Genomic DNA, 121,896 nt, shown 5'->3' on the forward strand with positions numbered 1-121,896 from the left:
CGGCCACAGGGCCGGCCCCTGTTTTACATCTTGTGGAAAATTTCACACACACAGGAGCAGAGAGGACTATACAGTGAGTGCATGAGCCTGTCTCAATGTTGACTGGTCTGGTTTCTTTCGTAGCCCCACTCACTCCCTATATCCACTCATTTATTTTTAAGCAAATCCCAGACACCATACTATTTCATCTATAAATATTTCCATGTATGTCTCTAAAAGATAAGGACCTAGTAAAAATAGGAATACCCCATTATCACACTTAAAAAATCAACAATTACTCCAAATACATTATTTCAAATAGTTACTTAGTGTTCAGTTTTCCCAGATTACAGTATGTTTGTCTGAACTAGGATCTAAATTAGGTCTATTCATTACAAATGATTGACAAGTTTCTCGTCGTCTTTTTTAAAACAGTTTTATAGAGCTAGAATTCACATATCACACAGTTCACCCATTGAAAGTGTACAATTAAATTTTTTTATCATATTTACAAGGTTCTATAATCATTTCCACAACCTAAGTTTAGAACATTCTTGTCCCTCCTAAAAGAAACCCCATACCCATTAGCTGTCACTCCCCATTCTCCTCCAACCATGCCCCCCCACCCTCAGCCCCTTGCACACCACTAATCTCCTTCTGGTCTCTATGTATAGACTTGCCTATTTTGGACTTTTCATATGAATAGAATCATATGGGATGTTTTTGATGGGATTCTCTCAGCGTTATTTCCAAAATTTATCCATGTTGTAGCATGTATCAGTATTTCATTTTTTTAATTGCTGAGTAATATTCCATTGTATACATACCATACTCATAAAATTAGAGTTGTTTCCACTTTGGGGCTATTATGAGTAATATGCTGCTGTGAGCATTTGTGTGTAAGTCCTAAGTCTCTTTCAACCTATGGGATTCTCTCTTTTTTTATTTTTCTTTCTATTTTATTCAATTAGGAAACTGGTTTATTTGTCCTGTGGTTTCCACAGTCTGGATGTTTCTGATCCTGTGGTGTTATTTAACACTTGCCTGTGCCCTTGTATTTCCTCTGAATTAATATCTAGAACTAGATGTACAGATACAGTTTTAAACTTTTTTGGTAGAAATGCTTGATGAAGTGGTGTGTTCTCTCACCAGGAGGGTCATAATGTCTGGATGTCATTTTTGTGATGTTAGCAGACATTAATATCATTGCTTAGTTCCATTAATTCACTAGCGATGTGAAACTTGGTGCCTGTTTTTCAAGAAATCAATATGAAATCTGTTTGGCATTCGAGTTTCAAATTCATTATTGCTGGTATATAGGAAAGTGATATTTGTGTGATGTGTGTGTATTATATTTTAACTAGATACCTTATTAAATTTTCTTCTAAGTTCTTACAGTTTTTCATAAGATTTTCTAGAACTTTCCAGCTGACTATGCCATATGCCAGTTACAGTGTTTTTGACAGACCCCTCTTCTTTTTTCCTTGCCACAGTGCATTGGCTAGGACTTCAGAACACCCAACAGCAGCAGGTGTTCTGGTGAGATGCCCTCTGCCCTCAGTCTCATTACAGGAATACTCCCAGAGATGTTAATGCTTACCCAGACACCGATGTGCACTTACTTCTCTCTGGTTTTACAGTTGAGTGGCAGAAGCCGATGCAGACAGTTCCATACCTCCCTTTGGCTGTTGTGATGCCCTTGGCTTGCATTCAGTACCCACAACAGGGCCCTGAGCTGTGCAGGATCCCAGCCAGCCTAAGCTTAAAAGAATGTGGCCAGTTGGTCTTTTCCAAATAAAGCACCACACACACAGGTGTGCTTATGCCGAGCTAAAATTGGGTATGGAAACTGCAAGCCAAGGATGCAAGGCAGCCTAAAAGAGGCCCCACTATGCTACCAACATCACTGTCGGAGCATTTGTTTGCCTGGAGCTCACAGGAGCCTGAGCTGTTAGCTCAGAGCCCAAGGCTGAGTTTATTTCCTCCAAAGGCACGTTCTAGCATCTGGAGCTTGCTCTGCGCGATGGCAATGCCCAGGCTGTGCTCTGCAAGATGTGGGGCCAGCCAGGGGACAAGCTGGTATGAACATTTTAAGGATGTCATTTTTTTCTGAGTTCCCAACTTGTTTTTTTCCTAAGATTGGCCCTGAGCTAACATCTGTTGCCGATCTTCCTTTTTTTTTTTTTTTCTCCCCAAAGACCCAGTACATAGTTGTATATCCTAGTTGTAGGTCATTCTAGTTCTATGTGGGATGCCACCACAACATGAGCGGTATGTAGGTGCATGCCCAAGATCCAAACCAGGGAACCCTGGGCTGCTGAAGCAGAGCGTGCAAACTTAACCACTCAGCCACAGGACCGGCCCCAGGATGTCATTTTTTAAAGTTGGGGAAAAGGGCTTTCCCTCTCCCTCCCTGAAGTGGAGCTGCTCCAAGGACACAGCCTTGAGAGAGTTAATGTGGTGTTGAGACCATCTGGACCGTGTACATGACTGAACCCAGGTAAGGCCTCTGTATAAACTTTTAAGATTCTGGTGGGCAGGTGTGGAAATCGACTCGTCTTGCAGCTGCCCAAGACAAGCCTCATATTTCCCTTGTTTATTAAACCTGCCACCTACCAATCTGGAGTGGACTGCCTCATTCTTTGGTCTCTCCTTGCCCTCCGTGTAGAGGGAAGCTGGTTTCAGATTACACTTGGGATGACACTCCTGAGGTTGTGAACCAACACACCGTTGAGGTAGCGTCTGCCAGGTTTCTCCACTGTAAAGTTAGGATTTTCCCCTTTGCAACATCAGCACAGGCTGGGTTCCTCACAGCATTGCAAAAGCTTCCCCAAGCACCCTCCAGCACTCAGTCCATTTGGCTCTTGAGTGGCCAGTTCAGCAAGCACTCCGAGCTGGCAAGCAGGTGGCAGGCTGGCACGTGGCCTGTGGGCATTATGGTGCTCAGGATCTGCAGGAGCAGTGCCAGCTGCTCTTGCTGCACAGGATTTCCACCAGTAGGGTGAACAAGAGGGCCACCAGCAGCAGCGAGTCCCATTTTAGGAACACAGCTTGCAGTCCTCTGGGAGAAGGGAGAAGTGGGGTGGGCCAGGGCTGCTGGAGGAGGTCTTGGGGGTCTGCGTATCCCCCACACCCAGCCTGAGCTGAGTGGAGGACAAGCCTGGAGAGTGTGGATGTTTGGAGAGGCATGGAGGGATGGTCAGTGTCAGGAAGGCAGGCAGCTTAAACAATGAGATGGGGGCATGAGTTGGGGTGGACATGCAGCCAGGACACCCAACCCGGCTGGAAGCACAAGAGATGAACCATAACCTCAGCCACTTCTGTTCATAGGCCATAAGATCTCAGCCAGATAGGCAGAAAAATACCCAGACAGACTTCTAGATGGAGAGAATCCTAGGGAGACAAACAGACTCCAGTGGGACAGCCAGACAGACTAATGGACAGATTATTGCACAGATGGGAAGATGCCCAGCCGGATATCCAGAAAGACCTGTCGCCAGACATACGGACACTCTCCACTCCAGCCAATTGGAAGGTGACTGCAGCCAACCAAAAGACTACCTAAAGGACAGACAGAAACCCCCAACTGGACAGTAAGATGTTACCCAAGCGGAAAGACACCCCACCCACCTAGTCAATTAGTCACCCAAACTTTCAGCCTGACAGACTTACCCTCTGCCAGTAAGACAGACCCCAGCCTATGAGAAAGTTAGGCCTTCAGCAGGATGGACAGACAGATCCTTCCTAGTCAGCTGGGTAGACAGACCCTCAAGCCAGGTGAACAGACAGACAGATACATGCCTCCCTCCGCCCCCCGACCCCCCGGCCAAATCAGACAGACCCTAGCTGGACAGAAGATCCCCAGCTAGCCAGACCCTAGTCATCACCAAAGATGATATGGACAGTCCACTGACCCCTCAGTGTTGTCTTTGCTCCCCAGGTACCACCAGTTTCCAGTGACTATTGACCTCTAATGACATCCACTACCACTAGGGTCCACAAAGACCTTTCATGACCCGTCAGAGACTCTTCCCTGTTTACTCTGGTATCCACTCACCCGAATGACTACCATTAGTATCCATGAGTACTAAGGAACTTAAGAGTCTCCATATTTTCTCAGAGATCTCTGATACTTCTGTATCCCACCTGAGTCTCCAACAACCCATGACCATTCATGAAATCTCAGTGATTCCACATTTCACTATCATGCCCTGAGTGGGAGCCCTCAATGACCTTCCCTTCTTTTGACCCTTCAGTTAAAGTAACACTCCAAATCCCAATAGCTCCTCAGTTACTTTCGCTCTCTCTCACTGACCTCCCAAAGACTGCCATTAACATCCACCGACAGTCCCTCATGAACGCCCAAGGAACTCCCACTACCTGCAATTAATTCACTATCAATGTCCATCCTCAGTGAGCACTACTGATCACCTTTGAACTCTCAAAGATGAAACTGATAAACACTGAGTCCACAGTGACCCCCACTAGCCCTCAATAAATGAAACATCCCCACTCAGCCACTTTAAGTGACCCCTGTCACTTAAACCCGGGTCAGCAAACTACAGCCTGCAGCTCACATATACATACATATATATAAATGTGACTCGAAAATTACATGAAATTAAAATTTTAGTGTCCACAGAGTTTTACTGGAACAAAGCCACACGCATTCTTTTACATAGTGCCTATGGCTTCTTTCACACTGCCAAGGCAGAGCTGAGTAGCTGGGACAGAGACTAGAGACCAAAGCCCTTTAAGAGTTTGCCCATCCCTGCCTCAACACTGATGACAGCCTAATGAATTCAGTCCACAACCTGAACCAATGACCTTGTTGACGCCTCACTGACCGAAAGTACACCTCATCCATTGGTCACACCTCAACGACCTCAAACTAGACTCCCCAGACGACACGCTATCCAAAGAGACCCCACCTCGAAATTCATTCCCTGACTCGGGTGAGTGGTGGGCTAGACCACCTCCCAGGCCGGTCCGCGGCCGGGCCTTTAGGTTCTCTCCTCTCTCCAGCCTTCGCTTGGTAACCCTGGAGCAGCAGTTGTCCTCCAGCCTTTTCCTGCACAGAAGAGAAGCTCTTTAAAAGGGTTGAGAACATCTTGTCTCCTGGAACCTTCTTGCGGGGGCTCAGTTTTCAGTTTCCCGGCAGGTTTCTGCGGGTTGAGACCCTCAAATTAGGACTGGATCTCGGCGACCCCACCTCCTCCCAGCCTGACCCGGAAAAAGAAGGAAGCTCAGGAAATACAGATACCTAGGCACCCGCTTCCACTCGGTCTTTCTCAAGGCACCGGTGCCCGAGCGTCATTTTTCCCGGCGGCTACCCGCCCTGACCTCCCTCCGACCCCGCACAGCGCGGGACCCCACCCACTCGGGGTCCCCGAGGCAGGAGTTGCAGCTCGATCTCGACGACCGTCTCCACTCCCAGCTGCCGCGCCAGCCCGGCTCGGACGCCGACCCAGCCTAGCTCCCAGGACACAGGCTGGGAGGCCAGGCGAGCGCGCGCGGCCGTCCACCCAGCGCCGGGCTCGGAGGGAGGCCGGCCCCTGGCGTGAATCCCGGGCCCAAGCGTGAGGAAGCGTCGTAGGGCTGTGCGGACTCAGCCCGCCGGCGCGGCGGCCACAAAAAGGGAAGCGCCCGCAGGGGACCTACTGGCCAGTTACAGCGGGAGAGGACCCAGGCTTCTGGCACCGCCAGGGTCCGGACGCCTGCGGGTGGGGCTGGGATGGGCTCTCAAATGTCATTGGCCGAGGGGCGCGCCGTGCCGGCCGCTGCACGCTTCCATTGGTTGGCGAGACAGGATGCGGTCCTCCTCCAGCACTGTCTACACTAGCTGAGAGCACCGAGCGCAGCTGCTGAACCTGACCTCGCTGGCCAGCGGCACCATGAGCCGAAGCTTGGATGCGGCGCGGAGCTTCGTGGAGCAGCTGGAGGCGCGGGGCCGACAGGAGGGGGCGATCCTTGCCGGCGAGTTCAGCGTGAGTGGGCGAGTGTAGACGGCGGCGCAGTGCGCTCTGGCTCCTCGCCCTGGCCTGTCCGGACGTCTGTCCTGTGCGCCCTGCTGCGCTTGCCTCTCTCTTGGAGTCTAGCGGCATCTCCTCGCCTCGAGGTCTATTTTTCTCTCCCCCGCACCTCTCTCTGTTGCGCTCTCTCCCTGTCTTCACTGTCTGCCCGCAGAGCCCCAGAGGGCGAAGTCCAGGGCCGGGCTGGGCGGGGCCGCACACACCCTCGGGTCCCCGTGCCCTCGTCGCGCTCAGGACAATCCCGCTGCTGGGCGCCGCGGGGGAGGGCGGACGCCGCAGGCGGGGGCGGGCGCGCCCCTGCGCTCCGGGCGACCCGGCGGTCACCGCTGAGGTCTTGGGGAGGAAGGGGCTGGGAGAAGAGGAACCAGCCGAGGGGTGTGGACACGGGCCTCTCGTCGGCTTTGTGGCTCGGAACAGATTACCCAGCCCCTCTGGCCTCGGTTTCTTTTTGAGTCTAAAGTGGCCTAAGGATTAAATAACTGAGGTGGGTAAAAAAGCGCTTAGCACATCTTGAGCGCTTACTTTGTAGGAGCCTTTGTCGTTAGTTATAAATATTGTAAACATTACAGTGAGGTTGTGTAAGCCATGTCTGAGGAATGATAATGCAGCGTCATAGGCACCACATACTGTGCCTGAGATGTTTTAAATATAGTAACTTTGTAACAAATATAGACATATACTATGCAAGTATGTAAATACAATATATGGTGACATCAAATTTAGAAATATGTGACATAATAAATATATAAAAATAAATTTAATAAATATGATATAAATACTTTATATAATAAATGAGTTTATTTAATCACTAAGTACAATAAAAATAGATAACAGAACCAAACTTATTAAATAATTTTAAGTATAAAATATAGTGAATATGTGAAATTAATATGATTTTAAAGTACAACTTACACAATAAACATTTGACTTAATAAAACAATAAATAAACGTAAATACAGCATATAAAATTGTAGTTTATAAAATAAGGAGTTATTCAATAAGTTCCTGAGTAAATATAAAATGTGTAACGAATAGGTAAAAGTACTACAATATAAATCTAATTTACACAAATATAAAAATAGATCTTTTATGTAAGAAATGTATAATAAATGCAAAATATATCATTTATTCAATATGAAAATGTATATAATACCCAGGTGGTATATAATGTCATGCCCATCTGGGTCTTGTCCCGTCTGGGACAGTGAGCCATGCTGAGGACCCCTTATGCCGAAGACTGGGTGGTGAGCAGTGCCTGCACTCACAGGAGTCTAGGCCTCGCTAGGCCTTGTTTTCCTCATCTGTATAGCAGAAATATTAATAGTGGTCCCCACTACACTAGGGTGTCCAGGAGTTTTTAAATGACAGGATGGGCATAAGTAAAGCACTTAGAATGGTGACTCACACCCAGTGGTGGCTTGGTGTTACTTATTATCACCATGACTATGAATAACTGATGATGATGATAATATACTATTCACTAATTATAATAATCTAACAGTATAAAGTCCTTATAGTATCTTGTTACATAAGTAATGTTATACATTATAATTCATATACATTGTATATTGTCATATATATCTTACCATGTTTGTTATATTAAATACATAATACATTACAATTAGTCTTTACAATACAATGCAATACGGATTGAGTGTACAGAGAGCAGATGCTGAGAGGTCTGAGTGCTACCCTCACTGTGCCCCTTCTGCTTTGAGTGGGACTTTCTGCAAGTCGCTCAACCATGTGGTGCCCCAGCTTTCTCACCTGGCACAATGGGGACGGCAATGATTGAACCCACTTCAGAGGGACCTTGTGATGATTCAGTGCCCTTAACACAGAGCCTGCCACAGAGAAGGCGGTCTGAGGCGCTGTGATCGTTGTATCGTTGCAATTAGCCAGGATTCTCACTTGGCTCCTCTCTCCTCCCGGGTCGCTCACGGGGATTCCCACCAGGACATTCGGGCCCGCTCAGCCGCCTGGAAGACTGGCAGTGTGTGCTCCACCGAGGCTGGCAGTCGCCCCGAGAACGTGAGAAAGAACCGCTACAAGGATGTGCTGCCATGTAAGTCGGGGGGCTTCCGAGGGAGTCCGTGCGGCGCCGCACACGCCCACACCCGGTGGCTGTCCAGGGTGGCCATCCACTGCAGCGCTCTCCCTCCCAGACCTCTGCCGTGGCTGCCTTTCTCCCGAGCAGCCCCGGAGTGCAGGTCGGTGGCACCCCTGCGAGGTGTGCCACTCCCCTGCTGGCTTTCATTCAGGAGGCTGTCAGGGCCTTGATGTCCCTGTCATCCCCAAACTCCGTGTTTCTCACCTTGCGCACCGGCAGATGATCAGACAAGAGTGATCCTCTCTCTGCTTCAGGAGGAGGGACACGGCGACTACATCAATGGCAACTTCATCCGGGTCAGGCTGGGAGTCAGGAAAGGGGCGGCTGTGGTGGGGGCAACAGCGGGATCTCGGTAGTGAATTTAGCCTTTACCAGGGCACAGATGGAAGCCCGGCCTACATCGCCACGCAAGGACCCCTGCCTCACACCTTGCTAGACTTCTGGCGCATGGTCTGGGAGTTCGGAGTCAAGGTCAGCTTTCGGGGAGTGTGAGGTGGGGCCAGCCTTCTAAGTCCTTCCTTGGCCCCATTTCTCCCAAACCCAACCCCAAATCACCTCCCTCTCCCCGGACCCCTCTTGTCTAGGTGATCCTGATGGCATGTCGAGAGACGGAAAATGGGCGGGTAGGTGTCCTCAGCCCCCTAGAATGCCTTTCTTTGTGCAGGGAAGAGGCAGAGGAATCTTGGTAGCTCCTCCCTGAGGCCGGGACTCAAGGGCCGGGTTCTTGGAGCCCCCGCACTGTAGCTTTATTGAAAGCCCACTATTGCTCTCTTTAATTTGCTGTGGATCTTTTTCCTTTTATCCATGCAGGGCCTCCCTCCAGTGCTGGCAACCTCTGCTGCCTGTCTTCGCACCCCATACCACACCACAGGCATAAGGCCCTATGCTGTGGCTTCCCTGGGTCAGCTCTGATCTGTCTCTCCGCCTGTTCCCCTTTATTCTCTCCACTCTAACTACTCTGGCTTTGCTGTTCCTCAGATGCCAGGGATCACTCTGCCCACCTCAGCTGTTCCCTCTGCCTGGGACCTTTTTCTCTTGGCTTGCTCCATCTCTGCCTTCAGGTCTGCTCAAATGCTACTTCCTCAGTGAGACCTTCCTGGATCTCACACCATTTAATACTCCCAGCACTCCTACGCTCCTTCCCTTCTCCTGCTTTGCTTTTTTCTTCACAGTTCTTACCAACTTCTAACATAATCTGCTAATGTATTGTGTACGTTGTTTATTCTGTCTCCCTGACGAAAAGATAAGCTCAATGAGGGCAGGGATCTTTGTTTTTCCTGTTAGCGTTAATTAGTTACTAAATGGATGTCAACACTGAAGGCACAGGGTTTCTGCATCCTGGACTGCCCCACAGACGGAGTTAGGAGTGGGCGAAGTATCGTCCTGGGGGGACTGGCTGATCGTGGAGTCTGCACAGTCTGTACGGATGCCTATTTTTCATTCCAGATTTTGGTAATTTGTGGTCTGTCTGTCCCTCTCTTTCCCACATCAGTCTGGCTAGAGTAAAGATGGGCAAACTTTAGCTTTTATACTAAATCTGTCCTGCTGCCTGTTTTGGTAAATAAGCGTTTCGGAACACAGCCACACACATTTGTTTCCATATTGTCTACACCAGCTTTCAGGCAACCATGTCAGAGTTCAGTAGTTGTAAGTTAGGTAGATTGCATGGCTTGCAAAATCTAAAATATTTATTATCTGGCCCTTTATAGAAAATGTTAGCCAATCTCTGAGCTAGAGGTTTATCAATTTTATTATTTTTTCAAAGAACCAGCTTTGGGTTTTTTTCATTTTCTCCATTGTTTTTATTTATTTTCTATTTCATTAATTGCTTCTCTTATCTTTATCATTTCCTTCCTTGTAATGTTTTAGGTTTTACTTGCTCTTCTTTTTCTAGTTTCTTAAACGTAAATAATTGATTTGAGGTTTTTCTTTTTTCAGATATAAGCACTTAATGTTATTCATTTTTCTCTAAGCCTTGCTTTAGCTGCAACTGACAAACTTGATTTTCAATTAGTTGAAAATATGTTCTAATTTCCCTTGTGATTTCTTCTTTGACCCATGGTATTTTAAAACTCTACAATTAGTGTGTATACAGTTAGGGTTATGTTTCCCCCATGAATCAGTCCCTTTTCCAACATGTAGTGTCCCTCTTTATCTCTCATAATGTTCCTTTTTCTGAAGTGACTTTGATATTAATAGAGCCATTTAAATTTCTCTAGCTTAGAGTGTGCATGATATATCTTTTTCCATTCTTTTGCTATCTGTCTATATTTATCTTTATTTTTAAAGTGTGTTTCTTGTAGGTGGCATATTGTAGGGACCTACTTTTGTATCGAGTCTGACAATCTCTGCCTTTAATTGTAGTATTTAGTCTTTAATGTAATGATCAATAATGATCTAAATCTACTATCTTGCTATTTGTTTTCTTTCTTTCTTTCTCTTTTGGGGAAAGGGTCTTTTTTTTAATTGAAGTACAGTATTATATTAGTTTCAGATGTACAACATAGTGATGCAATATTTTTATACATTATAAATGATGACCACAATATGTTTAGTTACCATGTGACATCATACAAACTTATGACAATATTATTGACTATATTTTCTATGCTGTATATTATATCCTCATGGCTTATTTATTTTATAACTGGAGGTTTGTACCTCTTAATCCTTTTCCCCTATTTTGTCCAACCGCCCAACCCTTTCCTTCTGGCAACCACTAGTTTTTTCTCTGTATGTATGAGTCTATTTCTGTTTTGTTTTGTTATTTTGTTTTGTTTTTTTAGATTCCATATATAAGTGAGATCATATAGTATTTGTCTTTATCTGACTTATTTTGCTTAACATAATGCCCTAAAGAGACATCCATGTTATCATAAATAGCAAGATTTCATTCTTTTTCATGGCTGAGTAGTATTCCGTGTGTGTGTGTGTGTGTGTGTGTGTGTGTGTGTGTGTGTGTGTGTGTGTATGTGCGCATGCGCGCCACATCTTTATCCATTCATCCATTGATGGGCACTCAGGTTGTTTCCATGTCTTGGCTGTTGTAAATAATGCTGCAATGAACATAGGGGTGCATGGATCTTTTCAAATTAGTGTTTTTGTTTTCTTTGGATAAATACCTAGAAGTAGAATTGCTGGATCATATGGTAGTGCTGTTTCTTTTCTATTTGTTCCATCTGTTCTTTGTTCCTTTCTTCTTCTTTTCTATCTTCTTTCAGATTGAAGATTTTCATGAGTCAGTTTCATAGTCATTATTCACTTATTAGTTAAATAAAATGTGGTAGATCCATTCAATGGAATATGATTCCATTGAATAATAATACCTCTTGGTATTCTATGCTTAGTGGTGGGTTTAGGGTTTATAATACATACCTTTAAGTTATCACAGTCTACGTTCAAATAATATTATCCCATTTCATGTACAATATGAGAACTTTACAATAGTCTACTTCAGTTTTCCCTTTCCATGCTTTATGCTATTGTCATACGTTTTAATTCCAAATATAAAATATACTCCACAATACACTGCTATTATTTTTGCTTTAGATTATCTGTTTTTTAAAAACAGCTTTATTGAGTTGCAATTCACCCATTTAAAGTGTGCAATTCAACTGTTTTTGGTATATTCCTGAGTTATGCAACTATCACCGCAATAAATTTTAGACTATTTTTATCATTCCATAAAGAAACGCTGTATCCATTAGCAGTCACTCCCCATTTCCCACCAGTCTCCACCCTAACCCTAATCTATTTTTGGTCTCTATGGCTTTGCCTACCCTGGACTTTTCATATAACACAATCATATAGTATGTTGTCTTTTGTGACTGACTTCTTTCACTTAGCATAATGTTTTTAAAGTCCATGTATGTTATAGCATACATCAGTACTTCACTTCCTTTTATTGCTGAATAATATTCTGTTGAATGGCTCTACTACATTTTATTCATTCATTAATCAGTTTCTAGAATTTGAGCTGTTTCCACTTTGGAGCTATCGTGAATAATGCTGCTATGAACCTTCGCATGCAAGTGTTTATGTAGATGTATGTTTTCATTTCTCTTGGGTATACACCTAGAGGTGAAATGGCTGCGTCATATGGTAACTCTATTTTTAACATTTTTGAGGAACTGCCAGACTGTCTTCTGCAGTGACGACATCGTTTTTCATTCCAGCCAGCAATGTATGAGGGTTCCAATTTCTTCACATCCTTATTAACAGTTGTTATTGTCTGGTTTTTTATTACAGCCATCATACTAGGTGTAAAGTGGTATTTCATTATGTCTTTTTTTTTCCAATTGTGGTAAAATATACATAACATAAAATTTGCCATTTTAACTATTTCAAATGCATACCTCAGAAGCATTAAGTACATTCACAATGTTGTACAACCATCACCACTGTTTCCAGAACTTGTTCATCATCCCAAAAAGAAACTCTCTACCCACTTAACAATTACTCCGTATTCCCCCTTTCCCTGCTCCTGGTAGCCTTTATTGTACTTTCTGTCTCTGTTAATTTGCCTATTCTAGGTACCTAGAATCATAAAATACTTGCCCTTTTGTGTCTAGCTTATTTCACTTACAATGTTTTCATGGTTCATCCATGTTGTAGCATGTATCAGAATGTCATTCTTTTTAAGGCTGAATAATATTCCATTGTATGTACACACCACATTTTGTGTATCCATTCATCTGTTAATGGATATTTGGGTTGTTTCTACCTTTTGGCTATTGCGAGTAATGCTGCAATGAGCATTGGTATATGTATCTGTTTTGAGTCCCTGTTTTCAATTCTTGGGAGTATATAGCTAGAAGGAGAATTGCTGAATCATATGGAAATTCTCTGTTTAATTTTTTGTTGTTTTCCACAGTGGCTGCACCATTTTACAGTCTCATCAGCAATGCACAAGGGTTCCACTTTCTCCATACACTCACCAACACTTGTTATTTTCTGTTTTTGTTTTTATTTTTATTTTTATTAGCCATCCTAATGGGTGGGAAGGGGTATCTCATTGTGGTTTTAGTTTGTATTTACCTAATGATGTGAACATCTTTTCATGTGCTTATTTTTCCATTTGTATATCTTCTTTGGACAAATATCTGTTCAGATCCTTTGCCCATTTTTTAATTAGGTTGTCTTTTTATTACTGAGTTGTAAGAATTCTTCTGGATACAAGTCCCTTATCAGTGTATGATTTACAAATATTGTTCCCATTCTGTGGGTCATTTTCTTTTTTAATAATTTTTCTTTTTAAAGATTGGCCCTGAGTTAGCATCTGTTGCCAATCTTCCTCTTTTCTTTTTTTTCCTTCTCCCCAAAGCCCCCCAGTACATAGTTGTATATTCTAGTTGTAGGTCCTTCTCGTTCTACTATGTGGGGGACACCACCTCACCTCAGCACGGCTTGATGAGCAGTGCTATGTCTGTACCCAGGATCTGAACCAGTGAAACCCTGGGCTGCTGAAGCGGAATGCACAAACTTAGCCACTTGGGCATGGGGCCGGCCCCACTCTTTTCGTTTTTTTGATAGTGTCCTTTGAAGCCCACTTAGTAATTCTGAGGAATTCCAGTCTATAATTGTTTGGCTTGTACTTTTGGCATTGTATCTAAGAAGTCATTGTCTAACCAAAGGTCATAAAGATTTACTCAATGTTTTCCTCTAAGTTTTTCAAAGTTTTATTTCTTACACTTAGGTCTCTGATTCATTTTAGGTTAATTTTTGTGTATGATGTGAGGTAGGGGTCCAAATTCATTCTTTTGTATGTAGCTATTCAGTTGTCCCAGCACCATTTGTTGAAAAGACTGTGCTTTCCCCATTAATAGTCTTGGTATCCTTATTGAAAATCAATTGACCATAAATGTAAAGGTTTACTTCTGGATTCTCAATTCTATTCCATTGATTGATATATCTATATTTGTGCCAGTACTACAGGGTTTTGTTTATTATTGTAGCTTTGTAGTTAGTTTTGAAAACAAGAAGTGTGAGTTCTCCAAATTTGTTCTTTTTCAAGATTGTTTTGGCTATTCTGAGTCACTTGCTGTGCAGAAAAGAGTTAACGTAGCAGGCTCAACTGCTTATGCTTAAAAAGGCCTTCCTTCAAGGTTGGCTCTTGGCTGGAAATTGGATTTTTTTTTTTTTTTTTTGAGGAAGATTAGCCCTGAGCTAACATCTGCCGCCAATCCTCCTCTTTTTGCTGAGGAAGACTGGCCCTGAGCTCACATCCGTGCCCATCTTCCTCTACTTTATATGTGGGATGCCTGCCACAGCATGGCTTACCAAGCGGTGCCATGTCCACACCCAGGATCCGAACCGGCAAACCACCGGGCTGCCGAGAATTGGAACGTGTGCACTTAACCGCTGCGCCGCCCAGCCGGCCCCTGGAAACTGAATTTCTTATAAGAGTGGCTCACTATGCCTAAACTGTTTATACAAACAATATGGTTTAGGTGAACACCTGCTTTCCTTCTGGGAGTCTGAAGTTTGGGTACATACTAATCAGAGGCTGCCTACATATTGCATAGAGTGCCCCAATAAAAACCCTGGGCACTGAGTCCCTAATGAGCCTCCCTGTGGACTTTTCACACATGTTATCACAACTCATTGCTGGGGGAATTAAGCACATCCTGTGCAGCTCCACTGGGAGAAGATCCTTGGAAACTGGAGCCTTATTTCCTGTAACTTCGCCCTATGCACCTTTTCCCTTTGCAGATTTTCTTTTGTATGCTGTCATTGTAATAAATCACAGCCATGAGTACAACTCTGTGAGTCCTGCTGGTGAATCATCAAAACTGAGGGTGCTCTTGGGTATCCGCGACACACTTATCAATGTTAGCGTATTAATGTTAAGATCAGCTTCCCAAAAAGCCTTCTGAGATTTTTATAAGGATTGTAGTGAATTTATCTATTTGGGGGCTACTGCCATCCTAACAACATTGCCTTCCAATCCATGAACATGGATGTCTTTTCATTTATCTAGGTCCTCTTTAATTTCTTTCAGCAATGTTTTATAGTGTTTAGGTTAGAAGTCTTGTACTTTGTTAAATTTATTCCTAAGTAGTTTGTACTTTTTGATGCTACTGTAAACGGAGTGGTTTTCTTAATTTCATTTTCAGTTTGCTTATTGCAAACCAAATAGTTTTCGCTATATAGAAATACAATTGATTTTTATGTATTCATCTTATATCTTGCAACCTTGCTGAACTTGTTTATTAGCTCTAATAGTGTGTGTATATTCTTCAGAGTTTTCTATATATAACATCATGTCATCCGCAAATTGAAACCTTTCCACTCTGAATACCCTTCCTCCTTCCCTCCCTCCCTATCTTCCATTCTCACTCTTCCCTTCTTCCTTCCTCCCTCCCTCCTTTCCTTCCTTTCTTTTTTCCTAATTGCACTGGCTAGAACTTCCAGTACAAAGCTGAACAGAAGTGGCAAGAGCAAACACCCTTGTCTTGTTCCTGATCTTAAGGGTAAAATATTCAGATATCCATCATTAGGTATGAGCTTAGCTATGGAGGTTTTTTGTAGATGTGGGTGTTTTTTAATCATGCTGAGAAATTTCCTTTCTAATTCTAGCTTCTTTTGTGTTTTCATCATGAAAAGGTGTTGGATTTTGTTCAAAAATTTTTTCGGTATCTATTCAGATGATTGTGTGTTTTGGCTTTATTTTCTATTAATATGACTTATCACATTGATTTTCATATATTGAACCAATTTTGCATTCCTGGGATTAATTCCTGTTGGTCATGGTATATAATCCTTTGCTACTATTTTGTTGAGAATTTTTGTGTTTATATTCTTGAAACATTGGTTAGTAGTTTTCTTTCCTTTGATGTCCATGTCTGGTTTTGGTATCAGAGTAATAGTGGCCTCATAAAATATGTTGGGAAATGTTCCTTCTTTGATTTTTTTTGAAAAGTTTATGAAGAATTGCTATTCTTCCTTGCTTGGTAAAATTCATTAGATTATTTTTTAAAGATGTTAAAAATGAGAAATACCTTTTATATTTAGCCACATATTTACTTTTTCTCTACTATTCATTCTTTTTGTGTGGACCCACATTCCATTTGGTATCATGTTCCTTTTATATGAAGAGCTTACTTTAATATTTCTCATAGTTCAGGATTGCTTGTGATAAATTCTCTCAGCTTTTGTTTGTCTAAAAGTTTTGTGTTTTTTAAAAAATTTCAGCCTTTTTAGGATACCACATCATTGACCAGTGGCTTGCAGAGTTTCTGACAAAATTCTTCATCATTCTTATCTTTGTACTTCAGTATGTAATGTGTCTTTTTTGTGTGATTCTTTAATATTTTCTCTTTATCATTCTTTTTCAGCAGTTTGATCATGATCCACGTTGGTGTGGCTTTATGTTTATTCTCCCTATGGTTCATTGACCTTCTTGGATGTGTGGGTTCATAGCTTCATCAAATTTGGATAATTTTCCAGCTGTTATTCAGATATAGTTTCTGTTCTTCCCTCTCTCTCCTCTTGCTCCAGACTCAAAGTGCATATATACTAGACTACTTGATATATTTTCACAGGTAACTGATTCTCCATTCATTTTTTCCCAGTCATTTTTCTCTCTTTTTCATTTTGAATAGTTTCTATTGCTGTGTCTTCGTGTTCACTTATATTTTCTTCTGGTATTAGACAGTGAATGTTTCATTTCATGTATTTTATTTTTCCTCTGTAGAAGTTCCCTTTAGGTCTTTTTTATATCTTTCATTTCACTTTTCACCAGGTTTATGATTCCTTTTCATCTTGGAATATACTTACAATATTTATAAAAGCTGTTTTCAGGTCTGCTTCTTTCCTTATCTCTATCAAGTATGTTTCTATTGACTGATTTTTCTCCTGGTTATGGGTCACGTTTTCTTGCTTCTTTTTATGTCCAGTAAATTTTTATTGGATGCTTATTCTTAATTTTACACAGGTTAAGTGTTCATCTTACAGGTCCCTAGTTATTACTCTTTCATGGAATGTTATTCTTGCCTGGCCTCATGGGCTTTCACGTTATATGTGTTCAGATTATCATTCAGCTAAAGCCTCAAGGGGACCTCCATGCAGACTTACGGAGCTTTTGCTTTTGTTTGCATAGCTCTGTTCTTTCAGGACTCTGCCTTTGAAATTCTGGCTGCCTTGGCCTCCCTGAGCCCTGATGTCTGGCTCCTCAGCTCAGTGGGATCATTGCACTCTCTGTGTCCTTCAGCCTCTAGGCAATAAGCTGGGTGCTCATAGGGTTTGACTCATGTGTTTCCCTCCATTCAGTGATCAGTCCTGCAATGCCTGTGCCAACATCTGAAAATGTGGCTCATATATTTTGCCCAGTTTTTTAAGTTGCTTACAGTAGGAGAATATCCTGGAGTGTCTCCCTCCTGCACAGTCAGAAGCTCAAAGTCTCCACTGAGTCTGTGTGTGTTTAAGCTCTGCCAGCTGGCCCCCTTTACAGCTGCAGCTGCCTGTGCTTCCACCAGCAGTACCTGGGGAGTCCTGTGGGAGTGTGGACATGCTGAGCTGAACTCTGGAGCAGATACCCCTCTTCAGTCCCTGCTCTTTCTCCTTTGCCTTCTGCAGAAAAAGTGTGAGCGCTACTGGGCCCAAGAACAGGAGCCATTGCAGATTGGGCTTTTTTGCATCACCCTGGTGAGCTGGGGCACGGATGGGAACAGAGTTCATGGAGTCTTGGATGTTGTGGAAGGTTTCACAGAAGATTCTCAGAGTGGAAAGTGTGGGGGATCAGAATTGGCCACCCCAAAATGTGTCTCTTTGCCTTACCTTGATTATTTTTAAGAAAAAAAGACTGAAAGAAACTTTGACTTCCTCCCCTAACTGCCTAAAGGAATTTAAGATAAAGCCTGGTGGCCAGGACAGGCCATCAACATAGATAACTCTGGGTTCCAGGGAGCCTGGGAGGATCCTTGCTAAGCCCACTCTTATCAAAGTTCTATTTACCACATTTGCTTTTCCATCTCCATGTGAATTGCTTTCCTCCCCTTTGAGTCCCAAACCACTACCCCCAACACTCTCCTTTTTTGTTTAGCTAAAGACGCTATTTAAGGTGACAACTTTGGCCATTTTGGTGAGTTACTCAGCTTTCCTGGGTTTCTGCCATGTATACATGTTATAAAGCTTTGATTTTCTCCTGTTATTCTGCCTCATGTCAGTTTAATTCGTGGGCCAGCCGGAAAGACCAGAGGGTAGAGGATTTGTCTTCCTCCCTTACAAAAGCTTTTGGTTCAGGCCTGAAAGGATCAAGCTTCCCACATCCCCTCACCCTGCAGGGAGCTCTCTGCTACTCACAGGCAGACAGTCAGAACTCAACATATGCACTGCTTTTGCATTTTAACTAAGATCATGGTTTTATCTCATATCAATGTGCCTGGTTAGGTTCTTAAAATCCTTATTTCCTTACCATTTTAAAAGAACTCAGAGAAAATCTCTCACCTGAAGTCAATACATATAGTTGTTACTTAATACATACAAGAAAACTTTTATTTTAGAACAAAAGAAATCTTTTTCACTATAAATGAGCTTGTCTGAGTTTTTAATCATAGTTCTCTTTCTCCCCTCTGAAATGTTTCATTCACAAAAACTGTGGGGAAGTTTGGGCTAAATGAATATTTAAAAATGTGTTGTTTGTATTTGACTTTTAATCAGAAATACTTGTTTTCTATAAATGTGTCTTTTGGCCCTGGTGATCTTGTTCTCCCCTCTTCCTACCTGCCCCACATCTTCAGACCAGGGAGACACGGCTGAATGCAGACACCATGCTCAGGACCCTCCAAGTCACTTTCCAGAAGGTACTGAAAGGGGAGGAGGAGGCTCACAGACTGGAGAGCTGTTTCCTGTCTGTGTTCTCATCTGTAAAATGGGCAGTAATAATAGTACCTATCTCCTCAGTTATCAGTTGGATTTAAATGGAAGATGTTTGGAACTGGGCCTGACATGTAGTAGGTGTTCAATAAATGCTTTTCTTTCTTTTTTGATTCTTTGCCCCTATTTTCCTGTGTTTCAGGAATCCCGTCCGGTGTACCAGCTGCAGTATATGTCCTGGCCAGACAAAGGGGTCCCTGGCAATCCTGACCATGTGCTCGCCATGGTGGAGGCAGCTCGTCGCCTCCAGGGCTCTGGTCTCAGCCCCCTCTGTGTCCACTGCAGGTGTAGGAGACGGGCTTTATGGGCATCTGGTGGGGACTGGGACAGAGAGGCAGGGAGGCCAGTGCAGGGCCTTGCAGTGACAGTGCCTTTTCCAGAAGCCCGAGGCCACACTTGCTCACGCGCCCTCGACTGACATTGTTAGCATGTGTTGAGTACAGACTGCCAGCTAGGGAGTAAGCACACAGTTGATGCTCAACAAATGTAAGCAATTAAAAAGTTTTTCCTTTCAATTATAATCTGGGGATTCTGATTATCAAAAGGTGATGCAAGGGATCCCCTAGTAGGGTCCTCATCCCCAATTCTAAATGCCCTGTTTAGAAGGGGTTGTGGGCAGACCCTGACCGAGCTTGCTGATTCTCCCTTTTCAGCGCGGGCTGTGGGCGAACAGGCGTCCTGTGCACAGTGGATTATGTGAGGCAGCTGCTCCTGACCCAGGTATGAAGAGGGCACGTGTGCAGTGTGGGTCCCATGCCCACGAGGTCCTGCTCATGTTCCCTGTCTTTCTGACCCAGATGATTCCACCTAACTTCAGCCTCTTCGACGTTGTTCTTGAGATGCGGAAGCAGCGGCCTGCGGCTGTACAGACAGAGGTGCGAGCCTCAGCCTCCTTATTGCAAGAACAAGTCCCTCCTCCTCTTGTCTGCCCTTCCTGACGACCCCTCTTCCCCCACCAGGAGCAGTACAAGTTCCTGTACCACACGGTGGCTCAGATGTTCTTCTCAGCACTGCGGAACTCTAGCCCCCATTACCAGAACCTAAAGGAGGTACCAAGGTCCCCTTCCTACTCTCTTCCTGTCCACCATCAACACCTTCAGAGACCAGGACCCAGAGCAGAAGTCTATGACCACCACTATCACAGTATCCAGCCCCTGGATTCCTTCTGGAAGCACGGACTGACTCACTCTGATATCTACCTTTGTCTTCCTCTTTGCTCCCTTATCAGACTGTCCCCACTGAGCTCACTTCACAGAGCCCATTGTGACCCCCATCATGGGCCTGGCCAGTTCCCCCCAAAACTCATGCCCTTCCCCTTCTGTCTTTCCCCAGAATCGTGCCCCACTCTTCGATGATGCCCTCTCCCTCCGGAGTTCCCAGACCCTTCCTGCCACACCCCGCCTACCTGGGGGGGTCCTCAGGTACCCAGCTCCCTCCTCTCATTCTTCCCTTTCCAATTGCTCATGCTCAGAAGCTAACCTTTTTCTCACCCTTGAAATACCAGCCCCTTCATTGCTGTTCAGTTCATCAAATATTCACTGGCCTTTTGTTTGAATTCAGCTCTGGGAACCTGCCCCAAGATGACTCTTTAACCCCAGACATCCCGCTGCCTCTGCCTCGAAGGCTAGTCCTACATTCCGATGTTAGCGCTTTCCTTGCCCCCCAGTCATAAATTCAGCAAATATTTCTTGATGCCGCGCACTTGTCAGGCCTCAGGTTGGGTGCTGCGGACACGGAACTGACTCTCCTTTGCGGCAGAGATTTCACCCCCTCATCCTTGAGACTAGCTCTCCATTTTGAGGCTATCCCTTCCTCCCCTTTCGATGCCACTTCCTCACTCACTTACTCAATAAACAATTACACAGAAATGACCACCCCTCAATACCAATGCTCTGCCCCGTTCACCTACCGAGCTGGCCTCTGACCTCTTTCATCTCCTTAACTTGCTGGGCGCTAAGGACAGAGAAACCAGATCCCCGAACCCAGAGACCCCTCCTCCTCTCTGAGAGCCGCCCGCCTCCTCCCTCCTTAACTGGGGAAGGAAGCCTGTGGTTTGCGCGCTGAGCACGCTGCCCACCCCCTGCCTCCCTCCCTCCCTCGGCGCCGCCGTTTCACTTCCTCCCCGCCCTCCCCACCGCAGGAGCATCTCGGTACCCGGGCCCCCGGCCCTCGCCATGGCCGACACGTACGCGGTGGTGCAGAAGCGCGGGGCGCTGGCGGGCCCCGGGCCGGGGTCGGGGGCGCGCGGCACGGAGGAGGCGCCGCTCTACAGCCAGGTGGCGCCGCGCGCCCGGCGGCCCCAGGCGCCCGCGGAGGACGCGCGGGGGGCGCCGCCGAGCCGCGGTGAGTTGAGGCCGGGTGGGGCGCGGGGCTGGGGGGTCCGGCGCCCACCTGCTCCCGCTGGGGTCGGGAAGGCCCTGGCGGCCACGAGGACCCCCGCCCACAGGTGTGGCTTGGTCATGCCCTGAGGCGGACGTCCGTGCGTCCCTAGCCACGCCTCTGGGACTGTCGCCCGCGGTGTGGTCACGCCCGGAAGTGTCACAGGCGGACTCGCGGGGCCGGGCCGGGTGGGCTTCGCTGTGGAGGTCTCGCTCTGTGCCCGCCACGCCCACCTCGGCGGGCTCCCGGAGGAGGCGTCTCCGCCCGGATCGGGGCCGGCGCTCGGCGGGGCGGCCTGAGCTGATTCGTGGGGTGGTTTCCTGCTCGCAGCTCCTGCTGACCGAAGCGCTGCTGCGCCTGGCGCCTACGAGGACGTGGCGGATGGAGCTCAGACCGGTGGGCTAGGTAAGTCCCCCAAAGGCTGGGTCGCTGGGACTCTGCAGCTTTGACTGAATCCCAGAGTTTGGGGTTTAGGCATGGCGGCATGGGACCCATGCCCTCAGAGTCCTGTGGGTGTGGCTGCAGTAAACCAGGAGGGTCTGGAGGCTTGAGGATGGCCTTCCACAGTTTGCCTACCTCTCCACGTCTCAGCTTCTCCGTAAGACCCATGGTTCCCCTCCTTTCTCAGGCTTCAACCTACGCATTGGAAGGCCTAAAGGACCCCGGGACCCCCCTGTGGAGTGGACCCGGGTGTGAGTGCTGCGCCCCCGCCTGCCTGTTGCTCCCCATGGGCACTTGGACAGCTGACGGCCATGCTCTGCTGCGTGGGAATGCTGGACCTGGATCAAAATAAAAGTTTCTCAGAGTGGGAAATGTGGGGGCTTTGTCCCGGTGATCATAGCGTTCAAGGTTTGGAGCGTGGGAGTAGTTGGGAAATAATGGCTGGTGAGATGGCATTGAGCAGATTCAAGAATAAACATCAGGAGTGGGACCAACCTTAAAGGGCTGGGCAGGACCCCCCAGTTGTGAAGGGGAGGATGGACAGGTGGGCTTCTGGAGACTTCGCGGTTCACCACATAATACAGTAGTTTATCTCAGTATCTGAGCCTCCCACACTCAGACGCTCAGACACAGAGAGATGGATGGTCCCTGAGAAAGAATGGTGGACCACCCCCCACCATTAAGACAGATCCAAGCCAGGCATAAAAACAGCCAACCAGACTGATTTCACAGATAGGTAGAAAGCTCACCAGATGGCCAGACAGACATATGGACCCCCAACCTGAGCAGGCAGCTAGCCATACCCCTAGACAGACCTTCAGAGGGACAGTCCACAGCTGGATGGATGGACCTCTAGCCATAGAGAAAGACCAACCAACAGCCTGACAGACCGCTTCCAGCAAGAGAGGCCACCAAAAAGACAGGGCCCCTCTCCCAGCTACATAACCAGACAGACACCAGCCAGATGGACGTCTACCTAGCTGGACAAACTCCCAAACAGATATAAACAGATCCCTAGCTAAACAGATACAGACATTCTCTCAGCTAGACAGACCCCTCAGTTACACAGACCCACCCCCAGGTGGGCAAACTGACAGACCTTCTTGTCAGACAGACTTCCAGCTAGCCAGGTGGACTCAGTCAGACAGATACCAGGCCACACAGACAGACCCTTAATTGCACAGACATCCTAACCTACCGGCCCAACTCCCAACCAGGCAGATAGGTAGACTTCCAGACAGGTGGACAGACCCCACCAACTACACAGAACCCACATTTTGGCAGACAAATTGATGCATCTCCTGCTGGGAAGGTAGCCAGGTGGGCCCCCACTATCCGGGACCATCTCCTAGCTGGGCATACACTGCATATCAGCAGATCCTTGAGATAGACAGACTCCCTGCTACCCAGATGGACCCCCAGCCCCTCAAATAGGTTGGACTCGTTGGATGGTTGAACCCCTAGTTGGACAGATGGACTCCCAGCCGGACAGTGAGACACTATTCTCAGCTGGAGAGATAGGTGGACCCCAAGCCAACTGGCTAGCTAGATCCCAAGCTGGACGGACAGATCCTAAACCAGATAAAGTAGTGGGCCCCCATCTGGACAGATGAATGAACCCCCAGCAAGACAGACCCCCAGCCAGAGAGACAGAAAGACCTTCAACCAGACTGACCCTTAGCTGTTCACATAGGCCCCTGGCCAGAGAGTCCCCCAACCTTGGAGCTGGACAGCAGATGCACACAGACTACCAGCTTGACAGACAAATCTGCAGCCAGTGAGACAGACCTCTAGCCTCACAGATTGTCTGACCAGACTGACAGACCAGCCCCTAGCCAGACAGACTGATGAACCTCCAAGTAGAGAGACTCAGCTGGAAAAAGGGACTCCAGACAGACTGACTCCCAGCTTGATAAGACCCTCAGACAAGCCCCTGGCTCGACAGACGTGCAGAGCCCCGGTCAAGAAAGACAACAGCCAGACAGATCCCCATCTAAACAGGTAGACACTCAGCCAGGAAAATCTCCAGCTGGACAGACAGACAGATGGACTACCCAGCCAGAAAACAGTCCCCCATCCAGACAGACCTTCAAACTGGCCAGAACTCCAGGGAGACAGAAAGACGAGTAAATTTGATGCTCCAAAACCCTGATCCTGCTCTGTGAGCTTCCCGCTCAGTGTGGTCTTCCTCACTATGTGACATTGTCAGGTTCATCGAGGCGGACTCCCAGCCATCCCTCCCCAAGACGGCACCCTCCCCAGGCTGCTGGAAAGCTGTTCTGTGTCTGTGATGAGCATGGACCACCAAGGCCTCTACCTGCCACCTGCCCAGCCAGGCCCACATCCCTTATACGCTTACTGTGGGGACCAGCGAAGGAGAGAATGTGAAGACTTAGTTCAGGAGTCTGCCTTGTGCCCAGTAAATGTTAGCCCATAATTAGCTCTGGGTCCCTGTGTTTAATATAGGTCCTGTCACAAGTCGTTTGCCCTTTGAATGTTGGTGAAAGGAGGATGAAACATGCCTTCCTTGACCACAACAGTGCTTGCTGGCAGTGCCTTAATTTGTCAAGTGCTGTAAGGTTTCTGCACACGAGGCAGCTCAACCAGCAGAAACCAGGAATTGAAGAGAAATGTAGGGATTCCCCAGCTGAACGGGGAACAGGAAGCTAGCAACACCTAGAGTCCAACCTTTCAGGTGAGAGTTGGAGCTGAACTTGATGGAAGGAGGCAGGAAGCAGGCCCCGGCTGCCGGTAGCAGAGGAGTGTCCGGGTGTCATTTAGACCATAAACCAATCTCAAAGCCAGAAGTATTAAGTTCATTTGGTTCCTGAGACTAGAAGGGGAAAAGCAGCAGTGTCTCAGAGGAAAAGGGGCCATGGCAGAAGGAAGAGGTGTGTCTCCTCCTGGGGGAAGGTAAACCACAGCCAGCTAGAACATGGGTCTCCTGGGGTCTGTGCTGAGGCTGGGGCCCACTCAGCTTAGTTTCCCGTCAGAAAACATGACTGGGGGGCTGCAGTAGGCAGACCCAGGTAAGATTCTTTAGTGATTAGATTTGAGGCCAAGCTATTTGCAGTTCTTAGCTGTGCATTCCAGTCAGAATGAAGAGAACAGCGCCCCTGTGACTAGCAGGAAGACGCCCAGCAGCACAGAGAAATCCACAGGCTTGCAAGAGCACGCAGGAGAGCACTGGGCCACGCTCTTACGTGTTTTATCTCGTTTAATTGGTAAAACAATATTTGTAAGTAGGTACTGACACTGCACCCATTTTACAGATGAAAAAGAGGCTCAGAGAAAACAGCTGTTAGTTTGAGATTCAAACCCAGAGCTAGGTCTCAGTGTTCAGTGGTACAGAATATATGGCTCTGAGCGAGAGGCCCTAAATCATTAAGTGATTACAAGCAGCTATCACTGACCAGGTGCTTGGTGCACACGTGGCCTGAGCCATCAGTCTTCAGAGCAACCCTGCGGTAGAGGTGACTTTGTTGTCCCCACTTTGCAGAGGCCAGTGATAACTGTAATGAGCGCAGCGTCATTTAGTGTTTCTTTGAACTAAGTTGGTCTGTATCGTGGTGGGTAACAGCTTGGACTCAGTCGCTTACTAGTTTTGTGATCTTGAGCAAGTTTCTTAATTTCCCTCTGGTTCAGATTCCTAGTCTGTCAAATGGGGACAGTAAAGTTGCCTTTATTATAGGATTGCCACGTATATGGTTATTCAGAGCAAGAGTGAATCTGGATTTTTACAATAGACATAGAAAGGAAGATTTCTCATTTTTTCAGGGATTATCTCCAGAATAACAGATGTCTATTGAGTTGGAATGATAACATCAAAAGCTCTGCCTAAAACATAAATAAATGAAAGTAAGTTTGATTGTCCATTCTGCTGCGTAAAGCCCAATGGCCCTAGTCTTTGATAACGGTTGCATTTTAAATCAATGGACAGAAAAATGATTTGTTCAATATAGGTTATTAGGATAATTAAGTAGTCATTTAGGAAAAAAGAAGTTTGAGCCATACATCAGAGCTTCCAGCAGGATGAATTCCAAATGCATCAAAGATTTAAGTGTAAAATAGTAAACCATAAAAGTATTAGAAGAAGTTATGGGAAAATTTCTTCATAATCTTGGACTACAGCAGTCCTTGCTAACTATGGAAAGACAAGTCGGAAACCCAAAGAAATACTGATTCATTTTAATGCATAAAAATATTTCAACCTCACAAAAATCACTGTAAGCATAGTCAGAAAATTAATGACAAACTTTAAAAAATTTACAACTGAGATCAAACAAAAGGCTAATTTTCTGAGATGTAAAAAGTTCCTTGGAATCAATAAGTAAAGGCCGAAAACTCAAAAAAAAAAAAAAAAGTGCAAAGATGCCCTATCTCATGTGTAATAAAAAACATGAAAATTAGAATTATACTGAGAGCGCCATTTCACTTACATTAGCAAAGATCAAAAAGTTTAATGACAGTGTGTTGGCTAAGATGTGAGGCAACAAATATAAAGAGTCAGTGGGTGTATAAATTCATACAACATCTGTGGCGAGCAGTTTAACAATATCTATTAAAGTTAAAAAAGTACATATTCGCTGAGCTACAAAGTTCATTTCTAGGCATTTATCATACATGGGTACTCACAGAACTCCAGATGACTCTTCCAACAGGTTATTCATTCACTGTGGCGCTGTCTGTAGTAGCGGAAGAGTGGGAATACTTCAATAAAATGTTCTCAGTAGGGTCCTGAGTAAATAAATGCTGTGGTGGACTATTAGACAGCTATTAAAAACAAAGGAAGGGTGAGGGGAACACCTCTATGCACTGGTGTGGACCAGTCTCCAAATCATGTTGTAAAATGAAAAAAATAAAACAGTATATTAACTTAGGCTAGAAAAAGAAAAATATTTTTATATGAACATACATAAACATGTTTTTTCCTTGGATACCTGTAAAGTATTTTTGAAAAGAAGCACAAGAAATTTGGCAGAGGACGGAAGGTCTGGGGACCCTGTTCTCTGCAGCCCGTGAACTGCTCCAGCCACCCTGCGTTTGTTTCACTTCCTCAGGCCTTCCATGCTCAGGTGTTTGTTTGTTGTCCCATCTCCAGAGCCTCGAGTGACCATCTCTGGCCCTTGTGTGCACCCAGGTCCTTGCCAGCACTGCTGTGGTGCCCTGGGGTCCCACATCCAGCACTGTCCTGCCCTATTCCGAGTGAGGGCTGGCCTTCTGCTTCCACCTGGCCATGGCCACAATCTTCTTCGACTGGAAGTGCCTTGAAGTGAACTGCCCCCACTTCTGCCCTGGGAGCCTTCGGTCAGCAAATGACAGGGTGATCTGTAAATACCTAGCCGCTGCCCCTCAGCAGGACAACTCTGAGGTGTGTATTTCTCACAGGCTCCCAAAGCTTTCCCTGGGGGAGTGAGCTTCAGCTGTCCACAGTGGGGGCTGGCATCTTATCACACCCTTGACTGGCTGTCTTCTTTTCTCTGTCTCACTTCCCCCTGAACCTGCTGGATAAGCAACTTGCACTCAAACCCTTGTCTCAGTCTGCATCTGGGATCCCACCTCCTGTTCTAGCCACTGCCCTGCCCCATTTCTCTGCTCCCTCAAAAGGGCTGACTCTGTTGTGTCCCGCTCTCTCCTCTTTCCCTTCTTCCCACTGCTCCTGTGCAACTGCTGCTAGTAGGGTCCACAATGTCCTCTGCAGTGCTGAATCCCAGGCCTGTCATACTCATCATTCAGCAGCATTTGACTCTCTCCCTCTCGAAACACTTGATCCTTCGCGTGTTTGGACCCCCCAATCACCTCCTTCCTTGCCTCCCCTGTTACGTTTTCTTCATCTCTTGCGGCTTGCTCTCCGCCTCCCTAACTGAGGGCCTGGCCCTTGGCCCTCTTCTCTTTTCTATTCAAACACACACCCTTAGTGTTGGCCCTGCTGTAGGCTCTGAATTCCTTCTGAACACAACTCCAAATTCTTGATCTCTATCGCAGATATAAACCACAGAACTCTAAATCTCAACATCACCACTTGAACATCCCACACTTAATATTTCCAAAACTGAAGTCCTGATTCCTGCTCTAACTGGCTCCACCGAGATGAGAAAGAAGCTCATGGCAGCTGCCTTCATCCACATCCCATCCAAACCTTGGAGCCATTCTCCTTTGATTCTTTTCTCTCGTATAAGCTGTTGGCAGATCCTATCAGTTCTACCTTCACAATATGCCCAGAATCTGACCACCTCTCTTGACCTCCTCTCCTGCCGCCTGCTCTAACCAGCCCCATCTCCTGCCTGGATGATGCAGTTGCCTTCCTGAACTGATTTCCTGCTCCAAGCCGTGCTTCCCTGAAGTCTGTTCTCACACAGAAGCCGCACTGATTCCTTAATAACTGGAGTCAGGTCACGGGGCTCATCTGCTCAGAACCCTTCTGTGGTCCCTCTTCCCTCAAAATCAACACAGAGCTGATGACCGTGGTCTCCACACACAGAAGGGCTCACATCACCTCTCTAGGCTCGCCCTGTGATGCTCTTGCTCCCTGGCATCACTCCACCCACTTTTGGGAGACAATTCTCCTGGCTCTCTTATGTTCCTGCATGTCATGGCAGACGACAGTGGCTAGCTTTCCAAGGCTTACTGAACAGCAAACAGAAGATAATGTCCAGGATGGTAAAGTCCTCTCTCCCTGGAGAGTAGCCTGCATTCCAGCGTAATGTGCCTAGAGACCCTTTTACCTCTCTCCCAGAGATACTGGACTACGAGTAATTTCTCTCTGGAGGAGAGAATGGGCAGGCCATCAGCAGCTCTGATAAAATCTCAAAGCCTCCTAATTTTGAGGTTCCTCTCCTGTGAGGCAAAGCCACTGCATGCACAAGCGACACTCACATCCTTTGTTGTGGTAGGGGCATGGGAAACCAACTCAAGATGCTATTCTGGCTGCTGCTTTCACCCTGGCTCCGTCTCTCTGACTTAGAGGTCTGAGGTTGTGTGTGCCTATTTATATGAAGCTGGGCCAGGCTGACCGTTGGCTTGCTGGGAGGGTCAAACCTCAGAGGCTTCCCAGCTTCTGACTGTACACTGGCCAGCTTCCTTCCTTGTCTAATCACAAGCCCGCTGCTGTCTCAGGCATTGGCACTGGCTATTCTCTTTGCCTGGGAAGCTTTTCTCCCAGATTCCACTTTTAATATGTTAGAAATTTTACCTCTTAATGCTGTTTACTATCTGTCTCTCCTGACTAGAATGTAAGCCCCGTGAGGACAGGAATGTTGTTTTGTTAACACATTCCCAGCACCTAGAACAGTGTCTGGCACTTAGATGTGCAAGGTAATTTATCTCACAATAGTTATTCCTAGGCTCCCTAATTTCTAGTAAAATATGATGCCTTGTCTCAACTGTGCCCTTAACTTTTCCATACTTGTTCTTTGCTCATGTTAATCATTGCCTCAGGCTGACACAACAGCTGTCTTCTTGTTAAGAAGACACTCAGTGTTGGGAGAGCTGTCCTCTATGGATCTTTTCCTTTCCTACACAGTTTGCCAGGTGTAGTGAGCTGAATATTGGCCTCCCCCAAACATATGTCTAAATCCTAACTCTGGGAACCTGTGAAGGTGACCTTATTTGGGAAAACAGTTTTTGCAGATATAATTAAGTTAAGCACCTTGAGATCATCCTGGATTTACGATGCACCCTAAATCCAATGACTGATGTCCTTTGAAGAGAAAGGAGAGGGAGATTCGAGACACAGACACAGAGAGGGGAAGGCCATTGAAGATGGAAGCAGAGATTGGATTGATGTATGTACAAGTCAAGGAACACCAAACATCGCCAGCAAACCACCTGCAGCTAACAGAGGCGAGGAACAGATTCTCCCTCAGAGCCTCTAAAGGAGCCAACGCCAATGGCACCTTGATTTAAGACCTCTGGACCCCAGACCTATTCTTTCAAACCACCCAGTTCATGGGCATTTGTTATGGCAGCCACAGGAAACTCACACACTGGGCATGCCAAGAATGCAAGGCCTGACCACTCCTTACCTGGGCCATTCTCAGAGCTGTGTGTGCAGCAGGAAACTTTCAGGGAGATGATGTCTCCTTCTGGAATGTTCCCTGAGCTCGGTGTTCCTCAGCTGTGATGCAGCTCATTGTGTGAAAGTCCTCCATCTCTCACGTGCTCCTTTGCTTCTGACCTGGGAGCCTTGCATCTTCTGCTAGCATCCATGAAACTGGAACACACTGAGTTGTCAGTTTCTAAACAGAGTGGTATCGGGTGACACCTCCTCCACACAATTCTTGCTCATTTCTGTGAGCAGGAATTACTCCTCCCTCCTTTCTGTTTTCAACATCTTCTGACTTGACTTCTCTTCTATATTTGGTGTTTGTTGTTTTGGATTATGAAGTCTCTGAGAGAAAACTAGCCCCTTTCTGTGTGTAGGTTTGTTCTTTTTAATCCCAGTGGTACAGAGGTGTTTTACACAGTGATGAAAACTTTGTTTCAGTTTCCTAGCTCTTAATTCAATGCTCTTTTCACATACCCCCAAGCATATATACCCCATTAACTTCAGAAACAAAAACTTGGTACTGAAAGATGCTGCTGGATGTGGGGCAGTGGATATCTGATCTTGTGCAGCAGAAGGAAAGAGAGTGAAGAACTTCCATTCCAAGGGCATTCCAAGGGCTGCTTGGATCCTCAAGGATCTTCTCAAATGTTAACATGCATGAAGTCCCTGAGGTCTGGGGCTGCTGAGAGTCTATCAGCCTTTCATAACTGGGTCTGCCTGGCTCCCTTTCCCACCTTCTCTTCCCACCTTCCACCCACTGCCACACACAAAGCCAGGGCTCCCAGAAAAATGCACTGACTCCCAGAGGGCTCCATACCCTTCTCCTTCAGTCACAGTCTCCCTCATCCCACAAGACCCAGCTCCCATCTCACCTGCTCTGTGGTGTGGAGCATTCTCTCACCTGCACTACTACACCTCTCCTCTACTCCCCAGAGCACCTGGTGTCAGCCTTTGTCACACTCCTTCCTAGGCTGGCATGATTTGGGGGCTGGAGGAGAGTTCTGTCGGTCAGGGATGTGTCTTGCTCCTTTTTGCTGCCTGTCTGGAACACACCCTGCACAGAGCAGTGCTTGGTGAAAGTTCATGGATTTCAATTGGAAAGCCTACATAATGCCAATTGCAGCCTCAGTGAAGGTCATAGAACTCACTAAGCAACTATTCTTCAAGAGTCAATGTTTGATAATAGCTAAATTTAGCCAAAACATCAGGTCAATATATGACTAAATTATCCAATAAGTGGGAATTATTTTATTTACATATTTTAAGGCACATTTCTTTTAGAACATACAAATCAGTCCAGAGAACGTGAATCCTTAAGAAAATATGAGATATGCAAGTGTTTGCAAAGCCACATCAGCATTCTAATCAATTTCAGAAGCTTTAAGAGCTGAGAACTGTGTCCAAACATAAACACAGAATGCACTTGAGAAGTGACTTCAATGGGATTCCATAGATCTCAAGCAAATGTATGGCCCTGCAGCCTTCCCTTTGAGGATGACTTCTCCAAGAGGTCTGTCTGTCTGTCTGTCTGGGAATTGATGACTGACAAGGTCAAGAGGCTGACTGTTGTGAAATCTCCAGCCCCCAGCACTTTTTTAAGTACCAGAAATAGAAATTTTCCCATTATCATGTTATCTTGTTGACCTTAAACAAATGGACAGCCGTTCTTTAAGGACAGTTATTTCTCCAGCAAAAATAGGTTTATTTGGGATCAGCAAAGAATTGCAATTCGGAATCTGCAACCACGGTGAACCATGTGCATGTCCCCAGTGCAAAGGGTGGAGAAACTCTTTTAGAGAGTGGAAGAGGAAGTTGTGAGGGCTACTGAAAACAAAGAGTCCATTGGAGGAATTAAGAGTTTGATGTGTGGTGGCTTTTCACTGGCTAAGTTGTGACAGTCACTCATTGGCTGAGATTCTTGACAGTCAAAAAGAGGAAGTCTTTCTTCTTCCTATTGGGCTCTGCTATCCACATAGGGCATGAGAGTTCCCTTCCGCCTCCCAATTACACTTTCAATGAGGTTTCTGTTTACTAATTTTTACATTTTCCTCCTTTGATCAAGATCTTTCTCTGAAAGCATCACTGATAAAGAGTTAGGTTTTTCCAGTTTCATTAGCCTTTTGTTCCTGAATGCCAGGAAGGACCTTTCCTGGGTGTCATGTCCCACGTTGGAGGGAAAGTACAAAGATTGGAAACCTATTGAGGCCACATTTGAGTAACAAGGAAGGGTATGAGGGAGAACTCTAAGGCATTTTTCTTTCCTAAAATCCATATGTTATGAGGATCATAGACATTGGAGATCATCTGAGGCAGTCTGTCATCACTAAAGTTTGGCAGAAAAACTTCCAAGGGGCCTGGTCTGGAGATCTTGGGACAGCTACTTCATCAGATGTCATTGGCTTCAATTCTGGGAAATCTTTACTTTCAGATCACCTGAAGGTGTGCAGGTCCACTCAGAGTTCAGTCCTTTCTTTAAGTGTGTCACATGAATCCAAGAGTCTCTTCCCTGGATTTTGGCAGCACAAGGGTTTGTTAACAGTACCTGATGGGGCCCTTTCCAGCAAGGTTGAAAAGAGCCCTTCAGGAAGAGTCTTTTCCAACAGACGAAACCTCCATATTACAAGGTGTGATGCTTAAGGTCTTTGTCTCCCTGGAGCACACTGTGAAAAGATTGCTCCACCAAAACAAGGTTATTTTTAATAGAAGCAATTAGATATTTCCAATATTGGAGTATATCTTCTTTTATCAGCTGTGGGTCAAAAGAGACAGGAGCCAAGTGCACTGGGCATCTGGTGATTATCTCAAAGTTGAGCATTTATGAGTTACAAGCAGGGTGGATCTGAGATTTAGAAGGGCAAATGGCAATGCATTTGGCCAAGGTATTTGGAAGGTCTCTACAGATTTTGCCAGTCGAGTCTTAATAACGCCATTAGTCCATTTGACTAAACCAGAGGACTGAGGGTGGTGAGCACAGAGAAAGTGTAAAACAGGCCAAACAGCACAGACCTGTTGAAGTCCCTGACCAGTAAAATGGGTTCCTCGATCACTATGAAGCTCGAGAGGAGTTCCCCAGGGGGGGATAATCTTTTCTGAAAGGACTTTAGCCACAGGAGAGGCAGGAGCCTGTCTGCAAGGGAAGCTTCAGTCCAGTGAGAAAACGTGCAGACCAGGACTAAAGCATATTTATCCCCATGAAATGGGGGAAGCTGTATGAAATCCACTTGCCAAACCTCAGATGGTCCATAGGGCAGTTTAAAATGTCCGGGGGCAGGACGAACAGGCTTCCCTGGATTGTATTTTGGACAAATGGGATAAGTGAGGTGGGCACCTTTTGCTGCCGTGTTAGCATTTCCCCACCACTATTGATTCGTGAATATTTTCATGAATATTATCATTTTATTAGTAGACCAGTGGTTAAATGCATGCACAATGGTTAGAAGTGGGGATTTTGGAGACTCTGGTAGGACTGGGTTGTTATTTGGTTCGAACCAGAGCTTTCTTCTTTTATAAAATGAATAATTGTTGAGTTTCTACTTTTGGTGTTCCTTTTCTGGGGCCAATTGTTAGGCTTCTCTAGTCAGTTTTCTAAGTTATCATTTGGGGAAATATTCCTTTGGACCACAGGGGCTCCCGTACAGGGTTCTTTTGCAACTGTGCCCTACTTTTATGGGCAAAGTTGTGAGCATAAAAAGGACACCAAATGAGCTGGCAAAATGACAGGGAAATGGGCATTTGAAATATGATTATAGTCCCTCATTTATTTACACTATCTGCGTTTCCACCCAAAGACTGTGAGGCTGTTTCCTAGAACACCTGACTTCCCAAAAAATGTGCCCACTGTATATAAACCATCCCCAGTGTTGACATTTGGAAAATGGGGGAAACTCTTGCTCTCTGTCCTGAAGCTGGGACAGGTGTTTGGGACCCTTCTCACTGAGGTTGAGCAGAGCCCACTCCAACCTTGCCATACATAAATGTAGCCCACAGTAGTGAATGAGCAGCGGCAGAGAAATCTGGGTAAGAAGAGTAAGCCTGGCAGCCATCTGTTCAGAAGTGTGTGTGTGTTTTGTGAAGGTGATCCTAACCACATAAGCACAGTCATTCCATCAAATTATATACCTTATACTCAGGCCACACATATCAGCTACAGAATAAGATACCAAGAAATGTTCTCTAGGGGACTCTGAGTCGTCCTGCTTTTCATAGTTTGATGATTGGTGGGGATCTAACCAAGAGTTATTTTACTTGAGGGAGATTTTGATTGCACTAATATAATCACACTTCACGAAGTTTAGAATTAACACCAACTGTGTACACAGCTCTCATCATTAGTATGTCTGTCTTCACATACGAGATTATCGTTAAATTATTTTTTTTCTGGAAAGACAAGTTTAGATGTCTAGAGAATTTCATGTCTGAAAAATGCTTCATTTGAGGGTGCATTACAAAGAAATTTAGATTCCCCCAGACTGAGTGTCCCCTTGGGGATAATGAGTACATTTATAGAATGGCTTCACCATTTATTGGAAGAAGACAAAATACGCTTCACATCTTTCTCTACCAATTTTTGTCTCCTTCCTTCTCCCGTTCCCCCAACCCTTCCCACAGACACTTATTTGCATTGTTCCCAAATCCTAAGTTTCTTGATACATTCAGTTTTTCAGAGACCCACATTACTGTTTTCCTTCAAGCAATTGAGTTCTGTGGTTCCTAAGATGAATAGGTATTTTCAGTTATAATGTAGAAGTGAAGACACAGTGTTTTGGGTAAAGGAGAGAGAAAAATCATGGTATGTTAGAACTAGAAAGCACCATGATTTCTGGATGAGGGAAAACAGAGAGAAGGAGGCAGGTAGAGGTGACAAAGAGATAATTTAGGAGACAGGCATTAGTGGATGTGAATGACGATGAGGCAACAGAAATGGAGGTGCAAATACAAGTGTGTAAAAGAACATGGATCACTTGCCCAGGACTGATCACTTGTAGGCAAGCAGGTTCAAAATTTGAGTTCCTGGAAGCTGACCTTTATGCAGAGCTAGAATGTTTTTATTGCAGTGTCCTCAGCACAGCAAGAACAGGAAGCATTGTAAAGTGGGTCCAGGACTCTAGCAGGAATGACTAATTATGTCTTATTCACACTCCGCAATTCTTCTAAGTTTTGAGGTTGACCAGGGAAGATGTTCCCAGCATGTGAGTAGGAGATAAGCCATATCCTGTATGGCCTCTTGCTATATGCCCAGTGAGGCTGCTCCTGGGTCCTAGCTGTGGGGACCAGAGCCACAGGAGAGCCAGCGGGGCAGGGAGGCTCAAGTGTCAGAGCTGTCAGCCTTGTTTCTGGTTCTACTGGGTGTGCTCTGGTTTAAGAGACAGAATTTATTTCAGTGCCTTTGGCCACTTGAGGTCTTGTTGCCGCATTCATACCCACAGGGGCGACACTTCAAATGTGTGGAAGGAAGAACAAGGGGCACCATGTGATGGTGTGCAGCAGTGGGGGGGCCATCGTGGGCCCAGTGAACATGCAGAGGTGGCACATTGCATTCAGCCTGCCCCTAGTCTGGTCTCCAGTCTGTAAGACAGAATTCTTGCTGCTAAAGGATATAAGGCATCAAGTACTAGGCACACTCCAGGAGCTAGGCCCTCCATGTGTCAGGGAAGAGTGGGACACTGCACAGGGTGGTGGTGGGGAGCACACTTCAACCCACGCACACGGACACCACTGGACAGATTGTGGCTAGAGCACTAACCTGCCGCCCTCTTGGTCAGATCAAATGAAATCCGGTGGTCCAGTCAGGAGTTATTTGAATACTCAGACTTTAAAAACTACAAGTGAAACTTCCTCTGTTTAGGTGTCTAGTCATAGAAATGCCTTGCTGGAAATAAGCATAAAAAATAATATATACATTGTAAATGATGCATGGACACAGACTCGGGGTGGTGCTGCAGCCTGAGCCACTCTGACCACTGCCCTGGAGAACCCAGCAAAGCTACGCCCAGATTCCTGACTCAGGGAAGCTGAAATAAGTGCTATTGTTTAAGCTTCTAAGTTTGAGGATAATTGGTTTTACATTGTAGACATAAAACACAAAATGTGTTATCTGAAAGGACACAGCCTGTTTGGAGTCCCCAACAGTGGGTCCTTTACATCAGGAACCCAGCCAGGGGGCTTCATTTCCCTCCCACTGGGGCCTGGGTGACTCTCTTCCAAGACACTCTTACCTGGCTCCAATTCCAGGTTCAGCCAAGTCTCTCCCATGGCTGAATTGGTCTTTCTGGGACCAGAAAGCTCTTGAAGGATCACTGAGTTCTCCTCTCACTGGAGAAGTCTGTCCTCATTGGCATTTAAGAAAGTGGGATTATAATGGTATGCAAGCCATCTTAGCAATTATTGAATTATTAATTTATTGTCACGATTTGGTCTTCAGAAGCCTCATCAATTTCGATTATCTGGGGAAAAGTCCAGTTTCTGGGCATGAACAGCTGGCAGTGACACGTCATGCAGCCTGGCCCCGGGCTGAGCCAACCTCCCTCTAAGGACATTTTGTGCCATCTTCCTTTAACATTACCGTGAGTCACAGAGAAAAAAGATGGACTAAGAGTGGGTCCCTCCCCCAGTGAGTCAACACTCAAGAAGTAATATTGTTGAATGAATTATTGAACAAATAATTTTTTGCATTATTGCAATGCTATATATATTTGTATATTTATACTTAAGGTTGTATCTCTTACTTCTCATTTATCATTATCCTTGAAGTGTCTCCAGGCCATTTGCAGTCTTTGTAGACATCACTATGAGGGCAGCATCATGCTCTACCTGATGGTGACCACTCACCAGCCTTGTCTGCACATTGCCCTGCCCAGCATGGCTCATGGCATATATTTATTTCACAGAACTTCTTTCCTGTGCCTATGTTTAGAAGATAGTTTCTCTATTAATAATAACGTTGAGATGTACATACATTTTCATTTGCATGTGTATCTATTTGCATATTACTGATTCCCAAAAGTGGACTCTTTGGGTTAAAAGGCAGCAAGAAAGACAACAGTAGCCACGACATGCAGGAGCTGGCCTGGCCTCACAGCTGAGCCCTCGTGTTCTCCTGTGGAAAACGAGCAACATCACAGAACATCACCGTCAGGAAAGGCCATTCTAGGACCACTCTATCTGGGATAGAGCAAGACAAGAACAAGCCCCCTCCATATTCATGGCTGGACAGAGACAGAAACACACACTGTCCAGGCCACAAGGCCAAACAGCCCCATGCTGGCTACTCTGAGCGACAGCAGCTGCTTTACCAATCACAGCTTTAGCCTCAGTTCCTTCCTCCTGCCTTCTAGATAAAGATACATAATTATAGAATTGCCCCCACTTCCTGACAACATCCAAAGCTAAGCCTTAGACCCTCTCCTCCATGTTACCCAACACAAGCCCTAATCTTATTGTAAGTTCTTCCTAATACTCTCTTACTGAGTGAAACACCCATGAATCCCCATGGTGCGCATTCTCCCTCAATGCAATGAGTAATAAACTCAAGTTGTTTACCCACAGATGTTTTCTGGTGGTCTCTGGAGAGAAGGAACATGATTAAGACTACATGTTGTAGATAACTGCATTCCCAAAAGCTTGTACCAATTTGCATTCCCATCAGCAGTTGAACCTGCTTTGTCTTCCTCCCAGAACTGGTGAGAAGATCAAATGAAAGGAAATGATGTGTTGCTGACCAAAGAAAGGCCTTTCTACATCTGGACAGTTGCTCCCACAGTAGAGAGCACCTTTCAAGGATCTCCCACATTGGGGAGAGTCAGCCCTAATTACCAAGGTTGGCATTCAAATGAGGTGGCAAATTTCACATCCCACACACCATCACTCCGAATTCATTCACTCATTCTACAAACATTGAGTGCCTTGGGGATAGAGCAGTGAATAAAACGATGAAGTCTCTGCTCTTTTGAAGTAAGTTTTTATTACAGTGAGAGGGGACAGACAACAATCAATCCAAAATATACATAAATAATGTTGACATATTATTTGGTGTGGATAGGTGCTATGAAGAGAACCAGAGAAGAGAGAGGAGGGCCCCTGGAATGAGAAGAGGGAGGGTGTGCTCTGTCTGAGTGCCCAGACATGTGGTGTGGGTGAGGCGGGTCAAGTGGGAGCAGCTGTTGGTATGGGCAGTGGAGAGGTATGGCTCATTAAGGATAACCTCCACTTGCTGACCATATTGTTTTCCTTGTAGGCTTAGAAAATACTACATAACCAATCAAATTCCTGAAAGCATTTTAAAATTAAACTTGTTAAACTGATTCTAATATTCATCTGAGAGAGAAAATGTACAACAGCTAAGAAGAATATGAAGAATTTTGAAAACTATAGTAATTAAAATGGAAGAGAGAGATGGAGCAATGGAACAAAAATCTTAGATCTAGAAAAAGCCCATGTACATCTGGGAATATGGTAAATGTTAAAGGAGGTGTTTTAAATAGGTGGGAAAAAAGGAATAAATCAGTGTTTGGAGAACTGATTACAAATTTGGAAAAAAATTTGACATCTCTTTTTTTCCACCATTAACAAATATGAATTTCACAAGGATTAAAAAACTAAATATTTAAAACAATATAAAGATACATTACAAAATATATAGGAATATTATATACTCTTAGGATAGAAAATGTCTATCTATATATCTATCTTATGACTATATTTGTAAGTTACAAACCTGACCAAGACGAATGAAAAAGAAGGGATGAATTTTTTAAAGGTTAAAAATATATACATAAACTGAAATTGGCTTACAATTCCAAATTTCTAATAAATTGGAAAAGGCTCAGCTCAAAAGGGGTCCCTAGATGAATTCTCAGGTGTTTTCAAGAGTACTTCCCTTGAAAAGGGTCCCATTCATTGCTCATTTTGGGAAATATTGATGCATACCTCAAACGGCACAGGAACCCCAGAGAGAAATAAGAGCAGATTGGCAGAGTGAGTCACTCCTCTACTGCCCACTATGATTATCACAAACATCATCCCCACTCTACACCAGACTGGACTAACTCATGCTTCATTTTGTGCAAATCCATTCTATGAACATCCAGATTTATAAACCATCATGTAGGAGGTGATGACTCCTTTTACAAAACTATCCGATAACATTTTCAGTTGTATATCTAGGTGCCAGAGAGCATTGGTTAGGTCGATCCTGTTGCAAGGAACAGACACTTTCTCCGGTTCTGATAGGTACTGATGGCTATGCTGAGAGGCTGGCAGTGGCAAAGACCCTTTCCAGTAGCTGCACAGCCAGACTTCACGCAGGCCTAGGGCGCTGTCCAGGGCCATTCAGATACAGCCACAAACCCTGGAGGCCCCGTCATTTTGCTACACTTCAAAAACAGGCACCTTCTCCTTCCTCTCTTCTGTTTCTCCCACTACGTATTTCTTTCTTTTCTACTCTTCCTTCTTGTATTGCACACAAAATTCCCTGAGAAATGATTTACTTGGTCCAGCTAGCCACAATCCAAGATGGTGTGCTCAGAGAGTTCTCAACGCAGACCCCACCAAGGCTGCTAGTCTTTCTTATATTCCACAGGAGCCCTGGACCCAGTGATGGCCTGCATTCTCTTGACTGCAGTCCCCAAGCCTGCAGGCAGTCACTCACACGCTTTGCGCTTCAATTTTTCTCATCCATAAATGATAAGATTTTTGATTTCCCACTTAGCTTCTAGCACAGCATGGAGAAGTCTTACCAGCAACTTGTTCAGTAAGAGCAGCAAAATGATAATTTTCTAATACTAGAAGATTTTGGTCACTAGAGGATTCACTGGGAGAAAAAGAATGTACTCACTGGCAAGTTCTAATGAGAAAGAAAATACTATGGCCCATTTGTCAATAATTTTCTGAGTGACTCCTTCTGAATACATTTTTTTAAAAATGTTATTGATTGTTCTTAAGTAAGAAGTCCTTTTTTTAATGTTTTACATTTCAAAAGTAATGTCTTCTTTTCATACAAAATTCAAATAGCATAAAGGATATTAAGCAAAGAATCACATCCTCCCACTCGGCATGTTAGTACACGGGACTCAAGCATGCTCACATTATGTGCCAGCTGCGTACCCTGGGCGTGAACCTCAGCAGATGTCCATACTGTATGAGCAGACCTACCTCCTCTTGTGGATGACAGTGCTTCAGTGTACATGTATCATCATTTATTCGACCAGGTCTCCCCTGGGTGGAGATTTAAAATCCTTCCAATTTTCACAATATTGATATGAATACAGTTGTTCAGCTATCTTTGTGTACTTTTGTAAGTGAGTCTGCAAGATCTAGTCTTAGAAGCAGAATTGCTGGATCAGAAGGCATATATATTTTAAGTTTGGGCAGCAATTGCTAAATTATCCTCCCCTAAAACCTTATCAATCGACATGTCTGCAAAGATGAAGTTAAAGTGGCTGTTTCCCCCGAACTTACCTCCAGGGAGTGTTACCCAGCTTTTCAGACCTTGCTTGTAAGATAGGTATCTTTTTTTGCTTGAATTTACAAATTTTTAATTATCAGTGAGGTTGAGCATTTATCATATGCTTGTGGCCAAGTGTATTTCTTTTTCTCTGAGATAACATTCATATCCTTTGCCGTTTTTCCACTGGGTTTTTCACCCGTTTCTTTAAAAATGTTCTTTGCATATTAAGAACAAAGATGACCATCATTTTTATGGGTTAAGAGCCCTCAAGCGTAATGGGCGTAGACAGTTAAGAAGTGATGAAAATTTATATGCTTTGACCCATTTATCCCACTTATATGAATTTATTCTCCAAAAATAACTAAAAGTTCAGTGGAAGGCAAGAGCTAAGTGTCCAGTGGTGTTCATGTTTTTAAAAGATGAAAACGACACGGAACATGGAAAATGCTTCTGATATAGTATTGAATGAAATAAGCCAAATGCAAACTATCTGTGTGACAACCACCACCATGGAAAATATGCAAAGACCTTATGCAAATAGCCTGTCACTGGAATAGAATGTGGAAAAGGGAAAACTGTGGTGTTTAAGAAATGTGAAGTTACAGGAGACTCTCCAAAGGGCTGCTCTCACGACTAACTGTTGGGAAGAAAACACTTTGGGAACTATTGAGACAGACCCAGGGCACCCCGGCTTTTCAATAAGGCATTTGATAAGGTCCCTTGTGATAGCTTTGTGTATGAGAGGGAGAAACGTTATGGATGATCTTGTCATTAAATGGATTTCTAACTATTTGAGAGCCAGTTAGAGGAATGATATTAACCTGGGGGCAGGGTCTACAGTAGGGTGCTGTGGGGCTCCCTTTTTGTTCAATAGTGGAATGAGGACATCCTCAGTCACTTACATATTTTCAGTTAGTGCAAAGCTGTAGGCTGCGAATGTTCTGGGTAACCAAGATCTTGACAAGTTTGCAAGATGCCAGGGATTGCTCCAGGACAGCAGCTTCACTGAAAATAGTGTAACTCATCTGCCTCCAAAAGCCATTTCCCCTTCGATGGGGCCCTTGCAAGCAGCACTTCCAGCAAGGGGGTTGAACTTGAGCTTGGCTCTATGTGGGTGAATCGACTCCCTCTCTGAGGGCTCAAGTACTGTTGAGAATCCTAAATTTTTGATGCTTTTAAAGCTGTACTGGGGATGGCCCCGTGGCCGAGTGGTTAAGTTCACGTGCTCTGCTTCAGTGGCCCAGGGTTTCACCAGTTCGGATCCTGGGCATGGACCTAATACCACTCATCAGACCATGCTGAGGCGGTGTCCCACATAGCACAACCAGAAGGACCTACAACCAGAATATACAAATATGTACCGGGGAGCTTTGGGGAGAAGAAGAAGAAGAAGAAAAAAAAGAAGATTGGCAACTGATGTTAGCTCAGGTGCCAAGCTTTAAAACAAAAATGAAAACAAAAAACAAAAAAACCCAACTTAAAAAAAAAGCTGTACTATTTAGGGGGGAAATGCTATAAGATGAGCTAAGATCATTTTTAGAATCTCTTCAGTTATAACTAGGATTGTTCTCCAAGCCCAAAATTTCAGTGTTCTCATTTGCATCCTCATTTCCTAACTCCAGTAGTGGACTGAATAGTATCAGCCCAAATGACAATCTCCTACACTGAGGTGGTCATCACTCATTTAACCTATATATAAACTGTATTATTTGCCAGGTATCCTATTGGCACAGAAAGATTGTGAAGATGGGAGATGTAGGGTGCACAGCCTCTACCCAGAACTCGTTACAGTCTCTGGGATCATTGGCTGCCTGCACAGACCCTCCTAATTGTCTCCTCAGCATCCTTCCACCCTCTCCTTTGCTAACATGGCTCCTGTTGTGTCCAGGGCCACAATCATGCCAGCCCTAGTGGTGAGTTATGATGAGGTGCCCAGCAGGGCTGCCCACTCTTCTTGTTTGCTGAGAGTAGTCAAGTGGCTCAGTTCTGGTGTCTCGGGAGTGATTTCTGGCCAAGAACTGCTGGTGCAAATAATCAATAATCAATCTACAGATAAGAAAGATATTTCATGAGCTAATGTGAGGACTAGTCTGGAAGTGCTCCCTTCCCCAGGGAAGAAAGCACTCAAGGGAAGCATAGCGCTTCCTTCCAAACAAGACAGAGTCTTGCAGGGAGAAAGCCTTTGCCCCTGGTCCTTCCTTCTTCATTGGAGGGCAGTCTCAGGACAAAACAGCTTTACACTGCTGATAGCCAGGCAGAAGGACTGAAACACTTAGGTGCTACTGCTTACCTTCTGGCAGCTGCACTCACCCTGGACACAACTGCCTCCAGCTTTCTTGTTCAGGGAGGCTGACAAGCTGAGAGCTCAATGCCCACGTGCTCTGGTTTACTATCACTGCAGCCAACGCACCCTGGCTGGAGTCATGGGTCAGATCCACACCTACCCTCACCACCTGCCTGAAACCTACGAGGCAACCTGCATGCCACAGGTAAAAGCTCCCTGGCAAGGTGGCTAGAGAGAAGCAGCCCTGGGGGGCAGAGGGAAGAGTTGCTGCTCCCACTGTCTCCAGGTCCTGGCCCACTGGCCCTGTCCCTCAGGCCCAGGGTTGGGAGCACACTGAAGCAGCCTGCCTTGCTGACCTGCAGCCTGCCCCTCTGTGCCAACATCCTGTTAGAAACTCTCTTCATCCCCATTTTCTGGTGCACACAGTGTCCCCTCATGCTGACAGAAGACTCCATATGTGTCCCCAGACCTGCTCTGTGAAACCCACACCACTATAGGCACTGATGCTTTCTGAACAGTGGCCGTTGATCCACTAAATACATAAGCATTGTCACATTACCGTCCCCACACCCTGAATGAGACTTCAGGTAATGAGATAGTGGATACAAGGACAGAAGTGACAGCAACGTGAGGACCTAGCTAGCGTGGAGGACAGGGCTGGTGGGGAGAGAAGAAGAGTACAGAGCCTGAGGAGGGCAGGCCCAGGCGGGGCTGGAGGGGCCAGACCGGTCATCTGTGTCCCTTCAGGGTCAGGAGTGTGGCTAGGTGGGGCAGCTCCCGACCTTGCACTTTGCCATCTTACGGGACAGGGTCCCAGCCTGCCCAGTGCCCTCCCCACAGCCCTTGTACTCCTGCACCCACAAGCCCCTCTCCTGGTTCTCCACCCACCTTCCTGGCAGCCCTTCTTTAGTCTCCTCTCTGTGTTGCTCCTCTGCCGGACCCTTGAAGCGTTTATGTCATATGAGTTCCAGGGGCTTCGAAATGATGTGCTCCATTCTCCACACTAAGAAACAGTTTTCAGATCTCAGCTCATTACTACACTTACACACACACACGTACACACAAAGTTAAAATTTCCTCAGAACAGTTCTTCCCCTTAGCTAGAGAAGTGCCGTAACACTTTCTAATACTTTTCTTTTTTTACACTGGTCGCATCCCAATAACTTGATTTCACAGTCCACTTACATGTTGCCAGCAGTTTGGAGAGCACATAAGTATAGCCAAGGGCTGTACCACTTGGCCTGTGGTGGTGAGCTGTCTGCTCTGAGTGCTGTTCAGAAGAGAGCGTGTCCTGCAGTCTGGCAGTGCAGCCTTCCATCAGTGCCTGCTCTGTCGCTGCCTCCACTCATGGGTCCCTCCCTGTGTATCTGTTATCACCCTCAGTGCTTGCAGCTTCTCTGTGCTGTGGATATTCCCTCTCCCATTTTTCAGATTAGGAGATTGAGTCTCAGGCATATAAAGTGCCTTATCCCGAAGTTACCTGGGGATGAAGCCAAGTGGCACAGAGATGCCAGCATCCTCCACACTGAACACCATGTGGGGGTAGGAGGGCAGGATCCAGACCAGCACTGTCCACTAGGAATAAAATTCTACACACATTTTTAGATTTTCTAGTATCCATATTTAAAAAGCAAAAAGAAACACCTGGGATTGCTTTTAATAGTATATTTTATGTAACCCAATGTGTCAAACATATTATTTAGGGGCCAGCCCTGGAGCGTAGTGGTTAAGTTCAGCGCTCTCTGCTTCTGCAGCCCTGTTTCATGGGTTCGGATCCCGGGCATGGACTTACACCATTTGTCAACCATCCTATGGTGGTGACCCACATAAAAAATAGAGGAAGATTGGCACTGATGTTAGCTCAGGGCTAATCTTCCTCAACAACATCAACAATATATCATTTAAACATGTAATCAATATAAAAAATATTAATTATACATTTTACTTATATTTAATACTAAGTCTTCAAAATTTCGTGAGAATTTTACACTTACAGCACATTTCAAAGCCCTCTGTGGGTGGCAGCTGTCTCCAGAGCCACACTCTCTGGGCTCACTCTTGACTATGTGTTATTGGGCATGTTATTTAACATCTCAATGTCTCTGTTTTTCTCATCCAGAAAACATCAATTTCATATACTTGCAGCGAAGATAAAATGAGAGAACCCATGTAAGGAAGTAAGGGCACACGTGGCGCATCGCTGCCTCACAATTTTTAAGGCTATTTGTGTGATTGTTAGATTCAGGAAGACTTTTGGAGTCAGACCCACTTAGTTTCAACCACTACTCAGCCGCTCACTGGTCATCTGTCCTTAAGCTGGTCACTTCCTCAAGTCTGACCCCCGCCTACACAGCCTCTGACCTATGGATGGTGAGCACCTGGTCTCCTTTTCTCTTTCCTCTCCCAGTCTCCTCCCAGACCCAGGTGCACCCTCTTAGACTATCAGAGACAAGTCAGCCCTGAACATTTCCCAGATTAAAAATGATGTTTGGTCTGCACTACCTCACAAAGGAGTGCCTTCTGATTCAGGGAACCCACTGGGAAGGGAGGGTAGAGGTTGCTTAGCAACAAGACGTCGGCCCTGGCTGCAGATTAAAATGATTTAGAGAGGTTTAAAAAACACCCATGGGAGAGGAGCACCACACACCAATTAATCAAGCTCTCTGGAGGCGGGGCCAGTGCCATACAGGTGATGCTAATGTGAGCCACAGTCGAGAAGCCTAGCTTTACGGCCATTCTCAGGAAGGCATGCAATGTAGTTTTACTTAGAAATTGCTGGATGGTGATGAAAATATGTTTTTAACCAGATATAAACATCCTCTCCAAATAGACACACTTAGTGGCTTTTCAAAATAAGGTTACTGGCCTAAAATCAGCTTTAAAATTAAAGAGACTGGAGTTTCCTTAGCTATCTCCAGCCTCGTCTTGTTATAACTGATCACAGGAAGGGCATCTCCTCTAACCCAGCATCTTCCCGTCCAGCCCCTGTCAGGCCCCTTCTCCATGCTTCCCACGGCAGTTGGATTCTATTTCCCCTTTTACAGGACAGCCAGGTCATGTGACAACCTGGAGCCCTCAGCTGTCCATGGAAGGAGGAAGGGGTGACAGGAGAAAGACCCCTGCTCATCCTAGCTTTCATTCCTCAAATCTTAAACACATGGCCTGAGGTGACACCTTTCTTGGTATTTCTTGCCTCTTAAATCTTTGAGTCTCTTCTGGGGAGAAACTGTCCAGTAAGTGCCCCTTTCTTACCTTCTACTTTCCACCCATAAACTGTGCATATTTGATTCCAGCTTCCTTTGTCACAGCCTACAGAACCATCAAGGCATCGATTCTGCCCATTTGCATCTGGTCGCTGGAAAGATCACAAAAGGATCCTTTGATGGTATTAATGCCAGAAACTCAATTAATTCACTTAAAAAAATGTAGCCCTTTTAAATTAAATGGGAAAAGTCAAGGAGCTACAGCTTCACATTTAAGACTTAAAAAAATGAAGTGATAAGCAAAGACCATTTTAAACACAGAGGGATGCTGTTCTTCCTATTGAAATCACAAAGCAGTTTGCAAATACCGACCACATCATGTTCTGTTTAGCTCAGATAAATAGGAAGGTGACAAAGGTCAGATTCCTTTTTGACAACTAGAGAAGTTTAGACCTAGAACGCCCCATGGGGTCCCCAAATCCTCAACTGTGAATTTGAAACTGAGTGAGAAACCGTGTGTCCCACATCAGCTGTGTGGGGAACTCACAAGTCTTCTTTTCCTGTCTCTGTTGTTCTCACGGCCTCCAAAGTTCTGACAACGGTGCCCCCCAAGGAGAGTCAAGAGGCCTGGGACCTCTAATATAGTGCTGGTCAGTTGTGAAAGAATTTGGCCATTTTTTCAGATTAAAAAACTGGAGTTCAGCTAAACTTAGTAGATTACCTAAAAGAAAACTTAATTTCACATTAGTTTGATTTTATTACGAATCATTAAATTACAAATATTACAAATCGTTAAATAAAATCATTACATTGATTTTATTGTCAGTGACCAGGCTAGGCCCTCCATCCTCCAGGAAGCATCTCGTATGTAAGGTAAGGGGGTTTTCAGAGTCTGTAATGTTCACCTAATGCCCCACATGAGAAGAAGGCCTAATGCTTTTGCAGGACTCCACAATTTACAAAACACCTTTGCCAGAGGCTTTCTCCAATTCAGATCTTCTCAGATTAAGTCACAGGAGCCCCAAATGTTGCTGCCATTGTGACCAGCAAGGGTGTCTGAAAGCCCTGGGGTGGACTACAATTCAAGAAGGTGGTTGAACTCCGACTCTCGCTAGTCTGCTCGCCTCTTCCCCCCTCATCCAGGTTTCCTCGTCTGTAAAATGAGGACAGTAAGAGTGGTTCCTCCACAGGACTCTAATGAGGACTGTTGGGGAAGTAAATTCCTACCGAAACAGAATCCCACCCACCAAACAGGAAAGAAAGGAAGCAGTTTTATTAGGGAATAAGCATATCAGAGTACAATGCAGTGCAGGTCACTGTGAAGATGTTACCGGAAGTTCCATCTCTGATCCCAAAGCCAATGCAAATAACGAGAACACAATCTTGGGGGGATAATGGAGAGCTTTCCTTCACCAGGCACAGGCAGGAAAGCAAGGGCCAGGGCCCCCCAAATTGCTAGCTCCCCGTTAAGAAACGGGTGGGGCTTTTTATTTGGGGCTTTAGTTAGGGGAGGGTGCCGTGGCCTTCCTGATCAGCGTTTTCCCATGGGCCTGTGTCTGGGGCTGCTTCCAGCCGAGGAGACAGAGGGTTTCTCAGATGAGCGTCCTCGGCTGTTTGTCTCCACGGGGGAAGGTGCACTCTGACGTCAGGGAGCCGAGGAGCTGGGCCTGGGAAGCCTCGGTTTCTGGGTATTGTCTGGACACTAGTTTCTCTGTAAAAGGACTTCAAGGTCCTGGGATCAGCATGACTTTAGTGGGAGCCCAGCATGAGCCCATCTGGACTTTAACAATTTGTAACTTCTCTTTGGCTCTATAGCTCAGTGGGTCAGAGGTTAAAGAAACAAGCATTTTCCTATGAGTGTCACTAAGGACCCAGGGATCTGGGGATGTGGGCCTTTAGTTTTAGCCCATCCCTGCTGGGTTCTCTGAAGGGGAACCGACGGCGGGGCTGATATTAACTAAGAGCCGGTCACAAAGAGATAGGGCAAGGACAGAATTCCACCCACTTATACAGCCAGGCCACCAACCCTTCTACAACACCCTATTTTTAACCACGACATCCCCAAATTCTCAGAGTAACACACCTCATCTTCCTGTAGAGGACTTGGCAGCATCTAAACTCACTTGGGAGTTAAGGAGCCATTTGCTCTAGTTAATTGCCTTTATCCAAGGGAGTAATAAAACTTCTCTTATATTCTTGCCTGCTAGCAGATGGTTGCAGCTCCAAGAGAGGCATTGCAGTTAGGCCCCACAGTGACAGGGAGAGTGGGGCTGAGCCTTCTCAGATGTGTGATTTCAAAAGGGCTGAATCCCAGACACTTGGGAAACGTTACTGGGTTGTAGAATTGGCAAGTCACTTCTCCTTACAAAGATTTATAAACAAATCAAGAGATTAGAGAAAGGATTCACAACCACTCAGTTTCTCACCTAAATGGCCTAAGAAGGGTGGGGGAAAGGTCTGTTTCCCTCTTGACAACAGGAATAATTTATTTTTTAAATTTATCCTTACAGTATTAAATGAGATAATATGTGGGAAGTGTCTGGCCCGTAGAAAATACTCAGCATGTGCTGAAATCGTTTTCCTTGTATTTGTGTTTATTGTGCAGGATTCCTTGGATGTTGGGAAAGCACAGCCTGATCGCGGAGGCAGAAGTCCCCTTGGGCTCTCAGGGTTCTAAGCTGGAACACTCGGGACAGAAGCACCAGCCTTTTCTTTTGGTCTCTGCCCTGGTGTGGTGATTGGTGAGTCTGGGCCAGGAGGCAGAGGACCCTGTGGGAGTTAAGAGGAGACACACCCTGCAGTTCCCAAGGGGCACATGACCTGTGGAGGCCTGCTGTGGGCGGCAGCCCCAGCCTCTCTCCATAGGCCCCTGTCCAGGCAGAGGTACTGAGGCTGGGAGGAGAGGAGCCCCTGCCTGCTGAAGCTTGGTCGCTCTGCCGTCTCGTCCTGAGGAGACACCGGCCCTGGAGATAGGAGGAGGGAGGAAGGGAGGAAGCTTGGAGCTGGCTTTGACTAAGGTGCCGAGGCCCTATGTCTAGCATTTTTCTCGTCTTATTTAATCCTGCCAGAAACTCTGAGAGGTAAATATTATCACCTCTGTGTAGAGCAGATGCAACACGAGCCCTTCAAGGAGCAGCTATGTTTCCACTGGGAAGGAAGTGGCTGCATGGCCCCAGACGCAGGCTCCCCCACCGAACCTGTGGGCTTCCCTGACAACTGGCCTGAGGCCTTGGGGGGTCCGTGATAAAGATCTGAAAATTACTTCAGACTCTTCCAGAAATTTTACAAAACGCTTCAGTTTAGTAAATACTCATTTTGCACATACAGACTATGTTCTGTCATCAGAGATATAAATGATGATGTTTGGGGGTAAATTCTCAAAACAATTTTGTAATTTTTTGTCTTAAAATACTGAACGGTGTTTGTTATTCTGCCTCAGCAACCACACCCTCGGGGATGGAGGGCAGCATCCTTTCCTCTGGGCGGGCTGGGTGCCCTGGGGGCAATGGGCCTCCTCCTCGCTCCTCCAGCAAGAACACTCAGCACTGACGGGGGCGGTTTTCTCATCAGAGAGTTGAGGGTAGGTGCTGCGACCCCATGTTACCTACAAGGCTCACGGGGCAGGAGGCAGATCGGAGGCCAGCACAGGTTTCATCAGAGATGGGGATGCTGGACATTAATTGGGGGATTTTTTTTTTAGTGGTAGAATTTTGTCACAGTCATCTAATTTTAGACATCGCTGTCCTGTTTGCTGGATCTTGGGCAGAAGCCCAACCTTCCCGAATAGGGGACGCCTGCTTTGCCTCAGCAGGCATGGGGAGGGCCTCCTCTGCTCCCGGTGGGGATTCTCCCTGGCTGTCTCAGCATGCCGGGAAATGGCTGCACGGCCGTGCCTCCGTTTCTTCCCCAACCTCTACTGGGCTCCACATCGAGGGCTCAGCACAGTCCCCACTGCTGCAGGTCTCATTCTGGTGATTCATCATTGGTGCTATTATTACAGTTGGTCACTAAGAGAGGGGGGAACAAAAGGATGGTGCTGAGTTCAGACACAGCTGCCCTCTCTCCAGAGGCCCTTGGGTTGAAGCCAGGCTCTACTGCTTTCCAAGAGCAGGGCAGATTATTCTTGTTGGAGCCTCAGGTTTCCTAGGTACCAAATAAAAATAGTGGCCCACTCCAAAGGCTATGATGGGGATGCCTGGCACTGCGTGAGTCCAGTGACCCGCCTGTGACCCACATGCAGAGACGCTGAACGCAGAGCGCGCTGTGCTCCTCTCACAAGCAAGTCCACACCGGAGCCCTGGCCCCGCGCAGGCCCGGACCGCATCACACATGGAGCAAGGGAAGGTGGAGACGCGGCAGAGGGAGGCTGAGGAAGCCAGGCGGAGCGGGCTGCCGGCCTGCCTCGGCTGTCGTGTGACAGCGTAAGTGGCACAGTGACAGGCTGAGACTTGTCAGCACCTGCAGCCGGTAATCACTCGCCCCAGGCTCCAGGCTGCTCTGAGCGCAGGGCGGCGGCCGCTCACGGGCACTGTTTTCAGCGGTTGCTCATCTTCCCTTGTGTTTCCATTCTTTGACCTTTCTCTCACGTGTTATCTGTGGCATCTTCAGATACAGTAGGTTCCCTCCTACCTCCACTGAAATGAAGAATGAAAGACCCACAGTACCTTTTACTGTCACTTTTCCTTCACCGGTAGGGTTAGGTATTGCCCCTTTCTTCCACCTGAAGAAAGGGGCAAAACCTAATCCCTTCTGCCGTGGGCTGCCTGCACTGCACGTGGAGGCAGGCTCCGGGGCAGGCTGGGAGCCGGTGTCTGCATCTCCTGGCTCCTCCCACGCTGGGGACTTCTTTTTTTAATTGCAGTATTAACATACAATATTGTATTAGTTTCAAGTGTATAACATAGTGATATGACGTTTATTTACATTACGAAATAATCATCCTAGTAAGACTAGTCACCGTACAAAGTTACGACAATATTGTTGACTATATTCCCCATGCTGTATGTTACACCCCCACGACTTATTTATTTTATAACTGGGAGTTTGTACCTTTCAATCCCCTTCTCCTATTTCACCCTTACCCCCACCCACCTCCCCTCTGGCAACTGTCAATTTGCTCATTTTATCTGAGTCTATTTCTGTTTTGTTCACCCGGAAAACTTCTGACACAAGTAGGCTGAGAAGAGAGAATCCTGGCCAATAGTGGCTTGGGGACATGCTCTAGGGTGCCACCCACAGAGAGCATGGAGGGCAGTCACACCTGATGTGTAAGGATCAATGGCAGCTCTTTTGTGAATGTTCCTTCTAAGGAAAGTCTTCCTGCTTTGTCTCATTGATAAGTTTTCCTAAGACATTGAGGACAACTACCTGAGACAACTGTTAATCAAAATCCACAAGTGATGAACATGAATCCAAATTATGATCCACTTATTTTAAATGTTTTTCAAATACAAGTTTTATGCTTATATAAAGCTGCTGCTTATACACTTCTTTCATGTGCTAATCTTCGGCTATTAAAATAATAAAAACTTAAAAAATATGTTTTAGGCTTCTGTTAATGATTAGTTTGGCATTATTTGTAGTTTCCTGGTTTTTATTATATATTCTTATAATATTGTTTCTCAGTCATCATCAGTCTATTTTCAATAATTTTTTAAAGCTATTGAAAGTTGAAATACAAAGTCGATGAGGGAGAAATCAGCAAAGCCTGTGCCAGAGGCCGTGGGAGGGACCTGCGTGGGCCGCGCCTCCCTGGGGGCCCAGCCCTGCACCGTGCTGGGGGCACAAGTCCAGAGCAGCGAGGTCAGCCGCCAGAGGCCCAGCTCGCTTTCCAGGTAGGGGAAATTTGGAAATATTTAGGGATTTTGACTGTTTAAAAACTGATTTAAAAAATTAGAAACCATACAGATGGCATTTTCAAATGGGCATGAACTATAAAGAAAACATTTTCTAATAAAATTGGAAAAATAAGGTTTACATTTTATTTGTTTCTTAATGGATATTTTCTGAGCCCAGTTAGTAGGAAGATTAAATGTAGTCAAAACAGAGAGCCAGAATGGAGGTGACAGCGACACCTCCCCCAGGGATCTGGCCCTTTAGGCACACCAGTGGCCTTGCCAGGAGAGCTTTGTCAAAGAGTTGGTGTTGAAATTGACACCACAGCTTGAACTTTAAATAGAAGAAAGAAGAAAAACGTGTTTGAAGATGGAATTTCGGAAACGGCCTGCAGATTCATCATGGCCACTTACTTTTAACCCTAAAGAAACAAGGGAGCTTAACTGAGTCACCACTCCTAACAAGTTGCTGATGGTATTGACCCAGGTGGACATAGATCCTCTCCTGGAGGAGAGGGCTGGCCTGGGAGTGCGGACCTGCTGCCTGTCCTGCTGCCCCAGGGCCCAAGCTTGCACCCCAGGGTGCAGGGCAGGGCTGGTCCTTCTTGGGAACTGGAGGTCCAGGAGCTCCATGACCAGATCATAGGGCCTGCAGACCCTAACCTCCCACCCTGGCCAGACCCACGGCTGCTGTCAGAACGCTCCGGAGCCGCCTCAGGGCGATTTATTTTTTATTCACTCAATACATGTCTATTGAGAATCTGTGAGGCAGCTGGGCTAAGGAATGGTGGCTAAAAAGCAGAGGGAGTCCCTACTACCTGGGACATACATGCCGGAGTGAACTTTTTTCTTCTTTCTTCTTTTCACGGTAGTTGGCGTTGATGTTTCCTAAGTTCAGAGTGCTGGACACATGTAAATGATGGACTACATGTCACTCAGGCAGAAGCAGAGTTCCAAGAGCGCATCCAACCTGTGAAAGCCAAGCAGAGGCCCAGAGAAGGCGCTCTGCCCTGCTCGCCCCCTTGAGCACAGCTTTGGTGGCTAGAGGCTGCCTCAAAGCTGTGGGGAGAGACCCTCAGAGGACATGCTCAGACTCATCCCAGCCCCCAGGGCTGGTGTCTTGAAGGGCTGTTTCACCCTTGGCTTCCGTGACCCTATGGAATGTGTGGCAGCCACAGTGGCAAAGGTAGCCAAGACCCGGAGCAGCCACCTCATCTCATACTAGGCCCCACCCGTTGTCACCCAGAGAAGAAGAGACATTTCTTAAGTTTGGAGACCTCATCCGGGACCAAGAATAAAGCGCAACATGCTGAATGAAGAATGAACTTGAGATGTTTCGCAACAAAAGGCCGGAAAGCGTGCCCTCCCACCCTCGGCCCTTTCCACCTGAATCAGGCAGGAGCAGGGGTAGCAAGGCCGGTCAGTGAAAGAGAAACCAGACCCCAGCACAGTGGTGGCTGCTTGGAAAGCAAACTGGTTTTGTGCATGGAGGCTGGTGGTGTACTTGGGTACGATCCACTGCAAAGCGTGTTGGTGGGTGCATGAGAGCAGTCATGCCCTGTGCCCTTTGACTGAGGGTCTGCTTCAGAGTGCTAACGCTGATGGCCACAAGCATGAGGCTGACTGCACGTCATATGCTGGGTTCAGTTTCACAGGGTATGCAAAGCAGGGAGGCTCTAAATAGCGAAAAATATGCTTATTGGGCTATATTTAAAGCAATTAGACAATAAGAATTTAAGTTTGGTGCCAGTGGGCTTTGGGCTAGTGGTCCTAGTCTACTGTTAAGAAGTAAACAATCTAGGGCCAAGATACGGGGGCCATTTTTCCTCCACTTATATCACACTGCTGAGCCAAGCAGTTTTGAGAAAATTCAGAAGTCTGTTTGACATAAATTCAGAGGTCTGCTTACAAGGTAAATTTTCTTGGGAAAATGTAGGTGACCCACAATGCTCAATCTCTCAACAGTCGGGGAAAAGTGCACCAGAGACCAGATAAACTGAAAGAGAAGCATTAAATATATAAGGGGTGTAGGGGATCAGAATTGGCCACCCCAAAATGTGTCTCTTTGGCTGGATTATTTTTAAGAACAAAAGACTCTGAAAGAAACTTTGACCTTCCCCCAACTGCCTAAAAGAATTTAAGATAGAAGTCTTGTTTCAGGAAGGAGCTAATACCATATGATAACTATAGTATAATATGGACTAGATGTGGCAGACAGGAAGGCACTAATAAGCCCATTTCTATCAAAGTTCTATGTCTCAGGTTCACATTGTCTGTAGATGGCCCAGAAAACTTTTGTTTATCAAACATTTGCTTTTCCATCTCCATGTAAATTGTCTTCCTCCCCTTTGAAGTCCCAAACCACTACCCTCAGCAGCCTCCTTTGTCTTTAACTGAAGATGATATTTAAGGTGGTGGTTTCCATCATTTTGGTGAGTTACTCAGATTTCCTGGGTTTCTCCCATGTATACATGTTGTTAAACTTTGTTCAACTTTCTCTTGTTATTCTGCCTCATGTCAATTTAATTCTTAGACCAGCCAGAGGGACCTAGAGGGTAGAGGAATTGTTTTCCTTCCCTACAGGAGCATAAAGGGAAAAATGGTTAATTCCAGTTAGGGGCAGAGGAATTGCAAAATTATCACTTTCTTGTTTTTGGTATTTGTGATTTGCTATATAAAGATTGTGCTTAATAAGACAGTGAGTTTTAACTTGACAATGTGCTTCACCTCTAGTCCTATATGCTTATAGGGCTGTTTCTACCCCAAAATACTATAAGGTAGGTAAGAGAGAAAGGGGCAGTAAGGGAGGAAATATGACCCTCATATATGGGAAGGAAAAACTAAGACACAGCAATTTGAATACATTGCTTAGCAGTACACTGCTTACTGCCTTCCCAGGAACACAACCTAGCAAAGCCACTTGATCTCCTGTCCTGTATTGGCCACAAATGAAACCCACACTGAACGTGGGGGTTGCCTCTTGGGAGCCAAGACGAGATAAAGAGCAGAGGTATTAGCATAAATGACCCTTCATCCAAGCTCATTATGCAAACCTATTGTAGGTACAAGTTATAGCTACAACTAACACATGCCTCATCTCGTTTCACTCTTACAATCATGCAAGAGAGGCTTTATTATCCCAACTTTAAAGATGAGCCCAGCTCCTCCAGCCAACAAGGCAGAATAGGGGTTGGAAGGCAGTTCTGTCTGTTTCCCCTTCACTGCATCACCCGAGTGCGGAAGCCCGAAACCTTCCTTCTGGGAAGAGCAGAGGTGCTCAGGGAGAGAAGTGGAACCATTCAGACCAGTTAGAAAAACGTGACCCTGCTTCCTTGAAGGGGTTGATGCATTGTGGGATGGTGTCTGCGTGAATACTTCCACTCCTTGAAATGCTGCGTTTACTTTGGAGGGGATTCAATACAATGGTTACCTGTGAAGACACGAGATCAAGTCAAAGCCTTAATTTTTATTTAATGCTAGAATCGTGAAATATAGGTGATAAAGGAAAGATTATATGGCCCTAAGGGAAAACATGTAAGCTTAGGCCTAGATGCTCAACAGTCTCACAGTTGTTCAGCCTGAGAATAACTCTACAGGAGGTTTCTCCTTGTGAATAAATTTGTGTTGTTTTGAGGTGGATCATTTCGTTCTGTGCTCCATTTTCCCAGTGTGATTCATCTTGAATATTTGTCAGTTTATGACAGCTTATTTTACAAATGCCTTAAGGCTGAAATGAGAAGAAATCTTTCCAACTACCTAGAGATTGTTTTATGTGCTTTACGGCTTCTGCACCAAACAACAATAATGGTAAAAATAGTAATAATAATAAGTTTTGCTTTCAAAACTCTCCCTTTTCTCACCTCCTTCATCTTCTCTTAATCCTTCACTTTTTATCTGCCTTTGCTTTACTGTTCTTTTTATTTATGATTTATTTATGATTAAGAAGATACAAAAGCCATGAACTTGTTTACAGAGTGGAAAACTATGCAAGGTCTTATTTCATCCAGATAGATTTTAAATAACTATTTCCATATATAGATGCACAGTTTAAGAGAAGAGAGATCAAGGAGAGCACAGGGACAAACACTAAGTCCTCAGAAGCCTGGAAGCTAAAATCTTAGTACAGGAGAGAACCTATAACCTCTTCACATCTGGAAAGGCCAGCTGTCTTTCTCATCTGTTTCTCTTTCTGTCACCACACACGTCTTCCCCTCTCAGTGGGCTTTTCCATCTTAGGCCTCTGCCCATGTGTGCTGTCAGAATAGTGCCCCCCCACCAAAATATGTCCATGTCCTAAGCCCTACAGCCTGTGAATGTTATCTTATATGGCAAAATGGACTTTGCAGGCGTGATTAAGTTAAGGACCTTGAGATGGGGAGATTATTATGGATTTTCCAGGTGGACCCAATCTGATCATATAAGCCATTAAAAAAGGGAAAGAGGGTCAGAAGTATTGGTCAGAGAGATGAGATGGAAGAAGAAGGAGGAGAGATTCAAAGCATGAGGGACTTCACCTGCTGTTGCTGACTTTGAAGATGGAAGGAGGAGGCCATGAACTGAGGAATGCAGGCTGCCCTAGAAGGTGGGAATGTCAGGCTTCAGCTGACAGCCAGCAAGGAAACGAGGACCTTAGGCCTACAACCACAAGGAACTGAATTCTTCCAACAACCCAATGAGACAGGAAATGGATCCTCCTCCAGAGCCTCCAGAAAGGAACGCAGCCCTGCCGACACCCTGACGTTAGCCCAGGGAGACCGGTGGAACGTAAGACCCACAGAGCTGTAAGAGAAAAAATTTGTGTTATTTTGAGTTGCTAAGTTCGTGGTAGTTTATTACAACAGCAAGAGGGAACTGATATGCTGTGCATTGAAAGGCCAGGCATGCCTAACAGGGTGTCTCCCTAAACATAACTTTCCCATCATTCTTTCATTTTTTTCCTATAATCTTTTGTCCAGCTGATGAAGTGAGTAGGACGCTGATAAAGTCCTCCATGATGCTTACTTTTTTAATATATCAGGTCTACGTTTTTCAGGAGTTAGCTAATGGAACATTTTCAATCAACTGTTAATTTTTGAGATGCTCTGGCTCAACCTTGGCACAAGTTAGCAGGATCCTGTGTTCAGGGTCTCACCAGGGATCAACTGGAACCTCAGGAGGAGAGGTCATTTGTCCAACTTTCCACTCAAATAACTTGGAAAACCAAAGTTTCTGAGAAAATACATATTTAATACATATTAAAAATATATATTGAAATGTACCTTAAACGTAAGTGCAGAGCGTTGATGACAGACAGACTTTGCTTTGAATTCTCTCTCTTCATCTTGTTTCCTTTGTGACCTCCAAGTGGAAAACCATTTTCATGGAGATTCAGTTTCCCCATCAACTATGGGTTGCAAAGTTATCTTGAAGATTAAAGAAAATGAACAAAAAGTCCCTAGAACTGAGACTTGGTAAATGGTGATGAAGTTTTATAAAAAGATAATAGAAAGAGAAGTGCCAAAGCCCTTCAGCCAAATGCCACCGGGACTGCCCCTGTGGTTGAACAAGTTGGTTTATTGCATCTTGCGGTGAGGGAGAGCTCACACCATAAAGAACCACGAGGTTCTCAGTTACAGCCTGTTCAAGCTTATTTACAGGGTTTGGGCTTTGGTTGAGTGATTTGGGGGAAGGTCTAAGAAAGTGAGGCTTTTCTCTAGTTTGGATACCATTAGAAAGTGAGGAAAATTCTGTGATGTAACTCACTGAATCTTATCTATAGGGAGGAGAAACTAGAATGAAGACGAGGTTGTAAACTAGTAAAGAAGTAGCTGACAATCATCTTGGTATTGACAGGGAGAGTTTGGGATTTTGAGGACAGCTCATTGACTTTGTTTTTCTCCGTGCTTGGACAAAATCATGAAGTGGACTTGTTTTGTCTTATCATGATGTCAGAGTAGTCCTGTCTGAGGTTGGTGTTCTGTGAGATTGTTTATAGCCAACAGGAGAATAACATGGAACAGCTATGAGTGTCAGGCCAGCTTCTGAATTCCAGGGGCTGTTCTTTTATTTTCTTTCTCAGAGGTATTAGTCTATTTACATTTTAAAATACTGGTTGACAAAAATGCTGCTTATTGAACCCCACTTCATATTGAACAACCAAATACTGCCAAAGCCAATCAAATTTATAACTATTCTAAAAATTAAAACGTTGTCTTTCCTTTCTGCACACTTCTAGTAAACCTAAACATGTCCTCTAACAAAATTTTGATCAAGACAAAACTGAATAAATGAACCAATAAATATTAACTAATATCAAACACATCGTGGGCATATGCATACAGCGAGCCAATAAATTTGCAAAGTGGTGCATTTGGAGGTGATGTTTGAGAGTGGAATTATGAGGACTGAACATTTAGTCATCGTTTAATTCATTACTCAAGAAAACTGCTGCTGAATCATCTCAGGAAACTGATTTAAAAACAACCACAATAATGTTTTACCAGTGAAAGCATCTGAACTTGGGCACTCAAAGCAAGCAGAGTTGAGTACGAAGAGAAAATAGTCTAATAAACAAGTTGTGCCCAAGTGGTTTTCTCACTGAGTCACAAATGGCAATGAGAAGATTGACAGGAACAAAGTTCAACCCGACATAGGAAGAGTGCTCTCCAGGGTGCTGATTCAAACAGCACTAAGACCCGTGTACAGTCAGCTGTTTTCAGAGTAGGAGGGTCCTTTCTTTTTGTAGCATCTTGTGCCCAGAACAGTGTGGCATTTCCCCTTTGTGTGAATTTCATCATTAGAAAGATATTTACATTTCCACCTCAAGGGTATAAAGTTACACAGCAAAGGGAGCAGGTGAATCAATATAGGTTGGGGGAAATTTCCTGTGAAGCTTGTTTTCCGAATGCAGGTTAGAACTGTGTTGGAGAGAGGTAATTTGGGGATTCAACATTTCAAAGCAAGTATGATTTTTATCTTTGTGACAAAGTTGAATGATAAAATAAGATTCAAAATGTTAGGCTCATTAGGTTTCATGGACATCAAAGAGAATTTAGAAAATTCCTCTTTGGAGAGGAATAAGAATAAGAATGCATAATATGCAAACAACCTAAAAATAAACTGGAGTTTAAAAAATATTAAGTATAAAAACATGATTCATGATTTAGAAGAAGGAAAAGAAAATTTAGATGTTCTGACATTCCTAAATTGCCACTGGAGAAAACTGTCATTGCCTGAAGGAAAACAGACCCATTTCTTGGCATAAAGACAATGGGCTCTTCAGAGACTGAGCCCTGTAGCATTTTTATTTCAGGTTGGAATATTTCTTGATGGACTGATTCACTGGGGAAGAATTAAAGTTCCCTCCCCCATACACACATTCTCTGTGAGATTATGGGGACAGCATCATAAATGGAGCAGCCCTAATCACAAGACATAATCACAGGTAAGTACAAGGTGGTTCCGTGTCTCAGTTGATGAATCTACTGAAGGAAGAAGAAACTCTAGGGAAAAAGCTAATACTTTCACCTGCAGAACATTGAAAGTCATTGCTAAGTCCAAAATATTTAACTCAAGAGAGATGCTTGATTGAAAAGTTAACACGTGGTGGTCTTTCCTGGTTTTGGTGGAGTTTAATCATTCAATATTCACCACAGATTTTAATGCTCATAAATTTAGTTATTTGTTGATAATAATTTCTACAAACCCAGAAAATGAATTGGTTGTAGTGATTATAGGAATATGAAGAAAATGTGGCAAAGTGATAGCTTGAGAGCATGTTCCATGCCTGAGTCTTACTTGGTAAAATCTATATTCTTTAATTCTTAGTGATAGAGAAACATCTTTTGTTGGTAGTAGTGATTCCTAGTTGCAATAGCCCAGTGATGTTCGAGCTTTAGTGGGCGTTAGAGTGACCTAGAGGGCTTGATAAAGTACACATTGCCAGGCTCCACCCCCAGAATTTGTGGTTTAGGTGGTCTAGGGTGGGGCTCGAAACTGTGCTTTTCAAGCAAGTGCCCAGGTGATGCTGATGCTGCCGGTTTGGGGAACAGGATTTGAGAACTATTGCAGAGCCTTTAGGTCAGTGTTTGTAAACTTACCCACACATTGGAACCACCTGGGAAATGTTATAAACTACTGAGGCCTGGGTCCCCCACCCAAAAGATTGTAATTTAGTTGCTCTGGGGTGTACCTAGGATTCAGTGGGTTTTTTTCAAAGTTTGCTAGGTGATCATAGCATGCAACCAAAGTTGAGAACCTCTGTTTAGTAGCTCCCATCTTCTCTGAAATCAGCTAAATTCAGTTAACACGTGTTCCTCTGGCTCACTCAGTCACAAAACCCTTAACAACTCTTTCTGGAGCTCAGGAAGTGTCTCACAGGGCCAGCCCCGGTGGCCTATGGTTAAGTTCAGCACGCTCCACTTCAGCAGCCCAGGTTCAGCTCCCAGGCGCAGACCTATACCACTTGTCTGTCAGTGGCCATGCTGTGGTGGCAGCTCAAGTAGAAAAAAGAGGAAGATTGGCAGCAGATGTTATCTCAAAGCAAATATTCCTCAGCAGAAAAACAAACAAGCAAAAAAATTAAGGAGGTGTCTCACAAATGTGCACAAATTGGTCCCCTCAATTCCCACAGAAGGACAGCCACATCTCACCCCTTGCTTCAGTGGTGTCACTGAAGTCATGTGAAGGTGGTGGGCCAGTGTCACTGGGAGCCCTTTCATCTCCCTCCTGGGGGCAGTTCCCATGGTTCGCATTGCATCCCTTTCCCAAAACCTCGCACCCAAACGGCAGCATACCGAAGCAGTCCATCATTGTGCAAACTGCTCCCACAGACTCTGAGGATCCACAATTACCACTTTGGTTTCAAAGAAGTTATTTGAGTCTTTGGAAACAGTCTGGAATTTAAATATTCAGCAGGAAACTTCATGCCTTCCTCAGCCCATATTGGTGCTATTTCTCCTTAAAACACATCTAATCTAACCCTGATGCCTATGTCTTATTGTGATGTTGCTTTACCTTTACGAGTAATCATTAGTTAATTTTTTTCTCAGCTTCTTGTTTCTCTTTCTTCTTCTCATCTATGCTTTTGCCACTTGTGGGCCACTTGCCTCAATTCTTTTTTTTCAGGATTGTATTGGCTATTTAAGGTCTTTTGTTGTTCCATGTAAATTTTAGGATTGTTTGCTCTGTTTCCATAAAAAATATCATTGAGATTCAGATTGGGATTTCATTGAATCTGTAGATTGATTTAGGTAATATGGCTGTTTTAATTATGTCAATGCTTCCAATCCATGAGCATGAAATATCTTTTCATTTCCTTATGTCTTATTCAATTTCTTTCAACAATGTCTTATAGTTTTCAGTGTACAAGACTTTCTCCTCTTTGGTTAAATTTATTCCTAGATATTTTATTCTTTTTGTCTCAATCGTAAGTTTGATTGTATTCTTGATTTCTCGTTCTGCTATTTTGTTGTTAGGGTATAGAAATGTAACTGATTTTTGATATTGACTTTGTACCCCACAACTTTACTGTATTTGTTAAATCTTTCTACTAGTTTTTTGGTGAGTTCTTTAGGGTTTTCTATATACAGAATCATGTCATTCACAAATAGTGACAATTTTACTTCTTCCCTTTATCATTATGTAATGCCCTTCTTTGTCTCTTGTTACAGTTTTTGTTTTAAAGTCTATTTTGCCTGATAAGTATTGCTACCCCAGCTTTCTTTTCATTTCCTTTTCATGGAATATCTTTTTCCATCCCTTCACTTTCAGCTTGTGAGTGTCTTTTTTCTTCTTTTTAATGATTGGCATCTAAGCTAACATCTGTTACCAATCTTTTTTTTCTTCTTATTCTCTCCAAAGCCCCCAGTACATAGTTGTATATTCTAGTTGTAGGTCCTTCTGGTTGTGCTATGTGGGACACCACCTTAGCATGGCCTGATGAGCAGTAACATGTCCATGCCCAGAATCTGAACTGCCAAAACTCTGGGCTGCCTAAGCAGAGCACACAAATTTAACCATTCAGCTGTGGGGCTGGCCCCTGTGAGTGTCTTTAGGTCTGAAGTGTGTCTCTTGTATGCAACACATATATGGGTCCTGTCTTTTATGCATTCAGTCATGCTATGTCTTTTCATTGGAGCATTTAATCTATTGACATTTAAAGTAGCTATTGATAAGTATGAATTTATTGCCACTTTGTTACTTTTTTCTGAGTGTTTCAGTACTTCTTTGTTCCTTTCTTCTTCTCTTGGTCTCTTCTCTTGTGATTTGATAGCTTTTTTTTAGTATTATGTTTGGGGTCCTTTCTCTTTATTTTTTGTGTATTTTTATTGGGGTTTTTTTGTGGTTACCATGAAGTTCATATGTAATAATCTACGTATATAGCAATCTATATTAAGTTGATGGTCTCTTACGTTTCACCTTATACTAAAAGCCCTAAACTTTTACTCTCCTACTTGTTCTGTTTTTTTTTTTGTCACAAAAAGGTTGTCCCTGAGCTAACATCTGTGCCAATCTTCCTCTATTTTGTACGTGGGGTGCCACCAGAGCGTGGCTTGATGAGCAGTGTGTAGGTTGGCACCCAGTGTCTGATTCCGTGAACCCTAGGCTGCTGAAGTGGAGCATGAGAACTTAACCACTGCCCCACCAGGCTGGCCCCCATGTTTTGTTTTTGACATCGTATTTTATCCTTTTTAATTTTGGGTATCCTTGCCCTCTTATTGTAGATGTGGAGGAGTTCGATATATTTGTCTTTTGACCTTCATTTTGACTTTATAGGTGGTTGATCTACTACCTTTACTATATATTTCAGTGTGCATCGTTCTGGCCATTAGTTTGTATTCTTTATCAGGTAGATTTAATGTCTCTGTTTTATTTAGCACTTTTGATGAGGATTTGTCCTGTTTTTTTATTTGAGCATATTCCTTTGTCTTCTCATTTTCCCTACGTCTTTGTGTTTATTTCTATGTATTAGGTAGATCAGTTATGTCCCCTAATCTTGGAAGTGTGGTCTTATGTGATCCAGCAGTGTTCTCCCCTCTTTCCACCCATACCAAATGCTCCAGGGGTGTCCCCTGTGTGTGCTGAGTGTGGCCTTCTGTTGTGGCAGTCCCACTACCACTGCATGCATGTATGTAGGCTGGGCTGGCCCCTGGGCTGGCTGGTTGTGATGCCTGGTTATCTGTGCCTGCTACACACATGTTACTGGGCAGATCAAGCCCTGGCATGGCTGGCTGAAAAACCTGGTAGAGCACAAACACTCCCTGTTTGCTGGTGGGTGGGACAGGCCCCTGGTGTGGCTGGTTAGTAGGCCCAGGTGCACATGACTGCTGCAGGCCCCCACTGTGGCTGGTTGCAAGACCTGATGGCAGTCAGCTGCCTTGTGTGCACTGGTGGGTGGGGCATGCCCCTGACGAGGCTGGCTGCTAGGTGCACAGATGTTGCTAGCTCACTGGTGGGCAAGGGATGCCCCTGATGCAGCTGGGTGTGCAGCCTGGTGACTTAGCTGTAGCTAGCTTGCTCTTGGGTGGGGCAGACCTTTGGCACAAGCTGGCTGTGTGGCCCAGGGTTGTGTTACTGGCTCATATGTGATGGTGGGCAGGGAAGGCTCCTATGTACCAGCACATGACCATTTTGGGCACTGTTGGTGGGTGGGGCGTATCCCCTGTGTGGCTGGTTGTGAGGCCCGGTGGCACAAATCTGCTGCTGGCTCACTGGTGGGTGGAGCAGGACCTGGTGTGGGCTGCCTGCTCTCAATTGCCTCAAGTGCTCTAGTGGGTGAGGCAGGCCCCTGCACTAACAGGTTAGAGGGAGGATTCCAAAATGGCACCTGCCAGCATCTATGTTAGTTCTGCTGATCTAGGTCACAAAAATGGCTACTGCCAGTGTCTCACTCCCTGGTTGTGGGGAGACCAAGCTGTCTCCTGCCTCTCCAGGATGTGCTCTGAGCTTAGCAAGTGAGTCTCTTTTGCCAATGGACTATGCAGTTTTCTATCTAATGTTTTTGTGCTGGTTTCTAAGTTGAGTGAGTCTGTGCATGGGCCCTTTAAGAGAAGGTTTTCCTTTGCCTGAAGTTCTGTAGTTTTCCTGGGTGTATTCTTGTTGGTTTTCAAAGCCAGATGTTTTGTGGTCTTGTCTCTCTTGTGCTGGGTCTAAGGGCTGGGGTGCCTAATGTGGATCTCGAATACCCCACCACTCTGTGAAAAAGTCTGTACCTTTGAGATCATTCCCAATGATGAAGCGCCTCAGCTAGGGCATGGTTTTCCCTCAGCAGGTTGTAAATCTGCATCTTCCACCCCTCTCTGTGTTGTCCTTTGTTGTGGAGCTTCTTTTCATCCAGTTTCTAGATCTCTTTTCAGAAGAAATTGTTCCACAGGTTTGTTGTGTCTGTGGGAGGAGATGAGCTCAGGATCCCCCTATTCTGCCATCTTCCAAACTTGTCCTCTGCAAAGGAAAAGTTCTTGAAGGAAATTAAAAGTGCTACTCCAGTGAATACACAAATTGTAAGAAAGCAAAACAGCCCTATTGCTGATATCGAGAAAATTTTAGTAGTCTGGACAGAAGATCAAACCAACATTCCTTTAAGCCAAAGCCTAATCCAGAGCAAGGCCCTAATTCTGTTCAATTATATGAAGGCTGAGAAAGGTGAGAAAGCTGCAGAAGAAAAGTTTGAAGCTGGCAGAGGTTGGTTTAAGGAAAGAAGCCATCTCCATAACATAAAAGTGCAGGGTGAAGCAGCAAGTGCTGGTGCAGAAGCTGCAGCAAGTTCTCCAGAAGATCTGGCTAAGACAATTAATGAAGGCGGCCACACTAAACAACAGATTTTCAATGTAGATGAAACAGCCTTCTCTTGAATAAGATGCCATCAAGGACTTTCATAGCTGGAGAGGAGAAGCCAATGCCTGGCCTCAAAGCTTCAAAGGACAGACTGGCTCTCTTATTAGGGGCTAATGTGGCTGGTGACTTTAAGAAATACGCTACATCTACTCTGCCTATGTCCTATAAATGGAACAGCAAAGCCTGGATGACAGTACATCTGTTTCCAACATGGCTCACTGCATATTTTTGGCCCATTGTTGAGACCTACTGCTGAGAAAAAAAAAGATTTCTTCCAAAGTGTCACTGTTCATTGACAATGAACTGGTCGCCCTGGAGCTCTGATGGAGACGTACAATGAGATTAATGTTGTTTTCATGCTGGCTAACACAACATCCATTCTGCAGCCCATTGATTAAGGAGTAATTCTGACTTTCAAGTCTTGTTATTTAAAAATACACTTCATAAGGCTATAGCTGCCTTATATAGTGAATTCTCTGATGGATCTGGGCAAAGTAAATTGAAAACCTTCTGGAAAGGATTCACCATTCTAGGTACCACTAAGAATATTCACGTTTCATGGGAAGAGTTCAAAATATCCACATTCACAGGAATTTGGAAGAAATTGATTTCAATCCTCATGGATAGTCATATGGATAGTCATCCATGAGGGGTTCGAGACTTCAGTGGAGGAAATAACTGCATATGTGATGGAAACACCATGAGTACTAGAACTAGAAGTGGAGCCTGAAGACATGACTGAATTGCTGCAATCTCATGATAAAACTTTAACAGATGAGGAGTTGCTTCTTATGGATGACCAAGAAAGTGGTTTCTTGAGATGGAATCTACTCCTGATGCAGGTGCTGTGAAGATTGTTGAAATGATAACAAAGGATTTAGAATATTACATAAGCTTAGTTGATAAAACAGAGGCAAGGTTTGAGAGGATTGACTCCAATTTTGAAAAAAGTTCTACTGTAGCTAAAATGCTTTCAAACAGCATCTCATGCTATAGAGAACTTGTTCATGAAAGGAAGAGTCAATCAATGTACCAAACTTCATTGTTGTCTTATTTTAAGAAATTGCCACAACCACACCAATTTTCAGCAAACACAACCCTGATCATTCAGCAGCCATCAACATTGAGGCAAAAGCCTCTACCAGCAAAAAGATCATGACTCGTTGAAAGCTCAGATGATGATTAGAATTTTTTAACAATAATTTTTTTTTTACTTTATTGATATCATCATGGTTTAAAACCTTGTGAAATTTCAGGTATACATTATTATTTATCAGTTTCTGTGTAGACTGCATCGTGCTCACCACCAATAGTCTCATTTTTATCTGTTACCACATATATGTGCCCCTTTACCCCTTTTGTCCATCCCCCCAATCCCCTTCTCCTCTGGTAACCACTAATCTGTTCTCTTTATCCATGTGTTTATCTTCCACATATGAGTGAAATCATGTGGTGTTTGTCTTTCTCTGTCTGGCTTATTTTGCTTAACAGAATACCCTCAGGGTCCATCCATGTTGCAAATGGGATGATTTTCTCTTTTTTGTGACTGAGTAGTATTGCATTGTATATATATATACCATATCTTCTTTATCCATTCATCAGTTGATGAACACTTGGGTTGCTTCCATGTCTTGGCTATTGTGAATAATACTGCAACACACATAGGAATGCATGAATCTCTTTGAATTGTTGATTTCAAATTCTTTGGATAAATACCCAGTAGTGGGACAGTTGGTGGTATGGTATTTCTATTTTTAATTTTTTGAGAAATCTCCGTACTGTTTTCCATTGTTGCTGTACCAGTCTGCATTTCCACCAGAAGGATATAAGGGTTAGTTTTTCTCCACATCCTCTCCAACATTTGCTATTTTTTGTCTTGGTGATTATAGCCGTTCTAACAGGTGTGAGGTGATATTTCATTGTCATTTTGATTTGCGTTTCCCTAGTGATTAGTGATGTTGAACATCTTTTCATGTGCCTGTTGGCCATTTATATATCTTCTTTGGAAAAGTGTCTGTTCATATCCTCTGCCCATTTTTTGATTGGGTTGTTTGTTTTTATGTTGCTGAGTTGTATGAGTTCTTTATTTATTTTGGAAATTAAGCCCTTGTCAGATATATGATTTGCAAGTATTTTCTCCCAGTTGGTTGGTTGTCTTTTCATTTTGTTCTTGGTTTCCTTTTCCTTGCAGAAGTCTTTAAGTCTGATGTAGTTCCAATTTTTTAATTTATTCTTTTGTTTTGTTTATTTTTCTTTTGTTTCCTTTGCCTGAGTAAACATGGTATTCAAAAAGATGCTGCTAAAGCCAATGTCAAAGAGTGTACTGCCTGTATTTTCTTCTAGGAGTCTTATGGTTTGAGAACTTACCTTCAAGTCTCTAATCTATTTTGAGTTAAGATAATGGTCTACTTTCATTATTTTGCACGTGGCTGTCCAGTTTTCCCAATATGATTTGTTGAAGAGAATTTCCTTTCTCCATTGTATGTTCTTGGCTCCTTTGTCAAAGACTAGCTGTCCATAAACATATGGTCTTATTTCTGGGCTTTCAATTATGTTCCTGTGATCTATGTGTCTGTTTTTGTGCCAGAACCATGCTGCTTTGATTACTATAGCTTTGTAGTATATTTTGAAGTCAGGGATGAGGCCTCTAGCTTTGTTCTTTTTTCTGAGGATTTCCATGGCTATTTGGCATCTTTTGTTGTTCCATATAAATTTTAGGATTCTCTGTTCTATTTCTGGGAAAAATGTTTTTGGAACTTTAGTAGGGGTTGCATTAAATATGTAGATTGCTTTAGGAAGTATGGACTTGTAAACTACATTAATTCTTCCAAACCAAGAGCATGGAATATCCATTTCTCTGTGCTTTCTTCAATTTCTTTCAACAATGTGTTATAGTTTTCAGTGTACGGGTCTCTCACATCTTTGGTTAAGTTTATTCCTAGGTATTTTATTCTTTGTGTTGCAATTGTAAATGGGTTTGTAGTCGTAATTTCTCTTTCTGCTACTTCATTCCTAGTGTATAGAAATGCAACTGATTTTTTTGGTTTATTTTGTATCCTGCAACTTTGCCATATTCATTTATTATTTCTAAAAGTATTTTGGTGGATTCTTTAGGGTTTTCTATAAATAAAATCAAGTTGTCTGCAAATAGCAAGAGTTTCACTTCTTTTCCAATTTGGATCCCTTTTATTTCTGTTTCTTGCCTGATTGCTCTGGCTAGGACTTCCAATACTATGTTAAATAAGGGTGGGAAAATGGGCATTCTTCTCTGGTTCCTGTTCTTAGAGGGATGGCTTTCAGTTTTTCTCCATTGAGAATGATATTAGCTGTGGGTTTGTCATATATGGCCTTTATTATTTTGAGGTACTTTCCTTCAATATGCACTTTATTCAGAGTTTTTATCACAAATGTGTGCCATATCTTGTTAAATGTTTTCTCTGCATCTATTGAGGTGACAATGTGATTTTATTCTTAATTTTGTTAATGTGGTGTATCACGTTGATTGATTTGTGGATGTTCAACCATCCCTGCATCCCTGGAATAAATACCACTTGATCATGGTGTATGATCTTTTTAATGTATTGTGTTCGGTTTGCTAGTATTTTGCCGAGGATTTTTGCATCAGTGTTCATTAGTGATATTGGCCTATAATTTTCTTTGTGTTGTCCTTGTCTGTTTTTGGCATTGGGGTAATGTTGTCTTTGTAGAATGAATTAGGAAGGTTCCCCTCCTCTTCAATTTTTTGGAAGAATTTTAGAAGGATATGTATTAAGTCTTCTTCGAATATTTGGTAGAATTCACCAAGGAAGCCATCTGGTCCTGATTTTTATTTTTTGAGATATTTTTGATTACGGTTTTGGTCTTCCTACTGGTGATTGGTATATTCAAATTCTCTTCTTCTTGATTCAGTTTTGGAAGGTTGTATGATTCTAAGAATTTATCTATTTCTTCTAGATTGTCCGATTTGTTGGTATATAGCTTTTCACAGTGTTCTCTTATAAGCTTTTGTATTTCTGAGGTGTCTGTTGTAATTTCTACTCTTTCATTTCTGAGTTTACCTGTTTCGGCCTTCTCTCTTTTTTTTCTTGGTGAGTCTAGTTAAGGTTTGTCAATTTTATCTTTTCAAAGAACTGGCTCTTTGTTTCATTGACTTTTTCTAATTTTTTTTTTTTTAGTCTCTATTTCATTTATTTCTGTTCTGATTTTTATTTCCTTCCTTCCACAGATTTTGGGCTTTGTTTGTTCTCTTTCCAGTTTCTTTAGGTGCATTGTTAGATTGTTTTTTGTTTTGTTTTGTTTTTTTCTGCTTTATCTTCCCAAACCCCCCCAACCCCCCACCCCCCCCCCCCCCGTACACAGTTGTATATCTTAGTTACAGGTCCTTTTAGTTGTGGGATGTGGGACACCGTCTCAACGTGGCCTGAGGAGCAGTGCCATGTCCGTGACCCGGATCCAAACCCTCGGCCTCCACAGCGGAGTGCACGAACTTAACCACTTGGCCACGGAGCCGGCCCCTAGATTGTTTATTTGAGATGTTTCTTGTTTGTTGAGGTAGGCCTGTATTGCTATAAACTTCCCTCTTAGCTTTTGCTGTATCCCATAAATTTTGGCATGTCATATTTTCATTTTCATTCGTCTCCAGGTACTTTTTTTTAATTTATCCTTTGATTTCTTTATTGACCCAATCGTTGTTTAGTAACATTTTGTTTAATCTCCACATATTTGTGGCTTTTCTGATTTTCTTCCTGTAGTTGATTTCTAGTTTCATACTGTTGTAGTCAGAAAAGAAGCTCGGTATTATTTCAATCTTCTTCAATTTATTGAGACTTTTTTGTGGCCTAATATGTGATCATTCCTGGAAAATGTTCCATGTGCATTTGAAAAGAATGTGTAGTCTGTGGTTTAATGGACTGTTCTGTATATATCTACTCAGTCCATCTGGTCTAATGTGTCGTTTAAGGCCAATATTTCCTTATTGATCATCTGTTTGGATGATCTATCCATTGGTGTAAGTGGAGTGTTAAAGTCCCCTACTATTATTGTGTTACTGTCTATTTCTCCTTTTACATCTGTTAATAATTGATGTATATATTTATGTGCTCCTATGTTTGTTGCATAGATATTTACAAGTGCAACATCCTCTTGTTGGATTGTTCCCTTTATCATCATGTAGTGCCCTTCTCTGTCTCTTGTTACCGTTTTTGTTTTAAAATCTATTTTGTCTGATATGTGTTGCTACCCCAGCTTTCTTTCCTTGGCTTTTTGCATGGAGTATCTTTTTCCATCCCTTCACTTTCAGTTTGTGAGTGTCTTTAGGTCTGAAGTGTGTTTCTTCCACATATGAGTGAAATCATGCAGTATTTGTCTTTCACTGTCTGGCTTATTTCACTTAACATCATACTCTCCAGGTCCATCCATGTTGTTGCAAATGGGACCATTTTATCTTTTTTTATGGCTAAGTAGTATTCCATTATATATATATATATATATATATATATATATATATATATATATATATATATATATAGCACATCTTTATCCATGCATCTGTAGAAGGGCACTTGGGTTGTTTCCACATCCTGGCTATTGTGAATTTTGCTGCAATAAACATAAGGGTACATAAATCTCTTGGCATCATTGATTTTAAGTTCTTTAGATAAATACCCAGTAGTGGGATAGCTAGATCATATGGTATTTCTATTTTTAAATTTTTGATAAATCTCCATACTGTTCTCCATAGTGGCTGCACCAGTTTGCATTCCCACCAGAAGTGTATGAGCATTCTTTTTTCTCCACATCCTCTCCAACATTTGTTGTTTTTTGTCATGGTAATTATAGCCACTGTGATCAGTGTAAGGTGATATCTCATTGTAGCTTTGATTTGCATTTCCCTAATAATTAGTGATGTTGAGCATCTTTTCATGTTGGCCATCTGTATATCTTCCTTGGAAAACTGTTCATTTCCTCTGTCCAGTTTTTGATTGGGTTATTTGTGTTTTTTGTTGTTGTTGTTGAGTTGTATGAGCTCTTTACACATTTTGGAGATCAATCCCTTGTCTGATAAATGATTTGCAAATATTTTCTCCCTGTTGGTGGGTTGTCTTTCCATTTGTGGTTTTCCTTTGCTTTGCAGAAGCTTTTTAGTCTGAAGTAGTCCCATTTGATAACTTTTTCTTTTGTTTCCCTTGCCTGAGTAGACATGGTACTCAAAAAGATGTTGCTAAGATCAATGTTAAAAAGTGTACTGCCTATATTTTCTTCTAGGTGTTTTATGGTTTCAGATCCTACATTCAAATCTTTAATCCATTTTGATTTAATTTTTCTGTATGGTGAAAGATAATGGTATACTTTCATTCTTTTGCATGTGGCTCTCCAGTTTTCCCAACACCATTTATTGAAGAGACTTTCCTTTCTCCAGTGTATGTTCTTGGCTTCTTTGTCAAAAATTAGCTGTCCATAGATGTATTTCTGGGCTTTCAATTCTTGTACATGGATCTGTTAATCTGTTTTGGTGCCAGTACCATGCTCTTTTGATTACTGTAGCTTTGTAGTATGTTTTGAAGTCAGGGATTGCGATGCCTCCAGCTTTGTTCTTTTCGCTCAGGACTGCTTTGGATATTCGGGGTCTTTTGTTGTTCCATATAAATTTTTGGATTCTTTGTTCTATTTCTGTGAAGAATGTCATTGGAATTTTGATTGGGATAGTGTTGAATCTGTAGATTGCTTTGGGTAGTATGTACATTTTAACTATACTTATTCTTCTGATCCATGAACATGGAATATCTTTCCATTTCTTTATGTCTTCTTCAATTTCTTTCAATAATGTCTTATAGTTTTCAGTGTACAGGTCTTTTACCTCTTTGCTTAAGTTTAGTCCTAGGTATTTTATTCTTTTTCTTGTGATTATAAATGGGATTGTATTCCTGATTTTTCTTTCTGTTAGTTTATTGTTAGGGTATAGGAATGCAAGTGATTTTTTAAATTGATTTTATACCGTGAAACTTTGCTGTACTTTTTGACTATTTCTAATAGTTTTCTGGTGGGTCCTTTAGGGTTTTCTGTATATAGAATCATGTCATCTGCAAATAGTGAAAATTTCACTTCTTCCTTTCCAAGTTGGATTCGTTTTATTTCTTTTTCTTGCCTAATTGCTCTGGCCAACACCTCAAGTACTATGTTGAATAAGAGTCGTGAGAATGGGCACACTTGTTCCTGTTCTCAGGGAGATGGCTTTCCATTTTTCACCATTAAGATGTTGGCTGAGGGTTTGTCATATATAGCATTTATTATGTTGAGGTACTTTCCTTCTGCACCTATTTTATTGAGAGTTTTTTTTTATCATAAATAGATGTTGGATTTTGCCAAATGCTTTCTCTGTGTCTATTGAGATGAACATGTGAATAATATTCCTCAATTTGTTAATGTGGTGTATCACATTGATTGATTTGAGGATGTGTCCCTGGAATAAATCCCACTTGATCATGGTGTATGATCCTTTTAATGTATTGCTGTATTCAGTTTGCCAATATTTTGTTGAGGATGTTTGCATTGATGTTCATCAGTGATATTGGTCTGCAGTTTTCCTTCTCTGTGATGTCCTTGTCTGGTTTTGCTATCAAGGTAATGTTGGCCTCATAGAATGTGTTAGGAAGCATTCCATCTTCTTCAATTTTTCAGAATAGTTTGAGAAGATAGGTACTAAATCTTTGAATGTTTGATAGAATTCTCCAGAAAAGCTATCTGGTCCTGGACTTTTGTTTTTTGGGAGGTTTTTGATTACGGTTTTAATCTTTGTACTTGTGATTGGTCTGTTCTGATTCTCTATTTCTTCTGGATTCAGTTTTGGGAGGTTGGATGAGTCAAGGAATTCATCCATTTCTTCCAGGTTATTGAATTTGTGTGCATATAGTTTTTTGTAATATTCTCTTATAATCCTTTATATCTCTGCAGTATCTGCTGTAATTTCTCCTCTTTCATTTCTAATTTTATTTATTTCAGCCTTCTCTCTTTTTTCTTGGTGAGTCTGGCTAAGGGCTTGTCAATTTTGTTTATCTTCTCAAAGAACCAGCTCTTGGTTTCATTAATCCTTTTTACTGTTTTTCTTATTCTCTATTTTATTTATTTCTGCTCTGATTTTTATTATTTCCCTCCTTCTGCTGACTTTTGGGCTTTGTTTGTTCTTCTTTTTCTAGCTCTGTTAGGTGAATTTTAAGATTATTTATTTGTAGATCCTGAATTTCTGGCACAGGAAAACCATTAGTTTCCTGTGCCAGAAATTCAGGATCTATAGTGTTCTCTCTGGGAAGATCATGCTGTAAGGACTTGCAGCTCCTGGAGAGGGGGCCCTGCATTTGGACCTCCAGTGAGGCTGGGCCACGGGCTCGTGGGCAGAGGTGAGGGCAGCAGGCCTTTCCAGAGGCACCACATCACATCTTTGCTTACTTCTTTAACTTGACTTATGAGTAAACTTTCTGATCTCTCTCTCAAGAGTCCAGTCTCTCTGGGGCTGGCCCGGTGGCATAGTGGTTAGGTTTGGGTGCTCTGCTTTGGTGGCCTGGGGTTGGCAGGTTGAGATCCTGGGCTTGGACTTATACACCCCTCATCAAGCCATGCTGTGGCGGTGTCCCATTTATAGAATAGAGGATGTTAGCTAGCAACAATCTTCCTCACACACACACACAAAAGAGTCCAATTTCTCAGTCATATGACTTTGGTCAGCTGGGCAGGTGACCAAAGATCCTGGTCTGTTTGGGGTCCTGGGGACGCAGTCATCTCACCTGCTGTTCAGCTCGCCTTATTGAAACAAAGGTCAGCGGCTCCAAGAAAGTCCTCCAGAACGTGAACTTTTTTGTCAGTAAAAAACCCCTTCATGAAAAATATGCACTTTGGTGGTAAAAGGAGCATTCTTCTGCGAGATGAACAAACATGAGCTTTAGACATTTACAAATGCAGTGTCGGGGAGTCAAGCTGATAACCAGAGCTCTAAATTTTTTTAATGTTTACATTTTCACCTCCAAATAAGAATCTAGGGGCCGGCCCCATGGCGGAGTGGTTAAGTTTGCGCACTCCGCTTCTGTGGCCCAGGGTTTTGCGGGCTCGGATCCAAGGCGCGGACATGGCGCCTCTCATCAGGTCATGCTGAGGCGACGTCCCACTTGCCACACCAGAGGTTCTCACAGCTAGAATATACAACTGTTTACTGGGGGGCTTTGGGGAGAAGAAGAAGAAAGAAAAGAAGATTGGCAACAGATATTAGCTCAGGTGCTAATCTTAAAGAAAAAAAAATCTAAACTCCCTACCAAAATCGCAGCGGTGTTTTCTGCAGAATTAGAAAAATCCATCCTAAAGTTCACATGGAATCTCAAGGGACCCTGAATAGCCAAAACAGTCTTGAAAGAGAATAAAGCTGGAAGACTCAGTCCCTGATTTTAAACTTGCTACCAAGCTACAGCAATCAAAGTAGTGTGGTCCTGGACTAAAGACAGATATACAGAGCAACAGAAGAGTAGAGAGAGCCCAGAGATAAACCCTCAAATACATGGTCAAATGATTTTCAACAACGGTGTCAAGACCATTCCATGGGAAAGGACAGTCTTTTCAACAAATAGTGCTGGGAAAACTGGATATCCACATGGAAAAACTGCAGTTAGACCCTATCTTACACCATATACAAAAATTAATTCAAAATGGATCAAAGATCTAAATGTTAGAACTAAAATTATAAAATTTTTAGAAGAAAACATGGGGAAAAACCTTCATGATATTGGAACCAATGTTTGGCATACCAATATCTGTTCGAGTTCCTGCTTTCAATTCTTTGATGTATATACCCAGAAGTGGAATTTCCTTAGGCTGTTGTCTTGGGGTGTATTCTGGGGTGTAGGGAACAGAGTTGATTAAATGAATACACAAAGGGGATTATATATATATATATATTTACCTTCATTCTTTCATCTTCTTTCAATCAAAGCTTCAAACAATCTTATATTTTATACACATTAAGATTAAACATTTCCACTTTTCAAGTGGACCTCAGCAGGCAGGTCCCTCTCTTCAGAAAGCAAGTTCAGTTTAGATTTTCAAGAAATTTTTATTGTGTTAAAATATACACAACATGAAGAAACTCCACTTCCAGCCTAAAGAAATGTTTCTGCGCAAACATTGTCAAAGGCATCTTCAATGTCTTCTTCAGACATTTCTTCTTGGTTTTGGTGAGAATATATTTCCCTTTTGCTCTCGGACCTCACATGCGCTCCTGGGTGTTGGATAGATTGTCGTACCTCATTGTGTAGCAACACCTGGTGCTGGAAGACAGCAGTGTCTCATTCTGAAAGGGTCTTATATGTGAGCGCTTTGTTGACATTCCTGATCTCTGACAGCTGAGAGCAGCTGCTCCTGTTGCCTCTCAGAAGGGAGGTTAAGATTTCATAATGGTCTGCAGAAAAATACTGAAGAACAAAGATGTGGAAGGAGGGTCGCTGTCACTGCCTTACTCACATGCATGCTGGAGCTGTCCTCTGTGGTCCCTCTTCCTGGCAGGGGAAGCTGCCAGGATAACCCTCCACAATAAATCACCTGATAAAACGAGCTAAACCAGAGCTCATTCTCTGAGGCCCTGTAGGTGGCGCCAAACTCCAAGGAACTCATAGAATTCCAGACGGCTTCGTTTCCTCCACTCTTTAAGGAGCCTCTTCATATTGTTCTGGAAGTCCCAGAACCAGCCCTCTGATAACTGGACTGGGAAGCTTTTCACCTTATTGATTTTCAGAAGGACCTTGGTGGAGAGGAGAAGAGGGAGACTCTTCAGCCCAGCCAGATTTAGCTCCAGAGTTCTGAATCCCCCAGACACAGAGGCACCCTATAGCTCCAACCCACGTGGATATTGAAAGCTCACTTCTGACACATCTGCATTCGTCTTTGAGGCTTTTAGATGTGCATATAGGAGGCATTTGATGAATACACGTCCAATGGGGTGTTGGGTAGACAGCATGTGATCTTTCCTGAAGTCCAAAAGTGAACGGCGGAGCTCTGTCACAGCCCTACAATGCAGGCCCTGTATGAGCTTGCAGCTTCAGTTTTGCTGAAGGTGATGATGTTGCTAAGCTTTCTCCACAGGAAGGCCCCCCTTGGCCTAGCTTCCTGTCACATCATCCTCACTTCCTTCTGAGCCCTGGCACTAGAGTCCCAGTGACTTGAGGCCCAGATTTCTACTAACAGTCTATAGAAGGCAGCTTAGGCTTTCTCTGACATGCTCCTCAGCATTCTTCCAGCCTCCACGACCTGGTTCCAAAGCCACGCCCACGTTTTAGGTATTGTCATGGGAGTACCCTGTCCTTGTAGTTGTCTCCTGCTGAATTACTAATCTCCCAGATTTAGTGGTTTAAAACAACGCCCTCTGTAACCTCAGTTTCTGGGCTCTGGAGCCCAGCACAGTTTAGTTGGGTCCCCTGGCTCAGGCTCTCACTGCTCCTCAGATCACTCACTCAGGTCCTCTGGCTGTCACCAGAGATATTAGTTCCTTGCCACATGGGCTTTTTTGTTTTGTTTTGTCTGTCTGAGGAAAGTTAGCCCTGAGCTAACACCCGTGTCAAAGTCCTCTATTTTGTATATGGGTGGGGGCCACAGCATGGCTGACAAGTGGAGCAGGTCCCGGATATGAAACCATAAACCCGGGTACCAAAGTGGAGCTTGCTGAACTTAACCACTACGCCATGGGGCCAGCCCCTACATGGGCTTTTAAAGTGCTAGTTATATAAAAGAAAACATTTAATAAGTGCCTTTCATCAAGAACCACCTAAATCATCTCGTATGCAATGACATTTGGAGCTGCAAAACAAAGCTTTGGTTCAGTCCCTTGACATGCTTATATTCTGGATGGTGCAACCCTCATCCATATGTTTCTTGTGGGAGTATAAATGGGTTAAAACTTGGGAATGACAATTTATAGCAAAAACACTTTATTTATTCATTCCTGTTGATCCAATGACTGCACTGCTGTGAACTAGTCTGGTTTACCAGAAGCATTGGAATCAGCTACACACCTGGTTCCGGGGAATGGTTAACAGACTTGGAGCCTGTGTACCATAAAATATTACCACATCGTTGAAAAGTCTCCTTTAGGGTGATTTTTAATTACATAGGAGATGCTTATGATACAATATGAAGTGTGAAAAGCATGACACAGTCTTAGACCACTTATGTAAAAGCAGAATTCTGAAAAGGTGGGAAATATATTCCACAAGGATCATTGTGGTTATTTCTGAGTAGTGCAATCATGGGTAAATTTTACTATCTCATCTACATGTTTCCATAATTTATATACTTATATGGAGTAATATATAATATATATGTGTACATATATGTGTGTGTATGTGTATATGTGTATATCTGTTTGTATATGTGTCTCGATATATTATATAATAAGGAAGGACATTGTAAAAATATAAATGTAAGAACAATTTATAAGTGCTAGATTGTATGATTACATGTGACAAAATTTAGTAAGTCTCATGGAAAAAATGAGGTAAGACCGTGGCATTTATGAAAACTTACCAAGGAAACAACAGGATGACTTCATGCCCGCTGGATATGGAACAGGTGTTTATTTCATGGAAGATTATGGCAGAGGTTTATACTGTGATTCCACAGATAAAAATGATGACAATATATTAGGATAGTGGGATTATCATGATTTTTCTTTTCTCCACATCACAAAGGGTAAAATTAAAGCAATTTCATGGTTAAAATTGTTTAATCTTGATAAAGATGTGTTTCTTTTTTCAGCAGATTGCTACTGAGTGAGGTTAGAGGAACTGAAAGGTCGTAATGTCTAATGTTTGGGGGGAAGGGGGAGCTGAGAAGAGGAGAAGTAAAAAGGAAGCTGTGATTTGTTTTAAGCAATGTTGTGGGACTCTGTGACACAATTTAAAGGGTCTAAGGAAGGGAAGTGATGCGACCAAATATGTATTTTAAGCAGATCACTCAAGCAGCACTACACAACATAGAAGAGACAGAATGGAGGGCAGCGAACGAAGGCGGAGGCCCGCAGGAGATGCGTGGTTTTCCAGGCAAGTCTGACGGCGGCTTAGCATAGGACTACAAGGACGGCAAAAAGTAGAGGAAGCGCCAAGTATTGAGAAAAGTGACTTAATAAGACATGCTGATTGTAAACAACTCTACACAATATGTGGTGAAAAGTAATACAATGTTTAAAAAATTAGACTTGAAGAGGTTAATGACCTGTGCCTCCTCGCAAAATGGTGATGCTAACAGAAGGCATTTACCATGGTTTCAAAAGACGCTGGGTCTTGATGAGATCTTTGTGGTTGTCTAAACACGTTCTTTGCAATATGAGTACAAGGAAGAAAAATGTTATCCATCCTTTTCTTTTCCTGGAGTTTGGGGGCAGATGTCTCAAAACTATGGACTTGACCAATTTGCTGTATATTCCAAAGTGTTTTGAACGGGAAAGTAGGAAAAGAATCCAGTATGTAATGAGGATCTCCTATGAACCAGGCCCTCCATTTACGCAGGCAGCAAATGTCCATTGAGTGCCCTAATGTTGGTGTCGCGGCATCAAACCGCATAACAGCTTTGTTGGATGTCCTGCTATTTCTATCTTACACGTGACGAATGACACTCAGAGGGGTTGAGCTACTTCTCTATCAATAATAATAATAATAACGGTAGTGATGATAGTAGTTGCAGTCATAATAATCAGCACATCTATAGCAATACATGAGATAAATGCTATTAGTATCTACTTTCAACAATTAAAACTGAGGCAAAGTTTTGCCTCTTGCCCAAGATCACAGAGTCAATAGACACCAGAGCTGAGAGACAGATCTGTTTGGCTCCAGAGTTCATGTTCTCAGCCCTTACAGTGGTGGTTCTCAAAGTGTGTCCCTGGACCAGCAGGGCCAGCATCCCCAGAGAACTTGTCAGGACTGCAAATTCTTGGGCCACACCAGACTCACTGAATCAGGAATTGTATTTTAACAGTCCCTGCCAATGATTCTGATGCCACCAGAGCTTGAGAATACCATCATCATACTCTGCTATGGCAGCTCAATAAATAGCGCACGGCAAAATTCAGCCTTTTATCCTGGTCTGTCTGACTCTGAAGTCCATGCTGTTTTTCTACTCTACCCAGTGGAGAAATGGCTAAAATTTAAATCCTTTTAAGATATTTCACAGTCCATGAGAGACATCTTAAGAAAGAGGGAAAAAGAAAACAACAGCATTTTGCTCAGCTGTTACGTTAATTGATGTGGAAACATTTATGAGTGATCGTCATATCCTGGCACTGGGCCGAGGGCAGGGCAAGTCACCTCTCTCCAGTAAGCAGAGCAAGCCAACTCTTTGGTGCTGGGGCCAATATCTGCATAAAGGGCTAATGGGAGCAGATAAGAAAGATGAACAGCTAGGGAGGTGAAGCTGGAACTGTGCCTGGAAGAGTGAGTGGGAAGCAGACGAAGGCAGGCAGGTGGAAAGGGGCATTCCAGCTAAAACATGCACATCGGCGAAGTCAAGGAAAGATGAAAGAGCAAAGCCGCCACCAGGCCTGGACAGGCGTGAGGGGGTGCTGGGGGAGGAGAACAGATGGCTTACCAGGAACAACCTGGACACTAAGACAGGACTGGTGGACTGCCCCGTGGGCCATGGGGAGGAATGAAATGAGTTAAGCAGAAAACAGATTATTGCAAAGCTCCCACCAAGACCACCAGGTGTTGATTTCATAGAGCTGAGTTTATTCAACTTTCTGAGCAAGAGTGAGCACCATCTGGATAGCCTTGACATCGTCGCAAAGGGAGAGTGAGGGCAGGGTGCTGGAAGCGTTCAGATGGCTCTGAGGAGGGTTTAGGCAGGGACACGCCAGGATTTGTAAACAGGTGAGTTGCTGGCACAGTCTTATTTTTTGACCCCTTGAGTCTACATGGAGTCCCTGTACTGAGGGCTTATCTTGAAATATAGAGGTCTGAATGAGCTTGTGTTAGGCCAACTTGAGCTTAGACAGTTTGTCTTACACTTCATGGTTTGGTGCCGTTTATCAGTTTTGAGACTTGTACAGTTAGTTTGACAAATTGTGGTTGCAGATTCATTTCCATTATTTTGCATTTTAGAAAGGTCATCAGGCTGTAGTGTGAGGAAGGGATCAGAGGGGGATAGATGAGAGTCAGGGAGACTCATGGGAGACTTTTAAGTAGTACACAACACCTAAAGGGTGAGTTGGAACTGGGAAATCAACCGTGAGGCTGTGAGCAGGTAACAGATGGGAACAATGCAGAGGAAGCTGCAGCAGGATGCAGAGACTCAGTGATCTTGGAAAGAGGACTAGGGCAGCACATGAGAAAGGGAGGACTGGGGAGCAAAGCCAGCCTTCTAGCTTGGATGAACAGGCAGAAAAAAAAGCTTGACAAAAATATAATAAGCTCAAGGGGGAATGGTTGCCTGTGGACATCCAGATGCTGTCCAGAGGACATTCACCTATTCATCTTTCAACAGAAGTTTCTTGAGCACTTGTCATGTGCCAGGCTCTCTTCTAGGTACCGAGAGAAAGGAGTGAATTGCCTCCTCCCACCGCCAAATGCCTGCCCATGTGAAGCTCACACTGGAATGAGAGGAGATCAAAGTAAACAGAACACATGACAAATGAGTGAAGTATCTGGTGTGTTAAAATGCAACGAATGCTATAGGAAAAAAATAGAGCCAGGTAAGGGGGGTGGGAATGGCAGGGAGTGGCATGCTTGTCAGTTTTAAATGGGCACTGAGGGTAGACCTCCCTGAAAAAGAGATGTCCCAGCAAAGACTTGAAGGAGATTAGACACCAAGGCGCCGCGGAGGAGGGTTCCAGGCAGTGCTGTTGGGTAAAACACAGGACATTGGAGAAGGTTGATTTTTGAGTAAGCAATGAGTAGTATTTTCATCTAAGTACAGCCCATGCAATATTGGGACATAGTTATATGAAGATTATTTGTTTATCTAAAACACACATTTAACTGGGCATCCTGTATGTTTATTTGCTAAATCAGGCAACTCAATCCCAGGCAGAGAGAAGAGCTCATGCAAAGACCCTAAGAAGGCAGTGTGCCAAGAAAAACCAAAGGCCAGTGCGGCTGGCACACTTGAGGGTGGGGGTGGGTGAGGGAGGCAGGCTCTCCGAGGCCTGGCCTGTGGCCACCGTGAGGTTGTGGCTTTAACCTTTGGGTAGCTGCTTCAGGGCTTGGGCAGAAGGGATAGGAGCTGCCCTATTTGTCAATAGGATAATTCTGGCTGAGTGAGACTAGACTGATGAACGGAGAACGGAACGCAGGATGACCTCTTGCTGACCTCTGGAAAATGGGCCATGTGCAGAAAGGTGGGTGGTCAGGATCCTTGGCTTTTCTGTACTTCTGAAGAACATTTTAAAGTTAAGAATAAAGAAAGAAACTCAGAGTGTTTGCAGTTTCATGGGCATTTGTCTTGTCTGTCTCAAATTCAATTGTAAGCTTCTCAAGACAAAGACTGCAGTCTCCCCGCGAGGAGTTAGTAAATTTTCTCTGTAAAGAGCCAGATCGGTAAATATTTTAGGCTTTATAGGCCAAGAGGCAAAATCAATAAAATTAAGTATATACCTACATAACAAGACAGAAAACAAGTTTCCACAAAATTTTATTAACAACATTTGAGATATAATAATAACAACCAATGTGATGTTTTGTGATACAAGGAATACTACTGAAAAGAATGGAATTATTTTGGGGCAATAACATTTTGTTAGCTGGGATTCAAAGTTAGTGTTTCCTATCACCAAAATTGATTGCAAATATTCATCTGTTACTGCTGACCTGTAATGAGATTTTACATATTTTATCCTTGAAAACGCTCTTTTACATAGATAAGAACTGCCAAATACTGATATCAATCCATAAAGATATGGTTTTAACTGAGAGTATTTATCACTCGGAAGGCACTTACAGAATCTGACTAGATTCTCCTCTTGATATTCTCTTCTTACCCTGTCATCGCTTTGCGGATCGCAGGTTAGTCACATACAATTGAAGTGACGTGGGAGAGCCTCTATCGCACGGGGAAGTGGATGTGGACATAAGGTGAGCTCCTTTGCACTTTCATTGAGCTCCAAAACTTCTGTTTAGAAGTGTAGTTTCACCTCAGAAAATATAGCCCCAGCTCATGTGTACGGGAATGGGGCTCTTCCTCCTCGCTTTAACGTTTGACAGCACAGGAAGTCTATAAAGCAACTTCCCCTCACTTGTGATTTAAACATTAGCTGTTGTCTAAATGACTTTACTACAGTATGAGTTTCACACGTCAGCTCTAATTTCCCTTATAGTTTGAGGTTGATTTCATTAAGAAACGTTATCAAATCTGCCGCCAAAGCTAGTTTCTAAACTCATCCGGTGTTTAATAATAGTGATTGAAGGTGGTGGTTCTTCTCATTCCAGAAAACTCAATTTTAGCTCTGAGTTAAGAAAATCACAATAAAACTTGACCGCCACGAGGCTGTTAAACTACTGCACGACTGGGCAAGTCGCGATATCCAGCCTCTGTTGTGACAAAAGCTCAAATCCGAACAGAGCCCACTGTTGACACAAGTGGTGCAGTAACGCATGATGGATTCAAATAGTTTCTGCAAAGCATCTGCTGTTGAATAATAAAATAAACAACCATTTACTTTAAAGACTTTACATTTTCAGAAACTTGGTGAATTTGTCCAACCAAGCCCTTTTCTGCTCCACAAGGATGTTTAGCACCAGCAATTGTAACACATCTGAACAGTTTCCACGCCGGTTGTACTGAATCAGCGTTTTCTCAACCTCTTTGAAAATGTTCTTGCTCCACACACACCAGCCATAGCCTAATTCTTCGGGCACGTCAAACTCAGTCTTGGTTTCTCCAGTAAACAGCACCGCGCAGCACCAGCAATGCCGTTGGGCTTATCAAGAGCCAAGGAAAACCACTGGACATCTTGCGCCTTATTTTAATCAACTATTAACGTTGCTCCCAATGTCCTCAACTCTTCAAGGAACTGTGACAGCCAGAAGGCTAACCGTCTTAAATAAGTTCATTTTTCTGGACACATTTCTTCAGCCACTGCAATAAAACGCAATATAATGAACTCCCCATCAGTAAATGACTTTTCTTGTCTCACATTTGGAAACCTACATTGGTTGCAGCATCATTTTTATTTTTGTGAAGAAATCCTGCTGTGATGAGCTATTTTATTTTAAATTTTCTAATTTTTCTTATTGTTGCCTTCCTGTGAATTGGGAGTGTTGTGATGAACACTTAATCTGGTAATGCCAAGACCTATTTTATTCTTTTTAGCACAGTGGCACTGCAGAATAAACACAATGTTTTGCCATCTAATTGGAAAACAAAATAATCCACACTTCAATGTGCCTTAAAAATGAAACATTTGGAAATCCGCTTTTCTTTCTTTGTTTTGATATGATGGGCATGTACTAGTAACAAAAAGTAGATGTAATGTCACAGCACAACAGCATGCATGGCAGTGGAACAGCTGTCACGTTATAACTGAGTCGGTGCAGTTTTGAGTGTACCCAGCAGCTATTCAAAGTGAGAAGGGTGCCACCTCCAGTGTCCGTCTCAAATACTCAATTCTGCTGTCGTGGTGCAACAGCAGCCATAGACAGCAGGTAAACAATTGAGCATGGTTGTGCTCCAATAAAGCTTTATTTATGGACATTGAGACATGAATTTCATTTAATTTTAATGTGTCATGAAATATTATTGTTAAGAAGAATAATTTTTTCAATCACTTAAAAATGTAAGAACTTGCTTAGTTTGCAGATTTGGCCTATGGCCTGTTGTTTGCTGCACTCCCTTTTCCTCCAGGGCGGAGGATAATCATAAAATGCATATCCAAGATGCTTAATTGTCTGAGTATGTTGCTTATTTGAACTTTGCTATCAGAATTGCTCTGTGGAGAGAAGAAATGGCACTTATTGCTGTGTATACGACACGGACACACAAGAAATTATGAAATAAGTTGACAACAGTGACTCCACTTTGTGCCCTCGACTCCTTTTTGTTGAAAATATGAAACTGTGCTGACCTTGCTGACTTGCCAAAAGAGAGTCATTTGCTGAGAAAGGACTTGCTGAAGGACTGTGCAGAAATACACTTTTTCTGGTAACAACAAGGTGACCTTGAGTAAGTCAATGGACTGTAACATAAATTGGCCCTCCCTAACAAAGAACTGGGGGAATTGTGCTGGGCTGTCCTTTCTGCTAATAAAACCCCTGGCTTGTACTCCTCAGGGGAACACTTTTCTGGCTGCTGCTGGAAGATATGTTCCCCAAATTGTAAATCTAAGACCCCAAATAAATGGTTTCCTTTTGCTTGGCAGTTGCCTCCGTTTTCTAAGTTGACATATTTGGTATCAGAAACATGGAATCTGAAGCTACTTTGCTCTTGTTTCCGGGGCTGCTGTTGGTTTCAAACTAGATACCTGCATGAGCTCCTTCCTGTCATCTCCCTGATGGTCCCAGGCCCAGGTAGTTAGCTTTTCTTGGTCCTGAACCTCCCACCTTTGTTGAGGTTCTGGCTTTTATTCTGGGTGTCTTTTGTAACCAGTTTAAGAGAATTAACTTTCTCTTTTGGTAAGCATGTACTTGTAGTGGGAAGTATGCAGTCAAGGACTGCTATGTGGACAAACCCCCTGTTGGGGCTTCCGCTTTGGGAAGTACTCAGTCTAAGACTGCTACAGGGGCTTAACCCCTGTTTGGGACACCTGCTGGATTTGTGTATAAAAATTATGGGCCCTCTGTGTAAATTTTTAGAGAAATAGCAGTTGTATAGCGGGGTGATTTAAAACTTGCTTAGCCCAAATAGGGCTCATTGGAAATATCGAAATTAGTTTATTTGTGTTCATGTTTGGAGAATAAGAGATCCAAAACTAAACAAGGAGAATGGGAAGCTTATTTTAATAGGTATGCTGAGGTCTCCAAAAGAATTCAAGACTCTAAAATTGCTTCCCTAAGAGATACCTGTCTCTAAATTGACTATAGCTAATAAAAATCTTTCTGAGCACTTATCTTCTCAAGAAAAAGATCTCGAGGCTGCTTTGCTTTTACTTTCAGCCTCAGTTCCTCCCTATTCACATCTCTCCAAGCTGCCTTGCTGTCCACTGGAGACCATGCCCTCTTCTGACTCTTTTGCTCTAACAGCACCTTTCCAAACTAAGTCAGATGATTCTGGAACTTTCTGGACTTCGTACGCTCCTTGGTCAAAAACAGAACTTGGAGACAATACCAATGCTTTCCCAAAGGTTACTGAGGATCCTTACAGCATGCAAAGAAAAAAGAAAAAAGTTTAGTAAAAATCTTTGGCCATTTGAGCAGATAACCTTAACTTAGTCCATCTGTGAGAAACACAATTTGGATCTAACTATTCTTTTGAGTTTTGTACCTGAGACATGGCTAAAATTTTTGAAGCTTTCTGTTTGTGTCTCTCTGTATGTCTATGTATGTGTGTCTATATATATATATTTTTCTACCTCCAGATGGAATTGCCAAAATTAAACATTTATATAAATTAAGTATTCCTAAAACTCTCAGAAATACAGAAACTAACCCAAATGTTTTTCAAGTTCATTTGTTCTGAGAAAAGCTTTGATAAATAAAAGATGGCTTAAATTTGTTGGTTTAATAAAAACAGGCAAGTCTTCAGAGTCATCAGCACTGAATGTAGTACAAACGTACAAATTTTTCTGCCTGAGTTTATTGATTGAGTGGGCTCTTGCTGTTTCTGTATTGGAATTTGTTGGCAGGGGGAATGACTTGTGATGATGGTTAACTACTTAAGGTCTAATCCAAACATAATTGTTAAAAACAAGTGTTTAAATAAATGTAAACAAGATAAAAGCTTATATAAGTTAAGCTAAATAATGGATACTCATTGAAAATCTAAACCATTTCCACATAAGATGGTATACTGAGACATTGATTGTTAAACATAAATTTGTCTGGTTTTGACTTTTTAATGTTTTTACAGAGAGACAAAAGATATTTCGGTCTACCAATAGAGATGTTTTATGCCACGTTGCAAAGTTTGCTGTAAAGAGAAACATGCTTCTAGAAATTACAAAACATGTTTATGAATTTGCTAATCTACTATAGGATGTCGATACATAATAATTCACAATTGCCTGCTTCTAGTTTTTACCGGAAAGAAAGATTACAAATAGTTCAAAAAGTTGGAAGAAGAGTTGAGAATACAAAATGAACCAAAGAGAAAATGTCAGAACTCTTAGAGTAATAAACATAAATTAACTCTGTGCACACTGTGTGTGGATGCTGAGAGAACGCGGCAGAGCAGCATGCACCTTTGACAGAGGAGAGCTTTTCCTACTGTGGGAGGATCGACTGTTGCTCCTTATCTTTCAAACTATGGTCATAGACCATTGATAAATTATGATTAATTTTTATTTAAATAGAAAATGTGCATGGTATCTACACATCAATATAGATAAATGGACAATATGTCTTCAATTTTATCTATAATTCATAAATTTGTTTATTATATATAAATGAAAATAATTTCATAAAGTACAAAATAGAATGCATGTATGGAATATACTAAAAATGGAAATACATGTCTGTTTACTGAATTTTTATTTCAGTTACTTATATGGTTTTACATATGTAGGTATATGCTGGACCATAATATGCACTATGTTTCTCGTTGTGGAATGATCCAACATGTTTGAAAGCCACTGGTTGAGTAATAGAAGTGTCTGTGCAGCCAGATGGAGAGGTCAATACAAGAACCACCACCTTTTCTGTCCTGCACACACACAGCGATGACTCCTCAAGGCCAGGCTGGAATCCTTCTCTGATAGGCTCATACTTTGTTGCCTTGTCTTTTCAGATTTACAGCCCGGCAGTAATCTTTGTTTAGAAGAATTTCCCCCATTTCTTATAACGACTTGCATGACTGAGAATTCTGGGGGGTGGCTTCCGAGATATTTGTAGCTCTGCCATCAGTTTAGAAGTTGTTGTTCCATCTTTCAAATCTTTATTCTGCCTGCTCCTTCTAGAGGAACTCTCTTGGCAATACCGAGGGGATGTTGTTGCCTCTGCCTGTTCTCTCATTCCCAGTCTAGCAATGTCAGGATGAACCTGTGGACACAAGTGAATCTCATACTGTAATTTCCAAAAAACGTACGATTTAACTATATTATATATAAGGAGTTTATATTCATTAATGTAATGCAAAAGCAATCACACTGTCCTCTAAGAGTAAAATCTCTAATTATTCTGTAACAACTGCCTTCCATCATTTCTTTTCTAGATAAGCTTTGTGAGTTTTTAAAATTGAGAAAGTGACTGTATGTGAAAAGAAGACAATACAATATGAATTTTCGGTAAGAGAAGGTATGAAGAATGAAGATGCATTTTTTGTTAAAGGAAAACAGGTAATTCTGCACGAAAACAAAATGACTGTTCCAAAATAAGAAAGAAGAAGATAAGGCAAAACCCAAGTAGATGTAAAAAATTGTAGAAGATTTTTGAAAAAAGAATCTTTATTTTTTTGGAGGGGGAGAAAAAGCAATTTTGTTTTTTAATTTCATGCTTCAAATTCACGTATGTACATTAAGTGCTAATTAAACTAATGTTTAGGATATCATTACTTGACTTGGGCAGTCTTATCTTATCTGAATTTATTTGGAGAAATACAGCTTAGCCACTCTGCTTAAAAATATCTAAAAAAGCTGCCAAATTAGAAAATAGGGTACTTACAATCGGAAATTTTTAATTGCCACACACATACACATTTTCTTTTAATTTACTATTGGGTTAACTGTTAAACTTAGCATTTATCTTTAAGGTAAGTAAAACATGTTTACAATGTAGTATGTAAGAAATTACATCTTTTGCATAAGTGGTCTCTTGCGTTGCACTTGCTGGTGACAAAAATACACTAGCATCATACAGCAAAGTATATTCGTATCATAGGTTACAAAAATTGTCAAAAGCCAAGATGAATCTTTAAGGTTAGAGGGACTCTTTAATAGTTAATCTTTGGGCCTAAGGAAGAAAAATTAAAATAGTCCCATACTGCATTTCACATTTTTAAAAAATAGGAAGTGTTTTAGAAGCATAAAACCTTTTCAGTTATATAAAACTTACTATACTAGAATTTACTTTGAAATATAGCTCACAATCTAATCAATTATAACATACATACACTAGCACAAGGGGAAACTTAAAAACAGATTATTTTGGGCCTTTAATATTAGGCCATAGTATGAAAGAGTCCAGGGTCTTATATTCAGCAACTTCACGCTAAAATATTCTATTTTTGTAGAATAAACGCCAACAAAGCTTTACATATGCTGCAAGTTTATTACATATATTTACATGGCTCTTTATTTCCTAGGTACTTAGAGCTTTCCTATTGCACCGCTGCCCACCTTAAGCAAGCTTCGCAGGAGGATCTGAGGCCAGACGGCTGTCCGAGCAGCTTGTGCACGCCCGCACGGCACAGATGGATTTTGAAAGCTACTCAGTGACCACCAAGTACTGCCTCTGTTAAAACGGCTTTGGTGTGTTTGTTGGCGGACGCCTCCCCACTGCAGGTAAGAAACAATGCCATTGGGGTAAACGGCCTCATTCTAGGAAGGTCCACGCGCCCTTTCCACACTCGCCGCCACACAGCTGGCTCCAGCGTAACTATCCTCTGAGAGCAGTCCACTTCTTCGTTCGGCAGCGCACCAGGGTGTTGGCAAATTGCTGGTCTGGGTGCTTCTAGGACATTAAACTTTCAAATACTCAACTAGTTTTCAATCCTTCTATGTCTTAACTAGATGCTTATAATCAGATTCTCTAGCTTTCAACAAGTAAATCTACTGATCCATGAATGATAATATTAAATTAGTATTTTCCTCCAACAAGCAATAGAAAAAGCTGATTTCTTTACCATTCTTCAGATCTAAACTTGGCTGGTTTCACTTGAGTTACCTTCTCGAGAACACTTGGTATCAAGCACAGCTGGCGATATTCAGCCATTTTAAGTTGTCCTGACGCTGCCATTACGTCACGGTGCACACAACACAACACAAGGAAGATGAGGTCTAATTATGTTTTCTACATTAATTAGCAGTTCTACACAAATAGATTAATTCCCTGGTGAACTTGGTCTGAAGCAACTGACAACTACCCTTAAACATAACTAAATTTAAACATTAGTACTTTACCTTATTTTGTACTTGTACTTTAAGTAAGATTTTATGTTGAAATGTCGTTATTACCATATCAGAAGGATTAAAGGAAAGGAACCCAGTGGCTCAGCGGTTTAGGAAGAATACTTGGTGACCACAGCTCACTAAATCTGACTTCAGCGTAGTTCTGACTAGTTTAAGACTTAAAAAGTAAGCTGGGACTTGTAAGCTAGAGTTCAATTTTGATTACTTGAAAAATTTTGGTTCTTGCCTCCATTTGCATGGCCATGCAGCTGATGCTGAGTTATAAGTATGTGCTCTTTCTTTTTTCTTATGAGCGATCTTCATCTGGGAGTTATGATCCTTGGTCTTCTGTCTGTCACACTGTTGTTGGTTCTTCCTAACACTTCCAGATTGAGGGGCTGGAAGGTTACGCTCTCCCCATCACCCATCTTCAGCTTCTTTGTCACCTGTCAGGCTGCTTTTCAGCTTGCAGGATTTCCACCTGCTGTCCTCTCCCTCCCTGCCAAGCCCAGGATATCGGATGTTCCTTTCTCATGGATCCTTGCCTTTATCTCAGTACAGAAGTTTTCACAGGCCAATCTGCTAAGTCCACCCTAGGAGCTGAGGCCAACATCTGAGTCTCCTCAGCACACAAGTTTGAGAGAAGTTCTAGCGACTTCAAGCTCACTCGGGACTATGGTGGCGGCTCCTGCTCCGTGTGGAAGCTCCCTCCCCTTCCAGGGAGAGACAGACACAGAAGGAGCAAAGCCCATGAGCACCCATGAGCTAGCTTCCAACCACCTCAGCTTCCCAACCCGACCTCCGCCTCCTGCCTCTACTGACAAAATGGGGGTGGTGGCAAGCACCGAAGAGAGGCCCAAAAAGAAATCTTTAAAAAGATCTTTTAATACGTAGTCAAGCTGGCTAAGATTAAAATGAATTTACTTAAAAATGAATTTTAATATCGAGGACACGGGTGCAGGGGGCAGCCCAGTGGTGTAGTGGTTAAGTTCAGGATCTGAGCTTCAGTGGCCAGGGTCACTGGTGTGAGTTCGGTTTGGATCCTGGGAACAGACATATACACTGGTCATCAAGCCATGCTGTGGTGGCATCCAACATACAAAATAGAGGAAGATTGGCATAGATGTCAGCTCAGGGCCAATCTTCCTCACCAAGAAAAAGAAGAGTCCACTGGTGAAAATTAGAATTTGGTTTTTCTCTATTGAAAGACAAAGTCGTCTCAGATTACTGATCTGCATTTAACAATAAATTATAATAAAATTTCTTTACCTATAATGTAATCTGTCTAGAAAAAAACATTCTGTGTTTTGTCTTTATCAGATCTTTGATACTTAGAAAAACTGAATTTTCTCAATATTAAAAGAACTCCATTTTGCTTACAACTATGTAATCTGTATTCACCTTAAAATCTCTTTGTCACTTTCGTTAAATGGATAATTAAGTACTATTTCATAAAAAATCATAAAAATCAAATGTTTAAAAACTTTTCTATTTTTTGATAAACTTCCCCAAAATCAAACTCTAAATAAAGTCTTTTTGACCTGAGAGATATTAGAATAATTAGGCTTATTTGATACGTGAAATTGCATGGGAAGTTTGTTAAATAAGGAGTACTACTAAACCTTCTTTACATTGTGTCTGTTTTGGTATATGCCATAAGTATTCCAGAAATTATGTAAAATTCCTGGAAATATGATATGTTCTAATAAAATGTTATCAATCATAATTCCAATTATTATCTTAAAAAGGTGTATGGCACAAAAATAACCAAACTCTTTGGTCAATTGCGTTATAGTGAACTCTCAGCAGAACTTTAATAATGGACATTTTTTAGTCTTTTGTAGTTTATAAACAGTTATTGTTTTACTCTGATGCTTTGGCAAAAATTGTGCCTGCAAAAGTGTTTCATCTTCAAAGAGATTCATAGAAAAGACTTTGACAAGTACTCTGGAATACAGGTTTTATAACTTCAGGATTATAAGACTGAACTGGGTGAAAATTTCTAAAATCTTAATAGGACACTGATTGCTTTGATGTTTTGTTTTCCAGATTTAAAGGACCCCTTTTTCTCCTCTCCTTTAAGCTATCTATAACTTACGGCAATTTGATAAAGTGTATCTTGGCAACAAAGGTTAAAACATTTATCTTTGTCTCCCTACTCGATCCTTCCAGAGTTCTTTTTTTTTCAATTTTCGGATGTATATCATATTTCGAATTCTGTGTAGATTACATCGTGTTCACCACCCGAAAACTAATTATAGTCCGTCACCTCACATGTGAGCCTCATCACCCCTTTTGCCCTCCCGCCCTTCCCCTATGGTAACCTGCAATCCAATCTCCAATGCTATGTGTTTTTTTGTCATTGTTTTTATCTTCTACTTATGATTGAGATCATATGGTACCTGACTTTCTCCCTGTGACTTATTTCACTCAGCATAATACCCTCAAGGTCCATCCACGTTGTCACAAATGGTTGGATTTTGTCATTTCTTATGGCTGAGTAGTAGTCCATCGTGTATAAATACCACATCTTCTTTATCCATTCGTCCCTTGATGGGCACCTAGGTTGCTTCCATGTCTTGGCTATTGTGTATAATGCCGCAATAAACATAGAGGTGCAAGTATCTTTATGCCTTTGTGTTTTCAAGTTCTTTGGATAAATACCCAGCAGTAGGATAGCTGGATCATATGATAGATCTATCCTTAATTTTCTGAGGATACTCCAACCTGCTTTCCATAGTGGCTGCACCAGTTTGCACTCCCACCAGCAGTGAACAAGGGTTCCCTTCCCTTCCAGAGTTCTGAAGCTCTTAATAAACATTATTCTCATAACAATATATGTATTTGCATACACTCAATAAGAATCTGTTCTCTGTATAACAGGATGCCCAGAGCACCTTGCCCCTGCTTGCTTTGACACACAGCAGATAAAAGGGGATACACTTCAAGTTTTTTCAATACTTCAAAGCCCTAACCAAATCCATAGAGAATAATCATGCTTTGGTAGAACGATATCTTCCACAATGTGCTCCTGGGAGACCAGACATTGTAATCTGCTGCCCAGAGCTTTTGTCTAGTGGAAAAGACATCATTAGAAAGAGTCCCTCCAATCTCGCTAGAAGGGACCTGATCAGGTCCTGTTAACCAATGCTTGCATTGCCAAACTTCAGGGAGTAGACTCAGATTCACGTGTCATATCTAAAGAAATCACCAACCCTGATGGGGCCTGCACACCAACTGGTGACCTGGAAGTAAGATTTCCAGGAAATGAAGTGGATGAGAGCTGAGCAGACAGCTTTCCCAAGTTTCTGGACCAGGCCTGTATATTTTCTGTCCTTTCTCATAGAATAATTTGTTCTTCTCTTTGTAATTTTCTCTTAATCATCCTACTGGGGGAACTCTTATCTACTCTTCTGTGTACTAAAAGCGCATGACTCCATTTGTAACTTGTACCTTTGTGCTCCTTCTTGTGGATCTCTTTACACAAAGTGAAGAACTCCAAGTATGGTTTTATGTTTGGCATCTTAACCTAGAAAGCATCCCACAGATCCTTTGGGAGGCTGCACACGAAGGATTGCTGGATTGAAGTATTCGGGCTATTTGTCGGGTATCTTAATGCTTTTTGCTTAATGCACACAGTAGGAATTCTTAGGTGCTGGTAAAACTCTATGAAATCAGAAGAACTCACTGATGTTATGTTGGTTATTGCCTTATGAATTGAATCTCGTGCTTAGTCAACATATCAAACCACCTTTCTTTAAGTTCTTCTTATAATGGCTTTTGCTATTAGGGGTAATTTTGGCTCTCAGGTTGGCCTTTTATCTTTCCTCATAACCTCATTACTGTCATGCCTTATCACACCCTTTTGTTCCTACACTGCAGAAACTTTCTGATTCCACACTCACTGATTGCTGGATCTGTGCTACAGCATGATATGCCTGAATTAGTGGCTTGGCCACTATCCTCACAAGGATGGAGAAGTTTATCTGGTCAAAATGCTGGCTTCTCCTTTGGGCTTTTTGAATCCACCTACAAGCTTCCCTCTAGGAAACAGGCCCTCGATGTTACTACCTTCCACTGTGTACCTCTTACTCGTAAGAGAATACTCCTTACTCAGATTTGGATACTGACCAAAAACCTTGCCCTCTGTTTCAAAAATATTAATGGAACTGGAAGAAGTTTAGGTTATTTTCCATTGAATGTTTGTAACTATACACTCTAATGTGATTTAGATGATTGTTGTTAATAATATGCATCATTATGTTAACCAAGTGTTTACTAAAAAATTGCAACCTCTACTGTAACCCACTCAACCGCACAGCTTGTGTTTATGTGGATGACCGTGTTAGACGTTGTCATCAGGAAGAATTTTATGGATCAGAAGATTTAGAGGAGATTGCTATTGACTCTTTCACAAGACCTCCCGCTGAAGGACTGAGTGGAAGCCGAGCGGGTAATCAAGCCACTCCAGCCTCCAAGGACGAGTGCTGCTCTGTCGATGTTTTCTTCTGGAAAAATCATGAGCAAGATGGGAAATGTGAAACGAGTTGACAACAGTGACTCCACTTTGTACCCTCGACTCCTTCTTGTTCAAAATATGAAACTGTGCTGACCTTGCTGACTTAGCAAAAGGGAGTCATTTGCTGAGAAAGGACTTGCTGAAGGACTGTGCAGAAATACACTTTTTCTGGTAACAACAAGGTGTCCGTGAGTAAGCCAATGAACTGTAACATAAATTGACCCTCCCTAACAAACAGCTGAGGGGATAGTTCTGGGCTGTCCTTTCTGTTAATAAAACTCCTGGCTTGTACTCCTCAGGAGGGACACTTCTGGCTGCTCCTTGAAGGTATCTTCCCCGAGTTGCAATTCTAAGACCCCAAATAAGTGCTCTCCTTTTCCTTTGCAGTGCCTCTTTTTCCTAAGTTGACAAACTGCTAGAAGAGATGGATCCCACAGAGATGGGTGCTTCCATCTGACGGGAGAGGAAGATCCACTTTTTTATCCTCTTGGTATTCTTTGGACTTTTTAACTGTGTGCTTGAATTTGACAATTATTAGAAAAGGAGTGGGAGAAACTAGTATCAAGGGATTATTTCTTGATGTTCCTGACTTTGAATTTTTCAGGCCTCACTATAGATGATTGTTTTAGTTCGTTTACCAAAAAACAATATATCCTTTTGTGTGTATTTTTTCATAAATGGTATCAGTCTCATTGTATTGTTCAGCAACACGATTCTTAGTCCATTTTAAAGAAGACTTCAAGTAAACTAATGTAGATTGAAAATATACATCTTCTTTATTTCAAATCCCCACTAAAATGACAGTCAATGAAAAAGAAAAGTATTGATTACAAGAACACAAAGAATGGAAGAAATTTCTCTAAGAGAAAAGATGAGTCTAAAACATCATCTGATAGTTTTGGAGAACTGTCTGCGGCCGGCATACGTTCGTGGTGGGCACCCACAGGTATGTATGCATGGCTGCAAGACGGTTGTTACCTTGAAGGAGAGTTAAAGATGCACAAGAAGAAAATGAAAGATCAAATATTACATGGCTCCTGTGTAACATAATAAAAATAAAACCCAAGGAATATTGACTTAACCAAAAGAAAAAAGAGTTTACATCAGAAGGATGGAGAGAGAGGAATGTATGTGTGAGTGGAATAAGAAAACTAAATCTTAATCTTCCTTAGCAAGAAGTCAAGAAATAAATGTAAAACATCAAGCAACAGCAGAATAAACACATTGCATAGAAAGTTGACACTCTAATTGGATTGTTGGGTTTTTTTTGTCGTTGAGCTGTATGAGTTCTTTGTATATTTTGGATATTAACCCCTTATCTGATATGTGGTTTGCAAATATCTTCTCCCAATTGTTAGGTTGTCTTTTCGTTTTGTTGATGGTTTCCTTTGCTGTGCAGAAGCTTTTTAGTTTGATGTAGTCCCATTTGTTCATTTTTCCTTTTGTTTCTCTTGCCCGGTCAGACATGGGACTTGAAAATATGCTGCTCAGACCAATGTCATAGAGCGTACTGCCTATGTTTTCTTCTAGAAGTCTCGTGGTTTCGGGTCTTACATTCAAGTCTTTAATCCATTTTGAGTTGATTTTTGTGCATGGTTTAAGGGAATGGTCTACTTTCATTCTTTTGCATGTGGCAACAATCCAATTAGAAAATGGGCGAAAGATCTGAACAGAGATTTCTCCAAAGAAGATATACAGATGGCCAACAGGCATATGAAAAGATGCTCAACATCATTAGCTATCAGGGAAATGCAAATCAAAACTACAATGAGGGTATCACCTCAGTCCGGTCAGAATGGCTATAATGAACAAGACAGGAAACAACAAATGTTGGAGAGGGTGTGGAGAGAAGGGAACTCTTGTTCACTGCTGGTGGCAGTGCAAACTGGTGCTGCCACTATGGAAAGCAGTATGGAGTATCCTCAGAAAATTAAGGATAGATCTACCCTATGATCCAGCTATCCCACTGCTGGGTATTTATCCAAAGAACTTGAAAACACAAAGGCATACAGATACTTGCACCCCTATGTTCATTGCGGCATTATACACAATAGCCAAGACATGGAAGCAACCCAGGTGCCCATCAAGGGACGAATGGATAACGAAGATGTGGTGTTTATACACGATGGACAACTACTCAGCCATAAGAAATGACAAAATCCAGCCATTTGTGACAACGTGGATGGTCCTTGAGGGTATTATGCTGAGTGAAATAAGTCAGAGGGAGAAAGTCAAATACTGTATGATCTCACTCATAAGTAGAAGATAAAAACGACAAAAAAACCCAAACTACATAGCATTGGAGATTGGACTGGTGGTTACCATTGGGGAAGGGGGGAGGGGGGAGGGCAAAAGGGGTGATTAGGCTCACATGTGAGGGGATGCACTATTATTAGTGTTTGGATGGTGAACATGATGTAATGTATCCAGAATTTGAAATATGATGTACATCCGAAAAAAATAAAAATTAAAAAAAAAAGAAAGTTGACACTCAAGAGTAGTGGGCAAAAGACGAAAAAGCACAACCAGAGGCACTCACAGCTAGAATATACAACTATGTACTGGGGGGCTTTGGGGAGAAGAGGAGGAGAAAAAAAAGCGTAGTGGGCAGTGGGACAAAGGACACAAATAGTACCATCTCACTTTTACATATTTTGTATATATACTGATTCGACACAAACCAAAAATAACTTTCAGACAGTAAATAAAAGAGTATAAGCAGATGGCACCAGACAATTGATCTGATTTCTTTGGTCATCCTCTGTAGCCAGGCCTCCCCAGATGGAAAAAAATAATCATTGAAAATTATAAGTGCATGGTTCAGGCTCTGATGGCACCTGCCAGCCAGCCCAAGCAAGCTCCTGTCCCCTGGATATTCTTCTGTCTGGACTCTGTGCACACTGCCGGCTCCTGTCTTGGTTTTATGGCAGCTCCTTCTTCATCTCTTCTCTGGACTGCCTTTCCTATTTACCTCTTAGAGGTTCTTTCTCTTGTCTTATAAATGGGCACTTGGGGGGTTTAATCTTTTGTTTCTCCATAGCCTTACCAAAAACATGTATTGTCAAACTTTTGGATTTTTGCCAGTCTAATAGCTCAGATAACGTATGTCAGCATAATTTTCATTAGAATTTCTCTTATTGTGAATGAGGTTAACCACATTTTCATAGATTTAAGGTCATTTAATTTTTTTCCCAATAAAGTGTCTATTCATATCTTTATTTTTCTTTGGCTTTTATTTCTTAACTCTTAGAATCCCTCTCTATGTTAGAGTGATTGACCTCTTTATTTTTCTTTTGACACTACTTAGCATTTTTATTAACCGTGTAGAAGTTTTGTTTTTTATATAGCAAAACTTGTCTTTTTTGGATTCCGGATTTTGACTTAGAGTTAGAAAGATCTTTTAATTCTAAGGTTTTAAACCACTCTATGAATGTGGCTGCTACCCTGTGCAAACTATTAGATGTCTGGTATTGGGGTATTGGCTACTCACCTTCACAGTGACCTTAACAGAGCCACACACAGAGATGAAAATACCTCCGCGGAGCCGCTGGCACACACAGTGAGGCCCCGCCCTCCAGCCCCGGGCTCCAGTCTCTCCTCTGCACTGACCACCCACACCATACCCTGTGTTTCAGGGTCTGTTTGCTTCTCTTCCCCTCAAAGCTTGTTGCTTCCTGAGGGCAGGAGCTGGTGTTTTCAGCTGTGCTCTCAGTGCCTATAGCAGTGCTTGACTCACAGCAGACACAGGTAGAAGCTTTGTCAGCAGGTGGACAGACGAATGAGTGTCAGTCCCTCTAAAACTGTTTTTATTTAGGCCCCCTTGAAAATTTTAAATACATTTTCATCAATGAACAAAACTGTGTCTGTATTTTTTCACTCTTTTAATTACTTGGACTGAATAACAAATCACCACAAAGTTTATTGGCATAAAATAACCTTTTATTATGCCCATAGAATTTGGACAGAGCACAGCAGAGATGACTCCACACGCCTGGGGCCTCGCTGGGGACTGGAATCATATGAAGCCATGTTTATTTATGTCTGGTGAAGGTTCTGGCTGGAGGCTAGAGGCCTCAGCTCCTCTTCATGCCATCTCTCTGTAGGACCTAGTCTGGGTTTCTCCAGAGCAATGTCCCAAAACCACAAGCCAGGCAGAAGTTATATTCATAACCTACCATCACTTCTACCATACTCTCTTAGTTGGGACAGTCACAAGTCCCCACCCAAATTCAAGGGGAAAGGACTTAAACCCCAGCTTTCCTTGAAAGGAGTGCTGAAGTCACACTGGGAGAGCATGTGAGATGAGCACATTGTTGCAGTCATTTAGAAAATATCACCTGCTACTTTAACTTTCTAAGCCTTTCATTTAATTCTGAATCCCATCCAGGACCATCACAATCTGTGTCCACCTAACACCCTAGTTTTTGGCTGTGATCCAAGAAGAAGGCTCTGGATAACGGCAAGCAAGGGCCTGTTCACGTCTTCAAGGTTCAAACTTGAGTTGCAATGTGGAGCTGTTGACGACAGGCTGGTGACTCTGGTCAAGTTGTTTTGAAAACTTGTTCTTGCTGCTATCTCATAAACTAAAACAAATGAGAAAAATCCTTTTAGCTCCTTGTCACTAAAATATTTTTAGTTCTTCAGCAAAATAGGAACTTGAAAAAAATAAAAGTATATAGGCATGAGGATGGAATCATTTTCCTTCTATGTTCCTTCAATGGCAAACCATTGAGAGCAGACCTGTAAGTCTCCTTTAACAACTGGCAAACTAGCTGTCAGAAAACAAGAGACAAGTGCCACTGGAGTATGGATTTTTAACATGCATCAGGATGATAACACTGAAAAGCATATAAAGCTTCGGTTTAACGTCATATGTGGGCAGTTGTCAATGATGTCCTGAATTACGTTACTATTAACAAATACTATTACCTAGTTCCATTTTCTTAAAATGGGTCACCAAATTTCGGCTCATGTGAAAATTCATTAAACTCTGAACAGAACTATTTCTACATGTGCCCTGATGAGGAGGCTGGAGGTAAACTAGAAGCAAAAACAGACAATGCAGCCCTCCTGGGCGCTCATCAGCAACAGCCTGCTTCCGCATCTTCCCTGCAGTCGCCACTCCACCCAGTCGTCAGGAACATCCTGATTAGTGGACTGGAAGTCAGGACACCTGGCCCTGCCTGGCCCGTGTCCACACACTGCGGGAGTGGCAGTGACTCACAAGTGCACAATTCTCCCCAACCTCAGTTGGTGGAGCTTTCACATGACCTCAGATCCAAGAATGCTGTTCTTTATCTTTTAAAAATAAAATATGAATTAGTAGGTTTCATTTAACTAGACAAAGTTTCATATAATGCTGATAAAAAATGATAAGCTCAGAAAATGACTCATAATACAAATGAGTCCTTTAGACTTCATGAAAAGATTAACGTTGGGTTCTTTCACATGGTGAGCAAGTTGTTCTGGAGCATTTTATTTTGCTTTATTTCATTTTTAACATTTACTGCTATTTATTGACAAAATCCTGAGTGCCGAAGTTAGGTGTGTGTGTCTCATCATTCATTAAGGGGAAGAAACCACAATGCACATCCAGTGCACTACAGGAATATCTGCGGAACCACTGTGTCCCTCAAATCTCTTCAAGCAAAAGCACAAGTTCCACATTTCTGTGAGAACCATCAGCTGATGCTCCACCCTTCAAAACGTGCATCCTATATGCCCCCACCTCTGACCCATGAATTTCTCCAGGAATTTTAGCAAAGCCTCATTATCTGAGTCTAGCTGTGCTTTTCCCAGGCTCTAAGTGTGTTGTAAATAAAGGATCAACGGTAAACGTGGGGGAAATGTCCCAATTAGCACACGTGCAGGAATCTCAATGTGAACCTTTGGAATTGTATGTATTTTTGTTTACAGCAGTATTTGTCTACCTTCGTGTCATCTAAAATCATAGAATTTTAGACTTGGAAAGAACAAAACCTTGAAACCCAGGTCTTCTAAATTTGATTTTATATGCGACCTATTTATCTCACATAGCCACTAATTTTTTATTGGTTTGTTTTTATGTATACAGGCTTTTACATATTTTTGGATACAATAATAACTATCTAAAAATGACGATCATAGCAAATAATTGTGCGTTGGAAAATTGCTTGCTTCCATTAAGACAATAATTGATTTTTTGAGCAATTAATATATTTTTTTACGTTATTGATTTAGATCATTTACATTTAGTGTAATTATTGATATGTTAGGGCCTGTCTTCCATATTATTATTTATTTTATGTTTGTTCTTTTTGTTGTTTGTTTCTCTGTTTTCTTTTTCCTGACCTCGTGTAAGTTGCTTGAACTTTTTTAGCATTCCATTTTGATTTGTCTATAGTGGCATTGAGTATATTGTTTTGTATAGCTTTTTTAATGGTTGCTGTAGATGTTGTGTTATAAAAACATAACTTATCATAGTCTGTTGGTGTTGACACTTTACCAGTTCTAGTGTAGTATAGAATCCTTACTTCCTTTCACCATTCCTTGTTTACACTATAATTGTCTTAAATATTTCCTCTACATTTATTAAGAACTACATCAGACAAGGTTCAAATTTTCCTTAACTAACAAGCATAATTTAGAACCCTCAATAAGACAAGGAAAGTCTCTTGCATTTACCTATATTTTTACTCTTTGAGTTACTCTTTCTTCCTTCCTGATGTTTCAATATTCCTTCTTTTATTATTTACTTCCTGTTTAGCAAACTTCTGTTGGCCATTCTTTTAGGGTCGGTTTGCTGGCAACAGATTCTCTTAGTTTTCCTTCATTTGAGTAAGTTTTTATTTCCCCTTCATTTCTGAAGGATATTTTCACTATGTAGAATTCTAGGTTCACAGTTCTTTACTTTCAGAGCTTGAAAATTGTTGTGCCCCTTCCTTTTGGCCCCCATCATTTCTGATGAGAAATTCACTGTCATTTGAATTGTTTTATTCTCATACATGTCATTTTTCTCTCACTGCTTTCAAGATTTTTTTTGCCTTTACATTTCAGAAATGTCATTGACATGTCTTGGCATAAATTGTCTTGCATTTATCTTGTTTGGGGTTCACTCAGCTTCTTGAATCTCTAGATTTATGTTTTTTGCCAATTTGGGGGAATTTTCAGCCATTGTTTCTTGGAGTATTTTTTCAGCCCCACCCTTTGTCCTCTCTCTCTAAAAGTCTGATAACACAAGTTTTACATCTTTGGTTATAGTCCCACAGGTTGCCGAGGCTATGCTCATTCTTTTCACTTTGTTTTCTCTCTGTTGTTCAGATTGAGGAATTTTTATTGTCCTGCCTTCAAGTTCTCTGATTCTTTTCTTTGTCATCTCTAGTCTGTTATTAAGCCCATCTGTTAAGGGTTTTTTTTTTGTTGTTGTTGTTGTTGCTGATTGTATTTTTCAGTTCCAGATTTTTCATTTGGTTCTTCTTTATACCTTTATTTATTTGCTGAGATTTTCAGTTTTTTCATTTATGTCAATCATGTTTATAACTGCTTCTTGAAATATTTTTATGATGAGTTCCTTAAAATCCTTGTCAGATCATTCTAATGTCTGTGTAGCCTTGGTGTTTGTAGCTGTTGTCTTTCCTGATTCAGGTTGAGATTTTCCTGTCTTTTGGAATGACTAGAGATTCAGCCAGCCCTGGTGGTCTAGTGGTTAAGAATTGGTGCTCTCACTGCCACAGCCCAAGTTCATTCCCTGGTCAAGGAACCATACCACTCATCTGTCGGTTGTCATACAGCAGTGTCTGTGTGTTGCTTAAAGCTATGCCACCAGTATTTCAAAAACCAACAGGGTCACCCATGGTGGACTTTTCAGAGAGCTTATAGACTAGGATGAAGGACCTGGCCACCCACTTCCAAAAAATTGTCCAAGAGAATCCTATGAATAGCAGCAGAGCATTGTCTGATATAGCACTTGAAGGTGAGAGGATGGTGCGACAAGATCAGGCAGGGTTCAGCTCTGCTTTACACAAGGTGCTAAGAGTCAGAATCGACTCAACAGCACTAACAACAGAGTGATTTTTGTGGAAATCTGAACATTGTGGGTATTATGTTATGAGACTCTGGATCTTATTTACATCTTGAGTTTTAGCTGGCCTCCTCTGATACCATTCCAGTGGTGCCACCCGTTACTGTGAGGTAGGGGTTGAAGTTCATGTTCCCACTGACTTTCTGCCAATGTCAGGACATAGATAAAATTTACACTCAGCATTTTTTCTTTTATTTTTTGAAAATTGATCCACTGGATAGAGGGAAAATATATAATTTTTAAGAAAAATAGGCTAGTTTACCTAGAGTTATTCCAAGATTTAAGAGTAGACTTATTAGAAATCTTTCCAAGCTTCATGAGAATTTCATAGCACTAACTATGCTGCCAGAAACCACATTGAGCCCTGCTGTAGCCAGACAGGAAACATTGTGGCCTCAGGATGAGTCACAATTATCTTTCTGACGGAAAAGGCCTTTGCTTTGATGGCAAGAAGAGAGAGGACTGAGAATTGGCTTATTTTAACAGTTTAAAGAGACACAGAAAGTTAGGACTTCAATATGACTGAAAACTGTTAAAAGAAAAAGACATAAAGTTGGATCTAGATACAAGTGTATGCTCCAACCACATAAAATAAACAAAGACTAGGCAATATAAGCCAAAATAGAAAAAAATGCATAACAGTGTTAGCAGTTCTAGACTTTGTGGAAAGGCAAGACACAGCTCCATCTTTTGACTATTCTCCTCCAACTGCGTTGTGAGGTACATGGATATTTTTATAAGAAAAATACAATAATCTGTGTATTTAGAATCCACAACATGGAAGACAAAAACGTGGAAAAGGAAAGGGAAAAGGACGGAACTGCATAGGCAAGTGGAAAAAAGATGCTATCAGCAGAAAAATGACTATCTCATCGATGAGATCTTTTATACAAAAGTCATGTAGCCACAAAACAAAACTCAGAGCAGAGTCACAAAACATAAAAAAAAAAAAAGAGGAAACTGAGAAACACATCACAGGAAACCACCAAACTGAAAAGGCAGACAGAAATGCAAGGAAAAACAATCAATGGAAATATAGAACAACCAGAAGACAAAAGACAAAATGGCAGTATTAACTCCTCATATACCAATAATCACTCTAAATATAAATGGATTGAATTCACTAACCAAAAGACACAGAGCAGCTAGAAGAATTAAAAAACATTACCCTAAAAACAATACACTGCCTCCAGGAGACTCATCTCAGCTCTAAAGACAAACAGAAGCTCAAAATGAAGGGATGGAAGATGATACTCCAAGAAAATGGCAACCTGAAGACAGCAGGTATAGCTATACTTGTATCAGACAAAATAGACTTCAAACCAAAAAAGATAACAAGAGACAAATATGGACATTATATAATGATAAAGGGAACAATGCACCAAGAAGACATAATACTTGCTAATATATATGCATCTAACACAGGAGTACCAAAGTACATAAAGCAGCTATTAACAGATCTGAAGGGAGAAATTGACAGCAACACAATAAATAATAAGGGACTTTATCACTTACATCAATGGATAGATCATCTAGACAGAAAATCAACAAGAAACATCAGCCTTAAATGAAATACTAAACCAGATGGACTTAATGGGTATATATACAGAGCAATCCATCCAAAAGCAGCAGAATACATATTCTTCTCAAGTGCATATGGAACATTCACAAAGATAGACCACATGTTGGGAAACAAAACAAGTCTTAACAAATTTAAGAAGATTGAAATAATAGCAAGCATTACTTTCTAACTACAATGGCATGAAACTAGACATTAACTACAAGAAGAAAGCTGGAGAAGTCACAAATATGTGGAGACTAAACAACATGCTACTGAATTCAATGGATCAATAAATAAAAGGTGAAATCAAAAAATACCTGGAGACAAATGAAAATGAAAACACAGTATACCTATGAGATGCAGCAAAAGCAATACTAAAAGGGAAGTATATAACAATACAGCCCTACCTCAAATAACAAGAAAAATATCACATAAACAATCTAACACTACACATAAAACAACAAGGAAATGAAGAACACACTAAGCCCAAAGTCAGTAGCAGGAAGAAAATAATAAAAAATCAGAGCAGAAATACATGAAATAGAGACTAAAAACAAAAAATGGAAAAGATCAATGAAACTGAAATCTTCTTCTTTGACAAGATAAACAAAATGACAAATAGACTCCCTAAGAAAAAAAGAGGTCTCAATAAATAAAATCAGAAATGAAAGGAGAAATAACAACAGATACCACCGAAATACAAGATTATAAAAACATACTATGAAAAGGGATATGCCAACAAATTGGATAACCTAGAAGAAATGGATAAATTCTTAGAACCATACAACCTCCCCAAACTGAATCAAGAAGGAATAGAGAATCTGAATAGACTAATCACTAGTAACGAGATTGAAACAGTAATCAAAAACCTCCAAAAATCAAAAAAACCCAAACCAGATGGCTTCCCCAGAGAATTCTACCAAACATTCAAGAAGATTTAATACCTATCCTTCTCAAACTCTTCCAAAAATTGAATAGGCAGGAACACTTCCTAACTCATTTTACAAGGCCAACCTTACCTTGATACCAAAACCAGACAAGGACAACACAAAAAGGAAAGTTATAGGCCAATATCACTGATGAACATAGATGCAAAATTCCTCAACAAAATATTAGTATATTGAATATGACAAAACAGAAAAAGGATTGTATACCACAATTCAGTGGGATTTATTCCAGGGACACAGGGTTGGTTCAACATCCATGAATCAATTGATGTGATATACCACATTAACAAAATGAAGAATAAAAACCACATGATCATCTCAATAGACACAGAGAAAACATTTGACAAGGTTCAGCATCCATTTGTGATTAAAAAAAGCTCTTAATAAAATGGTTATAGAAGGAAAGAACCTCAATATAATAAAGGTCATATATGAAAGACCCATTGCTAACATCATTCTCAACAGTGAAAAACTGAAACTCATCCTTTTAAGAACAGGAGGAAGACAAGGATGTCAACTCTCACCATTCTTATTCAATATAGTATTAGAAGTCTTAGCCAGAGAACTTAGGCAAGAAAAAGAAACTAAATTGTAAAAGAAAAGGAAAATTATCACTATTTGTGAATGACATGATTCTATATATAGAAAACCCTTAAGAATCCACCCAAATACTAGTAGAAATAATTAACAAATGCAGTAAAGTTGCAGGGCACAAAATCAACATACAAAAATCAGTTGCATTTCTATACACTAACAATGAACTAGCAGAAAGAGATATCAAGAATACCATCCCACTTACAATCACAATAGAAAGAATAAAATACCAAGGAATAAATTTAATCAAGGTGAAAGATCTGTACACTGAAAACTTTAAGACATTGTTGAAAAAAATTGAAGAAGACATAAAGAAATGGAAAGATATTCCATGCTCATAGATGGGAAGGATTAACATAGTTAAAATGTCCATATTACCTAAAGCAATCTACAGATTCAGTGCCATCCCAGTGAGAATCCCAATGACATTTTTTATGAAAATAGAACAAAGAATCCTAAAATTTATATAGAACAACAAAAGACCACAAATAGCCAAAGCAATCCTGAGGAAAAAGAACAAACCTGTAGGCAACATACTCCCTGATTTCAAAATACACCTCAAAGCTATAGTAATTAAAACAGCATGATATTGGCAGAAAAAGAAACACACAAATCAGTAGAACTGAATTGAGAGCCCAGAAATAAACCCACACATGGACAACTAATTTATGACAAAGGAGCCAAAAACATACAATGGAGAAAAGAAAGTCTTTCAATAAATGGTACTAGGAAAACTGGACATCCACATGCAAAAGAATGAAAGTAGACCATTGTCTCACACCATGCACAAAAGTTAACTCAAAATGGATTAAAGACTTGAATGTAAGACCCCAAACCATTAAACTCCTAGAAGAAAACACAGGCAGTACATTCTTTGACATCAATCTTAGCAGTATCTTTTTTGAATATGTGTCCTCAGGCAAGGGAAACCAAATAAAAAATGAACAAATTGGCCTACATCAAACTAAAAAGCTTCTCCTTAGCAAAAGAAACCATCAGCAAAATGACAAGACAACCTACCAATTAGAAGAAGATATTTGCAAATCATATATCCAATAAAGGGTTAATATCCAAAATATATAAAGAACACATACAACTCAACAACAAAAAACAAAACAACCTGATCAAAAGATGAACGAAGGATCTAAATAGACATTTTCTCAAAGAAGATATACACATGGCCAACAAGCACATGAAAAGATGTTCAACATCACTAATTATTAGGGAGATGCAAATCAAAACTACAATGAGATTATCACCTTACACCTGTCAGAATGGCTATTATTAAAAAGACAAGTAATAACAAGTATTGGAGAGGATGTGGCAAAAAGGGAACACTCATACACTGCTGGTAGAAATGTAAATTGCTGCAGCCACAGTGGAAAACAGTATGGAGATTCCTCAAAAAATTAAGAATAGAATTATCATATGATCTACCTATTCTACTGTTGGGTATTTATCCAAAGAACACAAAAACAGTAATTTGAAAAGATGTATGCTAATTTCACAAGAGTAGCAAGCATTCCCCAATGCAAAAGCATCTCAAGTCTCTGAAAAGATATATGTACCCCCATGTTCATTGCATCATTATTTACAACAGCCAAGACTTGGAAAGAACATAAATTTCCATTGATGGATGAATAGGTAAAGAAAATGTTATTATATATATGAGTGTGTATATGCACACACACAGATATATATATATATGTATATATATATATACACACACAATGGAATATTATAGCTATGAAAAGGAAGGAAATTCTGCCATTTGTGACAAAATGGATAGACCTTGAGTGCATTATGCTAAGCAAAATTAGTCAGACAAACACAAATACTGTATGATCTCACTTCTATGTGGAATCTGAAAATAAACCCCAAACTCATAGATACAGAGAACAGACTGATGGTTACCAGGGGTGGGGAGGTGGGAGGCAGGTGAAATGGGTGAAGATGGTCGAAAGGTATAAACTTCCAGTTATAAAATAAATAAGTCATGGAGATGTAATGTATAGCATGGTGACTATAGTTAATAATACTGTATTGTATATTTGAAAGTTGCTAAGAGAGAACATCTTAAAGGTTCTCAACACAAGAAAAAAGAAAAAAAAAATTTGTAACTATGTGTGGTGATGGCTGTTTACCAGACTTATTGTAGTGATCACTTTGCAGTATATACATATATTGAATCATTATATTGTATACCTGAAAGTAATATAACGTTATATGTCAATTATATCTCCATAAAAAAATTGTTTGAAATCAGGAAACATAATATCTCCAGCTTTGCTCTTTTTTCTCACGATTGCTTTGGCTATTTGGAGCCTGAACCAATAATTTTATTTCTAGAAAATCATCCTAAATAATTCATGTCCACAGAAATTTATATATAAGAATGTTCAGTATATTATGTTCAAAAGAGAAAAAAAAAACCCAGAAATAATCAAAATGTCTAGTTTGTGATATTTTTAAAAATGTGGGTAGATTTATAGAAAAAGTACTTTGTAGCCATTAAAAATATTATTTTAAACTCTCCAATTAAAAGACAGATATTGGCAGAATGAATTAAAATTTAAAAAAAAATGATCCCCCTACAAGAAACTGACTTTAGATACAAAGACAACAAAAGTTAAAATTTAAAGGCTGGAAAAAAATATTTTATTCAAATAGTAACCAAAAAGAGCTGGGGTGGCTATATCATTATCACACAAAATAGATTTTAAGTCAAAAAAGTTTATAAGAATCAAAGAAGGATATTATATATTAATGAAAGTTCCAGTCTGGGAACAAGATATGGCAATTTATAAACATAAATACACCTAACAACAGAGTTCCACAAAGTGAAATTTGTCAGAATCAAAGGGAGAAATAGATGGTTCTACAATAATAGTTGAAGAATGCAATATCCTATTTTCAATAATGGATAGAACAACCAGGCAGATGATCAATAAGGAAATAGAGCACTTGAACAACTATAAATTATTAGACCTAAAAGACATGCACAGAGCACTCTACTCAACAACAGCAGGATGTGTGATTCTTCTCGAGTACATACGGCCCATTCTCCAGGATAGACCATACATTAGCCCACAAAAAAGTCTTAATACATTTAAATACATTTTAAAGATTGAAATTATACAAATTATCTTTCTGACCACAGTGGAATGAAACTAGAAATCACTAATAGAAGGAAAACTCACAAATATGTGGCAATTAACAAAACACTCTTAACTGATGGATCAAAGAAGAAATCCCAGGGAACTTTGAAAATACCTGATACAAATGAAAATGGAAACACAACATACCAAAACACATGGGAGGCATCAAAAGCAGTTCTAAGAGGAAAATTCATGTGTGAATGCTTACATTACAAAGAAGAAAAATACCAATCCTCAAACTCTTCCAAAAGATTGAAGAAGTAGGAACATGTCTTAACTCATTCTGTGAAGCAACTGTTACCCTGATACCAAAGCCAGATGAAGACACTAGAAGAGGAAACTACAGAAAATTGTCCCTTATGAAAATGCAGAAACCGTCAACAAAGTACTAGCAAACCAAACTCAATACCTAATATGCTATTTAATGTAATAAAAGAATTAAACACCATGCCCAAATAGAACTTATTCCTGGAATGAAAGGATTTTTCAATGTACAAAAATCAATTAATGTAATATACCACATTAACAGAATGAAGGAAAAAAATCATACGATCATCTCAATCAAGGCAGAAAAAGCATTTCACAAAATTCAACACCCTTTCATGATAAAAAAAAAAAAAAAAAAAAAAAAAACTCACTAAACTAGGAGTAGAAAGAAACTACCTCAACACAATAAAAGCCATACATGCAAAACCCAGAACTACCATCACACTCAATGATGAAAGAACAGAAGCTATTCTTCTAAGATCAGGAACAAGACAAGGATGCCCACTTTCACGACTTCTATATAGTACTGGAAATTCCAGCCAGAGCAATTTAGCAAGAAAAAAAAAGAAAAAGAGAAAGGCATCCAAACAGAAAAGGAAAGGAAAACTATTTTTATTTGCAGACAACATGATCTTATATGTAGAAAACCCTAAAGATTCTACAAAAACCTTTTATAGCTAATAAATGAATTCAACAAAGTTGCAGGATACAAAATCAACACACAAAAATAAGTTTATTTCTATACAGTAGCAATGAACAATTCAAAAAGGAAATTAAGAAAGCTATTTCATTTACAATAGCATCAAAAAGAATAAAATACTTAGAGGTAAATTTATCCAAGGAGGAATAAGACTTGCTAAGATTCGGCACTCTCACCACCACGGCCTGGGTTCATTTCCCGGTCAGGGAACTACACCACCTGTCTGACAGTTGTCGTACTACGGTGGCTGTGTGTTGCAGTGATGTTGAAAGCTATGCCACCAGTATTTCACATACCAGCAGGCTCACTCATGATGGACAAATTTCAAGCAGAGCTTCTAGATTAAGATAGAGTAGGAAGAAAGATTTGGCCACCCACTTCTGAAAAAAATTGTCCATGAAAACCCTATTAATGGCAGTGAAGCACTGTCTGATATAGTGCCAGAAGGTGAGAAGATGACACAAAAAGACCATGCAGGGTTGTGTTCTGCTGTACACAGAGTTGTTAGGAGTTGGAATGGACTCAACAGGTGCTAACAACAAATAGGACTTGTACACTGAAAACTATAAAACACTGCTGAAAGAGACTTTACAAGACCTAAATAAATGGGAAGATATTCCATGTTTATGGATTGAAAGACTTAACATTGTTAAGATGACAATACTACTCAAAGTGATGCTCAGTGCAATCCATATCAAAATCCTAACAGAGTTTCTTGCCGAAATAGTAAAACCCATCCTAAAATTCAAAGGACTTGAATAGCCAAAACAACCTTAAAAAAGAATAAAGTTGGAGGACGTACACTTTCCAATTTCAACTCTTAACACTAAGCTAGAATAATCAAAACATGTGGTACTTGCATAAGGACAGACAGACTGATGGAATAAGATTGAAAGTCCAGAAATAAACCCTTTAACCTATGGGCAATTGATTTGTCACAAGGGTGCCAAAACCATTTGATGAAGAAAATCAGTCTCTTCAACAAATAATGCCAGGAAAACTACACAACCACATGTAAAACAATGAAGTTGGGCCCTTAATTAAGTGGATCAAAGACATAAATTTAAGAGCCCAAACCATAAAACTCAGAAAAAAAACACAGGGGAAACTCTTCATAGCCTTGGATTGGGTAATAGTTTCTTAAGTATGACACCGAAAGCACAGGCAACCAAAGAAAAAAAAATAGATAAACTGGATGTCATCAAAATGAAAGGACATTAAGAAGAAAGTGAAAAGATATTCTACAGGATGGGAGAAAATATCTGCAAATCATATATCTTATAAGGGGTTCATATCCAGAATACAGAAAGAACTACAATTCAACAACTAAACAAAAACAATTGAACTCAAAAATAGAAAAAGACTTGAACAGACATTTCCCAGAAAAATATATACAAATGCAAATAAGCACATGAAATGATGCTCCACATCACAAGCTATTAGGGAAATGCAAATCAAAGCCATAACAAGTAATCAGTTCACATCCATTAGGATGGCTATTACTGAAAAAACAGAAAATAAATGTTGGTGAAGATGTTAAGAAATTCGAACATTGCTGGTGGGAATGTAAAATTGTGCAGCTGCTGGGACACATAGGCAGTTCCTCAAAACTGAAACAGAGAATTACCATATGACCCAACAATTTCACTCCTAGGTATATATTGAAAATAATTAAAAACAAGGACTCAGATATTTATACACCAATGTTTATTGCAGCATTATTCACAATAGTCAAAAGGTGGAACCAATCCAAGTGTCCATCAAAAGAAGAATGGAAAAAAAAATTGTGGTAAATATACATACAATGGAATATTATTCAGCCATAAAAAGGAATGAAGTTCTGATACACACTGTGACATGGATGAATCTGAATATATTATGCTAAGTGAAATGAGATAGAAGCAAAAGTACAAATATTGTATGATTCCATTCACATGAAATATCTAGAATTGACAAATTCATAGTGACAGAAAGTACATTAGAGGTTACCTGGGGCTGGGTAGGCAAGAAATGGGGAGTTCTTGCTTAATGGGCGCAGAGTTTCTTTTTGGGTAATGAAGATGTTTTGAATTAGTGGTGATGGCCCCACAACACTGTGGAAGTAACTAATACCACTGAATTGTACACTTAAATATGGTAAAATGGCAAATATTGCTATGGATTGAATTGTGTCCTTCAAAATTCATATGTTGAAGCCATAACCCCCCAGTGTGATGGTGTTTTGGAGGTGGGCCTTTGGGAGGGTTAGATCAGGTCCCAAGGGTGGTGCCCTCAAGGCAGGATTAGTGCCGTTATAAGAGGAGACCAGAGAGCTTGCTTCCTGCTCCCCTTTTCCGCCAGGTGAGGACACAGTGAGAAGGCGGCTGACTGCAAACCAGGAAGAGAGACATCACCAGGAACTGATTCTGCCGGCACCCTGACCTTGGACTTCCAGCCTCCAGAACTGTGAGAAACAAATGTCTGTTGTTTAATCCAGCCAGTCTGAGGTCTTTTGTTACAGCAGCCTGAGCTGACTAAAGCATTTGTGTTATATACATTTTAGCACAATAAGAAAAAAACAATTGTATTCGTAAATACAAGTAGCAAAGAGAAAAACTAAATAAAATAATACCAGTTACAATGAAATAAAAATATATAAATCGCCGAGGATTAATCTATAGAAAAGACACAATGGCAGGTGGCAATTACTCCTGCGCTCAGTGGTCCTCAGATACTGTGCAGACACCCTGCAGGCTTCTTCTCATCATACCCGTGCATTTCATGTTGTCCAAAGATCTAACCGCCACGAGGGACTAAAACGCTAAGCCTCGGTTCCCTCACTTTTTACCTAGGGCCAATAACAGACTTGGATGAAAAAGCCAGTAGTCATTATTACTGAGCAATGACAGCAGGAATGATGTTTATCTTCTCTTTCATGTTTTTCTGTTCTCCCCAAATTGACTAACATCAGAATGTATTATATTTTTCATAATTAGAGAAAAATGACATTAGTTGTTAAATATATGTTTAGAATTTTCTCTGAACCCTATTCGAGTCTGCATGACTTCCTGCACGACTTCCTGCACGAGCAGCCAGGGGGTCCCCATCCTCCGGCCTTTCTATGCTACAGTTCCTCCTGCGTCACCCGCCTCTCCACCCATACCTCCTCGCCTTCCCACCCTCCTTTGAACCATTCCCGCCGGCCCCCTCCCTCCACCAGTCGGCGCTCTCAAGACCGCCCCTGGGGCCCACCTTCTGGAACTGCCCTGTCGCTGTCCCGTCTCCGGAGATGCCGGATGCCTTCTGCTCTCCGAATCTCTCCGGTACCGCAGGGCTGGGCAGCGCCCTCCGCTGCGTCCTCTCCACCTCGCCCCGCGGAAGCCCTCGGCTGCCTCCGGCGGCGGCAACGCACGGTCACGGTTCGGGGCCGTGGGTCAGCTTCCAGCTGCCAGGGTCACTCTGAGGGCCCTGCAAGTCCTCAACTCTTAAACCTCACTTTTCTCATCGGTAAAATGGAGAAATGAGTATCTATGTCATAAGGATGTGATGATAAAACAATCTGTGTAACTCAGTGATACGGTAGTAAATACTCAATAATTTTAAAGCGACTTGAATCAAACACAAATTTTAGATTAGATGAACCTGGGTTCGGGTCTCCACACAGACGTTTTGAGTCCTATATCCCCACGCCGATTTCTCACCTTCTTAGCCCTCAATTTCCTCACTGAAAAGTGGGTAAAAGCATGATAATCCATTTATTCTTTTGTTCATACAAACAACCTTTCTTGTGGACTACCGTGCCTCAGGCACTGTACTGAAAGGGATGCACAGACGTGAAGGAAGCATTTCCATCCTCAGGAGCGCACAGCCACGTAGGACATGGACCCAGAGTCGGTCTCAGCTGCACCTGGAATCACCTGGGCTGGTGAAAAACCCTGATGCTGGCTCCACCCTGCCCAGGGGCTCCCCAGAAACCCCAGTGAGCAGCACACATTGACAACCACTGCTGTAAAGTCACTCAGAGAATTCCTTCACACCTAACTTGTTGCAGAACATTTTCCTCAGTGGTTATCTGATGCACTGAGAACACAGAGGTGGGACAGTCTCCAATCTTGAGGCAGGGTGTCCCAATTCTCACCCACTTTATGTCAGCTCAAAATGAGCCAGAAGTTTCACTAGAGGTCTGATGAGGGGTTGGCTCCAGTCTTATCTGTTTACAAGTGATAACAAGAAAGAGGACCTTCCCCAGAGCAGGGGGTCTGCCTCCAGCAACCCTTCCAGCTGGGCCTTGTTAACCAAGCAAACCTGGGCTCCTCTGCAGGGAAATGCAAAACTCTTTTTATAAGACCTTTAAGTAAATGAAAGCAAGTCACAGGATGCTGAAAAATAGGTCAGAGCAGCTTTATCACCCCAGGCCATTAGCCCCTTCCCGCCTCAGAGCTGACTTAGATCCTAAGCAAACAGCCGGAGATGGGACATGCCATCCCTATTTCTAGCCTCTCAATCCTGTCTTGCTGGCAAGACATTTCCTTTTCTACAGTTTCCATTTATAAAGTGCATATTTTCAAAACCTTATTTGACATAGGAAATATCATGATGTCTGAGATTTGTTCTAAAATACTCCCAGAAAAAAAGAGTGGGGGAAAATAAATGCGATGAGATTGGCAAAGGTTGATACTGAATTGTTGAACCTGAGTTTATGAGTCCATTGTCCTAGCTTTCATGTATGTTTGAAAATGTCCACAATACAAAATTTAACAAAAGAAACTGTGGAGAAAAGTTAGATTTTAGATGCTACTTTTAAAACTTTAATATTATCAGAAAGGTTTAGATTCAACATCATCCTCTGAACTGAATACTGCTAAAACTTCTTATTCAAAGAAATCTAATCCTTTAGCTTATACATGGTTTTATTTTAGTGTACACACCATTTTGCTCATATAGAAGTTTCTGTTGATTGAAAGTCATAAAATATACTTACTCTTATATATAACTAAATTATGAAACTAACAATAACCAAACACTTTCAGGTTTAAAAGTGTAGCTGTCATGACTTCAGTCACAGACACTCCCTGGAGACATGAGGTGGCCCCCTCCGCAGTTCTGCCCACTTGGTCCCGACCTGGCCCTGGCAGCTCACAGAACTAGTCCTTGGGAGGCCATAAGACCACCAAGCTCACTCCCTATGGGCTTATTTAACAGCCTCTCTAACTAATCTCACATTTAAAGGTTTAAAAATTTAGGGCCAGCCCCGACACATTGTCATCAGACAATGGTGAGGGGCAGTCACCCTGTGCTCAGTGATTCGCAGATGCTGTGTGCGCACGCTGCAGGCTGCTTCTCATCATATCTGTGCATTTCATGTTGTCCAAAGATCTAACTGCCACAGGGACTTAAACTCTAAACCTCGGTTCCCTCACTTTTTCCATGGGGAATAAATAACAGTGCCTCCCAAAAGCAGTGCTGTACTCAGTGGGTCATGTCTGTGACACATGCACCAACATGCTGGGCACAGAGAAGAGCCTTAGTTTGTGGGAATATTGATACATCCTCAGAAAGCAGGTGTTGAAATGTCTCACTTCATATCCATGCTCCCCACTCAAGACTTTTGGGACGCAAGCCTGCTGCTTATGTCACACACAGCACTCCCTTCTTCAGCTGGTCCCTGGCACCATCTCTCAGGACAAGGAGGACACAATATAAAATCTCCATTTTCCTCAAAAACTTTTTGTTCATGTTGGGGTTTTCATTCTTTTGTTAGTCTGTTTGTTTTCAGTGAGGGAAAGGCCTGTCACTTTGGCCACCAGTGTTTTACATCAGGGGTTGACCACTCCTGCTGCAGTCAGCACTGTAAACACCATTGGGAGAGAATCAGCCCAGGGCTCCGCCCCCAGCCAGGTCTCACTGAGGGGACAGCACTTGAGGCTCTGCACCAGCCCTGCCCGTCACAGCAGGCCACTGCCTAATGGGCTTCCACAGCAGAACTTGGAGCTCTCGTTGTTTCTTGTGGCTGAGGCAGAGGGTAGGAAATACCTGCGGCCTCTGTCATCCGTCTTGTGTCCTGACACAGTTATTCCAGGACCTGGAGTGAAGATACCCGAAAATTCAGAAACTGGTCAGACAACTTCCTTGGAAATTGATCTTCATTGTACTGACGAGAGAAGGAGACTCTCACACCAGTGGGAAAATGCCCTGGAGCCGCCCTGTTAGGTAAGGACAGAGACCATCCAGATCTTAGAACCAAGAGGGTGTTTAACAGCCTCCAGAATAAACTGCGATGCCTGCATGCTTGTTCCTTCTCAGTAACGGATGTGTACACTTTCTTGGTTGCAAAATCTTTCTAATCGATGACATGAATCAAAATCTACAAGTTACAAACTGATTGCATAATATTTATTATACAAGAGTGTATATACTTATATACTTATATGTGATTGCATACACATTTTATACATATGTAAATTTCTGCTTATACTTTTTTATATCTCAAACTTCAATAATTTTCTTTAAATATTCTAGGCTCCTGTTTATGATCACTTTGGCATTACAGGTCATCCATTTGGGAAACAGTAAGAAGCATTTTATTTATAGTCTCTTAGTTTTTATTGTACATTTGTTTCTCAATCATTATCAGTCTCATATTTTCAATGTTTTTAAAAGGCTATCAAAGAGAGAAACATAAAGGCAGTAGAGAAGAAATCAACAACGCTACAGCTCAGAAGCTCCAGGAGAAAACACTCAATTCGACCTCGAACAACTTTAGGAAGGTGACCGGGAGCGCAGAGGGCTGGGGGCCGCAGGATTCACTTCCCTCCTCCCCAGCTGTCCAAGAGCGTAAGTCACCCTGCCGCCCACAACGCCTTTGCGGTCGTCTCAGTCAGTGGACTCCGAGTTCTGGATCTGAAAAAAACCTATGATAAGTAACGAGAAACCCAACAAGACAATATTTTATCATCTTCAAGTGATGATACACTATAAAATAAAAAATATTTCCTAGTGAGATGTTCTTTTACTCCGAAAAACATTTTACTATTTCATTGGTAAAACGTTGCATTTACTCTTAAATGGGTATTTTTCTGCAGGGCCAGAGAACTGTGATTTAAAGGTATTTAAAACAAATATCCCAACCCAAGATAATAGAAGATCCTTGCTGGGCTTATTTCAGACTCTCAGGCTCCAGACTCCACGTCCTCCCGGGGCGTCATGGCAGCCATGGGTGGTCCCCGGCCGGGAGGCCTGTCTTTAATCACTGTCACGGGAAATCACAGCCTGACTTTAACATGTGAAAGGAAGGAAAAAAGAAAACCCTACTCACAGGAGGCAGGGTTTCCCGTCGCGTTTTCAGGCTTGTTCCTGACCCGCCCGCATCCCTTGTAGTTTGGTTTTAATTCTTAAATTAACAAGCAGGGTTTTCCCGAACAAACACACTTAGCAGGGAGCTAATTTTATTGCCTCCTCGGGGAAATTTCGTTCGGCCTTCTTTGGGCGGGTGTAACGCAGACGGCTGCGCCCGGGTCGCGGAGCTGACGCCCAGGCGACCTTGCAGGGGCGCCCCCGCGGCCACGCTGCTGCAGGAACGGTGGCACCTGCGTGCTGGGCAGCTTCTGCGTGTGCCCCGCCCACTTCACCGGCCGCTACTGCGAGCACGACCAGAGGCACAGGTGGGCTGGGGGTGAGCCGGCTGGGACCGGGGGCACGGGGAGGGGCGCAGGCGGGCGGGAGTGAGAGCTGGGCGCGGCGGGTCGGCTCGGGGCTCAGAGCGCGGGGCTGGGGGTTGCGAGGCAAGGCGGGGCCAGGGGACGCTGGGTGGGGGGGCGCGGGGGCGGGGGGCACGGCGGGGCTGCAGACTGCGGGGCACAGCTGGAGATTGCGGGGCGCAGCGCGGGGCGTGGCGAGAGGCTTGGGGGCGGGGCGCGGGGCGTGGCGGGAGGCTGCGGGGCTCGGGGCACAGGGCGGGGCGGGAGGGGGTGGGGTGGGGCGGGGCGGGGCGCCGGGTGGGGCGGGAGATTGCGGGGCGCGGCAGGAGGCTGCGGGGCGGGGCATGGGGCGTGGGGCGGGGCGTGGGGCGGCCGCAGTATCGTAAGGCAGGGTGTTGGTGTCTTCAGCGAATGCGGCGCCCTAGTGCACGGAGCCTGGACCTTCCGCGGCTGCCGCCTCTGCAGGTGCGTCTTCGTGGCCCTGCACTGCCTCCCCAGCCAGACACCCGGCCGCTGTGGTAAGAGCACCTGTGATCGCAATCCACCGAGGCAGGCGGTTGCTGCTTTATACAGACCGATCCGTGGAGATCTACGGAATCTCTGTGACACCGAAATGAGCAAACTGGGTCGATCCATCACCCAAGAAAGTCACATTCCTTGTAAATCACATAGTGTATTATCATTATTATCATCATTTTAAATTTTATTCCTAAGTTTCCCATATCCCAATTGCAGGGTTTAAAGGTGATTTCCAGCGTCCTTAAGTGTCCTTGACAATGAGCAGAATTTGGGGAGCACACAAGCTGTTAAATAGAAGCAAGCCTGGCAGACAGGTTACTTGACGAAGTCTCCAGTCATTTCCCTGCACGGCGCCCCCACCCTCTCAGCTGTGAAGTGAGGAGGAACTGGAGCAGGACAGGCACAGGCGTGCTCGGCCAGGCACTGCCTTCCAGGGCCAACGGTCAACGTTCCCAGGGAAGAAAGGTGCCTTGTAACCACAGCTCAGGCCTGCCACACATATTAAGGGCCAGCTGGGTGTAGAGAGCACACAGGAGTGAACACTCATTTGTGAAACTTCTGAGCAGTCACCCACTCAAGGCTACTGTTTCACTTGTAAAACTCAGTGAGGAACAGGAATTTCCTGGGTCGGAAAACATGTTCTGCTCTGCTGCTGGATCATCACCTTGGGCAGGGTCCAGAGGCACACGCAGAGAAGGCACAGCATTTCAATCCCACGGCCTGCACCTTCTCCCCTCTTGAGGACGTCCTGGCTGGGACTCCAGCGAGGGGCAGTTAATGAAGGCACAGCCCTGGGTGGGGTTGCTGTGCAATGTGAAGTCAAAGCCCCTAAGTCCACTTTCCTGTCCCTCTCTCCACCTCAGTCAACCGTGGGCAAAACTCACAGTCGATGAGCACACTTAATGGTAGCACAGCCCTGAAACCCCGCTTGCCACCCTCCTGTCGGCTCTCAGGACTGCAGTGGTGGGGCAGCACCAGTGGGGTGCAGCTCTGCAAGCCCACTTCCTGCTGGTGGGGAGGGTAGTGGAAGAGGACACTGTGAATGCTCAGCTTTAAACTCGCCTTCCTGCACCTGCCTCCCTCCTCTGCACTCTTGGGTAGGATGAGCAGTCAAGGGGCATTCTTAATGAAGGTGCAGCCCTTCAGCCCACTTCCTGCCCCACCCTTCTGCTCAGCCAGCTCTGCGGGGTGCCAGCAGTGCCAGTAGGGGGAAGTATGACTATAGTATAATGTGTGTCACCTTTCCGGTACTCCCTCATGTGGACCACATTTCCCAAAGCCCGCCCTCTTCTGCTGGGCTGTGCGTTTGCTGGGCCTAGGCCCCTGATTCACTAGCTGCTCCTCCTATGCCTCAGAGAAGAGGACAAAATTAAGGAACAGGCATGAGAACTGCAGGTGGTCCCTGTGTAGTCCTACCGTTGAGCGCATTTCCCATCTGCCATTGTATCTCCCAGTGGCTGTGTGGGGAAGGGGCCAGCTGTGATCCTTTACAGTCTCTTGTGCAAGGCCAGCTTGGACTCCGAAGTAGCAGGTCAGGAACTAGGTTCCAGGATGTCTGTTCGTTATTTTACATCCTTGGAAACATCAAAGGCTGGGACTGTTGTCTGCCAAAGACAGTGACAGTGGCTGGAAAATGTGGCTTCTGCTCATCAAAGTTGACCAAAACAGTGCAGTCATCTTCCAGAGTAATTTGTCAGGTGCAGAAAGGGCAATAACACCTTTGTGCTCTTTGACCCGTTGATCCTGCTTCAGGGCACATGACGACAGTAGTGGCTGTGCTGACGTGGTTATGATGAGGTAAGGGTGATGATGATGATGATGATGGTAGTGGCAGCTGTGCTGATGCAGGTGTATGATGATGTGAGGATGACAAGGGGATGATGATGGCAGCTGTGCTGATGCAGGTGTATGATGATGTGAGGATGACGATGGTTATGATGATAACTGTCTTCGTTAGCTCTTAGTATACTTCAGGCACTTTAGACACTTTATCCCATTCAATTCTGATAACAAGCCTATGAAATAGGTGTTATTGTACCTTTGAGATCTGAGAAAACAGACTTAGAGTAGTTCACTACTACAGCTAGTAAACAAGGTCCAATTCTTTTTTTCTCAAGAGATAATCTAAATTGCTAATTTAGAAACAAGATGATATTTTATAATAACATTTAATATTTAAAAATATTTCAAATTAATATGCTATAGCATATTGATGTAAACATTGATATAATGATAATAGATAGTAGTATTAATCTGTGACTACCATTTACAGAGTACATAAGCGCATCTCTCAACTGTGTCAAACACTTTTTTTAATTGAGATATAGTTGACATATAACATATTCGTTTGAAGTGTACAACATAATGATTTGATATATGTATATATTGCAAAATGATCACCACAATAAATGTACTTAACCACCACCACACATAGTTATAAATTTTTTTTCTTGTGATGAGAACTTTTAAGATCTACTCTCTTAGCAACTTTCAAATATTCAGTACAGTACTATTAACTATGTTACCACCTACCATCGTAGGTTCTTTACCCGCCACACAAGAGGGGTCAAATAAAAACTGGAACACCAGGCTTATCGCAAGGAACGGGTTTTTATTTCAGATCATATCAGCCAAGAGACGAGAGTGAGCCCTCAAATTTGTCTCGTTTCATCTCATCTCCCCAAAAGAAGGGAGGTAGGGTTTTAAAGGTTGCAAGGAATGCAGCCGTTTGTAGGGAGGAGGGGAGCCTGTCGCCTTGCTGGTCCCTGCTTTCCCACTAGCCTTTGGCTGCTTGCAGGAAAGGGAGGAGTCTGTGACCTTGCAGGTTGCTGTACTTGGTTGTCTGCCTCCATGGTAGATGGTGGATTCTGGTGCCAGGAAGCGGAGGAGTAAGCAGGGAAAGGGGAGGAGTGTCTTAATTTTAACCCTATGTATGCTGGGTTTAATGCAGGGGAACTGATATCAGGGCCAGCATCATTAGGACTGCTTTGGGGAAAAGTTGGACCTTCTTTGCAAGATAGATGCAAGCAGTTTTGTTCTTTTGTATTTTAAGTCAAATCTTTTTGCCCCTGATTGCTAAATGACTTGGAATGGAACTCCCAGAAAGATCACCTTGGTCAGCTCATGGGCTAAATGAGAAAGCTGATGGGCTGTTTCTTTGTTAGGTTTAAAAACAATAAACCAGTTCTACATCTCTCCAAGTTCCAGATAAATCCCCTTGCTTCTGGCCTCATCGAAAGGAATATAAAAGCTAAAGGAGAGCACCTCTTCCTTGAGCTGAGTGCCCCGCAGCGGGGCTTGCTCTGTGCTCTGTGCAGCCCCTCCCGGGCGGTTGTTGCAGGTGCCGCAGAGCCCCACGGGCAAAGTCGAGTGAGGAGGCCAGGCAGAAAAGGTCCTTTATGGGAGCCGTTGCAGATATCTCTGTTTCACGCTCTTAAAGCAGGCTGGCGACAGTGTGCCTTATGTACTCTTGGGATTCTTTTTCCAGACCTGAAAGACTTTCTCGCCTCACGCTCTAATGGACGCAGCGCGCAGCACATGCTGAGTCTTCTCATCCTCCTGCTCGGCTTCTTCCTGCTGCGCATGCTCAGTGAGGGGGGAGACTGACCGCTAGCTGGGCCTGCGGGGTCCGCTGTTCCACGCCAGCACAGCCAGGCATCCCCAGCGCAGCTGGGCGAGGGTGGCACTCCGTGGGAAAGCCAGGACTGTGCATCCTCTTGATTTTCTATGTTGTCAGTCATAGATTTGTTTCCTTTCCTGTAATCTGAAGCATTAGATGAATATTTTTATTGTTTAATAAACATTTTCATGAAAGAGCTTTCCTCGCTTCCCTGGGCCTTATTTCCAAGGATGAGACAGACACGCAGGAATCAACACTGGAGGGTGGGGCGTCTTCAGCTCTAGGTCAGCTGGGATGGTTTCGGACTAGACTGAGAACGTGTCCCTACCTGGATAACAGCTCCTCTTTGAGTACCCCTTGGCCCCAGCACATAGATGCACCACAGATGTGGGGACACTTGATGTCATTCATTTGTTCCCTGTCAGTCTCCCCCACTGGCCTCTAAGGCCTTGGGAGGCAGGGACAGCGCCACACGTGTGTCCCTAGTACTGCTGCATTCTGGGTCTGGCAAAGATCAGCTGCCTGAAAATGCTCCATAGACAGAGAAGGAGAAGCAAGAGGGGGAGGGAGCCAAGACTGGAGCAGACAGCCTGGCACCTACCTCTTTTTCTCCAGCTTCCTCTACTAACTGTGCCTTTGTGATACCCTTTTCAGGGAATTAGCACTTCTTGGGATTATCACCAACATCTCCTTAAAAGGGGAAGATTCCACACAGCAGAACTGCTTGTAAAGGCTAGGCAGGGAGAGAATTCAGCCAGAACAGGTTACAACCTCAGGCCCCTTCTCATAGGATCCATCTTCTCTGACAGCCAGCCAGGCAGGCACAACTTACCCGTAGCAGGCCAGCTGCCAGATCTGAACCCTGATTGCAACCAAATATATATAAAGAACTTGGGAAAATTAAAGGGGTCTAAAGGGGCTGTCTTCCCACCAATCGCACAGCAGGTCCTGGAGAGGTGCTTGGGAGTCAGACGTTTCTAAGCTGGGTCTGTCAACTGTATTAGCTCTCTGCCGATTAATCACAGCCCTAGTGGACAGATGCCACAACTAGAAATCAGACTGGTGAAAACAAGAAGAATATTACAAATTATTCAGATAAACAAATAAATAAGAAAATATGACAGCCAAAAGGACTCTGGAATAGACAATACAGCTTGAATTAATAAATTGATCAAAATGTTATTTTATAAACCTTGCAGAATTTCATTTAAAATATGCAAAGTTGAATTCAATGGAAAAGCCCTCACAGGATTTATTGTCCATGTGCCGTAAAGCTGCATATAATGGAGTGCTTTTGTGGACAGAAAAGTGCCTTTCAATCAACACTGACATCTCCCTGCCCCCGGCAGTCACCTGGTGCCCGGCTGTGGACGTCCTGCAGTGGGGGGTGGTTTGAGGATCCTGGCTGCTAGAACACCACCCACATAGTGACTGGAGTTCTCAGTCTGAGCACTGGAATGGGCATTTTCAACTTTTTCAGCCATTTGCTATGAAAATATGAATTCAATGTAATATTCAAATGAGTGTTAAAGTAAAAGGAAGTAGAATTAAGTAAAGGGTTGACTTGGACTGTGGTTCATGAAAAAATAATTATTCAAGTTTTGAGGCAAACATTTCTAGGCAAT

At 42.7% G+C, this 121,896-nt stretch overlaps 2 protein-coding genes, 3 long non-coding RNA genes and 1 pseudogene across 13 annotated transcripts; 3 read left to right on the top strand and 3 right to left on the bottom strand.

The window, feature by feature from the left end:
- Positions 1-5,258: 5,258 nt before the first annotated feature.
- Positions 5,259-22,188, top strand: PTPN18 (protein tyrosine phosphatase non-receptor type 18). Of its 5 annotated transcripts, XM_070580909.1 has the most exons (16): positions 5,774-5,966; positions 7,968-8,076; positions 8,341-8,417; positions 8,497-8,592; positions 8,706-8,744; positions 17,698-17,766; positions 18,164-18,202; positions 18,861-18,923; positions 19,139-19,281; positions 19,650-19,716; positions 19,794-19,871; positions 19,956-20,045; positions 20,329-20,417; positions 21,137-21,339; positions 21,706-21,780; positions 22,004-22,188. In XM_070580909.1, exons 1-16 carry the CDS (start codon positions 5,874-5,876, stop codon positions 22,069-22,071), a joined length of 1,398 nt encoding a protein of 465 aa, XP_070437010.1. In that variant the 5' UTR covers positions 5,774-5,873; the 3' UTR covers positions 22,072-22,188. The 5 variants fall into 5 exon arrangements, 4 of the variants coding, with proteins under 4 accessions (XP_070437011.1, XP_070437010.1, XP_070437012.1 ...); XM_070580910.1 differs by lacking the exon at positions 18,164-18,202 and having other exon boundaries at positions 5,259-5,966; XR_011528612.1 differs by lacking the exon at positions 20,329-20,417 and having other exon boundaries at positions 5,764-5,966.
- A 26,209-nt stretch (positions 22,189-48,397) lies between these two features.
- Positions 48,398-111,478, top strand: LOC139076722 (uncharacterized). 3 transcript variants are annotated; one of them, XR_011528613.1, is made up of 4 exons: positions 48,398-48,535; positions 86,759-86,882; positions 87,848-88,046; positions 110,798-111,478. It is a non-coding gene; the product is annotated as an uncharacterized lncRNA (long non-coding RNA). The 3 variants fall into 3 exon arrangements; XR_011528615.1 differs by lacking the exon at positions 110,798-111,478 and adding an exon at positions 97,559-102,254; XR_011528614.1 differs by lacking the exon at positions 110,798-111,478 and adding an exon at positions 92,535-94,416.
- On the bottom strand, positions 88,653-92,175 carry LOC103567670 (proline-rich nuclear receptor coactivator 2-like; annotated as a pseudogene).
- Positions 110,150-111,820, bottom strand: LOC139076723 (uncharacterized). The gene is made up of 2 exons (XR_011528616.1): positions 111,689-111,820; positions 110,150-110,900 (listed from the first exon to the last, which is right to left on the bottom strand). It is a non-coding gene; the product is annotated as an uncharacterized lncRNA (long non-coding RNA).
- A 2,502-nt stretch (positions 111,821-114,322) lies between these two features.
- CFC1 (cryptic, EGF-CFC family member 1) lies at positions 114,323-120,469 on the top strand. Of its 3 annotated transcripts, none has more exons than XM_070580915.1 (6): positions 114,323-114,646; positions 114,956-115,005; positions 115,097-115,270; positions 115,983-116,097; positions 116,542-116,598; positions 120,140-120,469. In XM_070580915.1, exons 1-6 carry the CDS (start codon positions 114,624-114,626, stop codon positions 120,168-120,170), a joined length of 450 nt encoding a protein of 149 aa, XP_070437016.1. In that variant the 5' UTR covers positions 114,323-114,623; the 3' UTR covers positions 120,171-120,469. The 3 variants fall into 3 exon arrangements, 2 of the variants coding, with proteins under 2 accessions (XP_070437016.1, XP_070437015.1); XM_070580914.1 differs by having other exon boundaries at positions 114,343-114,646; positions 116,542-116,651; XR_011528617.1 differs by having other exon boundaries at positions 114,372-114,646; positions 116,542-118,500; positions 118,557-120,469.
- Positions 114,814-115,986, bottom strand: LOC139076724 (uncharacterized). Its single transcript, XR_011528618.1, has 2 exons — positions 115,752-115,986; positions 114,814-115,336 (listed from the first exon to the last, which is right to left on the bottom strand). It is a non-coding gene; the product is annotated as an uncharacterized lncRNA (long non-coding RNA).
- Positions 120,470-121,896: the final 1,427 nt, after the last annotated feature.

Source organism: Equus przewalskii, chromosome 17, assembly GCF_037783145.1.
Source record: "Equus przewalskii isolate Varuska chromosome 17, EquPr2, whole genome shotgun sequence".
Classification (NCBI taxonomy): domain Eukaryota; kingdom Metazoa; phylum Chordata; class Mammalia; order Perissodactyla; family Equidae; genus Equus; species Equus przewalskii.

What these genes read in the sequence shown, in the direction of transcription:
- PTPN18 (XM_070580909.1), top strand. Translation starts at nt 5,874, where the DNA reads ATGAGCCGAAGCTTGGATGCGGCGCGGAGCTTCGTGGAGCAGCTGGAG. An exon ending in GGCTTTTTTGCATCACCCTG is followed by an intron (nt 17,767 to 18,163) that starts GTGAGCTGGGGC and finishes TTTTTTGTTTAG; the next exon opens with CTAAAGACGCTATTTAAGGT. An exon ending in AGCTCAGACCGGTGGGCTAG is followed by an intron (nt 21,781 to 22,003) that starts GTAAGTCCCCCA and finishes CTCCTTTCTCAG; the next exon opens with GCTTCAACCTACGCATTGGA.
- CFC1 (XM_070580914.1), top strand. Translation starts at nt 114,624, where the DNA reads ATGCCCTGGAGCCGCCCTGTTAG. An exon ending in CCCTGGAGCCGCCCTGTTAG is followed by an intron (nt 114,647 to 114,955) that starts GTAAGGACAGAG and finishes TAAATATTCTAG; the next exon opens with GCTCCTGTTTATGATCACTT. An exon ending in GGTCATCCATTTGGGAAACA is followed by an intron (nt 115,006 to 115,096) that starts GTAAGAAGCATT and finishes TGTTTTTAAAAG; the next exon opens with GCTATCAAAGAGAGAAACAT.